This window comes from Pinus tabuliformis, chromosome 2_2 (genome assembly GCF_031772625.1).
Source record: "Pinus tabuliformis cultivar Carrire ecotype Pingquan chromosome 2_2, CPIR1, whole genome shotgun sequence".
Classification (NCBI taxonomy): domain Eukaryota; kingdom Viridiplantae; phylum Streptophyta; class Pinopsida; order Pinales; family Pinaceae; genus Pinus; species Pinus tabuliformis.
In genome coordinates this window covers 1,114,606,612-1,114,750,790 of record NC_142300.1, presented here as the reverse complement: position 1 = coordinate 1,114,750,790, position 144,179 = coordinate 1,114,606,612, and positions in this window count along the sequence as shown.

Sequence of the window (144,179 nt, the reverse complement as noted above, 5' to 3'; positions counted from 1 at the left end):
AATTTAAGTTTATCTTTAGGAGGATAAATATGTCCTTTTTTAATGTAAACATTTTATATATATATATATATATATATATATTGATTTTATCTATTTAACTATCTAAATTTAAGTTTAAGTTGAGGAGGATAAAGATCTTAAAAAAAATTATAATATTTATTTTACATATCTTTAATTTCTTTATTATATTTGATATTATGATAATATTTTGTATTAAATTTGTATTTTGTTAGAGTTAATATTAAAGATTTTAAAGTTTTTGTGGTGTTTATGGGATTATTTTTATATTAATAATTATCAAACTTCTCGTTGTAGTATTTATTTCCATTATCGGATTTGAGATGTTTATTTGTCTTATTTTTAATTAAAGGAAAACACAATAAATTCCTTCAAATGCAATAAAGCTATTTTTTGTAGTTGCATCATCAATTAAAATAAAATAATAATAAGAATCACTAATAAATGATATCAATGTGAGCCCCATACATATGTATGCAGAAGCTTTGACCTTTTTCTCTTATTTTCATTCCCAACTCTACGAAATCCGACTCTCTTCTATTTTCCATAAACACAATGTTTTCAGAAAAATCAAAATCACTCTACTTCAAATTTGGAAATAATTCCATTGAGTGGAGCGTCCACACCTCCTTCTCACTCATGTGCCCTATGCCATGAAGCTACGATGTTGTATCTTCTCCTATAGAAGCTAAAGCAATAGAAGAACAACATTACCAATACTTAAATAAAACATATCTACATTTTCTCCTTTTGCTATTATCAATAACCCTCTTGTGGTCTTCCATGAATATACGATCTTCACTTTCCAATAGCCCTCCTGAAAGTAAATTTCTCCTTAAACTAGAGACATGCCTTAGCTCTTTAATAAACCTGTTGGACACCTAATCCGCTAAGGGTTATGGTGTGGAAGTTGAATAGTCAAAGGGAATCTAAGAGACCTTATATGAAACCAACGATCATAAGGATTTTATAAATGTATATCTTTGTGAATAGAAATGCATCTCACACTTATCTTAATATGTTGTCCATTATTTGTGTGTGTCTTTAACATGGTATCAGAGCAGGCGTACTCTTGATCTGCTCCAATTTGAGCCACTAGTTTTGTGGTCTATGTCTTTGCATGTCATTTATACCTTCTTGCTTGTTATAACTTCCATTATTGTGTGTATGCCTATCTCTTGCTGAGCGTTGTCTTACTGATCTCTCAACAAGATTCATGCTAAATTATTTGTGTGATAACTTCCCTGCGCTACCATGTAGTAAGTCATATTTACTTAGCCCATTAAATACGTTTGCCTAAGCATTTCTGCAACTGTGTATCGAATGAACTCCTATGCGTTGATTAATCATTGTATGTGCATTGTTGTTTATTTTCATTGAACGGTGTCTCCTCACATTGTGATTATATCTATTTGAATATTCTAAGTCCTACAATTGAATGTGAGTTTGAATTGATCCTGCATTGAATTCATCTAAGGTTACCCATTTGATTATCATAATCGAATTCCATTGAGATGGTTTAGTAATTCCCTTAACTTGTTGGTTGTAATGCTCGACCTATTTTGCATCTCCACCAGCCACATCTGCTATTATCAACACCAAATTCATGTGTGTTCATCTGTCTAAAAGTTTTCAGCTATCTCAGTGTTTTCATGTCCTTGGTTTTCAATGAACATAGGTATATGTCCCATCAAATATATTACTTCCCTAGCACCTAAATATGTGGTCAACCTTGTTTCCATCTACACCCAATTCTTGAAACCCTTGATTTTGATTCCTTTGCTAGTATGCAAGTCTACTCTAAGAGATACAACCCAAGTTCGAACCAACTTTAGAGATGTACCAGTGGGGTCGTGTTGTGCTATTCAACAACCCCCCCATTTTTTAACATAATAGCTAATATTCTATTAATAAATGGGGACCCTTAAAAATTCCTTCCAAAAAAATAAATTTAACATTTAGACATTTTATTGTTATTTTTTGGAATAAAGCAAGATATCAAGATAAAACCCTTTGAAAAACTAGCAGATGATTACCTTTTCGCATATCGCACGGTCAAGCATGTCAAAAGCCCTATTAATGAACAAAACTTGCAGAAAAAAATCAAAAGGGATTACCACACATAACCTTGAAACTATTAGACTTTTCGTTTTGAACTAAGTCCTAAAAACATTTCTTATTAAAGTAAGGTCCACATCGCATATCACCACTTGCAAAGAGTGCACCTTCACAAAGTATCTTTAACCATGCGATAAGAGATATTGTGATGATACTTTCACCCTTATCGCATCACATTGGAAACCATTAAGAAAGATTTGAAAACTTATCAACTCTGCGATATTGCGAAATGCGATGGGACCCCAAACTCGATTTCCAGCTATGTTATAAAAACACTCAATTCCTCCGCGTGACGAAGAAAGGCTTTACAAAGAAAACCATATCAAATAATCTATGCTTTGAAAATTAATAAAGAACACCCTGCATATCGCATTTCGCAGAAACCAAAGGAATGGGAAAGAAATCACACACACAAAGTGCGATAATGCGATCTGCAATATTGCATCACAAATCACAAAATCAACATTTTCGAAGATAAAAAGCTCGCCACCCTAATAAGTTTCTTTCTTGACTTACGATGCAAAACATTAATGAGCAATAAAGCTATGGATAGGAAACCATTAGTTGGCATTTAGTACGGGTTAATGGCATTTACGTTTGAAAAGTTGTTCGACATGATATGATATCTTCTCACTTGTGTTTAATAAAAACTCCTTTCTTGTCACCTTTTCAAAATCATCTGTATCATTCATTCTTATGTTCATTGTTAAATGTATCTATCTGATAGCTTTTGCTTTGCTCCATTTTCAGGAAAATCCATAACAAGATTTGTTGGTAGCAATGGAAAAGAGGGGAAAGGCAGCCGCGTCTGAAAAATCAGAAATGATCCCTCTGTACTCTGACCCTACATGCAACGAAGACGTAGGAACCTCAACATGGGAGGCCATGTATGATTTATTAGAAGAAGAGAAACCAAGAACTTTGGTAACAAAGGCCACAACCAATGGTCATATTTCCTCCGACGCCTCCTTCTTCAAAACAACATGCTCATTCCTACACCGTATAGCCGCAAGGCCAAATATAATTCCATATACAGATATGGTTAAGTGGACAATCGATCAGGTGGACATATTAGACAGATAATTCAAGAATAACAGGCATGAGGTTATGTGATCCATTTCACTGGAGAGTCTACAGCTTATGTACAATCTACCAGAACCACAAAATCTCTACAATAAACAGTTCCTCGAGAAATTTTCTAAGGAGAATGAAGATCCAATAGAAGTCACATGAACCTGGATTGAAAAAAAAGAAAATATAAAAAAGGATAATACGGGTATGTATTCTACATCAATCTCCTGCCCTCATAGTTTAGCAACAACCATTATATGTAGAATGTTCGGCAAGACCGACAGTACTAATTTTCCCTAGAATGGCTGCCATTAATAGATGCAGCCGTGAATGCAACAATAATTAATTGGGCCCAATTTTTTTTGATAATTTGGCGAAGGCCATAATGGAGGATAGGAGAAATAGGAGTATCTTTCCTAGGGTTTACCCTACATTTTTCATGAGTGCCTATATAATGGACGCTATCTATTTTGGTTCCAAATTTCCTATTATGGCATGGAAGTGGACTATCTAAGACCTGTTTCCTATCCATATATATCATAAGAGTATGTGGGAATCTCAGTTTCGCCCCCATTTTTACAGAATTTGTCAAGGAGTTATGCTGCCGGCTCATAAACAAGTCTACAACAAGAATGCCCCTAGATTTTCTAGAGAAGATGAAGTAGATATCCTACCTGTAAATAGATGGTTTAAGGAGGAGACATTTACATATATCAGAGTATTTGGGAGCATTTCTTCACCGCATGTCCTCCCATACTATGTCCCCGTTAAGTTAATGGCTAGGGAGATAGCCTACCAAACAACAGGGGAAGGTGGGATGAGCAAAGGATTGGAGGAACAGAAAAAAGGCCATTTGGTCTACATTTCCATTGGAATGTGATGTGTTTGCACTACACGATTTTGGACATGCATGCAAGGAAGCAGAGATTATGAAATCTCTGAAATTGGCTACATTCCGAGGAAGACAGTATGACCCAAGTGGCACCACCAAAGACTTCACTACTATGGTGAAAGTGAAACCAATCACCCATGAGGAAGATGCCTTCGATGACCTCTTCCTACAAAAAGAGACGTTTTTAGAAGTGACACATATGGCATCACTACTTTTTTCCCCAGATGATCTTGAAGCCTTCCGTGAATATAGGGAAAGGACATTATTACATGTCCCATTGGACCTGCTACTGATTGAACCAATAAGGGAGCCAAATCCCAATGTAAGCTTAGACAAAAGCTCTAGAGAGAATTCCAAAGAAAATTTTGAAGTAAAGTCCCAGGAAATATCTACTCGTGAGTCGGAGCACTCACAGATAGAGTCTCAAAATTGGGGCAATAAAAATAGAGGGTCCGAAAGGGACACAACCGAAACCATAGAAAAAGCAGTCGAACAAACCTTGGTAAAGAAAAATTTTGAACTTCCCTCTACTTCCACTCAGTCGACGAAATCCCCAGTTGTTGATTTAGAAAAATAATGGGAGAATTTTAATAAGAAGCATCTGAGATACAAACTCCACAACACAAATCAACTCAAGAAATTACAGTGGATAAAACTGTAGGAACTGAGGATGTGGAGCTCATTCTTGCCACCCCCACTTCTGAAATTATTTTGAGAATTGAGGAAATTCCCCCATTAGATGTGTTTTATAGCCCTACCCATAAAGCTATCATCAAAAGGCAGAGGAAGAAAAGAAAGTTAGATGCTGCAGCTATTACCACTCCCGACAACGAACCAATGGACATTGTCTGGAAAGATTCACCCATGGACCCATCTGAGAACCTTACAAGACTGTCTCAATTTGTGGGAGCCTATGCTATGGAAACTATTGATAAAGCAACAAAGGTTCAAATGCTGCTAAGAGAAAAGGGAAAAAATATTCTGCTGTTGGAACAACTATTAGAGAAAGAAAAATCTAACCAACAAGCAGAGTTACAAATTGCAAAACTACAACAAGAGTTTGAACAAATGTAAATACAACATCAAGCCATCCTAGCAGAAAAGGATGCGTGGATTCAAGCTATGACAGAGAAGCATAAATAAAGTCTGCATGCTGACTAGTTCGTAAAAGAAGCACTCAACCTTAATGCCCAACTAATGCAACAAAATGAAATTCTGTGCTAGGAAATCTCGCAAATAAATCTTTATTGTGAGATCAGTGATAAGCTAACAAGCAAAGTCATCGACATGAGGCTTGAGTATGAAGAAATCTATAAAAATATTTCTGACTTTATCACCTGGCAAGAATCAGAAGATGGGAGAAAGGTAGATTTGCCAAAACTATTGGAATCACATAAAGAAATTCTATTTGTAGACTGGGATTCTCGGCTCAAGCAAGCAGAAAGGGCAACATCGACCGTGACAGTAGCAACAAACAACATTATTGAAGCCATTAATGAAAATCTACATGGCGCCAACCTTGTTGCAGAATCTATACCAGGATTTCTTCCAAACGCTAATCAACTGGAGCAGTAATGGAGACAAGCCACAAAGGAAAGCAGGAAGGTGATCAGACAAATGAGCAAGCTGAACTAGGAAGAATACTGGCAATTCTTAGTCAAACCATATAGCCAATGGATGAACTTGCGATGCCTAACTCCCTCCACACAAAATATGGTGCCAGCACTGACGGATGCTATATTTACTGGACAATTGAAATCTTCGATCGACCAACGAACACAACTCAAACCAATGACAAATATCTACAATCTTAAGGATCAGATGCAAAGGAGTTATTCACTTTGTTTTATTTTTATTTTAGTTTTATTTAGCATAATATGAGGAAGGTTGTTTAAACCTCCTCAACTATTTTTGTAATTATCTATTTTAGGACCTATGTTTTTAGTATTTAAACCCCTCTCATGCATTTAGAGAGGGGTCCAAAATTTTTATCAAAAAAATTCTTCAAAACATGCACTTCTTTACCTTTGAGGAGGTTCTAGTGGAATGAATGGAACATGATCTATTTTCTTTTATATCTGGCATGTTCTACTGAAATTGCACTTTTTCACTCTTAGATGATGTTGGATTGATTCGAATTAGGTCGATATTGTTGAAACACATGAGCAAAACTTATCATATATGGTACTTTTATCTTGTGATTATGTTTTATTTATGTATCAGACAATAAATTTTATTTAATTTTTTTATGTATGAAAGTTTGAATTTCGGTTAGCATTATTGCACTTTTGTATGGTGTTGGCTTTAATTTTCTGCTGAATATATGAACAATTCTATATGCGATATATCTTTCACAATCGTTTTGGCTAACTATTTATCCAAAACGATTATTGTTAAATGATTTCACTTCTTATTGTAGTTGAATGATCTTTATTACCAATTTCTATAGGACATTATTTTAGATCGCATACTTTACTTTATTCCCAGACATAGCTATAGTTTACTAGTGTTTAAAATAGGATATATGCATGTGTTCAAATAGTTTAGATTAGATTACACTTAGCTTAATCATCCCCCCATTACATCATATATCACCCCATCAACACTATCAAAATCTCTTTTGGGAAACTGGTCCCATTATCCCCAGTCGGAACCACTTCACCAAAAGGAGTTGCCAACCAAGGTCTGGACCGGGTGGTTTTCCCCCATGTTGTAGCAATGATTTTCAATGCTTCAACATTTTGGCTCTAAAAGGAGAGCCTAACTATGAATAGCAAGTAAATTAAAGCCAAGTGGCCCTTCTAAGAGTAAAAGTCCCTCATCCTCAGCTCCGACTTCTTGATCCCATTGCAAATATTCGAATCCTAAGTGAGAAGGTGTAAACACATCCTTAGAACCCACTATTGAAATTTCATAGAAGCAAAATCATTCTTGTTCTACAGAAACCCCTGAAGTCGAATCTATGATTCATAAGTTATAGGGGATTTTGATATCTCAAGAAGAATCTAAGTTATCCCAATATAGTGTTACTTCTTAGTTTCCCTCATCTCAAAGATTGACTAGAGCATAAAGTGAAAAGTTTGGGATCCCTCCATTCGAATTCCCTCTTCCAAGTCGTAAGAGGGCTAATAAGGTAGCATCTAAATCCCATAGTGAGATTCTCTTATCATCGCCTCAATCATCCTCATTCATTTCATCCATCTCATCACAAGGTCAGTCACCCACCTCACAACTAAAGATCGTGATTTACATAGGTACTGGAGCACAAGCCTCCTCTACCCAATCACCTTTAACCACTGGAACATCTTCCTCTACGCAGATACAAACAATGACTCAAAACCCTCCAAGGCCATGGACAAATCCAAGATCCATATGGATGGAAGGGCCTTTACATCAATTTCTAGCCCATCCCGAAAAGTGGCTACCAAAGCTCAACCCTGATAATGGCCTACTAGCGGAGGAACACATAAACAATTTTATGTTGTCCATTAACCTAAATGAAGTAGTAGAAGAAGATGCAATTGTAAGATTATTCCCTTATACCTTACAAAGATCAATAGGATCATGGTACTTTTCATTACCATCAGGTTCTGTTAATAGTCGAGATGCCTTTCAAGAGCAGTTCCTAACCAAATTTGGAGATGACAGATCCATGATTACCCTTCTCAACGATCTCTCCAATTTGAAAGATGAAACTAAAGAATTGATCAAAGAATTCAATTCTCATTTCGACAAGTTATTGAATAAAATACCAATGACATCCAAGCCCAGTGATGAAGTCCAAAATGAATGGTACATTTCTGCCTCCCTTCAAACGAAGCTATTTTTGTCGATAGGATTGCCAAAGCAACTTTGGCAGAAAACATGAAAGAAGCTATAGATGTAGAAAAACGAATTATAGCCTTAGATAAGAAAAACAATTTAGAAGAACGAAAATCTAAGAAAGTGACTTTTAGGGATGAATCAAAGAAAAAAGCACCTAAAGATCCTTTTGATCTTGGTTTACAAAAAGTCCTCAAAACCATGTCTAATGAAATGGTTGATATCAAGAAACAAGTAGCATAACCTTCCTCAAAGAAATATTTCAGACCATATAAAAGGAATCCCTCCATTGATCCTAAGTCTCCAAGAACTATATCAAATGTTGAGTTAGATATGGAGGATGATGAAGTCTCAACAATTGAAGAACAAACAGATGATGAAGAAGTGGTCGAATTACAAGTAATGTGGGACTTTATCCTTCCCAATGAAGATACCCAACAATCACTACCTGTTGCGACCCGGAGTAGAAACCTCGTTGATTCACCTCAAACAAATCCAAAGCAGAAGGTATCAACTCTGACTCCCAAGGACAAAAAGAAAGGTAAGAAGTCTCCATCCAAATCCACCCAAACCGTTCCTCTAGCATCAAATTCTTCACCTCCATCTAAGACCTTGATAGTATTCGATGAAATGGAATACAACATTGTGGATGATATGAAAAAGACTAGGGCAAACATTACCTTTCATGAGCTTAGCAAGTTGAAACATCAACAGAAGCTGCTACTCAAAGAACTCAAAGAAGTCCCTACTTTGCCTCTTCCTACCACTGTAGTCTCACGAGCTACCCAAGAAATGGGAATTCTCCCTAGTACTTCACTAGACAGAATCGATCCTACCGATATTGCTATAATAAGAGGACGATATAAATCCCATACTCCTCCATTTTTGTTGACTTTTGAAATTTTCAACAAAAATATACACAACTGTTTAGTTGACTCTGGAGCTTCATCTAATATTTTACCAAGAATAGTTTGCGCGAAATTGAATGTTTAGCCTCAAAAATCCGTTGTGCGCATTATGCAGTTAGACCGATCCCAAGTCAAAGTTATATGGGAACTTAATCAAGTTACCATTAGAATTTCATTAAATCCTTAAGTGTGTCAAGTCATTGACATTCTTGTAGCTAATATTCACGAGTTCTACGAATTAATCATTAGTAGAGACTAGTCAGAGAAGCTCCATGGTTATTTTGCGACTGACTGGTCTCACATGTGGCTTCCCTATAATGGAAAGCCAAATCAAATAAGGGTTGTGTTAGAGCTTGAAATTTCACCTCAGGCTGAGAAAGGTAAACCTCAAGGCTACATCAAACCATTTAGCCTCGTAGCTAGCCCTACGGGGCAGGAGAAGGCTCTCTTCGGTCAATCTCGGCAAATCTTCAATGGGATGAGATGACCAACAAGGTAACACTGATATTAGGCTAGTAAACTGATTAAAAAGGTTGATTTGGGGTTTTTTGGGTTTTTGGTGGCAAATTGAGGAATTGCAATTTTGGGTGCGGGGATTTGACACAGTTTCTGCAGGGGGTTCTTTGGGGCGAGGTAGGAGACCGTATTGATGCCTTTGAATGAGGTGAGTGGATGGAAAAGACCGGTGAGGAGCTAAGGAGAGAAAATAATACTTTGAATTCTCCTTAAACAGTAGAAAACATAGAAATTAAACAAATTTAAAAGCAGAGCATGGCAAGCATGAATTCTTACTTTAACACTTCATTTGTTTAATGTGCAGAAGTAAAAGAAAGGAAATGAATCACATAACAAGCTTACAATTACATTGAGAAACACACCATCAACACATGAGTCCACAAGAATCCCAAAGAGGACTGCAAAACCCTGGTCTTCCTTAGCCAAAAATTGCAGAGATACAATGAATAATACAATGATAGCTTCTCCCTCAAGAGTCCAACCATGAAAATGAGCAAGAAAGTACATAATATAGATGATCTAACCTCTTTCCCTGCCTCCATGGGTCGAGCTCACTATCCTAGGAGCTGTTTCAACCACTTCTAAACTAAGCACTACAAACTAGGCAGTCAAAACAACTTGCCTCTATAAACTTGGAAACCAATTCATTCATTTAATATTTACCCTTTTCATGAATGAATGTTCTAGAAGTGTTACATAAGAGTAAAAGTGTCTAAAAAGTACAATAATTACATCAATGAGGATCACATTTCATCTCAAAAAGTCAAACTGAGTCAAATCTGCGTTTTCTGGGCTGTACAGTGCATTTCTGGACAAAACTGCCTGACAGGTCGCGCGCCACTGCCTGACGGGTCGTGCGCCTTTGGAGCCATGTTTTGGGCACTTGTGGGTGGCAAAATTGAGCAAAAGTAGGCTTGTTGGAAAGGTCTATGAGTCTACTTTCCAACCCAACTAGAATTTTTGAATTTGGAGTTCATTTGCCAAGTCAAAAATCAATTCTCCCAAGACGGCTTTCTGCAACTCAAAAAAGGGGCAGAAAGTCATTTTTTGCTAGTATTTTGACCTTTTGGAGGCCCAAAACTTCATAAAAACTCAAGTCCATTCACAGGCATGTGTAACTTTGCATGAAAAATCTAGAAATGCTGAGTTTTTGCCAAACTGAGTTGCCATGATGTAGGGTCGCGCGGGGGGTGAGACCCGTTAATGGGAAAAACCTGCAAATTGCCAAAAATTGCCAAAATTCACCCAAAATTCTCAATTTTTTTTAGGATTTGTGCTGTGGCTGGGCTAATTAGTGCCTTGATCTTTGAGGGAAGCCTCAGCCAAGATACGGAGTGGATTGGTCTTCTTTTTCCGTTTAAGGGCCTCGGACAACCGCCTTTGAAACATTTTCATCTTGGCCTTGCACACATGCATTCTTGCCCAGTAATGGTTTTTCATGTTCCTCAACAATTTCTTCTCTTGGTTGGCCTTAGCCAACAGCCTCTATAAGTGCATTCTCTTGGATGAGCATGGACTCTCGGTCAACGGGCAAGGGATCACTGGGTCTTCTTCGGTTCAAGACTCGGTCACTACGAATCCTCCATAACTCATCAAGTGCCTGCTCATCTTCCAACTGTTTGTTGCGCTGCTCAAGGTATGTGATGGTCCATTGTGCCCCCTCTAATCTCCTCTGCAAGGCATCATTTTTAGCTCTGAGATGCTGAATGGTCTCCTTTGCCTCTTGGCTCGGAGAACTAGCCTCTAGATCAACAAGCTCAATATCGGGAACTCCTGATGGACCCTCATCAATCATGGGCTGTTTGCCCCTCTCTGGTACCTGTGCTGGTGAAGAAAGCGAGGCCCCTTCCACCTGATGTGGAGATAACACTCGCTGAGCCGATGATGAAGGCGAGACCCCTTCCACCTGCTGTGGAGATAGTACTCGCCTAGCTGCTGCAAATAAGGCCCTCGGGCCTTTCTGGTATGTAACCAGAGGTGAGGAGCTGACATGTCTAGTGACAGGGATGTCATGCTGCTGTGATGGTCATCCCTCCTCGTGAACAACCCCCTAATGTGGTGAAGGTGGTGTTGTGAAAAAATCTCGAGAGATGAACTCATCCCAAGAGATGCCCTGCTGAGTCAACTGATGCAATACCACTAGTTGAATCAAACCATAATGATAAAGGCTCCTGTACTGCTGTTCCGGGCTCTTCCTCTGCATCATGGACACCATCTTCTCAATGTTCTGGTAGAAGAAAATAGGGATGTTCATCATCCTCACTCGGGTGAAGTGCATCAGGAGGCGAATGTGGTATGAATATACTTGTGAAAATCTACCCTCACAAGTAAAATAATGCATAATGAGCCTCATGATGGGAGCATACTCACTCCTGAGAAATCTGAAGGGAAACACTCCTGTCAAGTGTCTCATGAGTGCTGGTCTAACGAAAGGCTCAAAATGAACACTATCCAGCACTTTGCTTTTATTCCATATCTCTCCAACATTAGGTATCCCTGTGGCCTGTGCAATCACCTCAGGTGTCAAAGTGAACTCTACCCCAGCAAGGTTGACATGTCTATCATGCAAGTGTAAAACAAACAGGCGAGCCAACTCGATGTGGTGCTGAATACGAGAGATCCTCTCACAAAACTCATAACATGACATATACTGAAAGCAAGAGACTGCCATAGGACAGGCCTGTAATTCTGCTAAAGATGTGGGCTCCTCTCGCTGTGATGTCCACCTTTTCCACCCTTATGTGGCATACTTTGTACCTCAATCTCTGGAGATGATGAATGGTCATCACTCTGCTCATATGTTTCAGTGTCTGACATGTTTGAGGAGCAGAATGGACAAAATGTACTGCGTTTTCTGCCTTTAAAAGTGCTGAATTCTATGTTGTTTCAAGGGGACAATGACATGAGGGAAATGTTAGGGGAGGGACCTTTTTACAAGGAATTGGGAATATATGAACATAACAGGGAATTTAAGGAAACATTGCAAACAATTTTTGCATATAGGAATACATTTTTATACTCAGGGATATTGGGAAATCATTTGCAAAGATCACTGCATTGGGAATACAAGTATAAAAAGGGAAAATATGGGAATATGAATACATGTATTAACAGGGGAAGATGAGGAAATATACAAAACTTTCTACATATTCACCAACAAATTGCTGTGTTTTCTCATGCATATGGTGTAGCAAGATTAGGGTTTGAGTGTTTTTGATGCTTTGGGAGAGGGGTAGGGTTTGTATTTTTAGTGATTAGGGAGAGGGGAGGGTTTGCATTTTTAGTGATTAGGGAGAGGGGAGGGTTTGCATTTTATTTGTGGAATAGTATGGGAAGCTAGATATGAGTACAAATATGAGTGGAAAGGGGAAGGAGGGAAACAATTACAAAGGGAAAAAACCTTGAAACAACACAAACCCTAGCACATTTAACCATTAACATTACAGTCATTTGAAATTTCATCCACTTGCACAATTTAACTTTTAAACACAAGAATGAGGGTCATCAATCATAACCAACCACCAAACTGAAGTGTAGAGGGACTACCTCGAACAATCTTGAAGATTTGAGGGAGTTTGAATGGTTTCGAATTGAATTTGCAGGGGAAACCTTGACGGGTCGCGCGCCACGCCCAACGGGTCGCGCACCTGACGGGTCGCGCTCCTGGCCTGACAGGTCGCGCGCCAGTCCTGAGCCCGAATTCGACCAGACTTTGCCCAAAACTCTTGAATTCTTGCTCACTCTCACTCCTCAATGCCTTGGATGCACAATGAGAGTAAAAGGAGGGAGATTGAGTGTTTATAGGTTTCATTTGAAAAAATTTCATGCTCAAACCCACTTTCTAAAGTTTTCTCATTGACACTTTTTAAAACTGACTTTTTGGCTTTCTTTGTCCTGAAATGGACTCTTTTAGTGCTTTGACTTGATTCTTTTTGTAGGGAGATCATCTGAGGGATCTTGGCAAGGGGACCAGGGTTACTGCTGCCCTTTTGAAGTCTTTTTGAAATTTCATCACTTTTTACAAAAATTTAAAATGACCTTGGGTTTAAAACAGAGTTTTTAAATCCAAGGTGAAAATGAACTGTACAAAATAAAAATATCAAAGAAACATATTTACAATCCTCCCTCTGGCTTGCTGAGAACTTATGAATTTTCAGAGACATGACCTTGTAGAGATAAATGACCAAAACCCTAGACCTAGGAATTGACTTCAAGACAAAACAAGACAAGCTTTGAAAGAGCTTAATGACTGATATGACCTGATCCAACAATGCCAAGAGGGGCACAAAGACACCAGCTCCTCCATCAGGGTTATGGCATGCCTAATGGAATGCAAAACATGACACTGATGAGACACCTACCTAAGCAAATGCAAAGAGTTTTGATCACTGATGGAGGGCTCAAGACCGAATCTAACATTGGCTCCAATGGGGATGGTAGCTCCTTGGAGGTACCAAGAACCTTAGACCTCTGGGAGAGCAGACCAGTGCTTTATTAACATTGGGCAATGGAGTCAACTTTTACACATGTGACCAAGCTTGAACAACTTTATTTGACTTGGACAATTGACTGAAATCTTAGACTTACTTTGACACTGACTGACTCACTTTATGCAGAAAATAGACTGACTAAAACAACTTTAAAAACTCACACCAACTAATCATCATCTTCAGAATTATAGCCTTCACCGCGGGCCCCAAACTAAAGATGGGAGATCAGTTCACACTTGCTGCAGAATGAAAGTAAAATGGTAATTACAATGGGAGTGATTAGAGCAGAAAATGCTCAAGCATGATACCTTTTGAGCAGCCGGCCATTCACCGACCCACCAAGACATTCATCACCGTTCATTTCTTTGAGAAGAAAGGCATTTGGACCACGGTATGCTGCAATTTTGTAGGGACCTTTCCACAATTTATCGAACTTACCATGTTTCCCTTTGTCTTCATTTCGGGCATCCCATCTCAAAACAACATCATCGATCTGAAAATCATCTGATTTGGCCTTTTTGTCATAGATTTTCTTTATGCGCTCCTGCAACTTAAGGGAATTTTGATGAACCTCCTCTCGTGTCTGCTGTAAATGAATCATTTGACTGATCCGCCGTTGCATAGGATCCTCCTCACCACCAACTTCTTGAAACAACTTGGCTACTGGAACACTAAGTGAAGTAGGAAACACTGCATCGACTCCATAAACCAGTTCAAAAGGTGACAGACCAATTGACTTCTTTTGACTTACCCGATCAGCCCATAATGCATTTACTAGCTTTTTGTGCCAGCTCTTCTTATTTATTTCCAGCAATTTCTTTATGATGTTCACTAGAGATTTGTTCGAAGATTCAGCCAGCCCATTACCTTGCGGATGGTAGGCGGTTGAATGCCCCAAGCTGATGTTATATTTATAGCAAAAATCAACCATTTTCTTCGATTTGAATGCTGCTGCATTATCTGTAATCAACTTGTGTGGACAGCCGAAACGTGACAAGATATTATTCTCAAGAAAAGAAATAATTACCGAGTCCGTGGCTTGCCGGGTGGGAATGGCTTCAATCCACTTCGTGAAGTAATCTGTGGCAGTCAAGATCCATCGATGCTGCCCGGAAGATGTTGGGTGGATTTCGCCAATAAAATCCAAGCCCCATTGCTGAAATGGTGCGCTGATTTCAACAGGCTTGAGAGGCAACGGCTGTAATTTTTGCTTTCCTTGAAAAGTTTGACATTCATGACAACTCTTTACCGCTTTATACACATCAGAAAATAAAGAAGGCCAATAGAAACCATCTCTCAAAATCTTATTAGCCGTGGTCTTCCAAAACAAGTGACCCCCACAGTCACCCTTGTGAAAATCTTCTACTGTTGTCTTAGCTTCCTCTTCAACCAAACAGTTCAGCAATATGCCACCGGGATCTTTCCAATAAAGTGCTGATTTGATAATGCAAAATTTGGCAGCCTTTAGCTTTAATGTTCTAGCTTTGTTTCTAGACATCCCAGGGGTGAAGACAAATTTTGAAGCACATAAACTATATCAGCATACCAAGGAGAAGACACAAAGATATCGGATACTTGTAGAACTGAATTTTCTTCATCTTCACCGGACAAGGCAGCAATCAAATTGATGTCAAGGACGTGGAGATTTGTTTCAGCCATCAACTTAGCAATACCTTGACCTTTAATCAACTTGGTAGGCTTGATTTCTACACCATACTCTAATAGTGCAGCAATCCACTTACCCCTCCTTCCTTCTGGTTCCGTTTGTACTAAAACATCCTTTACAGCTGCATTGGGAACATATGCTAAAACATGAGAATTCAATATGTATACCTGGAAATCTTTCAAGGCCTTGATCAGTGCCAAGGCTTGCTTCTCAATAATATTATAATTCAGCGCTCCATCCCTTATGATACGACTAAAAAAAGCGATGGGCCTCTCAACCCCATCTCTCTTTTGCATCAACACAGCTGCCAATGTGTGCTCAGAAGCAAATGAAAATAAAATAAAATCCTGTGTATAATCTAGGCTGATCAAAGTTGGGGCTGAAGATAAGATTACCTTGACCAAATTAAAAGACTTTACCGCCTCTTCGGTCCATTTGAGCTCGTTGTCCTTCTTGAGCATGTTGGTTATCTCTCTAAGATGTTCGGCAAGATTGGGAATGAAGCGACGCAGAAAATTCAATTTGCCATTGAAGGACTGAATTTCTTTCTTACTTCGAGGCTGCTCTAATTGCTGAATTGCTTCCACTCGTGCAGGATCTATACGAATGCCATCCTTAGAAATTATGTGGCCCAGCAGCTTACCTTTGCTCATAGCAAAAAGACTCTTCTTTGGATTCAATGAGATACCATATTTTCTGCACTTTTGAAACACCTTAGTCAAATGGAACAAATGCTCCTCATATGATTTAGAAAATACGGTCAGATCATCAAGATAAACAACTAAAAAGACATCCTTCTCATTTGCAAAGGCCATGTCCATTGCCCGTTGAAATGTGGCACCCGCGTTCTTCAATCCAAACGGCATCTTGGCATAATGAAATGTACCCCATGGAGTAGTAAATGCTGTCTTGTCACAGTCATCTTCATGCACCAAAATCTGATTATATCCGGAATAAACATCAAGCAAAGACATCCTTGATGCCCCCACTACCCGCTGCAATATATGATCCATTTTGGGCAGCGGATAATTGTCCTTTAATGACACCTTGTTCAGATTTCTGAAGTCTATACACAAGCGAATCTCGCCAGTCTTCTTTCTCACGGGCACCAAGTTAGAAATCCAATCAGAAAATTAGATTGGCACTATGATTCCTGACTTATACAACCTGTTGACTTCCTTCTCAATCAATGGCAGCAATTTAGGATTAATTCTTCTCAACTTTTGTCGGAAAGGCTTTTGATTTGGCTTTATGGGAATGGTATGCTGAATGATACTTGTGTCATAAGTTTTCAAATCTGAACAGTCCCATGCAAAAACATTAGAAAACGAAGACAATAATCTGATATACTCTTTCTTTACCTTTGGCGGCAATGCTTTCGAGATCTTCACCATCTTTGGATTTTCGGCTATCCCAAGATTGACATCTTCAACACCTTCGTCCGTTGGCCTCAAAGTTGGCTTGTGGGCCACATCATCTTGATCAAACAATTCTTCCAAAGGAATTAATCCTTTAGGAATGTAATTGTCCTTGAGCTGCAATACATCCATCTGATTTACTCCTTCAGCTTCCGTGTCTATTGAAATGTCTTCGAATTTACCCTCAATTTGCAGAAAATCTTTGATTTCTTCGTCATCTTGGAAAACTTGCCAACACCTTTGATTATCTAGAACTATAGGACGATGTTTCACATATATCTCAAACTTATTGCTGGAATTCATGGGTATTTTCAGATTACTTGCTGCCTTTGCCAATGCATCCGCAACACCATTTTGAATCCGGGGCACACATGTCAAAGTATGTTCTGAAAACCGCTTTAAGATATCTAGGACAACATTCCGATATGCTCACATACGAGGATGTTTGGCCTGAAATTCACCTTTCACTTGCTTGATAACCAACTCGGAGTCGCCATATACCGCTATCATCTTTGCCTTCAACTTCCGAAGAATTTTCAGACCAGCAATAAGAGCTTCGTATTCCGCCTCAATATTTGAACAATCAAATGCCAATTTATAAGAACATACCCGTACCTTGCTTGGAACTTGGTTTTGGACTGAAAATGGGCTTCGAATCCACACACCTATACCAGCACCATCGCTGCCCACTGCGCCATCAAAATCCATGGTCCAAAGACCATCCTCATCATCATCTAAGTGCTGAAAATCTGATGTTGATGCATACTTTGTTTGCTGCCCATTTGTTTCAGCAATTGGCCTTATGACAACAGACCTTTCTTCACTTTCCTTTGTAAAAACTTCTCTGAAATTTTCTGAAATGCCTGGTATATCTTCTACTTGCACTAACTGACTATCTACCTCATTGAAATTATCCACAAACAAAACAAAAGATTCTAAATCTGTTTGTACATAATTTACAGGATGATTGACTGGCTTTTCCTTACTAGTGATCATGTATTTCATCTTTTGTTCCCGATATAACTTCCTCATTTGACCGAAAACTGGAATTGTGGCATATGAAAAATCAAGCTGAAGTGTACCTTTGAGCTTGGCTCCCCATGATCTCGAAAGCAACATGCCGAACCGTGGAGGGATATCCGCCACTACCACATCCATCAAAACATTCTTCGCTGGAATTTGATCAAGACTCACCACCAAATCTTTGATCAAGCCAATACATTTCACGCGGCTGGAATCAAATGAATACAAATCATGGTACTTTCTTGTGATGTCAAGTCCCAGCTTCTCCATAATCGCTTTCGGCATCAAATTATGTGAAGCTCCCGAGTCAAACATGGCATTGTGCAACACATACTCATGCAATCGCAAACCGATATAAAATGGAGGAACATCACTTTCAGGAGACTCACCATTTAAAGCTGGCCCAAAAATCAGCTCCGGCTGATCATCTTGTACATTCACCATGTCTAGCATTGGATCAAAATTCAACATCTTAAAGAGCTGGCCTCGGTAGGTGCTATTCTTCATGATTTCCGTTAAAGGAATGGGCACTTTCAACTTTGCAATCTCATTTTCCAAACTGAAAACTGAAACCTTCTCACCTTCTTTAGTCGGATTATCTCTTTTTTCAGCTTTATCTTTTGGTGCACTTGATGGCTGATCCGTCTTAGCTGCTAGTGATGATTGACTTGTTGAAGGACCGACTATGTCTTTTCCTTTTGTGTGTAAGGAAGCTGAATCTTTCTTTGCTGATGTATCTTTCCTTTTCTGAATGGGATTTATGGGAATAGCTCGGTTTCTCAATTGCCTTTGCTGGCCTTGCTGAGCTGATAAAGCATGCAAATATCCTCTTTGATACTCCTCGGATTCTTCTTCAAGTATTGCATCATTTGACAAAATATAATGCTCATCTTGGGGAATGATAGAATTACTCACCAACTCATCTTCTTCTGTAATATAAGTGGGCATATCATCAGGCGTGAAGAAGTGATTTTCCTCTCCAACATTATCACCTTCATCCTCTGATTCTTGGCTAACAAAATTCTGCTGGAAAGGAGGTTTCATTTGCTGCTGAACTGCTGCCTCTTGTGCCTTTGTTTCACGTTGCTTGATCCTATATTGTTGCTGCTGTTGACCTCTGAAATTTGGATTACGAATTTGAGGCTCTGGCTTGTCAATAGTGACCTTTTCAAATGCCTTTTTAAGCTGTTCAATTTCATGGAGAACCTGATTTGATGTGGATGCTTCCTCCTTGATTGTGACTCGCTTTTCAGCCTTCATTCTTGCTCTTTTTTCATTCAAGTTTGCCTCAATGCTGACAACAATCTTCTGCATATCCTCCAAGGTAGGTGGATCTCTGTCTCTCAATGAGTAGGCCATCTCCGGATCAAAACCATCCGGGAACTTAAGAAGTGCTGATTTTCTTGACGGTCTCAAATCATCGGGAATAGCATTGTAAACTGTATTGAATTTTATTATGTAATCTTGAACTGACTCACCCGGATTGCGCTTGAGGTTGTTGTATTCGGCATTAATCTGAAGCGGATCCTTTCTGATTTCCCATCGATCTAAGAATTGATTCTGAAGTGCTTCCAAGGTGGCAATGCTGTTAGTTGTCAACCCTTTGAACCATTTTCTAACTTCTCCGGCAAATGTTTGCACGAACAACCGCATGGTAACATATTCTTCATCTAACTCATATAGATCAAAGAAAGTGGTCATTTTGTCGATATTTTGCTGAGCAGTAATACTTTGTGGAGTGCCATCAAACATGGGAATTTTTCTTTGATAATCAGCTGGCATATCATGAAGATTTGTAGGCAAAGCAAGTGGGGCAAACCGAGCAGCCATTGTTCTAGGAGGGGGAGTAGGATGAGTATGAAGAGGAGGAGCTGTGATAGCAGGGACTATAATAAGAGGAGGCTGTGGAGTTGGGGGAGTCGGAGGAGTAGGAGAAGTAGGAGGAGTATGGGGTGTAGGAGGGGAACCGACTGTGGATTCGGGATATGTGATTATAGGCGAAACTGAAACATAAGGAGGATAAGATTCTTCGTGAGCCGTGATAGTGGATCCAATATGATAAGAGATATTCTCAACAAAATCAGCAAGGGTAGTAGCTTGAATATGTGTCTGGAGATGTCTCAAGATGAAATTTTCAACGAATTTGTTATGTTTCTCAAATTCAATAGCAGCTGCAAAATCAGGGTCAAGGACTAGAGAATCGAGCGCACTTTCAGACTTGGCTTTAAACAGAGACAACTCAAAGCTTTCGTCAAAAGCTAAATCTTCAAGATAATAAAAAATAGCTGGGCATGAATGAGATCTGAAAATGGGTTTAGAATCTGTAGCCAGCTTGTTTTTCTCAAAAATACTAGGAAAGAAAAACCATTCAGCCTATGAAAACTCTCAACCTATCATCCACGGTTCAGAGTTAACAGTTATACTAGGATAAAGTGTCAATGAAGCGCTACGTTCACAAGCTCACGGAGATTGACTGAAGCAGCGTTTATCTACTAACGTTGATGTAAAACAAGAGCGTTTTCGAAGGCTACCTGGTGTATCTTCAGGCTCCGTCTAAGACTTATGAAATAACACGTCAATGAGAAAATGACTAGTGTGTTCTCCCCAGTATGGTCGCCAGTATGTTAGCGCTTGAAATTTCACCTCAGGCTGAGAAAGGTAAACCTCAAGGCTACATCAAACCATTTAGCCTCGTAGCTAGCCCTACGGGGCAGGAGAAGGCTCTCTCCGGTCAATCTCGGCAGATCTTCAATGGGATGAGATGACCAACAAGGTAACACTGATATTAGGCTAGTAAACTGATTAAAAAGGTTGATTTGGGGTTTTTTGGGTTTTTGGTGGCAAATTGAGGAATTGCAATTTTGGGTGCGGGGATTTGACACAGTTTCTGCAGGGGGTTTTTTGGGGCGAGGTAGGAGACCGAATTGATGCCTTTGAATGAGGTGAGTGGATGGAAAAGACCGGTGAGGAGCTAAGGAGAGCAAATAATACTTTGAATTCTCCTTAAACAGTAGAAAACATAGAAATTAAACAAATTTAAAAGCAGAGCATGGCAAGCATGAATTCTTACTTTAACACTTCATTTGTTTAATGTGCAGAAGTAAAAGAAAGGAAATGAATCACATAACAAGCTTACAATTACATTGAGAAACACACCATCAACACATGAGTCCACAAGAATTCCAAAGAGGACTGCAAAACCCTGGTCTTCCTTAGCCAAAAATTGCAGAGATACAATGAATAATACAATGATAGCTTCTCCCTCAAGAGTCCAACCATGAAAATGAGCAAGAAAGTACATAATATAGATGATCTAACCTCTTTCCCTGCCTCCATGGGTCGAGCTCACTATCCTAGGAGCTGTTTCAACCACTTCTAAATTAAGCACTACAAACTAGGCAGTCAAAACAACTTGCCTCTATAAACTTGGAAACCCATTCATTCATTTAATATTTACCCTTTTCATGAATGAATGTTCTAGAAGTGTTACATAAGAGTAAAAGTGTCTAAAAAGTACAATAATTACATCAATGAGGATCACATTTCATCTCAAAAAGTCAAACTGAGTCAAATCTGCGTTTTCTGGGCTGTACAGTGCATTTCTGGACAAAACTACCTGACAGGTCGCGTGCCACTGCCTGACGGGTCGCGCGCCTTTGGAGCCATGTTTGGGGCACTTTCAGGTGGCCAAATTGAGCAAAAGTAGGCTTGTTGGAAAGGTCTATGAGTCTTCTTTCCAACCCAACTGGAATTTTTGAATTTGGAGTTCATTTGCCCAGTCAAAAATCAATTCTCCCAAGACTGCTTTCTGCAACTCAAAAAAGGGGCAGAAAGTCATTTTTTGCTAGTATTTTGACCTTTTGGAGGCCCAAAACTTCATAAAAACTCAAGTCCATTCACAGCCATGTGAAATTTGCATGAAAAATCTAGAAATGCTGAGTTTTTGCCAAACTGAGTTGCCATGATGTAGGGTCGCGCGGGGGGTGAGACCCGTTAATGGGAAAAACTTGCAAATTGCCAAAAATTGCCAAAATTCACCCAAAATTGTCAAAATTTTTTAGGATTTGTGCTGTGGCTGGGCTAATTAGTGCCTTGATCTTTGAGGAAGCCTCAGCCAAGATACAGAGTGGATTGGTCTTCTTTTTCCGTTTAAGGGCCTCAGACAACCGCCTTTGAAACATTTTCATCTTGGCCTTGCACACATGCATTCTTGCCCAGTAATGGTTTTTCATGTTCCTTAGTAATTTCTTCTCTTGGTTGGCCTTAGTCAACAACCTTTCTAAGTGTGCATTCTCCTGGATGAGCATGGACTCTCGGTCAGTGGGCAAGGGATCACCGGGTCTTCTTCGGTTCAAGACTCAGTCACTACGAATCCTCCATAACTCATCAAGTGCCTGCTCATCTTCCAACTGTTTGTTGCGCTGCTCAAGGTATCTGATGGTCCATTGTGCCCCCTCTAATCTCCTCTGCAAGGCATCATTTTCAGCTCTGAGATGCTGAATGGTCTCCTTTGCCTCTTGGCTCGGAGAACTAGCCTCTAGATCAACAAGCTCAATATCGGGAACTCCTGATGGACCCTCATTAATCATGGGCTGTTTGCCCCTCTCTGGTACCTGTGCTGGTGAAGAAAGCGAGGCCCCTTCCACCTGATGTGGAGATAACACTCGCTGAGCCGATGATGAAGGCGAGACCCCTTCCACCTGCTGTGGAGATAGTACTCGCCTAGCTGCTGCAAATAAGGCCCTCGGGCCTTTCTGGTATGTAACCAGAGGTGAGGAGCTGACATGTCTAGTGATAGGGATGTCATGCTGCTGTGATGGTCCTCCCTCCTCGTGAACAACCCCCTGATGTGGTGAAGGTGGTGCTGTGAAAAAATCTCGAGAGATGAACTCATCCCAAGAGATGCCCTGCTGAGTCAACTGATGCAATACCACTAGCTGAATCAAACCATAATGATAAAGGCTCCTGTACTGCTGTGCCGGGCTCTTCCTCTGCATCATGGACACCATCTTCTCAATGTTCTGGTAGAAGAAAACAAGGATGTTCATCATCCTCACTCGGGTGAAGTGCATCAGGAGGCGAATGTGGTATGAATATACTTGTGAAAATCTACCCTCACAAGTAAAATAATGCATAATGAGCCTCATGATGGGAGCATACTTACTACTGAGAAATCTGAAGGGAAACACTCTTGTCAAGTGTCTCATGAGTGCTGGTCTAACGAAAGGCTCAAAATGAACACTATCCAGCACTTTGCGTTTATTCCATATCTCTCCAACATTAGGTATCCCTGTGGCCTGTGCAATCACCTCAGGTGTCAAAGTGAACTCTACCCCGGCAAGGTTGACATGTCTATCATGCAAGTGTAAAAAAAATAGGTGAGCCAACTCTCTGTGGTGCTGAATACGAGAGATCCTCTCACAAAACTCATAACATGACATATACTGAAAGCAAGAGACTTCCATAGGACAGGCCTGTAATTCTGCTAAAGATGTGGGCTCCTCTCGCCTGTTATGTCCACCTTTTCCACCCTTATGTGGCCTCCTTTGTACCTCAATCTCTGGAGATGATGAATGGTCATCACTCTGCTCATATGTTTCAATGTCTGACATGTTTGAGGAGCAGAATGGACAAAATGTACTGCTGTTTCTGCCTTTAAAAGTGTTGAATTCTATGTTGTTTCAAGGGGACAATGACATGAGGGAAATGTTAGGGGAGGGACCTTTTTACAAGGAATTGGGAATATATGAACATAACAGGGAATTTAAGGAAACATTGCAAACAATTTTTGCATATAGGAATACATTTTTATACTCAGGGATATTGGGAAATCATTTGCAAAGATCACTGCATTGGGAATACAAGTATAAAAAGGGAAAATATGGGAATATGAATACATGTATTAACAGGGGAAGATAAGGAAATATACAAAACTTTTTACATATTCACCAACAAATTGCTGTGTTTTCTCATGCATATGGTGCAGCAAGATTAGGGTTTGAGTGTTTTTGATGCTTTGGGAGAGGGGTAGGGTTTGTATTTTTAGTGATTAGGGAGAGGGGAGGGTTTGCATTTTTAGTGATTAGGGAGAGGGGAGGGTTTGCATTTTATTTATGGAATAGTATGGGAAGCTAGATATGAGTACACATATGAGTGGAAAGGGGAAGGAGGGAAACAATTACAAAGGGAAAAAACCTTGAAACAACACAAACCCTAGCACATTTAACCATTAGCATTACAGTCATTTGAAATTTCATCCACTTGCACAATTTAACTTTTAAACACAAGCATGAGGGTCATCAATCATAACCAACCACCAAACTGAAGTGTAGAGGGCCTACCTCGAACAATCTTGAAGATTTGAGGGAGTTTGAACGGTTTCGAATTGAATTTGCAGGGGAAACCTTGATGGGTCGCGCGCCACGCCCAACGGGTCACGCGCGCTTGACGGGTTGCGCCCGTTACAAAATGCACTGCGGAAATGGCGCTGACGGGTCGTGCGTCTGGCCTTAGCCCGAATTCGACCAGACTTTGCCCAAAACTCTTGAATGCTTGCTCACTCTCACTCCTCAATGCCTTGGATGCACAATGAGAGTAAAAGGAGGGAGATTAAGTGTTTATAGGTTTCATTTGAAAAAATTTCATGCTCAAACCCACTTTCTAAAGTTTTCTCATTGACACTTTTTAAAACTGACTTTTTGGCTTCCTTTGTCCTGAAATTGACTCTTTTAGTGCTTTGACTTTATTCTTTTTGCAGGGAGATCATCTGAGGGATCTTGGCAAGGGGACCAGGGTTACTGCTGCCCTTTTGAAGTCTTTTTGAAATTTCATCACTTTTTACAAACATTTAAAATGACCTTGGGTTTAAAAACAAAGTTTTTAAATCCAAGGTGAAAATGAACTGTAAAAGATAAAAATATCAAAGAAACATCTTTACTGTTACACAGTAATTTGTCACCATTGGTCACCGTCCCTGTTACCCCTGTTTCCGTACGTTGGAGGACGCATTCCGGGACCTGTGAACAGTGACATAACCTAAAAACACTTGCATTATGTTCCCCTGAGTATGTACTTCATGTTCCCTGAAGACACTTTCTGCAAAATATCCCTGAAAAGTGCCCTTTTTCCATTAGCGCGGGTCCACAATGTCTTACCCGCGCCAATAAATGAGATCCTTAAAAAAGGGTGCGACCATTGGTGCTCTGTCTTAGAACAACACTCGCGCCAACCAAATTTGGGAAAGATTTTTGACAAACGCGCGCCAGATGTTTTTTTCTTTTATTGTCATCAGTATTTTTGGAATAAAGCTGGCTTTAAAGATGTCGAGACTCATCATCTATCCTCATCATCTATCCACAATAGCTTTTTGGAGATAATATCAATTCACAATGAGTGTCTGGATGCATTGTATCTTCTTCCCTTCTCCATCTATAAAAGCCCATCCTCATGAACTTGACAAGCTAGTTCCGAAGTGCTGGAGTTTTTGAGTTTTGATGTATTGGTGCTAGTATTGATTATAGTGAGGTTATGCTACTGGAAGTCTGAACTGTGTATCCACAAGTAAAGAGAGAGAGAAGGATCTATTGCAAGGCATATGTAGCTGCTTGCCCAGCCAGAGGAGAGATTCAACGTCAGAACATTGGTTGTAATTTTCTCTGATTGTTCATTAATAAACGACTATTATTATGGTTCCAATCTTACTGTTCATGATGATGATGTTTGATTTATGTCCTTTCTGACTGATATATAGTTGTATATCGTGGATTTTATGCTTGTATTTCGCTTCGTTCTTTGCATGTGCAGGTGTCCATACGCGGAGATCGCTAGGATTGTGACCTGCCGGAGCTAGAGAACGGGGATATCAACTCATCTACGAAAATAGCGTGGGATTCTAGGTTGGTTCTTCTTATCCGCCTTCGATTTACAACTAGGAGCTTGCATAATAGCGTGATTGATTGTTGCTAGACCCATTTTGGGCTAGTGGGATCGCCTCTGTCCGCAGAGGGGATTTACCTCTCCAACAATTTGGCGACTCCGCTGGGGAGGAGCTATTTATTGTTTGATTTATAAACCTTGGAGTTTGTCTTGCATGTTATTTTTCTCTTGTCTCCTTGCGTAAATGAGCTTTCTGGGTCAGTTTTTCTTGTTGTCTGAGTACTGTTGACCAGACACTGGGCTGTTTTATTTATTTTTTGGGCCAGCAAACTGTTGGCGCGTTTTTATTTCTGACAGTCGCGTCGGTTGGCGCATGTTGCACACCAACAACTCGCGCCAATTCTTTAATAGCGCAAGTTACAGGCTGACAGTCGCGCCAGTCCTGTAAACTTTGCCAGTGTGTGTGTTGAAAGCTCTTCAAATTCAGATTTTCGTCTTTTTGCATATTTTGTAGCTTTTGGACGTGTGTAGAAACTCTGTTTGACTGGTTTTTTACCTTTATCCTTCGGTTGTTTGCCTATTTCTATTGATCTTGTATCCCAACCCTAGAGCATCTAGTGGCTTGGCACTTCTAGCCTTCCGTAGGAGTGTTGGTTTTTGTTTATCCAGTCAGCTCTTTGCTTGTTTCCCGCACTTGTTCACTTGACTTTGTGTTGGACTTAGATCACATAGTTCATTCGAGTCTTTGTGAGCTTTTGGACAGGTTGTCTTGCTGTTTCGGATTTGGTTCTACTTGCATTGATTAGATTTGTTTGTTTCATTGTGTGATCATCTCTCAAACTTGTTTATATGCATCATGCCATCTTAAAAAAGAAAGAAAAACAAATGATCTTTTTTGCATTACATTAGCTAGCACTTTGCATTGTTATTAGCAATTAGTTACTTTTAAAAAGAAAAGAAAAAATTTTCATTTCTTGTTATTTAGGATCTTTGTTGCTTAGTGATCATTTTTTTTGTGTGAAAAGATCTCAACTCTCCCGTAGATAGCATTCATTGAACGAAATGGTTTATTTTGGCATATAGTTTGCATGCAGGAAATTTTTGAGAGATCACATACGGTAGGACCTAAAAACTGAGACATAATTGAAGATAAACTGTAAAACGAATTCAATGAACCTAACAACGCATTGGAATTTAACGCAAACATTCTAGAGGTCTAGGCTAGAGACGTGTTCCGGCGTCGTAAAGCCTGGTAACTTACCGTCGAGTGGTTAGGTGATTCCTCCACGGTGAAATGATAGGTGCCAGTACGGATTGTGCTCCCACGTACCGTCGAGTATATATTGGGAGACCCCTATAGGCTTAAAATCTTTTATCGATAGGAAGCCGTGTCGGCCGCCTTACTGATCGCAATGCACTGAACACAGCATTCGGGAAGATTGATCGCCCGTACCCTAAAAAGTATTCTGCGGTTTTGCGAAAAGTTTGGCACACCCTCTACCTAGAATTCCAGAGCAGTTCCTTTTGGCCTTTTTCAGACTTTATAACAGAAAAATTACACCTGAGCATTTGTCACTTCGGGCTCACTAAATATTCGAAGGAGACTAGAGTCATCTTTTGTCCTTTTCTCGACTCTTAAAACATGAAAAGGTCAAGTTCAGTTCCAGTGTCTTAAAATTTATTTGACCACGATAACATATAACCCGGTTAAATTTTGTTTGCGTTAGTCTGAGTAGGGTCTTGTCTCGTTAGATTCCCTAGGGTTTTGTGAAGTCCCATCCTGGCGGAATTACCAACTTCGTCTTCCGAGATACCGGTTGTGAGTGAAACTCTTTCTATTGTTCCAAGTATACAACCGCTTAATTCTCGTGCTCCAGGCGACGAGACTTACCAGTTTCATTGGAACCCTGTTTGGGAACCTTCTGAAAACGGTATCCCTTTTTGGGAATACACTTCTCCTCGGGTTCCACCACCACCATTTCCTTCCGACATGGAAGATACATCCCCTACTACGACTGACGAGTCCGCTGCCCCAGGTGGTGAAATTCCCACCACACCTGTTAGTAGCACTCCTGCTACTGGGGGGCTACCTCCCGGCTATAGAGCAATAAGAAATGTTATGTCATCCCCCTTCCCGGGTTCTATCTGGTCACAATTCACTTTTACAAATACGGAACCTTTGACTCCACAGAGTCGCGGTATAACTGTTACCTCAGTCACAACCCCTCCAACGGTATCTGTGGCTTCTTCAACTCCTATTTTTAGTCGACCTTCGGCCTCTTTATTCGGAGGTTCTGATCCTACATTGAATGTCCCACCTGAAGGCCAATATGATCAGTATTTACCACCTCTTGGGTTCTTGACAGGTCAACCGAATGTTGAGGTTTCAGTTCCATTGTCAATTGATTGGACTTCCACCGTTTTTCATGGTGGTCAAGCTTCGTATGCCCAGCCTGAAAAACCACCTCAGCAAAACTTACAAGGAAAATTCTTTCAAGGAAATCCTTTCGCCTCTGGTGGCCCATTTTTCACCTCTCAACCTACTGGTAACCCAGGTCAACCTTCTATTCAACAAGCCCAACCTGGTGTCCAGCACGGTTCTCCTACTGGACAAACTGGTCAATCATTTGTTAACCCAAATCAACCCAATGTACAGTATGCTCACATGTCTGGACAAGCTGCTCAACCACTTGGTCAGCCTACCGTCCAATATACTCAACCTTCTGGACAAGCTGCCCAACCACTTGGTCAGTCCACTGTCCAGTATAATCAACCTTCTGGGCAAGCCGGTCAGCCTCAAACACAGTTAGGCCAACCAGCTGCCCAGCCCACTCAGCCATCTGGTCTGTTAGGACAACCTTCCGCTGCTCAACAGCAACTTCAGTATCAGCAGGTAGGTCAACCTCAGTATCAGCAGGTAGGCCAACCTCAGTATCAACAAGGTTATCCTTCTGGCCAGATAGCCCAACCTACAGGACAACCTACTGGCGCTGCTCAATCCGGTCCTTGGCCACAACCGGGACCCCAAAACCCATCTGGTCTTCAAATGCAGGCTGGAACTCAATCCCAAACATTTTATCAAACTCAGCCTGGTTCTCAAACTCAATTTGGAGTCCCACCACAATATGGCTACCAGCAACCTCAAGGGCAACCTTTGTTCGCCCCATACCAGAATTACCAACAACTGCAAGCGAATCCTTTGCAGAATTATCAACAACCATATGGCGCATCTGCAGCATCGTTTGGTAATCCTTACGCTGGGGGGCAAAATACAAATCCCTATGGCCAATACACCATGGGGCCAAATCCGTCCGGGCAAAGCCCATGGGGGCAACCACCACCTGGTTGGAACCCTGGTGCTCCGTCCTACCAGCAGCCCCAGATGTCTTTTAATCCTCAGTTACCATTCTTAATGACTTTAGAATTACCGGATGTGTCCAAACTGACCAATGATCCTATTCTTCATAATCCTTATTGGCCTCCGGTTCCCACCAAAATTCCTGGTGACTGTCCCAAATTCGATGGTAAAGCTAATGAAGATCCGCAAGCTCATGTCATGACTTATCACCTGTGGTGTTCATCCAACTCATGGCTTGATGATTCAATCCGGCTTCGCCTTTTTCAAAGGACTCTCACTGGCTCTGCCGCTAAGTGGTATATTGAGCTCAATCGCGGATCCTTTCAGGATTTCAACTCGTTGGCAATGGCATTCCTCACTCATTTTCAGTTGCCCATTCGATATGAAACGGGCACACACCTCCTCACATCCTTAAGACAGACAACGGCTACGCATATCTCTGATCACATCCATGAATGGAGACGGCGTAGACGTATGATTAAATTTTGGATTCCCGACCAGCTTCTTACGGATTGGTTTACGACTTCGTTCGTTCCTCCAATAGCTCGGGACATTGCTATGGGAGCGTGTGTTACTGAAGAGCAAGCTATCGCGCGCGCTCAGTACCTTGACTTGGTTTATTCTCAGTCAGGTACATTGTATGATTATCTGCCTGATGCCCCAAGACTAGGAACATCCAAAGCCCCGCCAACACCCACTGTTGACGGTATTATTGGATCTGTTAGTTCATCCTCTAAGAAAAATTCCGCGAACCCTGGGAAGCAGAAATCAAATGCTTCAATTGAAACCACTTCTCAGGTCATACCTACTTCTAATACTACTTCCGAGGTCAATGCCGTTCAGTCCACCACGACAGACAAAGCCTCGAAAGCAAAAAAGAAAGGGAAGGCGAAAAATAAGCAAGATCAACCTAAACAGGAACCCCCCAAACCTCAACCCGAGGAGGGTGCCAAGCGCAAACCCAAGTACCCTTGTCTTATCTGTGATGAGGATCACTACACCAAAGACTGCCCTCGGCGGTCCGAAGTTAGTCGTTTGTTGAAAGGCACTCCCGGGGTCCCTGCGGTGCTTAAAGAACCCTTTCCCTCACAGCAAACTCAAATGGTGGCTGACCCCTCTCAACCTCCCTCTTCCTTCGGTTCCCAGGTGTTTATGGCTGGAACGATACCTATTAATATTAGTACTCGAACAAAGGATTATCCATCTGCCGGGAAAGAGCCTGAAGTCCCCTCCAGTGCTCCCCCGTTCAGTTCAGGCCCGCTCCATATTGAGAGACCTAGTACTGAAACGCCTCTTCGACCCCCTCCAAAAGGAGTACTCCGGAAATCTTCTTACAACCCAAATGCCCATGCTGCACAGCACTACAATATCATTGAGGACTTAGCCCAGACTCCATCGGCTATGTCCGCCCTAGAAGTTCTCCAGAGCTGCCCTTCTCAGAGGAAGTCCTTCCTATCCGCTATCGACGGTATAGACTCGGCTGATTCAGATTTAATCACTTTTGATTTAGAACGCCATACACAGAGACTGCCTCCCCAAATCGCATTCCTCATACAGGTGATTATTGATAAGAAAACCATCCATCGTACAGTCGTTGATGAAGGTGCTTCAACTTGCATCATGTCTATTGCCTGTTGGAAAGCTATTGGATCTCCAACGCTGAGCCAGTCTCCTACGACCTTGGAAGCTTTTGATGGAAGAGCATCCCGTCCTTATGGTATACTCCAACATTTACCAATCACTTTGGAAGGGAAGACGGTCGAGATGGAAGTTGAAGTTGTTGATGCCACTCTAACCTACAACCTCCTTCTCGGACGCAGCTGGATATACGCGATGCAAGCTGTTGCTTCATCTTTCTTTCGTATCATTCATTTCCCTCATCAAGGGAAGATTGTTACTGTGGACCAGCTGTCATTCTTCGCTTCCTCTTCGGAAGGAACTATTCCTTTCGTGGAGCATACCTCCAAGTCAACTGAGAGTCTGGGTCATGGGCTTTTCAAAGATCCCGCCCTCATGGGTGTTTTTCCAGCCCCACCTCCTAACGTCGCTTCCGTCAATATGATTTCTACTGGTTCTGATCCATGGATCCTCCCTCCCATCGACCAAGTAGATTCTTGGGGCGACCAGATGCCGTTGAGTCCTGCCGAGCTCAACTACGTCGAGATTGTTGCTGCATCGGTTCCCTCTTCTGAACTTGCTCCTTCGAGCAAGGTTTTCCACTCGTTCGCTCCATCCTTAGGGCTTGTAGATGAGGCTTCTTCGGATCCTTTCAAAGAAACATTTTCTTCCGACGAAGCCATTGTTGAGACTATGTCTCTCGAGGAACCTCCTTGGCATGATACTCACCATCGTTCCTCGTTTCTACCTGCCCCTCAGGATATGCTTACTTGTGTTGAGCGGTTTGCTCCTCGTTTCCCATTTCCAATCCTTCAAGCACCTATCCACGTTTATCAAGCATCTTTTGAAGGAAATATGGCAAGCATTACGCAAACCAAACCCATCGACATCTCTGTGAAACTAGGGATTGTCGAGCACATTCACATCGGAGTCACTTGTACTCCAGAGGAGATTCGACTTTATTCCAACCTTTTTCGCGAATTTCGTGATGTTTTTGCTTGGTCCTATGAAGAAATGCCCGACATTGATCCTAGCATAGTGGTGCATGAGATAATCACGTACCCAGGTGCTAAGCCCGTTCGTCAACGTTTACGCCCTGTACACCCCCGAAAGGCTGCAGCGATCAAGGCCGAAGTAGAAAAGCTTCTTAAAGCCGGTTTTATTTATCCTATCCCTCTCACAGATTGGGTTTCTAATATCGTACCTGTCACTAAAAAACAGGGTACTATCAGTGTTTGTGTCGATTATCGTGATATTAATCGAGCCTGTCCTAAAGATAATTTCCCCACACCATACATTGATCAAATTATTGACGAGTGTGCGGGAAGCGAAATGTTTTCTTTTATGGACGGTTTTTCTGGTTATAACCAGATCAATATTGCTCCCGCTGATCAACACAAGACCAATTTCATCTGTCCATGGGGTACTTTTGCCTATAAGAAGCTACCTTTCGGTCTCAAAAATGCCGGTGCTACCTTCCAACGTGCAATGTCCTATGCTTTCCATGACATTCAACACATTGTACAGCCTTACCTGGATGATCTTCCAGCTCATTCAGCTAAGCGTCAGGACCACCCTTCTCACCTTCGCGAAATCTTTCTTCGCTGTCGACACTACCGAATCAGACTTAATCCTCACAAATGTGTCTTCTGCGTAGAATCGGGTCGACTTCTAGGATTTGTCGTCTCCCGCGAGGGCATCCGATTGGATCCCCTCAAAGTCGAAGCTATAGTGAATCTTCCTCCACCTGCTACCTTACATCAATTGCAGAGCTTGCAAGGTAAAGCAAATTTTCTACGTCGTTTCGTTCCAAACTATGCCGAGGTGGCTAAAGGTTTCACACGATTACTCAAACGAGATGTCCCTTTCCAGTGGGATACCATGGCTCAGGAATCTTTTGAGCGACTCAAGGGTCTCCTTGTTTCTGCTCCATTGCTTCGCCCTCTGAACTACCATCGTGACTACACCCTATATTTAGCTGCTGCTGACACCACTATCGGCATGGTTCTTGTTCAGACCGACGAAGATGACACTGAGCATGTTATTCATTACCTCAGCCACAATCTTTTAGATACGGAAACTCGATATGCTTATGTCGAGAAGTTAGCGTTAGCCGTCGTTTGTGCTGTCCAACGTTTTCATCACTATATTCTGTTGCATACTACTACAGTGATTTCTGATTGCAACCCCATGACGTATATCTTGTCACGCTAGTTGCTGGGGGGCAAGTACTCAAAGTGGATTGTCATCCTCCAAGAGTTTGACTTGGAATTTACTACTGCCAAGTCCAAGAAATCCCTTGTCTTTGCTGAGTTAATTTGCTCTTTGCCATCTTCTTCTATGCCCTCTCATACAGAGGATCAAATTCCCGATGAGACTCTGTTTCTCATCAGCACCCTCGACCCCTGGTACGGTGATATCATTATATATTTGCAAACGTCCTCCTTTCGGCCTGGCATTTCCAAAGACGCTCGGCGAAGGATTCGTCATCAGTCTCAACCATACCGTATCATTGGAGATACATTGTATCGCCTCGGCACTGACTCTGTTCTCCGCCATTGTCTTACTCACGAGGAAGCTGAGCGAGTCTTAAATGACTGCCACTCTGGTGCTTGTGGTGGTCACATGTCCGGATATGCAACTGCCCAGAAAATCCTCCGTGCTGGCTACTTCTGGCCCTCTATTTTTAAGGATTGCATTCTTGCTGTCTGTTCCTGTCATGAGTGCCAGATATTCCAGTGGAAGATGCGAGCGCCTCCCGCTCCATTGCACCCTGTTGTCACCGTCGGCCCTTTTGCAAAATGGGGCATTGATTATGTGACCTGTAACCCTCGCTCGGCCGGGGGGCATGGGTTTATTATCGTCGCCGTCGATTATTTTACTAAATGGGCCGAGGCGATGCCTACACTGACTGAAGACGGTCACACAGCGGCGCAATTTTTATTTAACCATGTTATTTCGCGTTTCGGCGTCCCTCAAGCCATCGTCACTGATCACGGGAAGCATTTCCGTAATCATATGATGACGGAACTAACAACCCAGCTAGGCTTAAAGCACGATAGTTCCACTCCATACTACCCTCAGTCCAATGGCCAAGTTGAAGCGATCAATAAGATTTTGGTTACAATGCTTCAACGTACCGTTGGCATGCATAAGTCTAACTGGCATTTGATGTTGTTCCCTGCCTTGTGGGCTTACCGAACCTCCGTGAAGGATGCCACTGGTTTCACTCCATTCCAACTAGTCTATGGACTAGAGGCTACCCTTCCAATCGAGTGTGAAATCCCTTCGTTAAAATTGGCTGTCGAGCTACTTCCCAACACTACCCCATTAGAAGAATGCCTTCTTTATCTGGAACGGCTAGATGAGACCCGTCGCCTAGCCTCTTTGGTCATCGAAACACAGAAGAAGAGAGTCAAGACTCACTTCGACCAGACTATACAGCCACGTTCTTTTGTTGAGGGATATTTAGTTCTGCTATATGATCAGGAAAACGATAAGCTAGGAGCAGGAAAGCTCGAGTCTATGTGGCTAGGCCCTTACATTGTCAAGAAAGTTTTGCAAAAAGGGGCCTATGAGCTAATTGACTATGAAGGGAACCCTCTCGCCCGGCCCCGAAATGGGCTGTATTTGAAAAAGTACTATGCGTAATGCTGGACACTTCACTTTGTACATACATGTACTTTAGCTAGTGTGTTATGTGTTTGTGTGTCAGTCTTAATAGGCGTGATTGCCGCTTATTGTGTCTTTCGCTTCTTGTGCAGATGTCAAGTACACCTTATATTGGTTTCGCTGATGGTACCTGCCGCAGTACTCGTAACTTGTCCCCTGCGGCGTGGGTGATCTATGATCCTCATGGCGAGTTGATAGATCTTCAAGGTGTGTGTTTAGGTCATACCACTAATAATGTCGCCGAATATTGTGCCGTAATCGAGCTGCTTGCTGAAGCAATTAATCTCGGCATTCGGGTATTGGTAGTAAACCTAGACTCTCAACTTGTCGTCCACCAGCTCAACGGGCGTTATTCCATCAGAGACCATCATATTCTAAGGTTGTATTTATGTGTGAGGTTGTTAGAAAGGAATTTTGATTTCATTACATATCAGCATATTCCACGACAATTAAACACATTATTTGATGCATTGGTTAATCATGTATTAGATAGACATTTGCGTAATTTGTAAATAAACCATTATACAAGCAAGCACATGAAAACACAATAATAAACCATAGGCATATGTATATATATACGTGTGTGTCATAATGTTTGCGCTCCGCGCATTACATAATCAAAAAATAATACATGTCCAAAACTCATATAGCCACTGACAACATGTCTCTCAAAAGCATGCAAAAATGAAACCTGGGCATCTAATCACGGTGATGATCATGATAGCATGTCACCACCCACACCAAACGTCTCAACAGACGATGGACGCGAGTAGATACTCCCACCATGTGCCTCTGGTACGCTCTAGGCACGTCGGCCAATCTGCCATAATATGGAATTCCTCGAGTAAGTGCCTCAAGGTTCTGAACTAGATCGTCATCACCCTCTACCTAAGGGTCTGTTGCAGGTTGTGCTCTCTGTACGTTATGAGGCAAGTCAGCTGGTCGCTCTGCACCAACATCTGCATACATATATATAGATGCTGTAAGAAACATGCATGTATTACACAAAAAAAAAAAAAAAAAAAACTGAAATACATAAAAAACATTAAAAACACAAAGAGTTCTTACCTAGCTCCTCGTCCCAGTCCTCTCCTGCAGGCAGTGGGAGATCGGGATCTCCAGTGTAATCCGTGCCCGCATAGGGCCAGTCCTCTATGACGATCATCTGGTGACGAAGCCAGATAAAGAACTCGGGCCTCCAGGCCATTCGCTGGCCCCCTCCTCCTCTGGGCATGAGTTCTGCCCATCGATTCAACCTCAGCTCCCGTGGCACTGGATCTGCCACTATGTGTTGTGGGGGAAAGTATCCAACTCAGAATGACCCTAACCCACTCTAAGGGTGATAGTTCCTTAGCAACAGCTGAAAGCAAAGCTATCTAAAGTTTCTTCTTTATGACATGCAAGAGATAAAAAGGATAGATCCACTTACCGATGTCTTGCGCAAATGGTCGATCCTATCTCCTTTGTTTGCCGCTTGCTTCCAGCTCCAAGTCTTTTCACGGGCCCAGCTACACGAGATCCTGCAAATAAGACAAGAAAAGGAAACTACAAGAAGCATGCATGCATAAATGATTCAAGGATTAGCGTAAATCAAAGACGCAAGTAAGACAATACATCATTGAAACACATGCGAATAGAAGAACCTCAAATGCTTTATTAATATATGGAAGTAAGGTTCAGGCGGTGATACAACCATGTGAGGTCCAATCCAGCATCACCTTCCCGACGGAGAGAAATCTCTTCTTCACCTCCCTCAAGCAATCACCCAATGCTCACAACTGTAAACCAACAACAATTCTTTGCGCTAAATTCCGGCCTCTTGAGCTCATAGGAGAGAGCTCAATATATAGATGAATTGAGAAAGGATGAGTCAGCTTGCAACTGATGTGTAGCTGCCTTGTGTCCTCTCTCTCTTCAGTTCTTGAATCCACTTGGTGAACTTTGCTTCCACTTGGAGAAACAGAGCCTCTGACTCATCACAAGGCGAAACCCCTGATCCAAGTGTCATTTTTGGAAGATTCCAGAGCAATGACTCAGTGTGCCACTTGTCCCATCTCGCTCAGCACAGGTGGCCTTTGTTCCACTTGCTTTGCAACGCAGGTACACCATGGAGGATTTGAGTTTCAGCGCAGAAGCCTAGTGGAGCACCTGCTTTGATTTCAGGATTGCTTGTTTTTGAGTGTTTTCAGGTGTAGAACTGATCTGAGAGCTGTTGGTTTGCTGACCTTGTTCCTCTAGGGGTAGGAACATCATGTTTAGGGACTTTGGATCCCTTGGATTATTGACAATTCATGCAAGGCACAAAATTGTCTATAACAGATGCCCCCTAAAGTATGAAGTCGTTTATCGGGTGAAATGCTTTATTAGGAGGATTCGAAGTTCATTCAATCTGCTGAGAAGTGTCCTGTAATAAGATACAATACAATACATTATTCTTTCATACTTTTTCATGATCTAGCTGAGGCGGGCATTCCCATGCTCAGCTTTATAAATACATTTTGGTACATAGAACAGACGATCGTCTGATGATAGACTGATAATTCTCTGCTGAAATTATCATCCTTTGAGAAGGATGATCATCTGCTGCAATGATGTACATATCAAATGTCTTTATATCCTGAATATATATCGCAGCCCGGATGGATGAAACTAGATCCGGGGTCTTCAATCTCTTCCGATCTTCACTCGATGTACAAGTCGATCCATGTGAGAATTTCTTGAAGTCGAACATGGGAAGACATCGCTTGATTACCGGTCAATGATGTAAACCGTTAACAAGCGCGAGAGGAATCACCGATAAGGATGATGACCCTCAAGGTACGGCAGTACAATTCACATGGTGGGAATAAAGGACTTGGCGTCGACCACCATGCAAAATCTTCTGGTCGAAGGTCATTGATGTATACCTGTCGCCGGAAGTGAGAAACTTGCCATTGAGGCATGCAAGCTTCAAAGTACTGAAGGGGTTGTTCCTAGATCAACTCCTTGGATAATGAGCTGATGTCGACAAGGAGCGATCCGTCAAAGGAGGGCCTTAATGAATCCCACATCAGTGACACGGAACGGAGCTAGTGATTGTGATGAGGTGAAAACAAACTGTGATGTATGATTCAGGGTGGCGGTCATGAAATGGATGAAGGAAAATGTATGGTAGTGGATGGGACACGGTTGACTCTTTGCAGAACAACATCTCTTGAACATATAACGACACTGATGTGATGGATCGGTAGCATTACCCCAAATGTGGATGGTGTGGCGAGGACCATGGTGATGAGACCGGTGAATGAAACAACCCAACCCGATGTGATACGGAGGACAAAGTGTCATGTTCAAGAGCGACTTGCTACCATTAAAGCTGTGAGGTTCTCCCAATTTTTCCCCAGTCATTGCTGACCAGTACCTCTTTATTTTTTATCAAGCTTGAGGAGGATAACATATGCTTGTTCTATAACCTGCCCTTCGGGCAAGCCCATCGCTATGTTTTAACGAGCCTAGCGATAGGGAAACTCGTTCTCGTCTAAAGACAAGTTTGTCGCTATTTAATGAATTTAACGAGTCTAACGACAAGGATAACTCGATCCTTTTCATTTTTAGAGAGTCTGAAAAGGTACATAAAGTCAACTCCAAAATTCCTTTTTCGTCATCTAATCCCTTAAGTCCGAAAAAGTATAAAACAATACAGAAGGGATGAATTTTCGATTGCTTTAACGAGCCGAACAAAACAAGCGTTCGATCTTTTTGTGCAATAATCCCTCAGGTCCAAAAAGATTAAAATCTAGAGGAGGGATAGCTCTTCCGGTCGCTTTAACGAGCTGGAAGGCCAAAACTCGGCAAACTTTTCATATTTTACGAGTCAGTGAAAAGAGCTCAAAGAAGACTCGTCTTTTGAGGAACGAGTGATAAACTGGGATAGCAGCAGATTCCAGGTACAGGTTGGAATTTTCCAATCACGGCAGTGTCACAAGGATGGCTAAGTGAAATCACTCTTCGCAGCTGTTCCTCAAAATGGGTAAACAAACATATGGAGATGAACGATTGGCCAAATGAACGGATGGAGGTGATGGCATATAAACACGACCAAGGGCTTTTAATATGGCTGTCAAAGGTTGCATTTCTCAAGGTTATTTACCGGTTCATTTTTTCTGGGTGAGCTTGAACTGTAGGGGAAGATTGCTCACAACTTATGTTTATTTTTTAACGAGCATGAACATTGCTAAAACTGCTCGAATTCTTGCGTTTATTTTTTAACGAGCATGAACTATATGCTAAAACTGCTCGATGATGGATGCCCCCAGCATAATAATAATGCAGATGAGGCATATGCCCCCCTAAACTTTAAGGGGCAGTTCATTTTTTAACGAGCTTGAATGCGTCCAAACCTTGCTCAAATATACCAGTCTTAATACAAGGAATGCCTCAGGTGAGGTATTCTTATTTAAGGAGCTATACCTCATTAGCTACTCCAATTTGGCAAGTTTTAACTTTTGCCCCACATCCTTTCTTTATGCAAGCTGGAAACGGCTAATCCTACGAGTTTAACGGGTTAGACCTACAGGTTTAAAGGGAGGACCTAAAAATTTAAAAAAATAAATAGTCGTCCCGTGCTTGCACTCCAAAAGGTTCGCATGCCCCCAGGTATAAAGTATAATTTCAAGGTTCTTCCCTCTTACTTATTATCCGAAAAATGGTTTTGTTTGCTGCCGCAAACTAAACTCTCTTTTCGGCGATGTCTATCATTAGGTTGCTAAGGATGGTGACTACTTGTTGCAGCAATTTCATCTCTTTCTTTGGAGACTGCCCCTACTTATCCTTCAAAACATATGTTTTAATGGGTGAGGCTTGACTTCAAAGATGGTGGCTACTTGCCGTCACAAATGGATCTCCTCCCTTAGGAGAGCCTACTTTTTTAGACAAAGGGAGCGAACTTTGTATCACTCACATAACTTTGACAAAAGAACTTTATCCTAGAACAACCCTCTTTTGACGGGGTACGGACTAGTCCATTCTTCTGCGGAAATTAACTTTATACCCAAGGTTTCCTCTGCCCAAGGCAGGCCAGGGTGCATGCCCCCTGGGTCCCAGTTCTTTCTTTCCGAATCACTCGCATTCATCGGGAAGTAGAACCGGGGGTGGAGGCATTCCTTGAGTGAATAAACCGTTAAGGGATGGTATTTGACTATTTGCGATGCGAGATCCTGGAAATGAAAGTTGGTCTACGAGCTTGACCATTCTTCCTTCGTGCGGAAAACACATAACTCTGAAGAGTGAGGACACTATCGCCTCCATGCAATATATATAGTCTCGTCCAAGGAGTAAGTTATAAACCAAGGGTCCCTGGACGACCATGATGTTCATATGAACTGTCTTCCCTTTCAATGTAACTGGAACATTGGGGAGAATCCCTAACGGGTGACTGGTTCCTTTATCAAAACCTGATAGATTTCTCATCTCAGGTAAAAGCGCCGGGGAACCCAGTGCTTTCCAAGCAATAGAGGAAAGGATACTCACAGATGCCCCTTCATCAATGATAGTTCCAGCCATCACCATTCTGTAGATTTGGACGATGATTCTGAATGGGATACTGGCTGGTAACCGGGGTCTGCCTAGTTGATTCCAATCAAAGGATACAACTAGGTTGCTTGGTGGTGGGACCGAATATACGGCCGGATACGACCCTGACGATGTTCCTTCCTGTGATAAAGGAATGGGCGCATTGCCCTGATGCTCATCAGAGTCTGTGTTGATGAAAAGAATATGGACGGTGTCATCCTTATCCTCTTCAGTGAGGGTGTCATTTGAAGATGAATCTTCAACGACGGTGTCATTTGAGGATGAAACCTCTGAAGGAAGAACCGGGTCAACTGCCGTTTCGACCTTTAGACTTTCGTCTGGTCTGGATTCAGCAGGTTCATTCTCAATGACTGACACTTCAGCTGACCACTTGAGCGGGCCAGCTGGATTTTCAACTATCGAGGGATTAGGCACGAGTTTTTGGTATCCAGGAGGAAGTCGTAACGGTGATACCGGACGATCTTCCAAAACTCTCTTCGCCTCATCTAAGAATGGACATCGGTGGATGGCGTGATCGCCTTCACACAACATACAGGGTGATCTTGGTCTCCCTTTTCGTCCTTCACTCTCGCTAGTTGACGGACTGCAATCAACATGACTACCAGAGGTTGATGCTACCGGGTTGTGCAACCTGGGGGACCAGTCCCTTAGTATCCGGGGAATACAAGGACAATCACGATGGAAGTGGGTCCCTTTGCAAATGACACATGGCGATTTAGGCCCGGTCGGTGCAGTGTGTGGATTTTTGTCAGATGTCTTTTGCTTGCCCCCAGTCGCCTTCGCCATAGGCCCCTTCTGCTTCTTTTCTCTCTTTTTCTTTTCCTTCTTCTCCATGGGAGGCTGACTTTTGCCGGCTCTACCTTGTGAAGATGAAGGATCAGAGGAAGAATTGTAAGAAGTGGAAGGCTGGTGGGTAGCTCTAGACTGGTCTGACTGTTGATTCGACTGCTCAGGATTAGTGGCGATCTGAACTACATTAGTTGAAAAGAGCCATACAGGTAGGCCAATTGTCAATCCTGGAAGTGACAATGTGGCCATATGAGGCGCACCAACATCTCCCCAAGAGGAGAAGGGATTGGGATTTCCGCCAAGGTGACTTCCTTGGTTGGTGGGCTCCATACTTTTCAACTGAAAGATCAACGTGGGAATAATAGGTGATTATGTTCCGCTTAAAATAAATTTTATTAACGACGCTTTAGACACAACTTTGCTTTTTCATGTTTTAAGAGTCGAGAAAAAGCTAAAGATGACTCTAGTCTCCTTCGATGTTTTAACGAGCCCGAAGTGACAAATGCTCGGATGGACTTTTTCAGTTATGGAGTTTGAAAAAGGCCAAAAGAAACTTCTCTGGAGTTCTAGGTAGAGGGTGTGCCAAACTTTTCGCGAAACCACAGAATACGTTTTACGGTACGGGTGGTCGATCTTCGTGAATGCTGTGTTCACTGCATCGCGATCAGTAGGGCGGCCGACACGGCTTCCTATGGATAAAGGATTTTTTCCTATAGGGGTCTCCCAATATATACGCGACGGTACGTGGGAGCACAAGTCCGTATTAGTGCCACCGACTCTCAGGAGGAATCACCCACCTTCGTAGAGATCGACAGTCACTATGTTTAACGACGCCGGAACACGTCTCTACCTAGACCTCTATGTGTTTGCGTTATGTTACAAAGCGTTGTTATGTAAATTGAATTTATTTTAATGTTGATCTTGTTTAGCAGTTTGCCTTTAAGGATCACCACGAGATGTATGTAACAAATTCCTGAATGCAGTCTAAGATGAGAAGCAAACTTTTCAATCTTTCAACTTTGAAAATCTTAACTACTGAGGGAGAAGAAAGGCAAATCTTTTCACACAGATCATAGAGCACACACACTAATGCAATTTTCCTAAATCGTCATGCAAACAGTCAAATGCAAAATGCACAATGCATGTATTTTCTTTTCCCTTTCTTAATGTTGATGGGTTACAAAAAGAAAGTTGTTATATAACTTTGATTTCGATTTAAAGCGAAAGTAAACAAGCTTGTCCAAAATCAGAAGACACCTTAAGATTTACTTGTTTAATCACTGGAAATACATGAAATCAAACCATAATGACGAAAGTAAAAAGACCAATCAGCTATGGACAACAAACAAGCTAACTCTTTAGACCAGCAAAACGCCTAACACAGGTTCAGATCTAAGAGGCCAAAGCAAGACTAGTTTACTCTTCGTTATGGGAAATTGTAAATGAAGTAAGAAATACAAAAGAACAAGTACAATTTCGTTATATAACAGAGGCGGAATGATGGCAAGTAAGGTTGGTTTCAGAACTGGTACAAGAAAGACAACTTGCTGCAAAAACTATAGTGAAAACAGGCAAGAAAAAGGAGGAAACCCCAACTGCACTAGGCAAAAATTGGGCCAACGCAGGTGCTGCTCAGCCAGTCTGGCTCTCAGCGCAGGTAGCCCCTTCGGGACCTGCGTTGCAAAGCAGGTAGCCTGTGTACTACCTGCTTTGGAAAACGAAACTTGCGTTTTCACAGTTTCCGGGTCACAATTTTCTAAAAAATGCACAGTTTTTGCTCAAATCAGAAGCAATCAGTCAAGCACACACAAAGAGATGATTAGGAGGATGAAAAGCTATCACTAAGAGCTTACAAGGATCCTTGTAGATCAGCTCTTCAAATCATGAACATGCTCAGAAATGAGCTAGAGTAGCTGCCCTCTACTTCGCTTTTTGATATAGTCAAAAGCTTTTCGATTTGGTACTCTTTTGTTCAGGAAATGAATAGCAAAATACTACAAACACAATCAAACAGATACGATCCCCAGTGGAGTCGCCAGTCTGTTGTGGGGGAAAGTATCCAACTCGGAATGACCCTAACCCACTCTAAGGGTGACAGTTCCTTAGCAACAGCTGAAAGCAAAGCTATCTAAAGTTTCTTCTTTATGACATGCAAGAGATAAAAAGGATAGATCCACTTACCGATGTCTTGCGCAAATGGTCGATCCTATCTCCTTTGTTTGCCGCTTGCTCCCAGCTCCAAGTCTTTTCACGGGCCCAGCTACACGAGATCCTGCAAATAAGACAAGAAAAGGAAACTACAAGAAGCATGCATGCATAAATGATTCAAGGATTAGCGTAAATCAAAGACGCAAGTAAGACAATACATCATTGAAACACATGCGAATAGAAGAACCTCAAATGTTTTATTAATATATAGAAGTAAGGTTCAGGCGGTGATACAACCATGCGAGGTCCAATCCAGCATCACCTTCCCGACGGAGAGAAATCTCTTCTTCACCTCCCTCAAGCAATCACCCAATGCTCACAACTGTAAACCAACAGCAATTCTTTGCGCTAAATTCCGGCCTCTTGAGCTCATAGGAGAGAGCTCAATATATAGATGAATTGAGAAAGGATGAGTCAGCTTGCAACTGATGTGTAGCTGCCTTGTGTCCTCTCTCTCTTCAGTTCTTGAATCCACTTGGTGAACTTTGCTTCCACTTGGAGAAACAGAGCCTCTGACTCATCACAAGGCGAAACCCCTGATCCAAGTGTCATTTTTGGAAGATTCCAGAGCAATGACTCAGTGTGCCACTTGTCCCATCTCGCTCAGCGCAGGTGGCCTTTGTTCCACTTGCTTTGCAACGCAGGTACACCATGGAGGAGTTGAGTTTCAGCGCAGAAGCCTAGTGGAGCACCTGCTTTGATTTCAGGATTGCTTGTTTTTGAGTGTTTTCAGGTGTAGAACTGATCTGAGAGCTGTTGGTTTGCTGACCTTGTTCCTCTAGGGGTAGGAACATCATGTTTAGGGACTTTGGATCCCTTGGATTATTGACAATTCATGCAAGGCACAAAATTGTCTATAACACTATGCCCCCCTGTACCCGGAATATCGGCAGTCGCTCCAGGAAGAAAGTCACTATGATAGATCCGTAGCCGAACTGTTTGTTCCCATCACGCTTACACTTGGTAAGCTGCCTTTTGATGTTTGTTGTCACTGCCGTGGCCCAATCAAACAAAGTAGGATTCAGACACTCAGTTGCCAGCAGCAAGTGATTCTTGCTGGCCTCATGGGGTGCTTGTACCCCAGCCGTCCGTGTAATGGTGAACAATATCACTCGTAGTACCAAGTCGGGAACCGTGATAATGTCTACTTTGGCACTGTTAGATCCAAAATGTGCCCCAGGACAGATTCTTTCCATCACCTCTCCCATCTTCTCACCAGAAGGCCTACTACCAGTCAAGATGGGCCGTGCACCTCGCCGTGATAGACCAGTAATAAAATAGACATCAGAAACATCTAACTCCAATGTCTGGTCTTTCAGGCGAAATACCTGATCCTCTGTATCCCAAGCATCTACGATGAATCGCAGCAACTCAGGTTGTGCACGTAAGTATGAGGTAAGGAAGAACTTTTTCAAGCCACAGTCTCTCAGAGCAGCCATGCATGCATCATCCTCCATTGCCATGGCATCCACGGCATCGTGCTCTCGTTCTCTCCATTCTATAGCCATTCTGACCAAACCCTGCAACCAAAAAGTCGAAAATGTCATCATTAGATCAATGGTGAAGACAAAAACCAGGAAAAATTGCAATTTCAACGGCTAAATTCATGGCAAATTTAGGTCGCGCGGTTGGCGCGACTGTTTCTAAAACAGTCGCGCCAAGGTCGCGCCCCCTTTGGGCAGAAAATCCCATTGGCGCGAACCCGTGCGGGAAACTCGCGCCAATGGGCGCAACCCTAGTTTTTGCAATCCCCCTTGCAGAGGATCATTTTGTGGATAAAAAGCTGAAAAAATGGAATGAAAATAAAGCTAAGGATGAGGCCTCTTACCTGCTTCAGACGGTGGCTCGAATGATCTCCTGGATTGATCACAATCAGCAGTTGAAATTTGCACCCAAAACCCTCCAATGGTAAACTCACAAGGTAAAAAGTGAAAAGTAAATTTATTTTTTACCATTTCACTATTTATAACATTTTTTGACCTAAAAATACATTAGAAATGATATTTTTTGAGTATTTTTGGAATATTTTTATGTCAAAGTGGGTTTTACGCTGTTTTGTATGATGACAGGGGTTGGTGCAACTCAAAGCAATGAAACAAGCTCCTTTTTAGAGTTATCTTTCAGCTCTTTTCTGACTCGCTAAACATGAAAAGATTGCCGAGTTACTCCTCTTGACTCGTTAAAACGTTAATAAGGGGCGGTCGTTTTAAGTTCTTTTTGTCGACCGTTAAATCATAAAAAGATTACCGGGTTTTTGTCATTTCAAACTCGTAAATGGTTACGAAACGACGTGGTTTTGATCCCTTTTTTACTTTTTCAGATTAAAATCACTACTTATGAAAAGTACTCCTCGATCGTAATGGTCGGGCGGTTCTTTCGAGCATTGTTTTATACTTTTTCGGGCTCGAGAGACACAAATTTACGAAAAAGGACACCCTGGAGTTTTCTTTTCCGCTGTCTTTTCAAACTCTCTAAACATGAAAAGACGCCGAGTTCTTCCTTTGTCAGACTCGTTAAAACCTAATGACATCGGATGATTGTCGAAATGACGCACCAAAAGCATATGTTATCCCCATCAAGCTTCTTAAAAATAATTGGGGTACTCGCCAGAAATGGTGGGGGAAAAAGAAATTTTTTGGAACCATAACTATTGTCGTGTCGGCAGTATGTCGCTCTTGAACATGGCACTTCTCTGCTTTCGTGTCTGGGTGGGGATATTTCATCTCATTCTTCACTTGCCTCCGTGGGTTTGGATAATCCTGTTTGACCTCTCATCTGCTCATTGCTACATCACCATGACCTCTGATCCATTAATGTCAAATACTGCCAACTCCACTGTCGTGCCGCCGATATGTTCAAGAGAAGTTGACCTTTGCAGAAAAACAACCTCTGATAGCTCATATAATCCTGATTCACAACATTATCTCTCTGTCTCGTGTCGATGATGTGGGAAACATTATGGCCCACCTTCGATCAAGGTCACGTCCTGTCGACTTCAGCTCATTATCCAGGAAGTTGATCTAGAGACTCCCTACCGGTGCCTTGGATCCTGCATGCCTTAATGGCAGGTTCTTCGTGTTCGACGCGAGGTTTTCATCATTGGCCTCCGATTGAATGATTCTACGGGTGTTCGACATCAGATCACTAATTCACACATCGTAGATTGTACCTATAGTACCTTGAGGGCCATTGTCATTACTGGTGGTACCTCTCGCATCTGTTAACAGTTCCCATTATTGACTGGTAATCAGACGATGTTCATGCATGTTCGACTTCAGCTCATATATTCGCATGTTTGAACTTTCACTTTTGTTCGGGTCGAGATGGAGCGTAAGACCCTGGATTTTGCTATTGTAATCTAGGCGTGATACATGACTCACTGGATGGCTGCGACCATACCTGAGTCTATTCATTGATCCTAACCAGATGGCTACGCCCATATTATGGATCTAGATTATCATGTACTCTCTTATGGGTGGCTGCGACCATACCATGTATATCATGTACTTGAGCTATCGGTTGTATCTCTCAATGCAAATTCTCGGCGGCAGCTACATGTGTTCTTGTAAAGCATTTCACCCCTCTCTCTCTCTCGGGCCTCATGCTTTAGGGGCATCTGTTACACAGTAATTTGTCACCATTGGTCACCGTCCCTGTTACCCCTGTTTCCATACGTTGGAGGACGCATTCCGGGACTTGTGAACAGTGACATAACCTAAAAACACTTGCATTATGTTCCCCTGAGTATGTACTTCATGTTCCCTGAAGACACTTTCTGCAAAATATCCCTGAAAAGTGCCCTTTTTCCATTAGCGCGGGTCCACAATGTCTTACCCGCGCCAATAAATGAGATCCTTAAAAAAGGGTGCGACCATTGGCGCTCTGTCTTAGAACAACACTCGCGCCAACCAAATTTGGGAAAGATTTTTGACAAACGCGCGCCGGATGTTTTTTTCCTTTTATTGTCATCAGTCTTTTTGGAATAAAGCTGGCTTTAAAGATGTCGAGACTCATCATCTATCCACAGCAGCTTTTTGGGGATAATATCAATCCACAATGAGTGTCTGGATGCATTGTATCTTCTTCCCTTCTCCATCTATAAAAGCCCATCCTCATGAACTTGACAAGCTAGTTCCGAAGTGCTGGAGTTCTTGAGTTCTGATGTATTGGTGCTAGTATTGATTATAGTGAGGTTATGCTGCCGGAAGTCTGAACTGTGTATCCACAAGTAAAGAGAGAGAGAAGGATCTATTGCAAGGCATATGTAGCTGCTTGCCCAGCCAGAGGAGAGATTCAACGTCAGAACATTGGTTGTAATTTTCTCTGATTGTTCATTAATAAATGACTATTATTATGGTTCCAATCTTACTGTTCATGATGATGATGTTTGATTTATGTCCTTTCTGACTGATATATAGTTGTATATCGTGGATTTTATGCTTGTATTTCACTTCGTTCTTTGCATGTGCAGGTGTCCATACGCGAAGATCGCTAGGATTGTGACCTGCCGGAGCTAGAGAACGGGGATATCAACTCATCTACGACAATAGCGTGGGATTCCAGGTTGGTTCTTCTTATCCACCTTCGATTTACAACTAGGAACTTGCATAATAGCGTGATTGATTGTTGCTAGACCCATTTTGGGCTAGTGGGATCGCCTCTGTCCGCAGAGGGGATTTACCTCTCCAACAATTACAATCCTCCCTCTGGCTTGCTGAGCACTTTTGAACTTTCAGAGACATGACCTTGTAGAGATAAATGACCAAAACCCTAGACCTAGGAATTGACTTCAAGACAAAACAAGACAAGCTTTGAAAGAGCTTAATGACTGATATGACCTGATCCAACAATGCCAAGAGGGGCACAAAGACACCAGCTCCTCCATCAGGGTTATGGCATGCCTAATGGAATGCAAAACATGACACTGATGAGACACCTACCTAAGAAAATGAAAAGAGTTTTGATCACTGATGGAGGGCTCAAGACCGACTCTAATAGGTTGATCGCGAAAAACATCAAAAGTATATTGTTACAGAATTAGAAGGAGAGAATGAACTAGTTGCGTATAGCAGCAATATTTTCAGAAACTACTCAATCGAATCATTTCTAGGAAATTTCAATGCAAATACTTCACCTTTCTTGGAAAATTATGTTGCATCGCAAGTTGAAAACTTTTCTCAAACAGATACTTCTAAGTTTATAATTTTTTTAGATAAACCTGTAGTTAGCTCTTTATTTTGGAAATTACTTTTTAAAGGATCTAAATCCAAGGATGGAGCAGGAGCAGGATGCATATTAGTTAGCCTAGAAGGGGAAAAAACTATGTTAGCATGCATACTTGAATTTGATTGCACAAGCAACACTGTTGAATATGAAGCATTAGTTCAAGGCCTGTATAAAGCCATCAAACTTATTATTTCTGCTATCCCAAGACTCCAAAACACAAGCACCGATCTTTTGGATAATGTGGCCCCCAAGCTCATTCCACCAGGAGATTACAGTCTCGTTCGCTTTTCTATTGAATTGATTTTTAGGCCTTCGATTCCTGACAATGTCACCAATTGGTGAGTCTTTAATAATGATCCTGATATCATAAGATTTTTGACATCAGAAGGTTCTTATGATGACCAAATAATTGATGAATATCAACATGATGACTAGCTTAAGAAAGACGCAACAATGAATGATATACCTAAGTCTGTAGTTAAGTTGGAAGATTTATATGACTTCAAGGATAGATTCAAAAGACTGATCAACTCAAAATTTCAGAGTTCAACTCTAAGGTTTGAATTGATTGATCTTGGAATTGACCTTAAACCTCAAAATATCAATCTAGGCCCAGGTCTTACATTAGATGAAAAATCAACCTTCATACATTTATTGAAGAAATATAAGAATGCCTTTGCTTGGAACTTCTATAATTCAACATACAACATACAACACTTCTATAATTCAACATACCATCCCCATGACATCTGATGAAAAACCTGTGCAACAGAAATTGAGAAAGATTCGTCCCAATTTAGAAAATCAGATTAAATCTAAATTAAATAAACTTCTCAAAGCCAAGATTATTTTGCGAGTCAGACATTCCAAGTGGGTCTCCAACCTTGTCCCAGTCAGAAAAAAATGGTAATATTTGAATATGTATAGACTTCCGCAAATATCAATAAAGCTTGTCAAAGGGACAACTTTCCGTTGCCTCCTATGGAACAAATATTGCAATCAGTTGCAAGCTCAGAACTAATGTCTTTCCTAGATGGATTTTCAGGTTATAATCAGATTCTAGTACATCCAAATGACCGATTAAAGACGACATTTAGAACCAAATGGGGCAGCTATGCCTATCAAAAGATGTCATTTGGATTAATCAATGCTGGTGCAACGTTTCAAAGAGATATGGACATAACTTTCAAAGGTTTGGTAAATAAATCAATGGTCATATATTTAGATGACATAACTGTATACTCCAAAAAGCGTAGTAATCATATGAGAGATTTAAAACAAATCTTTGAAGGTTGTCAGAGGTACAAAATTTCTCTTAATCACAAGAAATATTTCTTTGCGTTAAGTGAAGGAAAACTCCTTGGATTCATTGTATCCAAAGAAGGGATTCACATTGACCCTGATAGATTAAGAGAAATTTCCGAAATTCATTTACGTCATAACAAAAAGTCTATGCAATCTTTCCTATGACAGATAAATTTTGTTAAAAGATTTGTCCCTGACTTTTCAAGAATTGTTTTACCTCTTCAATCCATGATTAAGAAAAATTCTTTTTTTAAATGGGGACACACAGAGCATGAAGCCTTTGATTTGATTAAACAAGCGATCATAAATGCTCCCTCTTTGGAAACTCTTAATTTTTCTAATCATTTCATTTTATATACTTTTGCTTGCGAGAAATCATATGCAACTATATTAACACAGGTCAATGATGATAAAGCCGAAGCACCAATTTCTTTCTTTAGCTCCAATTTACAGGGGGCTGAATTGAACTATTCAGATGTTGAAAAACAAGCTTTTTTTTGTTTTAAAATCTATAAATAGTTTTAGACCCTTCCTCCTCAAAACCCACACAAAGGTAGTAGTACCATTCTCAGCAGTGAGAAAATTATTAATACAAAGGGATGTAGGTGAGAAGAGGGCAAATTGGGAAACGACACTGCAAGAATATGACATTGAAATCAAACTAGCTAAAATTGTAGAAGGTCAAGGTTTTTGCATAATGTTAGCAGGAGCATCTAACTTATCAGCGCTACAAGATTCAGGTGACGATATACAAGTATATGAGGTGAGCTTTAATGACACTGAATCAAGATATGCTAATATCATCTTTTATTTAAAAAATGGGTATGCCCCTCCACAACTAAGTTACCAAAGAAAAAGGGTTTTGAGGCTAAAAGCTAGACAATATCAAATCATCAATAATGTGTTATTTAGAATACTTTATGATTCTTTTTTGCTTAGATGTCTTGAAAAATCTGAGGTAGAAAAGGTTTTGCAAGAAATCCATGATGGACCAGCTGGTGGACATTTTGGAGGGGATACAACCGCACATAAAATCCTGCATGCTGGCTATTATTGGCCAACCTTATTCAAGGACGCACACAATTATGTAAGGAAATGTAAAGTTTTTCAAACAACTACTAGAAGACAGAGGAAACCCACATTACCATTGCAACCAGTCAACATTGAACATCCATTTGAACAATGGGGATTGAACAAAATTCGTGAGATCATTCCTCACTCCTCTAAGCAACATAGATACATTCTTACAAAAACTAATTACTTCACAAAATTGGTGAAAGAAATTCCGCTTAAGATAGCCAATTCTAAAAACATCATTGAATTCATCGATCAATTTATTATTACCGGATTTGGTCTGCCATTTTCCCTTATGTTTGATAACACATCTTATTTTTTAGGCAATGTTATGACAAAATTTTCTCTTAAAAGAGGTTTTAAACTTAAATACTCTGCTAACTATTATCGTTAAGGAAATGGCTTAGCCGAATCTACAAACAAAAATATCATAAGAATTATTAAACGAACCATTAATCGAAGTCAGAAAAACTAGCATAAATCTTTAATATTTGCTCTATGGGCAAATCGAATAACACAGAAGGCCTTCATAGGTAGTTCTCCTTTTAATTTGGTCTATGGGAAAGAAGTTGTCCTTCCAACAATTGTAACTATTCCATCGCTAGCCCTAGTTCAATTTACTGAAGAAACCCCTTCCTCTTCTATGCAAGTGAGACAATTATAAATCCTTAAGCTCAAAGAAGAAAGGGAAAAGGTCAAAATTACACACGTACATCATCAACAGTTAGTCAAATATTCCTTTGATGTTAATTTTGTAAGTACAAAATCCTTTCTGCTCGGAGACCTAGTATTGAAATGGGATAAAGCACACGAGGAAAAAGGTAAGCATACCAAGTTCCAACAAATGTGGCTTGGCTTGGTTCAGATGATGGAACATATAGGCCCATCAACCTTTTTATTACAAGATTTATTAGGAAATAGAGAATCTCTACCTGTTAATGGGAAGATCCTTAAGAAATATTTTTCATAGAAGATCACCCCTTCTATTCCTTGTATATTATTTTTTTACTTTTTAGGAAAAATAAAAGTTGAGTAGCATTTACTTTCGGCTTTAAAAATAATAGTATCTTTTATATTTTGACTTTTTGCTTGTATAAGTAAAGATGGTTAAGAAGATGACTTTCACATTTGAAACATGGGTTAAGTTTATTGCTCTGAAATTTCTTGTTCTCTGCCGAAATTATTTATCTTTTTCTAAACCTCAACTTTATAAAGAAACTTTTGCTCTACCATCAATCCAGAAAAGTATCTTCAACAAAGCAAAGTCTCTCTACAGAAAAGTATCTTTAACTCTACAATTGTCATCCAGAAAATCTTAAAGAGTCAATGATTCTCCCCATCTAGTAAGCTTTCATCCTTAGAGTGTAATTCTAAAATATGCTTAGACTTAAAGGATAAGAGGTCTCATCAAGAGCCGACTTACCATGATCATAGGGGAATAACTAGTTGACATTACCAATACTGCATATCAAAACAAGGTAGTGGCTTGATATTGCATCAATCAAAAGACAAGGGGTCTCATCAAGAGCCAGCTTGTTCATCTAAGTTACAGCTAGTGAATGACATTGTCAACTTTGGTCACCAAACCAAGACAATGGCCTCTAAGGAGTAAAATGAAAATTTTAAAGAAAAGAGAATTGTCTAGAAAAACAAGTATATAAACCTGAACTTATCTTTAAGGATTGCATTCTTATCTAGATGGGATATTGAATCATTGCTAGTTAAAAGGTAACCCTGCCGAGGCTATGAACACCTACTGGCAACAGAGGCTCCCTATCACAATTGAGTACACCTAAAAGTTGATTTGTGAGAATCCCCCTATTCTTATCTTTAAAGCTAAGTAATGACTGATGTAGACAAAGAAACTTTCATATTGAAAAGAATGGTAATTAGGTAGATGTCTTTTTTATGATTCAAAGTAATGTTACTTATCTTATATTTAGTGTATCTTTATTTTCTAAACTACCTTTATTTTGGAAGTTTTTAGAAATTTAAAAAAATATCAGAGATGTTCTTCCAGCGAATCGCCAATTGTTATGCTATTCAAACCCCCCCCCCCATTCGTTAACATAATAGCTAATATTCTATTAATAAACGGGGACCCTTAAAAATTCCTTTAATTTTTTTTTTTTAACATTTAGACATTTTCTTGTTATTTTTTGGAATAAAGCAAGATATCAAGATGAAACCCTTTGAAAAACTAGCAGATGCTTGCCTTTTTTCATATCGCATGATCAAGCATGTCAAAAACCCTGTTAATGACCAAAACTCGCGGAAAATAAATCAAAAGGGATTACTGCGCTTAACCTTGAAACTATTAGACTTTTCATTTTGAACTAGGTCCTAGAAACGTTTCTTATTAAAGTAAGGCCCGCATCACATATCACCACTTGCAAAGAGTGCACCTTCACAAAGTATCTTTAACCATGTGATATGTGATATTGCGATGATACATTCACCCTTACCGCATCACATTGGAAACCCTTAAGAAAGATCTGAAAATTATAAACCCTGCGATATTGCGAAATGCGATGGGACCCCGGATTCGATTAACAAATATGTTATAAAAACACTCAAGTCTGCTACGTGACAAAGAAAAGCTTTACAAGGAAAACCCTATCAAATAAGATATGCTTTTAAAACTAATAAAGAATGCCCCACATATCAAATTTCGTAGAAACCAAAGGAATGGGAAAGAAAGTGCACACACAAAATGCGATAATGCAATCTGCGATATTGCATTGCAAATCGAAAAATCAGCATTTTCGCAGATAAAAATCTCAACACCCTAATAAGTTTCTTTCTTGAATTATGATGCAAAACATTAATGAGCAATAAAGCTATGGATACGAAACCATTAGTGGGCATTTAGTATGGGATAGTGGCATTTACGTTTGAAAAGTTGTTCGACGTGATACGATATCTTATCACTCGCGTTTAATAAAAACTCCTTTATTGTCACCTTTTCAAAATAATCTGTGTCATTCATTCTTATGCTCATTTTTACTTGTGTCTATCCGATAGCTTTTTCTTCGCTCCATTTTCATTAAAAATCCACAGGAAGAGTTGTTGGGAGCAATGGTAAAGAGGGGAAAGGCAACTGCGTCTGAAAAATCAGAAATGATCCCTCTGTTCTCTGACACTACATGCAGAAAATACGAAGGAACCTCAACATGGGAGGCCATGTATGCTTTATTAGAAGAAGAGAAACCAAGATCTCTGGTAACAAATGCCACATTCGATGGTCATATTTCCTTCGACACCTCCTTTTTCGAAACATCATGCTCATTTCTGCACCGTATAGCCGTGAGGTTGAAGATAATTCCATATACAGATATGGTTAAGTGGATAATCGATCAAGTGGACATCTCGAATAGAGAATAAGAATAGCAGGCAAGAAGTTATGGGATCCTTTTCACAGGACAATCTATGGCTTATGTACAATCTAGCCACAAAATCTCTACAATAAACAGTTCCTCAAGAAATTTGCTAAGGAGAATGAAGACCCAACATACATCACACAAACCTGGACTAAAAGCGAAGGCAAGATCAAAAAGGATAATATGGGTATGTATTCTACAAAATCTATCTCTCCCCCTCATAGTTTAGCAGCAACCATGCTATGTAGAATGTTCAACAAGCCCAATAGTACTAAAATTTCCCTAGAATGGTTTCCATTAATAGATGCAGCCGTAAATGCAACAATAATGAATTGGGCCCAAATTTTGTCTGATAATTTGGCGAAATCCATAATGGAGTATAGGAGAAAGAGGAGTATCTCTTCTAGGGTTTACCCTCCATTTTTCATGAGTGCCTATATAATGGACGCTATCTATTTTGGTTCCAAATTTCCTATCATGGGATGGAAGTGGACTGCCCAAGACCCACTTCCTATCCATACATCATAAGAGTATGTGTAAATCTCAGTTTCGCCCCATTTTTACAGAATTTATCAAGGAGTTATGCTGCCTATTCATAAACATGTCTACAACAGGAGTGCCTCTATATTTTCTATAGAAGTTGAAGTAGATATCATACCTATAGCCATATGGTTTGGGGATGAGACATTTACATATATCAGAGTATTTGGGAGAATTTCTTCACCCCATGTCCTCCCATACTATGTCCCTCATAATTTAATGGCTAGGGAGATAACCTACCAAACAATAGGGGAAGGTGGGCTGAGCAAAGGATTGAAGGAACAGAAAAAGGCCATTTGGCCTACATTTCCGTTGCATTTTGGTGTGTTTTCACTACAAAATTTTGGACATGCATGCAAGGAAGCAGAGATTATGAAATCTCTAAAATTAGCTACATTCCCAAGAAGACAATATGACCCAAATGGAACCGCCAAATACTTCACTACTATGGTGAAAGTGAAACCATTCACCCATGAGGAAGATTCCTTTGATGACCTCTTCCTACAAAAAGAGACGTTTTCCTAATTGACGCATATGGCATCACTAATTTTTTCCACAGATGATCTTGAAGCCTTTCGTGAATATAGGGAAAGGAGATTATTATAGGTCCCATTGGACTTGCTACAGATTGAATCAATAAGGGTGCCAACTCCCAGTGTAAGCTTAAACGAAAGCTCCAGAGAGAATTCCAAAGAAAATTTCAAAGTAGAGTCTCGGAAAAATATACTCATGAGTTAGAGCACTCACATCTACAGAATGGGGGCAATAAAAATAGAGTGTCCGAAAGGGAAACAACTGGAACCACAGAAAAAGCAGCCGAACAAACCTCGGCAAAGAAATAGGCTGAAATTCCCTCTACTTCCACTCAATCGGTGAAACCCCCAGTTTTTGATTTAGAAAAAGAATGGGAGCATTTTAATAAGAAGCTTCATACAGAGGAATAGACATCCTAGATACAAACTCCATAGAAAAAATCAACTCAAGAAATTACAATGAAGAAAACTGTAGGCACTTAGGATGTGGAGTTCATTCCTGCCACCTCCACTTCTGAAATTATTTTGAGAATTGAGGAAATTACCCCATTAGATGTGTTTTATAGCCCTGCCCATAAAGCTTTCATCAAAGGGCAGAGGAAGAAAAGAAAGTTAGGTGTTGCAGCTATTACCACTCCCGACAATGAACCAATGGACATTGTCTGGAAAGATTCACCCATGGACCCATCTGAGAACCTTGCAAAAATGTCTCAATTTGTAGGATCCTATGCTATGACAACTATTGATAAAGAAACATAGGTTCAAATGCTGCTAAGAGAAAAGGAACAAAATATCATGTTGTTGGAACAACAATTAGAGCAAGAAAAATCTAACCAACAAGTAGAGTTACAAATTGGCAAACTACAACATGAGTTTGAATAGATGCAAATACAACATCAAGCTAGCCTAGCAGAAAAGGATGCGTGGATTCAAGCTATGACAAAGAAGTATAAAGACTGTCCACAAATCGATCAGTTCATAAAAGAAGCACTCAACCTTAACGCACAACTAATGCAACAAAAGGAACTTCTGTGCTAGGAAATCTCGCAAATAAATCCTTATTATGAGATCAGTGATAAGATAACAAGCCAAGTCGTCGACATGAAGCTTGAGTATGATGAAATCCATAAAAGTATTTCTGACTTTATCACTTGGTAAGAATCAGAAGATGGGAGAAAGGCTAGTTTTCCAAAACTGGAGGAATCACATAAAGAAATTCTATTTGTAGACTGGGATTCACGTCTCAAGCAAGAAGAAAGGGCAACAATGGTCACGACATCAACAACAAACAACATCATTGAAGCCATTAACGAAAATCTACATGGTGCCAACCTTGTTGCAGAATCTATACCAGGATTTCTTCCAAACGCTAATCAACTGGAGCAAAAATGGAGACAAGCAACAAAGGAAAGGGGGGAGGTGATCAGACAAACGAGCAAGTTGATTGGGAAGCATACTGGAAATTCTTTGTCAAACCATACAACTAGTGGATGACCTTGCGGTGCCTAACTACCTCCACACAAAAAATGGTGCCAACACTGATGGACGCTATATTTACTGGACAATTGAAATTTGCGATCGGCCAACCAACACAACTCAAACCAATGACAGATATCTGCGATCTTAATGATCAAATGCAAAGGTGTTAGTCACTTTGTTTTACTTTTATTTTAGTTTTATTTAGCATAATCTGAGGAAGGTCGTTTAAACCTCCTCAAATATTTTTGTAATAATCTATTTTAGGACCTATAATTTTAGTATTTAAACCCCTCTCATGCATTTAGAGAGGGGTCTATAAATTTTATCAAAAACATTATTCAAAACATGCATGTGTGTACCTTTGAGGAGGTTCTAATGGATGAATGGAACATGAACTATTTTCTTTTATATCTCACACGTTCTACTGAAATTGCACTTTTGCACTCTTAGATGATGTAGGATTGATTCGAATTAGGTTGATATTGCTGAAACACATGAGCATAACTTATCATATATGGTACTTTTATCTTGTAATTATTTTTTATTTGTGTATCAGGCAATAAATTTTCTTTAATTGTTTTATGTATGAAAGTTTGAATTTCAGTTAGCATTATTGCACTTTTGTATGGTGTTGGCTTTAATTTTCTACTGAATATATGAACGATTCTATATACGATATATCTTTCATAATCATTTTGGCTAACTATTTATCCAAAACAATTATTGTTAAACGATTTCACTTCTTATTGCAGTTGAATGATCATTATTACCAATTGCTATAGGACATTATTGTAGATCACATACTTTACTTTATTCTCAGGCATAGTTATAGTTTATTAGTGTTTAAACTAGGATATATGCATGTGTTCAAATAGTTTATATTAGATTACACTTAGCTTAACGTCCTCACGTTACATCATATATCACCCCATCAACACTATCAAAATATCTTTTTGGAAACTGGTCCCATTATCCCCAGTCGGAGCCACTACACCAAACGGAAAAGAAGCTGCCAACTGTTATAAAACTAGCGCACAAAAAGATAGAAAATATAGATCAACGCCTTAGAATTCAGCCTCTTCGAGGGGGAAACCTCCTTTACATTTCATAAATTAACAATTCTTGGATGATACAAATGACAAGACCTCCTTTCTATATATAGGAGTCTAAGGGGTCGTAATATAATTAGAGCTGACATAACAATAATAATGTAAGGGCACAATAATAACAATAGTGGGCTTCTATGGGGCACAATAGTAACAATATGGGGACTACATGGGTACAATGATAATAAGGGGGTTGTACTAATAATAATAAGGGGTCACACTAGTAGTATAGGGGCCTAACATGCCCTTCTCCTTCAAAACGTGTTGTCCTCAACACTTGAGTAGTTGTTGATGCTTCTGTATAAAATTCTTGTCCTCCCATGTGGAATCTTCAACAGGTAAGTTCTTCCACTTGATGAGATACTCTGAAATTGATCGATTTCGTAGCTGTCGGGTTCTTGTTTCTGTGACTGCTCTAGGTTCAAATATGATTTTATCTTCCTCTTCAAGTTCTCGCAATATTGTTTGAATTGAGATCTTTTGCAAATTTTGAATGAGTGGCCACACTTCTTCGTCCTTCTTCCATTCATCCCTTACTTCATTTATCCAATCTGGTTGGATAATAGATAGCACAAAATAATGCTTCCATGTCCTCATCCTTTCTTGAGAGTGCATCTGCAACAAAATTTTGCTTCCCTTTTCTATAGATGATGTCAAAGTCATCACCCAACATATTTGTGACCCATTTTTTCTGTTCTTCTAAATATAATATTTGTTCTAAAAAGTATTTAAGACTATCATGATCCATTTTTACCTTGAAATGTCTTCCCATTGGGTAAGGTTGCCATTTCTTAAGTGCATGTAGTATTGCCAACATTTCCTTCTCATAAATAGCTTGCTTGAGATGTACCTGTAAAAATACCCAATCACCTACATCAAAACATTTTTCACTACAATGTTGATCTACCTATTGTTTCATTCGATTCTGCACCAAAGTGGCGTTATCCTTTAAAAGTTGGAGAACTTGTTGTTGATGCTCGATGTGATCTTTCACTGATTGAACCTTTTTATTCTTGATATGTCCTTCTATATTCAGAGTTTGAAGAGTGGTATCTTCCAATGCTTTACAAGATATGGTCGGATTCATTTCTTGATTCTCAATGTGATCTTTCAGTTCTTGAGCATTTTTCTTCTTGATATGTCCTTCTATCTTGATAGTTTGAGGAGTGGTAATTTCGAAAAATACATTACAAGATATGGTTGGATTCATTTATTCTTTCTCGATGTGATCTTTCACTTCTTGAACCTTTTTCTTCTTGATATGTTGTTCTATCTTGAGAGTTTGAGGAGTGGTAATTCTTTCCAATGCTTTACAAGATATGGTCGGATTCATTTCTTCCTTCTCTGGGGTTGGTTCCTAGTGTATATCCTCTTCTTTTGATGTTTCTTGATCCTTTTCTTCCTCCTCTGCATAATCTATGTAAAATAATTTCTTCTCAACACACTTATGACCTTTAGTGCATTTTCTATCACAATTGTAACAAATCCCTTTCTCTCTTTTTTCTTCCAATTGTTGTGGTGTCACCCTTGTAGGTTGTGGAAGGCTAGGAGAAACAAAACTTCCATGTTTATAGTTGTGAGGGGTAGAATTCATTGTTTCCATAATTTTTCTTTCCACTTTTCTTGCCAACATGAATGCCTTCTCCAATGAATCAGCTTCCCAAAGACAAACCTCATGTTGAATGTTATCCTTTAAAGTCCCTATGGAGACATCAATCCTTTGCTTCTATGGAATATCATTTTCCCTTATATTCAATTTTTGAAAGTCCTCAATGTGCTCTTCCATTTTTCAGATTTATTAATTGGCTAAAGAAGGTGTTTCTCTTTGTATCCTCATAATGTGTTATCATTTCCTCAGTGAAAATTGACGACGTGACAAGTGTTTACGAGAACAAAGCCCTTTATACCATAAAAATTGATTCAGTTCTAAATAATTAGATGTAGTACATACCTTTTTAATAGTGGTACACCATGTAGATCAAAATATTTCTCCATCTATAGTATCCAATTTACTAGATCCTTGCCATCAAACTTCCTCATCTCACTTTTTCTTGATTTTAGGAGCTCGATCTTGAAATGACTGTAACTTTGTAATTTCGGATCTTCTAGTTCTAAAATCACGAACTGCATTAGCCCTGTGCGTCCTCTGTCCAATGCAACCAGTCTGATCCAAATTGGATTCTCCAAGGAAGAGTTATGCCAAATCTCCCACGGTGACCTGATTATAGACTAGTTCAGTAGAGCGAACTTGTACGACATGCCACATGTCACTGTTTCGACCTTTGGATCTAAAAAATGTATACAAGAAACTAAAGTCCATTCTTGTTCTGTAACTTCTTATGAAATTTATAGCTGATGCTCAAAACAAAAGTTATGACTATTTTTCCCAAGTCACCTATTTGGAATGTATTTGGGAGTCTGCAAAAAGGCCAACTTCCTTAGAGCATATCTCCGTAAATATAGCGCTAAAATATTTGAAATTCAGACCGGAGGTTTAGAATGATTTCAACCTAAATGGGTTATTTTTTAGCATCTGAAACATCGTAGGAAAAAAGTTATAGTGCAAATGCTACGATGACCTGTTTGAAGCAGCAAAACCCTAGAATCCAAAGCTCTGATACCAAATGTTATGAAACCAGCTCACAAAAAGATAGATCAACACCTTAGAATTCAGCCTCTTCGAGGGGGAAACCTCCTTTACATTACATAAATGAACAATTCTTGGATGATACAAATGACAAGACCTCCTTTCTATATATAGGAGTCTAAGGGGTCATAATATAATCAGAGCCGACATAACAATAATAATGTAAGGGCACATAAATAACAATAGTGGGCTTCTATGGGGCACAATAGTAACACTATGGGGACTACATGGGTACAATGATATAATAAGGGGGTTGTACTAATAACATTAAGGGGTTACACTAGTAGTATAGAGGCCTAACACCAACCAAGGTCTGGACAGGATGGTTTTCCTCATGTTGTAGCAATGATTTTCGAGGCTTCAACAGGTCCCTTATTCATGCTTGTCCCAATACTCGCACACCTCATTTGTTTTTTTATCTCTAAATAAGATGACACGTTGAGAAATGCAAAATTGTCTGAGCTTGAGGATCGACATTCTTAGAATGACGAAACTCTATCAATGCTGAAAAGGACATATTGTGTGATACACAAACAATAACGCCAACTCTCCTAGAATTTGGAAAGGATTGAATTGAAGTGCTGCTAGAAAATTAGTGTTTAGAGATATCTCGACATTACCACTGAGAATTTTCACCGTGATCTTCAAGAAATGATGGAGTTACAAATAGAATTGTATACTCGGTAGGGTAGAAGTATATGAAGCCATGTCATGAAATGAACATGTTTTGGAGCTCACTAATTTTACCATTGATCTTATCTTTTCTCATGGTGATGGCATAATTTGCTAAAGATTTATTTTACCCATGATCAATCAATTATGAATCGTCACCTTCATTCCATCGCTACAAAATATGGCACATGGGTAGAGTACATTGAAACAACAACCGATTTCATAGTTGTTAATATCCAATTCTATTTCCATTTATTGTGCATCAAATTTAGAGAATAAAAATGAGTATACAATGTTGCAAACCTATCAACTATCAACATTTTCTCACTAGTCTCAGTTTTTAGCCCTCTTGTAGGGCATGTTAAAGCTATCCTTAATGTCATATTCATAGTTGAGTTTCTTGTCGGTGAAGGACACTCATATTCTTAGACATAGTATTTCCTATTAAAACTATCAATTTGCTACAACAAAGTCCTTTTTTAGCTTGAATCTATTATTGAAGAATAGTCCTTAAAAGATTCGTCACCACTTTCTCATTTTATCTTTGAGAATTATTATTTTGTATGACAACGATTGATGGTTGAAAACTATTGTTGATTGACATGTTATTCTGGTGTGAATCTGCAACAACAATGTGCATTTGGTTTATGATCACTTTGCCTATTTGTTGAACCTGATTTGTTAACTAAATGAATCAAATTACTCAGTTATTAAAGTTTCTAGATACTCTCATACTCTCCACGGCTGAGTCTAGTATGGTCAAAATCAACAAGGACACTCTTTTTGACATTCAAACCTGTTTGGAAAATGCACAAGAGACAATAGTTTTTTTGCAGATCGAATCACAACTACAACGAGATGAATTACAACAATGTAAGCATCATTCTGAAATGATTTTTGTTCAGGACAATCCACTGTTTGAGTTCAAAACAAACTCCCACTAGCTACCAAAAATTGGTCAAATCAGTAACATTGAGGTTGACTCCCATCATGTGCCCATTTCAGGAGCAAATTTGCATGCAAGTGTGGAAATTCAACAATCACTTCCCAAGCTAGTTATTATACCTTGGGAAGATCTTGTTAATAACAAGCACAAAATAGTTCTTGGATATGATAAGGAGGCATCCTTTCATACTCCAGACTACTCAAAGCCCATCAAATTTCAGAGTGTTGGATTTCTTCAGGACGGTTCTTCACCTGTTTATGCTCCTCCTCCACATTCACAGTAGATTGTGAAATACCAACATTGTGACCAAGTTGGCCATGTGAAAGATCATTGTTTTGATCTTCACCCATGCAATCATTGTGGTTAGCAATCTCATTCTTCAAACAGATGCTTTAAAAACAAGCCTTCTGCAAGAACACATATTCACCTTGGATGGATCGCTTCTTGGCAATGGGATTCAACAACGAAGAAGATATTTAAAGCATACCACATAATTTGTTCTTGAATATTGAAAAGTCTTGTAGTTTAGATCTGTTAGATGTATGATCCAAAGTACATAAGTTAATATTTAATTATTTAGAGTTTTATTAGAATATTTAATTAATTATTTATAGTCTTAGAGTCTTCTTAGAATATCTATTTGTTACAAGAGATATCACATCTAGAATGGTGTCATTTCTTAGGAACTAATTTAGGAAAATAGTTACGAGTGTTGTTACAAGTGCATTAAATGTAAATGAATAATTTTAAATCAAATAAGTGATCCATAACAAAATTATTTTAGGACACAAACTTATTTATGGCTTGTTTCTCTCCACTTGCAAGGGTGTTTTTGAGTGATTTTATGTAAGCTCTTGTAGATTTTTATGTAATCTTTCTTTTCCTTATTAATAAAATTTGTGTGTTTGAGGACACTTATGCTATAATTGTGGTATCGGAGCTTTCGATGATGCATATGGTGTGAAGAAGGAGATTCCAAATTTGCAGGATTTTGGAAAACTCCATTGAATTGGTCAGCTATTGATTGGTATGCAAATTGTTCAACTTTTATTAAGGAAATTAATTTTACAATTTTTTTGTTAATTTCAGATTTTAAGATTTGGACATTAATTTTTTTATAAATTTTCTAATATATTTGAGTTTCTTCCCCTCGAAAGGTACCTTACTCACTTGTATTCCTTCAGAATTCGATTATACTATTTCTCCATTACAGTTAGAATTTTGATCCTAGATTTGAAATTTGGTTTCAATCTGGGAGCACCACATTGAGTGGAAAAATCAATTCCAAGCAAAATCTGCTCACTTTCCAGTCACTACTCAATATCACACTTAAGCATTTCCTCCCTCATTTTTTTCTTTTAACGAATTTTGATGTGATACTTGATATAGAATTCCATATCTCCTCCTACTAAGGTTCCCGTGAGGATTTGAAAGTGCGCCTAGGTAAGAAACACCATCCTCTTGCTTTAAAAGATCCTCCAAAAATGGTTTGTTCTTACCATTATTCCTTTACCGCCTTTGTATGAACCCTTTGTATGCACATCCTACACATGAATTGGGTCTGTGGATATCTAGTTGGAAGTGCTGGAAAGGAGAGGAAGTGGAAATGTAAAGGAAGCAACTTCTGTGGAGAAAGGTCTATCATTAATCTACAAAACCAGCATAAAGAAAATCTGCATGAAGGACCAGCATAAATCCCAATGATTGGAGGAGCGATCGATTTTTTTCTTGAATGTTACTGTTAAGGTGAAATTCAACATTGATAGCATCAACTGGCCATTTTTTTGGAGTAATGCAGCCACAGTAAAACAACTTAGGTGAAGCTTGAGGAAGAGATAACATATAGCCAACATTAATGCACTGTGAAAAAACCAACCAAAAAAGGGGAGCCATTGTGGAGATCCCTGTGGAGATTAGTCAGTGGCTTGTGTGGACTGTGTGTAAAGGACCTGGTTCGGTGAATGACTGCGCCCAAAAATTTCCAAATTTTGTGATGTTTGAAAACAAATGGTGTGTGGTGCATGTTTTGAAATTGAAGTCTAAAATTTATTCACCTTTTCAAGTGACTTCATAAATAGTCATATCACTTTTTAAGTGACGTCTCACAGTGTTTTTTTTTTAACAAGATCGGGTTGTTATATTATCAAAAAGGGTTTTTGGAGCAAGCTCCTCTTACATTCTGCTATTTTTATATGATAGGATAAGCAGTTAAATAGGCACACAAACCTTTCTTCTGTGCTTGGTATCAAAATTTCAGAAGTTTTTTAGCTATTCTAGAGTATTGCTTTACATATTGACCCGCTAAGAAAACAAATTTACAATGGTTATTTCACAGAGATTTATGATTTGTAAACTGGGAGAGTAAATTCTGTGGCCATTTCCTTATGTTTTGAATTTTGTTGTTCCTTGTATTGTTATTCATTCTGCTTGTTGTCCCTTGCTGCTGTTCCAACGATCTGTTGTTCCTTTGTTCTGTTTTTATTTCGTCTATTGTTCCGTATGTTGTTGTTCCTTTTTCTGGTTGATGTTCCTTCTTTTTTTGTTCGTTCTGCTTACTGTTCCTTGCTGCTATTCCTTCGGCCTGCTGTTCCTTCAGTTGTTGTTCTTTCTGCTGATGTTCCTTTTGGTTGTTGTTCCTTCTGGCATTGTTCCTTCTATTTCTGTTCCTTCTGGTTGTTGTTCCTTCTACTGTTGTTCCTTCTTCTTTTTGCCATTCCTTCTTCTGCTATTCCTTCAGTCTGCCTCGAATTTCCCTAGTGCCTCTTCTTTTCTCATGAAATTTCTGATCCGAGCTGCCCTCACTGACATCCTTCATGTGTTGTTCCTGGGAGAGGGACAACTTAGGTAAAAAAATACAACCAGGCAGTGTGGTGGAGAGCTACCTGAGGAAGTAAGAGAAAGAGACTCTGGTCGAAGAGGGTAACCTATAAAACAGAACCCAATACAAAACAGACTGATTTTTTTTAGAAAAATCTCCCTCGAGAGAATCCAACTTATGCTTACCTCTACTCGACTCTTGCGGAATGTGATGGTTTCTATATTTTCTCCACACACTATCCACTCCAACCTCTTGAGCCTGGTTGGTCCCTCGCTCTTTTCTACAGCGGAGCTCTCTGCCAGTAACTACACAGTAATGGATCTGTTGATGAATAATCCTGCGCTGAGAGTGCTTCTTATAACCTTGATTGAGCATACACTTCTCGTGAGTCTGCTATGAATTCTTGGGAGAGTTCCCTTGATTTCCATCATTACCCAGTTTGCAGTGCAGAACGGTATGGGCTCTGCAGTTGCTGATTTGACTTACATTGGCCTTGTACTGAGACGGATTTTCCTCTGAACCGAATCCCCATGCCAATCATTCTTTCTGAACTAGATTTTCCTCCCTGCACTAGGAAGATTTTTTAGGCTTTGTTTGTCAATCATGTGATGAGAATTCACTTTTTGAATCTTTGTACACGCCTTTGCCTCTTTTGATTAAGTGGAATGCTTGAGCTTTGAGCCTTGCACCGGTCCAGCTGAGCTGACAACTTACGGTATTGGTTTTTCATATATCACTTGATTTTATTTTACCAACCCGACTCTCCTTTCCACAGCCTTGTTGGCGAAAGTGTCTGCTTTTTGGTTGTTGAGTCTTAAAACGTGCTTGAAGACCACATTTCCCAGCATTTTGGTATTGTCCAAAATTCTTTGCCTTATTTTGTTTAAGGCCTGATTTTGGAACTCTCTACCTACTACCATAGCAGCAATAATGATTGTTGAATCGCCAATAATGATGGGGTCTTTAGCCTGGAGTTTGTTAAGGATGCTGGTGCCCAGTAGCAGGCTGTAAGCCTCTGCCTTATTGTTTGACATAGTCCCAAGCCCCCATTCATAGGAGGATATGATTTCACCTTTCTGATCAAGAATTAGCCCACCTGCCCCTACTCTACTAGGGTTATTCCTTGATGCTCCATCAAAGAATAGAACATACTTGCTTTGATTTTTGGTCCAATTTTCTATCTCCTTTTCATTTCCCCGAAGCTTCCAATCTCTAGGATTCTCTCCTATCTTCCTTGGGGGTTGATTCCTTGCAAAGCCTTTAGAGAGGGCTTTCTTAAACCACTCTTTTTCTTCATGCTGCCAGCTGTTTTGCTCCATGATTGGCACTCCATTAGCACTGATCATCTCCGCAACAAGTCCCCAAGTTTTAGCTATTATGGACCTTGAATTTGGCTTTTGGCCTTTAAAGATGCAATTGTTCCTTGCTAGCCATATTTCCCAGCAAAGTGAGGAGGGGAGACACTTCCATATGCGAATTATAGCAGCTTTATTTTTCTTTGCATATGGATAGTTTGTACCCAATTCTTGTTTATAGTTGAGAGCTGTTCAAAAGTATCAATGTTCATCTCTAGAGGATTGATGAGTTGGTTCCAACAATGTCTTGCAATGACGCACTTTAAGAAAAGGTGTTGAATACTCTCTTCATCTTGTTGACACAAAACACAAACAGAGGGCCCATGAATGCCTTTTTTCCTTAAGTTTTCAGCTATGAGGATTTTACCTTTCAGAAGAGTCCAGGCGAAAAATTTGATTTTGGGAAGGCATTCGTTCTTCCAGACAGCTAGCCAAAGGCTCCAATTTTCATGATTGTTGTGACTTTGGAGAAATTTGTAGCCTGATTTGACTGTGAAATTTCCTCCACTTGGGTCCCATATATAACTGTCAGGGCTATTTTTATTTATGGGGGCTGCTCCAGCAAGTATAGTCTTCAGCTCTTCCCACTAATTTTTCAGTCTGATTGGAAGAGGCAGCTCTCTCCAAGCAATCCACCTGTTTTGTTCCCACTCGGAGATAGAGTATAAGGAAGTTATGCCTTTATCTTCCATCCAATCTTTCAGACCTCTTAAGTGTTGTTGTTGGTTCAAAGGGCCTATACCCATTATTCTATCCATCCAAATGGTAGTATCTTTCCCGTTCCCCGGATTCCTTGAAATATGTTCTCTAATTTGGGGAATAATTTTTTTTATGAGCTTCCACACTTTGGTACACGGATGATCAAAGATCGTTTCGGAAAGCATCCTTGAGTGTTGACCGTTGAGATATTTTTTAGACAAGGCTTCAACCCACCAGTGGTCCTTCCCGTTTAGCATTCACCAAACAAGCTTGATGCCAAAAGCCTTATTTATCGAGCTTCAGATCCTAATAGAGATACCTCCTTTTTCAAAAGGGAGGGTCACTTGATCCCAACAGACAAGACTGAATTTTTTGGATTCTTGTTTCCCTCCTTGCCAAAGAAATCCTCTTGTAATTATCTCCATTTTCTTATGTATGCTAGCTGGGGCCAAGATTATAACATACTGATAGATTGGTAAGGCTATGAGGAGAGCTTTAATTAGAGTAGTTCTACCTGCTAGATTTAACCACATGATCCCCCAACTTTGGATTTTCCCCCTTATTTTTTTGATTTGTTTGTTCCAAACTCCTACCTTAACCAGTTCTTTTGCCAGTGGTAACCCAAGATAATTAAAATGACCCCATTTCAGCTAGACCGGAATATCCATGATTTGAGAGATCCTTTGCATTATATTTATTGGCACATTCCAAGTGTAGATTCTGCATTTTTTATTATTTAGCAGGCCTCCTGAAATAGCAATAAAATCCTCTAGAACTTTTTTGAACCTCCTTGCAATAATGCTAGAGGCTCCACCAATGAGAAGAGTATCATCAACAAAAAGCGAATGATTGATTTCTTTAACCGCTCTTGCTATACGAGTGCCGGTGATTTCCCTTTTTTCTCTTTGACTTTCAAGATGAATACTCAGTGTTTCTGCCATAAGGATATAGAGGAACGAGGAGAGCGGGCATCCTTGCCTCAACCCTCTTGTGTTGCGGAAATATCTACTAGGCCTCCCATTAATCAGCGGAGCTATCCAAGGATTGGAGATGCAGGCCATAATAATCTCTATGAACTTAAGAGAGATGCCAAACTTTTGAAGAGTTGCGTAAAGATATTGATGACTAACTTTGTCAAAAGCATTGGCCATATCCAGCTTTATAACCATACCCTTTTCATTTATGAGAATGCTGCTATGAATGGCTTCCTGAACAAGAATTACATTATCAGTTATCTGCCTTTTGGGGACAAAACCACCTTGATCTTTAGAGATGAGATAAGGAAAAAAAAATTCAGTCTATTTGCCAAAATTTTTGTTATGATTTTGTAGGATGAGTTACATAATGAAATGGGTCGGTATCTATCAAAAGAGATAGGATTTGGCTCTTTCAGAATGAGTGCCAAATGAGATGCTTTGGTATTTTCTCTCATTTTTCTTTTTTGAAAAAACTTTGATCATTCTAACAAGATATTTTTTTATTATGTTCCAATGATTCTTGTAGAATTCAATGGTGAAACCATCTTGCCTAGGAGCTTTGACCGGGTGCATGCTCCAAGTTGCCTCTCTTATTTCCTCATCTAAAACCTATTTCTCAAGTTCATTGTTTTGTTGTTCGTTGATTTTGTTGCTAATTTGCTGAAGGAAGACTGTGATGTCCACTTGCTGGTCCCCTGCTGATAAAAGGTTTTTGTAGTGGTTGTGGGCTGCCTCTTTAATTTCCTCCCTCTCCTTTATTTCCTTTCCTTCCACTTGGATTTTATCGATTTGGTTGCCCACTCTTCTTATCCTAAGATTGTTGTGAAAAAAGGCAGTGTTTTTATCCCCCACTGTTTAGCCAAAGACATCTAGACTTTCGCCTAATCTTCTCCTCTTCTTGCCTATTCTTCCTATAGAGATCCAACAAAATTTATTTTTCCTTAGCATAATCTTGCTCATTGTTTTGCTGATTTTCTTTTTCTTTGCTCCAATTTTCTAGTTTTTTTGTTAGCTCAGCTTTTTGGTGTTTTTCTTTAAGAGCATTCTCTTTTGCCCAGATTTTTATTTTTTCTCTTAAATTTTTTAATTTGGTTTCCCAAACAAAATGTGGAGAGCGTCTAACCTCTGTTTCCCAACTTTCCTTTATTATCTTATGAAACTCTTCCTTGCTATCCTAGATTTTGTTATATTTGAAAGGGATTGGTCCATGATTCTCCAACCTATCCAGAATCAACACCACCAGCTTGTGATCAAAGGCTGAAGTGTGCACTATTTTTCTTTTGATGGACGGAAATCCTACTGCAATGTTTTCTTGGATCAAAATCCTATCAAGTCTTTCCTTTATATTATGTGCTCCTGTTCTTTTGTTACTCCAGGTGAATTTCCCATTACTTGGAGGTATGTCTAAGAGTTTGTATTCTTCTATGAGGTCTTCCAGGGCTGCTCTTGCAGGATCGTTGAAATAATTATCTCCCAACTTCTCTTCTATATTTCGAATCAAATTTAGATCCCCTCCTATGACTAGCTTTCTTCTTTGACAATCTTGTGCTTCTTCTTTAACTGATTCCCAACATAGAGCTTTATCTCTATAGTGGTTTAGAGAGTAAATATTTATAATAGTATACTCTTCATTTGTGTTCTTGTTTTTTAGATCTGTCCTGACCCACAAGTTGCTGAGTTTTTGTTTGATGAGTTTCCATTTCCATTTGTTCCACAATGTGCCTATACCTCTTGAGGCTCCAATGGAATCTGTGGCTGTTCCTTCAATTTTTTTTTGAGTTTTAATCAATTTTTGAATCTCTTGATTGTTGACTTTGGTCTCTTGGATCATAATAATGTTTGGCTATTCCTACTTTATTAAGTCTTGGGTTGCGTTGATTTTGAGAGCAGAGCCCAAACCCCTGCTATACCAAGAGACCATAATCATTATTTACTCAATTTATGGTGAATTCTGCCCTTTTCCTTCTGCTGATTTTTGTTCCCACTTCCTTTTTGTTTACCAAGGAATGAATCCATTGGTTGTTGGGTGCCAATAGCCATTTCCTTTGCTGCTGCCTCGTCTCTAATTTCTTTATTGGATTTCCTTCTTGCTTTTTTTGGCTAATCTGAAGTGTTGTTGGATTCTTTGACTTTATTTCTTGTGAGAATTCAATCAATGGTGGGGGGAGGGGAAGACAAGCTTTGGATGGGAGATGAAATGATGGCTAGAGTCTTGTCTAGGGTGGGGGAGCAAGGAGATGATGGTTCATCTTCCAGAAGTTCAAAAGGGTTAGATGTCAATTTTACTAGAGGGACCTTGTTTATAGGAGGAATGGAGGTTGAGGCAGTGTTTTCATGGACTTGTGTGGGGTTGGGAGCAGTTTGTTTGTTATTGGTCTTCTTATTTTTTACTTGTTCCCAAGTGTCTTCTTGAGCTTCTACATTCTCAGTAATCTCTACTTCTTTTAATTTGCTACATCTATTTGAAAAGTGACCATATTCATGACATACCTTGCATTTAAATGGGATTTGCTCGTAGTCCAGCTGCTGAATGTGAGTCCATTGGTCCACCTTGATTTTTATTGCCTTTGGCAGCCCTTTCCCTAGATCTACTTCCACGTAGATTCTAGCACAAGCATGCATATTATCTTTTGGCTCACATCTATCAATATACTTGCCAACCGCGTTCCCTATAGCTTTGACCAAATCGTTGCCCAAACAGTGGAGGGGAAGGTGTGGCAACCTAACCCATACCGGAACAACGCTTGGGACGTCCATCTTGGGGTCGAAATTTGGAGACCATCCATTTAGATACAAGCCTCTTGAATCCATAAAGTATGGTCCATTTCTAAATGTTAGATTTTGATCTTCTTTAGTTTCAAATAGAAACATGTAATATATCTTCCCACAGAACTTGATAGCTATTTTCCCCTGTATGTTGGCGCTCCAGTTTCTCTCCACCCATTTTTGGACCGCTTTGGGGGAGGGCCACAACCCTGTGAATTGACCCATCAGTCCACGCTCAGCTAAGGAGATAGCAGCTTTTCGAGGGAGGTTTGGAGGTAAGGAAATCTCAGGTATGTTTGCTCATAGTTTTTTTTTTTTGACAACATTGGTTACTGATATATTATAAAACAACAACAGGGGGACTAGGTCCTAGTACATATGAAGAGGGAAGGTCAGTGAGGGAGGAGCAAAATGGGAACGCACTCCTATCCTCCCAATCACTGGTCATGCTTCTTAAAATTTGAAATACATAGCGACTATATTGTCGAACGAACTGTCCTAACAGTAAACAAAAATTACATAGCATAGGAAATTATCAAAGTGGTCACCAAAACTAATTAACAAAATCCTCCGGAGGCTTGTCTTTCTTGTTGCTAATCTTGGTTGAGGCTTTTCTTTGCTCGCTTTGATTCAGTGTCTTTATGAAGCTTACTGCTTCTTCCAAATGTTGACATTTTTCTTTTAGTCCTTCGATTTATGCTTTCTGCTTATCGAATTTTTTCTTCTTGGATTTATTTTTAGACTCCATTTCAACCCTGAGCTCATTGAGAGTTTTGATGAAGTGTCCGATCATGAAGCAGTTTTCCTTGCAAAGCACACAACTATTGTTGTTCTCGATCTGTTTCAAATAATTTCCAGAAATATTGGAAACAGGGGGGGATCTCTTCTTATCCTTGATGCAGTTCTGTGCTTGAGGTCTTCTAAAAGTGGATGGGTAGAAGGAAACAATTCTGAGTATCTTGGTCGAGTTTTTTCCCTTGTTCAGAATTCTAATGCTGCTCGAGTAGTGCTTGGAGTGTAGATCTTCGCTAATGACTTACTGATGCTGATGCCTGAAGGTGAGAGTGCTTATGCGAGAAAGGATGAGGCAGTGGGGAAGGGTCAGCCTGTTAGGGAGATCAAATATACTTCTAGAGCCCAAATGACCTCTGATCAGTGAGGGAGGGAAGAAACAGGGTGGATGGAAGAAGTTCTGGGGGCGAGGAGTGGGATTGAGCTGTGTAGAAAGGAGGATCACTACTGAAGGAGATTGATATGCTTTGTGCTCAAAACTAAACGTAACCACAAGAATAAGCAAGATGTCAGTAGAAAAATTGCACAACCAAATAACCAAAGTAGCGATACCTCTGCTGACGCACAGAAGGGAAAAAAAGGAGCATATGATACTCCCTGAAACCTCCTGTAATAGACACTGCAACCTGAAGAACTTCTACAAGCGCTGTTGAGAGACTTCTTCTTGTGAGGAAACCTGAACCTGGGCTGCTTCTTATAATAGTTGATGTGAGGTTCCTCGTGATCCTTCTTGGTAGCTGAGACATTGCGATTTGTGACAAATCTAGTTCCCCTACGTTTGAAGAGACTTTTTCCCACTTCTGTCATGTCTTGAGGATGATATTTTTTTTGACATGAGGATCCTCTGCTTGCTGCTTTGGATGAGGAAGATTTTCCATGCTGCTCTAGGCATATTTTCTTTGTTTCTTATGTCTGTCATATGCTGGAAAATCGTGCTCTGGTTCTGCATTGTACTGAGTTCCTCTTTTTTCCAATGAGTGATGATTATTCCCCAGATTTTTATTATAGTCCATATCGCCAGTGTAGACTGGTTATGGTATTGGTTTTTCGTAGACATCATTATTTTCTTTTGTTGTCCCAACCTCTCTGTCCACCACCTTGTTGGCTAAGGCATCTGCTGCTTGGTTATGAACTCTTAGCACATGTTTATAAACCACTTTCCCTAACAAGTTGACATTATCATTGATTCTATGCTTTATCTTATTCAAGGCTTGGTTTTTAAATTCTCTTCCAGAATCCATTGCTGCTATTATAATAGCAGAGTCTCCGATAATAATTGGATCTTTGGCTTGGAGCTTTCTGAGGAGGATGATTCCCATTAGCAAACCATAAGCCTCTTCTCTATTGTTTGACAGAGTCCCTAGCCCCCACTTGAAAGTTGAGATTATTTCACCTTGCTAATCCAGAATTAACCTGCCTGCCCCAGCTCTTCTGGGGTTGTTCTTTGAGGCTCCATCAAAGAAAAGTATGAAGTTTTTTTGATTTTTGATCCATCCCTCTACTTCCCTTTCATTTCCCCGCAACTTCCAATTTGCTTGTTTGTTTCCAACATTCTTTGGAATATAAATCCTGGCTAGGCCATCCAAGGGAATCTTATTGTACCATACCTTTTCTGCATGTGTCCAGTTGGTTTGATCTGGAGGAGGCATACCTTTGGAGCTGATCATTTCCGCAATTTGAGCCCAAGTTTTGGAAAGAATAGTCCCTGAACTTGGTTTTTTGCCCTTGAAGATGCACTTGTTTCTGGCCAACCAGATGTGCCAGCAAAGTGTGGAGGGGAGACACTTCCAAACACTTATGATGGCAACCTTGTTTCGCTTTGCATGGGGATAGTTGTGAGCCCAATTTTTGAATAACGGAGACAACTGCACAATTGGCTCAATATTCAATTCGAGGGGGTTGATAACTTGTTTCCAGCACTGTCTAGCTATGGGACAGTTCAAGAAGAGATGTTGGGAGCTCTCTTCTTCAGATTGGCAAAGAACACACATTGACGGCCCATGAATGCCCTTTTTCCTCAAATTCTCAGCAGTAAGAATCCTCCCTTTTAACAAGGTCCACACAAAGAACTTGACTTTAGGAAGACAAGCGTTCTTCCACACAGCAGGCCAGAGGCTCCAATTATCGAAGTTGCTATAATTGCGAAGGAAGTTGTAACCAGATTTGACAGTGTAGACTCCTCTGCTGGGGTCCCAAATATAAGTGTCCATATTCTGTTTGTTTATCGGAGCTGAGCCATATAGAAGTGCCTTCAATTCTTCCCACTGATCAGAGAGGCGATTTGGAAGAGATGGCCTTTTCCAAGCAGTCCATCTATTTTGATCCCACTCTGAAATAGAGGATAAGGAAGATATACCCTTCTCCTCCAATCGGTCATGAAGATCATTTAGATTGTGGTGTCTTTTTAACGGGGCTACTCCCATGATTCAATTATTCCATATGGAAGTGTTTTCGCCATTTCCAGGATTTCTTGAGAATTGATCTTTGATGTGAGGAATTGTTTTTTTGATAAGCCTCGAACTTTGGGTACAAGGGCGGTCCGAGATCAACCTATTAATCAGTGAAGACCTCTGCCCATTGAGATATTTCTTGGCCAAGGCTTCTCCTCACCATTGATCCTGACCAATAAGCATGCGCCAGACTAATTTTATACCAAGAGCTTTGTTTGTTATGTTTGGGAGACGAATGGAGATACCTCCATATTCGAATGGAAGAGTAACTTGATCCCACCAAACCAAACTAAACTTTTTGGAGTCCTATCTCCCCCCCCGCCAAAGGAAGCCTCTGATTATAAGCTCCATTTGCTTATGAATGCTAGCTGGAGCCAAAATTAAAGCGAACTGATAGATTGGCAAAGCCGAAAGGAGCGCTTTGATTAAGATGGTTCTACTAGCCAAGTTTAACCACATCATCCCCCAGCTTTGGATTTTCCCTCTTACTTTCTCGATTTGTTTATTCCAGGTCTCTGTCTTAATCCATTCTTTGGCCAATCGTAACCTCAAATATATGAAGTGGCTCCATTTTTGTTGTACTAGGATTTACAGTATTTGGGATATCCTTTGCATGATGTTATTTGGCACATTCCAGGTGTATATTCTGCATTTTTTGTTGTTCAAAAGGCCTCCAGAGACAGCTAGGAAGTCATCTAACACCTTTTTGAACCTTCTGGAAATTATACTAGATGCACCACCAATCAAGAGGGTGTCGTCATAAAAGAGAGAGTGATTAATTTCTTTAACACCTCGAGCAATTCTTATGCCTGTAATCTCCCTTCTCAAACACTAATTTTCCAGCTGTATGATAAGTGTTTCTGCCATAATGATGTACAGAAAAGGGGAGAGCGGGCATCCCTGCCTCAGTCCTCTAGTACTACGAAAGTATCTATTGGGCCTTCCATTGATCAGTGCTACGATCGATGGGCTGGAGATGCATGCTTTGATAATCCCAATAAACTTGTTTGAAATGCCAAACTTTTGTAGAGTTGCAACAATAAAACGATGGCAAACACGGTCAAAAGCATTAACCATATCCAACTTTATAACCATACCTCTTTCATTGTTTTGGATGCTGCTGTGTATGGCTTCTTGAATGAGGATTACATTGTCGGTTATTTGCCTTTTTGGGACGAAGCCCCCTTGGTTTTCCGAAATGATACAAGGAAGGATTTTTTTTAGATGGTTTGCCAAAATCTTGGTGATGATTTTATATGAAGAGTTACAAAGAGAAATTGGCCTGAATCTATCAAAGGAGACCAGATTTGGCTCTTTGGGGATAAGGACCCGGTGAGAAGTTTTCGTATTTTCCCCCACTTTGTGCTTTTTGAAGACATTCTTGATCATACGTACTAGATCCTTTTTAATTGTCTCCCAATGGAATTTGTAGAAGGCGATGGTGAATCCATCGAAGCTTGGAGCTTTTTCCTGCTGCATGCTCCAAACAGCTTCCCTTAGTTCCTCCACTGTTACCTCCTTCTCGAGCTCACTGTTTTTTTGTTCATTGACTTTGCTACTAACTTGCTGAAGAAAATCAACGCTATCCACTTGTTGCTCCTCAACAGTGAGGAGGGAATTAAAGTGGTGAAAAATTGCTTCTTTTATTTCCTCTCTCCCCTTGATTTCCTGCCCTTCCACATGGATTTTGTCAATTTGGTTGCCTGCACGGCGAATCTTGAGGTTATTGTGGAAAAAGGCAGTGTTCTTGTCCCCAGCTTGGATCCATAGACATCTGGATTTTTGTCTAAGTTCCTCCTCTTCGTTTCTATTTTGCTGATAGAGGGCTACAAACATTTCTGTTTCGTGAGCTTTGTCTTGTTCAGTAACTTGCTGACTTTCTTTTTCTTTGTTCCACTTTTCCAGCTTGTCTTGCAATTCTGATTTTCGTTTCTTGTCCCTTAAAGCTTCTTCTCTGGCCCACGTTTTTATTTTTTCTCTCACATTTTTTAGCTTAGTCTCCCAAACATATTGTGGGGAGCCCAACACCTCTGCTTCCCAACTTTCTTTGATCAAATTCCTAAAGCTATCTTTGCCGTCCCAAATTTTGGTATACTTGAATGGAATCAGACCCTGATTTTCCCACTTGTCCAGAATGAGCACAACCGGCTTATGGTTGGATGTCGAGGCATGCACGATTTTTCTCTTAATGGACGAGAAACTTGCTACAATATCCTCTTGGATCAAGATTCTGTTGAGCCTTTATTTTATGTTATGAATGCCCATTCTTTTGTTGCTCCATGTGAATTTTCCATTGCTGGGATGGATATCAAGCAACTTATGTTCAGCAATAATATCCTCCAAGACAGCTCTTGACGGATCTCCTATGAATCTGCCTCCTAGCTTTTCCTCTATATTCTGGATCAGATTTAGATCCCCTCCCATTACTAGGTTGTCAATCTGGACATCTTGTACCTCTTCTTTTAGAAACTCCAAACATAAGGCTTTGTCTCTATAATGATTTGGTGAGTAGATATTTATGACCGTATATTTGACGTTTGTATTCTTCTGTATTAGATCTGTCCTAACCCAACTGCTATTGAGTTTTTGGCTGATAATTTTCCAGTTCCATTTATTCCACAACGTACCAATGCCTCCTAAGGCCCCATTTGAATTTGTTGCTATTCCTTCATAATTTTTTTGAGTTGCTATCAAATTTTGAAATTCTTTGTTATTAATTTTGGTCTCTTGGATCATTAAAATGTCCAGCTGTTATTGCTTTATTAAATCTCTTGTTGCGTTGAGTTTTAAGGCAGAACCTAACCCCCTGCTATTCCAAGAGACCAAGATCATTATTTACTTGGTTTATGGTGGTTCCCAACCTTGTCCTTTGGCTGCGTTTTCTCCACACTCCCTTTCTGGTTTGCCAAAGAAGGTGTCCATATGTTGTTGAGTTCTGATAGCCATGTCCTTTGCTGCAGCCTCATCTCTAAGTTCCTTGTTGGTTTTCCTCCCGGCTTTTTTTGGTTGTTCCAGAGCATTGGTTGTTTCTTTGACTTTGTTTCTGGTGAGGATTCTATCAATTGTGGGGGGGGGAGGCGAGAAGCTAGGGGGTGGGAAGGAAGCACTGGAATTAGTATTGAGTTGGGGTGGGGAGCGAGGAGATGGAGGATCATCTTCAAGGAGTTCGAAGGGATTAGAAGACGGTTCGACTGGAGGAGCCAGGATGTTGAGGGGGTGAGAGGAAGTAGCAGTATTTTCATTTTCTTGAGGAGGGTTCTGGGTATTTTGTTTATTACTAGTTTTCTTCCTTTTCACTTGTTCCCAGTTATTTTCTTGGGTTTCTGCATTCTCAACCGTCTCCACATCCTTAAGCTTGCTACATCTATTAGCGAAATGACCATACTCGTGACATACCTTGCATTTGAAGGGGATTTGCTCATAGTCCAGCTGCTGGATGTGCGTCCATTGATCCACCCTGAATTTGATTTCCTCCGGAAGCCCTTTTCCCAAATCTACTTCCACACAGATCCTGGCACAAGCGTGCATGTTGTCTTTTGGTTCACATCTATCGAAATACTTTCCCACCGCGTTCCCTATAGCTTTGGTTGATTTGTCCTCCCATCAATGAAGAGGGAGATGCGGCAACCTAACCCAAACTGGCACTGCATTTGGGATGTCCATCTCAGGATCAAAGTCTGGAGACCACCTGTTCAAATATAGGCCTCTCGAATCCATGAAATATGGTCCATTCCTGAAAATAAGGTTCCTATCTTCTTTAGATTCAAATAAAAATGTGTAGTAGCCCCTTCCACAGAACCTGATTGCAATTTTCCCTTGTATATTGGCACTCCAGTTTCTCTCCACCCATTTTTGAACTGCTCTGGGGGAGGGCCATAGACCTGTGAACTGCCCAACCAGTCCCCGTTCAGCCAGAGAAATGGCTGCTTTTCGAGGTAGAGTAGGAGGTAAGGATATTTCAGGAATGTCATCTAGTTTTTTGACAAATTTACTTGCAACTGGCCTGGCTTTTGGAACTCCATGATCAACTATTAAGGAGGCGAAAGCTGCTTCATGGTTTGATTCTTCATTCAGAGAAGGAGAGTTGTCCCCTAACTGGTGATGCATTGCGCAGAGGAGAGCTCAGTAGTAGAAGGTTGCCAAGCCTGGAGCAAGAAGCAGAGGTCAGCGTGAAAGGAGCCCGCCACCAGGAAGCCAGAGGGGAGGGAGGCAGCGCAGAAGGCAGAGGTGCAGGTTAGGTCATGGGCGCGTAACTCATGAAAATTCTTTTGGCTGCCTATTGTTATCCTCATAGTGTTTTTAATGAAAGTTAAAAAAGGTAGTTAAAAAGTAACGTGAGAAGGTGTTCTCTATATTTTGATTTTTTTAATTTTAAGATAAGGAGTATTTGTAATTCTTTATGTAATGGAGTGATAAGGTGTAATTTCTTTTTGTAATTTGGAGTGACAAGGTGTGAATTTTTGTAAAATTGGAGGCATAAGGCATAACTCTATAATTTTGGAGTAATAAAGTGTAATATTTTATTTTTTCTTGAGGGAAACAAATTGTAACTCAAAGTAACTTTTACTTTGAGGGGGGGCTAGAATCAAATAAATCAAGTTGCAATAACATTGTAAAGGTCAAATTTTGAAAGTTTCACTGTAAAATTTTAGAAAAGTTGACTAGAGACAAGTTCAAAGCTCAGTCACTAATCTCCTCAAAAGATTATACAAGGGTCAAGGCAAACCCCCGATAGATCCTTTTTTGTTGTTGTCGTGTCATTATGTGTGGTTTGTTTTCCATCTTATTTTTGTGGTGCATGATCTATCTTGGCGCATACATATACTTTTACAATGACTGAGATGGTAAATTTATTTTATGAGTTTTACAAAATTAAAGGCTCAAAGAATTACAAGACATGGAAAAGGCATAGAGAAAGCACTTTGATTTACAATGAACTTTGACAAGATGTATGTGATGGTGATGTTAAACCAAAGAAAGCTATAGATGCATAATCACTAGCTAAATGGGAGATCAAAAATGCAAAAGCATTAGTATTAATTAAATCTTCAGTTAATGATTAAATGTATGTACACTTTGAAAATGCTTCTGATGCATGGTCTGCCTAGAAAACATTTAAAGATTTATTTGATACACAACTAGAATCTAAAAGAGTTGATCTTCAATTGAAGTTGCTTCAACATAAATTGACAAAAGGGGAGGGGGATGTACTTGAGTATATTTCCATAATTAAGAACATTAAGTAGGAAATAGTAAAGGTTGGTTTTCAAGCAGTGAATGATAGCTTCATGAATACTATTTTTATTTTTGGTGTGCCTTCTTCCTATACACATTTTTTGGAAACTTTATAGGTAACTGGAAAGCTAGAGAAGTTAAAATTTGAAGAATTAAGCGAAATGCTAGCTCAATATGACAAATATTTTGGAAAGAAGAAACAGGTTGGAGAAGATATCTTCTTTATAGATGCTAGCACTAGTAAATCTTCAACTAAACATTATGAAGGTAGAGGAAGAGGGAAAAACAATCAAAATCAAGGAGAATATGGAGGATAAGGTCATGATAGAAGTCAATGCAGAGGGAAAAAATTCAGTAGAGGCAACATTCAAGGTAGAGGAAAAAGTCAAGGAAGAGGAAACAATCAAGGAAGAGAACCAAGTCAAGGCAAAGGACAAAATCAAGGTAGAGGACAAAGTCAAGGTAGAGGAAAATATTTCAATCAAGTTGTTTGTAGAAGATGTAAGAAAGTTGGTCATTATGATGAAGATTGTTGAACTTCTATTGAAAACATTCCAAAGTTTCAACAACACTTGGCACAATTTTCTAACGATCAAGAAGATGATGGGTTAAAATATGTCTTCACTACACTTCAAAGGTTAGAATAAACAACATTACAGGTCTCCACATACCTTAAAAGTGATTACGAATATGCTTGTATATTAGATACAGGGGAAACACAAAATTTGACTTTTTTACGTGACTTCTTTTGGACTTTTCAACAATAGAAAATCGATTCAATCTTTCTTGCAGGTGATATAAGACACAATCCTTGTGGAAAGGGTGTAGTAAAAGTTTATCTTCCTGGTATTGGAGAAAAGATAATTTCAAATGTTTGATATGTACGCACTTTCAAGAAGAATTTGTTGTCATTAGTCACGATTCAACAAGAAGAACATCAGGTTGTTATGGAGGTTGGCTTAGTAAAAATCAATTCCATTAAATGGAAAATGAAGACAATCATGACAAGATATGAATATGGAAAACTTCTAAGGATGAAAGGAACAATCATTCCACGAAATTCTGATTTTGCAGGAGAAACAAGTAAAAATATTTCACCAATAAGGTTGTGGCATGTTAGATATGGGCATTTAAACTTTGAAAGTCTCTCTCAACTTCAAAAGTAGGGAATGGTTAAAGGAATTCCAACTTTTAATAAAGAAAATGCAAGATGTGAAGCTTTCATTTACGGGAAACAAAGTTGAGAGACTTTTACAATAAGTTCATGGCATGCAAACACACGTTTGAAATTGGTTCACAATGACATTTGTGGACCTCTACAAACTTCTATAGGAGGTTGTAGATAGTTTTTACTATTCATTGATGATTTTAGTAGAATGACTTAGGTTTATTTTTTGAAACAAAATTCATAAACATTTGAAAAGTTTAATACTTTTCACCAACTGGTTGAGAATGAATTTAAAGAGAAAATTGACACTATCAGGACAAACAATGGAGAGGAATTCACTTCCAATGAATTCCAAACTTATTGCAAGGATAATGGTATCAAAAGAAAACTTAAAAATGTCTACACTCCACAAAAAAATGGAGTAGTAGACAAAATGAATCGTACCTTGTTAGGGATGACAAGATCCATGTCAACTTTAAAAAATTTAAGTCCTTTATATTGGGAAGAAGCAATTCATACAAAAATCTACTTAAGGAACAAGTCTCCTACTACTTCTTTGGATGGAATTACACCATATGAAGCATGATTCGGTTTCAAACCTCGAGTCAAACATCTTAGAGTTTTTAGTTCAGTGTTCTATGCCTTAGTTCCAAAATAAAAGAGAACTAAGCTTGATTCACGAATTTTGAAGTGTACATTGGTTGGGTATTTCGATGAAAATAAGGGATATCGTCTTCTATCCAATGCAAATTTTTTTGTCAGCAGGGATTTTATATTTGATGAAACGAAAGCAAGAGTGCAACAAAGATAGAAATTATTATACAAAAACTAAGGGAGACAAAAAGAAATGAAAAATGCAAAATCAACCAAGTACACAACATTGATATGATATTGAATTTCCTTCATCAGGAAATGGTTCATCTAGCTCACCTACTCTCATTTGATAGTAATAGTGACTCTCCACCCCCTGAACCTTTAGATGAACGAAGAACATCTGTTTATACCAATCCACTTTATAATGATGGTGATTATTTAGATCCACAAACAAGTGAACATCAACTGCCTAAATGGGTCATTCAACTTTTGAAGGATGTCAGGCCATATGAACAAAACAAAACAGGAACATGAAGAAATGAATAAAATTTTGTGTTAACAACAAATTGTTTCATTGAGCCCCCCACTTATAAAGAGGCAGTAAAACATATAGAATGGAAAAAGGCAAGGGTTGAAGAATACAAGGCAACAATGGAAAAAAAAACATTTGGAAACTTGTTGACTGTCCTAAAAATGTGAAACCCATAAGATGAAAATGGGTTTAAAAAATTAAATATAAGCCAGATGGAGACATTGGCAAGTACAAGGCAAGGATTTTTGTGCACAACAAGAAGGAATCGACTATGAGGAAACATTTGCACCTATAGAAAAATGGAACACCATCAAATTAACACCTGCATTAGCAACTCAAAAATGATGGAAAGTACAACATATGGATGTTAAAAGTTCCTTCCTCAATGGAGACTTGCAGGAAGAAGTATATATGACTCAACCTCTAGGTTTTGAGATTGAAGGGAAGGAACACAAAGTATGCAAACTGATCAAGGCTTTATATAGATTGAAACAAGATCCACAAGCGTGGTATGCAAAAATGGACAAGTACCTTCGAAAGGTTGGTTTAAAGGAAGTGAATCTGCTGATACCTTATATGTGCACCAACATGGTGAAAATATGGCGATTCTAGTTATGTATGTGGATGACTTGATCATTATTTTGAACAATAATGATCATATTATGCAGGTAAAGAAGGAGTTGCAGGTTGGATTTAAGATGATTGATATGGGATTACTTCACTACTATATTGGGGTTGAAGTATTCCAACATCTAAACAATATTTTCATTAGTCAAAGCAAGTATGCATCTGAACTTCTTCAATGATTTGGAATGCAAGATTGCAAGCCCGTTCTCACCCCAATGGAACAAAACTTAAAACTTTCAAAATTTGAAGGGAGGGATTTGGTAAACAATACTAACTATAGATAGTTGATTGTCAACTTGATATATTAGACAACCACTCATCCAAACATATCTTATGCAGTCAATCTTCTATCGTGATTTATGCATGAACCAAGGGAAAACCAATGGAGTGCAACAAAAAGGGTCTTTAGATGTATCCACGGGACGAAAGATTTTGGTCTTCTTCATAAAAAGACTAAGAAATTTGTACTTGGTGGATATTCAGATGCAGATTTTACTGGAAGTATTGATGATTTAGCATCAACATCAGGTTATTTAATGAACATGGGGTCAACTGCGGTTTCTTTGAGTTTGAAGAAGCAAGCTACAATGACCACTTCTTTGGTAGAATTAGAATATATATCAACATGGAAAGAAACATGTGAAATTGTTTGGTTGCACAGATTTTTGCAGTATTTAGGCATTCCTCAAGTAGAAGCCACATCTTTATTCATTGACAACCAGTCAGCCATAAATCTTGCCAAAAATCCAGTTTTCCATACCAAAAAAAGCATGCGAATACAAAGTATCATTATATCGAGAAACTTATCACAAAGGACGTCATCAAACCAATATATTGTCCTTCAGAAGATCAGGTTTCAGATATTTTCACAAAGCCACTTGGTAGGATCAAATTTACTAAGTTTAGAGAAGAGCTTGGTATTTGTTGTAACGTACCTTTGGATCAAACGAGGGAATGCTAGATGTATGATCCAAAGTATATAAATTAATACCTAACTATTTAGAGTTCTTTTAGAATATTTAATTGATTATTTAGAGCCTTAGAGTCTACTTAGAATTTCTATTTGTTATAAGAGATATGAGATCTAGAAAGGTGTCGTTTCTTAGAAACTAATTTAGGAAAATAGTGAGGAGTCTTGTTACAAGTGCATTAAATGTAAATGGACACTTGTAAATCAAATAAGTGATCCATAACAAAATTAGTTTAAGACACAATATTATTTATAACTTGTTTCTTTCCACTTGCAAGGGTGTTTTTGAGTGATCATGTATAAGCTATTGCAAATTTTTATGTAATCTTTCTTTTCCTTATTAATAAATTTGTGTGTTTGAGGAAACTTTTGCTATTAAGATCTTTTCATATTCTCACCTTGTATCTGATAAGGGGGAATTAATGGTCATCTACAAGCTTCAAAGATAAATCAAGCGAACTTGAGCCATAACTTGAACCTCCTGCTTGAGCCTATAGCTAGAGACAACCATACCCAGATTCAGAGTTGTATCCAGAGATAGAGAAGCCCATAAACATTCCTTTTGGTTGGTGGCCTTCCATAAACCATTGTAGGTTGAATAACTCCCTTTTCCAAGTTGATGGTCTCCCTTTTCAAAGCATTAGGGACACTTCCTCTAACAAAAGGCTTCAACTTCTTTCCATATTTGGAAGAGTTCTGGGAATTGCACTAAGCGTTCTAGGTTAAGACCCCAATGGTCCCCCTTTTCCAAATAATAGGGAGCACTTCCTCTACCAGAAGACTTCAACTTCTTGCTAGATTTGGAAGAGTTCCATGAACTGCACTAAGCATTCTAGTGTTGGTGGTCATCCATAAACCATCACCTGTTGAGACCTTAAGTTCTCCCAGCTTCTACCTTCATTTTAGAGAGCCCATTCAGCCTATTACTATCATACGTTATTGCATATTTATATTATAGCTCTCTTCTTGGACTCTTATATACCCCTTCAGATTAAGGAGGGGAATGTTGGATACCTAATTTGCTATGGGTTATATTGTGAAAGTTGAACAATTAAAGGGAGTCCAAGAGACCTTGGAATATGAAACCAACAATAATAAGGATTGTATAAATGTATATATTTTAGAATAGAGATGTATATCACGTTTATCTTAATATTTTTTCCATTATTTGTGTGTGTCTTTAACAAAACCATTGGTTTCTATTATGTAATTTGATACATACCTTATATTTTACAACAATTTACATAGTTCATCATCCAAATAAGCATGTCCAAAATCACCTTGAACATAATCTTGAAGATATTTCTTGTAAGGTGTGGCATAGAATGAAACACGTGAGTCCATCACCCAACAATCAACAATATTATCTATTGAGAGTATTAAAGAGTCTCGTAACACATAATCTGCTAAATTTCCTTACTATTCTTCTATAGTCCATCTTCTTGTTTTCCTCTTAGATACCAACATTTAGAGACCAACTATCTTTCTTCTTGCAATGCTGACATTCTAGACTTCATCTGGAATTGGATCTATCCCTCTTAGACTTTCCATGATTTCCTAGATTCTTTCCTCTCTCCCTTTGTCTTCCCCTATTGTCCATAGTTAAAACATTTCTTGATGCCTCAATTATGTTTTTCCATAATATTTCCCTACTAAGGATAACAACAAGAAGATCACCAAACATTAAAGTGCTTGAACCAAATACCAAATTAATCACAACTATTATGAAGCCATTCCATCTTTTTGACAATGAAAAAAAAATCAAATTTACTCCTACGAAACTTAATTCATTGGTGGGTGTGTTAAATTCATTTTAAGTTATCAGTAACAAATCCACTTTTTGCATCTTCTCATTAAATACTTCATAAGAAATACCTTGTTTGAAAATGAGGAATTTTAATATATTTCAACTTTAGTGGATGTCATTATGATATTTTCTAATATATAAACTATAAATAATAACAAAACACATAATGATTAGTTTATTGTTAAAGTTATTGTTAATTGTATGAGGTGCAAGCTCAATTGGTGATCGGAGCAATGTGAAATCTATGAAAACTGAGAGAGATTTAAGATTTAAATCCCTCTTTTTCAACTTAGTTAAAAGATAATATATATATATATATATATATATATATATATATATATATATATATATATATATATATATATATATATATATATATATATATATATATATATATATATATATATATATATATATATATTTTATTTTCTTTTCCGTTTCAAACCCAAGAATATTAAATCGGCTAAGGATAGGAATATCATCAAAGGTCCACAACCATTGATTCACTCTCCTACAACTACCCATCAGCAATTTGTGGATGATACTATGCTGCATGGCACCCCTACTGCTAAGGAAGCCCAAGGCTTCTAAACCATTTTGAACCTGTTCAACCAAGCTTCTAGTATGGATATTAACTTGAATAAGTCCTCTATTTTTTTTCTTCCATGCGCACGTGGCAGTCCAAAAGCACCTCACTAATATCCTTGGTTTCAAAAGACACAACCTCCCTTCTAAATATCTTGGCATTCCTCTCACTGGCAAACCTTGGCAAAAACTCCACTAGGAGCATTTTCTCTCCAAGCTAGAGGATAGGGGAAATTACTGGACCAATAGAGTTTTGAATTTTGCAGGGAGACTTGTAATGACTAAGGTGGTTCTACAAGCCATTCCTCTCTACATGCTTTCTATCCTCCCAGCTCCAAAAATGGTTATACATAAAATTAGGAATATTCAAAGAGCCTTTCTTTGGTCAGGCAAAGCAGATAAACATAAATGGGCACTTGTAGCCTGGACTAAATTATGCAAACCCAAAATCCTGGGGTCCTTAGTGCTACAAGACCTGGACACTATCAACAAAGCTTATGGGGCTAAGTTTTGGTGGCGTTGGATCAAGGAACCCCATACACCTTGGGAAAAATTATGGAAGGCCAAATATGCCGACACATGGAGATCTGAGGACTTGATTAGAATGAAAGATGCCCCTAAAGGTTCCCCTATTTGGAATTTGGCTAGATCTAACAACCACCTCATTCAGAACCACTGCTTTTAAGAAATTTGAAATGGCAACAATGCTTTATTCTGGGAGGATGCAGGGCAACAACTACCTAAACTAGAAAACCCCAATTATCTTGCCCTACAGAGATGGTTTCAGGCAACGAGCAAGATAAAAGTCCATCAATATTGGTTTGGTATCAACGAGAACCAACACTGGAGGAAATGGAACGTAGAGCCTCTCGCCCCGGAGGAAGATATGATAGACCACCTCAGCACCCTAAACTCTGATCTGAATAAGAGAATGATCCGGTCCACTCAGGAGGAGGACCAACTCAGGTGTGGAAAACTCGACGAAGGAACTTTCAACCTCAAGGAGGCTAGAATTTATCTTGATCACCAGAACCCTGAAGACAAAGTAGCTTGGTACCCTAATGTCTGGAACAATGCTCTCTGGCCAAAGATAAAATCTTTTCTTTGGCTTCTCATGCATCGCAAAATCCTTACCTGGGAGAATTTAGTGAAAAGAGGTTTCTTTGGGCCTTCCAGATGCCCCCTCAGTGAAAAGGATGAGGAAACTATGAACCATCTCCTTAATGACTGTGACTAGGCCAATAATTTGTGGGAAGGGATGAAAGGAATATTCAAACAAACAGACAGACACAGAGATTCTATTCAGGACCCCGTAGCAAATTGGCGCAAAAAATATTCCATTTGTAATACGGTTAACGCCCTTTGGAGGCTCTGCCCCAGTTTTATGGTCTGGAACACTTGGAAAGAGAGGTACACACGAATTTTTCAAAAATAATTCCAGTAGCTTGAAACCATCAAAACAATCATTATGCACAATTATAAAGAGATTTCCCTTACCATCTACAAAGCGGAATAGGACAAGACGATCACTCCCAATGACTCTTGCATCCTACTATTGTTTGGCATGGATGGTCTGATAAGTCACAAGGCTCAAGCTGACCACCTTCGACCTGCTCCCATTCCTTCGGCTTGGCTACCCCCCACCCTCGGATTCTGCAAATTAAATTTTGACAGGGCCTCCAGGGTCAACCCTGGCTATGCAGGGCTTAAAGGCGTCATCCGTAATGACAAAGGTGAAATCCTCCACATTTACCGCAGAGCGCTTGGGGAGGCCACCAACAATGAAGCTGAATTCGCAGCCCTAGAACAGGGGTTGCAAATCCTCATCCGGCTGGGTAAAGGCTCTGTTATAGTGGAAGGAGATTCCCTCTTGGCCATCACTACAATGAAGAGAATGCAAAATGGAACTCGGCCGGAGAAAGTTATAAAGCACTGGAGATTAGCCATGGTTACAACGCTCATTGTGAAACATCTCTCCTCCCTCAGTAGCATTGTTCCACAAGCAGTTAGGCGGAAAGAAAATGGCTTAGCAAATTGCCTTGCCAACCATGCGGTTGATCATCCGATGGAGATCACTGGCACTTGTTGGCAAGATGTCACAAAAAACGAGCTTCGAGATTAGTGTACTCTCATCTCAAGGCAAGATCCTATAGGAGCATCAAGAGTGGAAGAAGGGCTGCAGGATACGGCTCATTAGTAACCTATGCGAATTAACAACATACTTAATGCCAAACAGAGGTACAATGGGCGACAGGCCCATGGAGTACCTGGGGAAGGGTGGGAAATCATCCACAAGGACAAAGTTTATCAAACGGGGAGGACAATCAACAAAAAGTATGGTCGGCGCCATCAACAAGAAGCGGGTGAGGACACTTGGCTGTCAACCAATAGCCTCAAGCATGGTAGAGTTATGGCTATGGATCGGCATCATGAGCAGGAGCTGGGAAATCGAAATGGGAGTTATTATGGTAGGAACAACATATCTCCGAAGGCAAAGTGGGAGATCTCAAGCCAGACCATTCCACCCTCAGCTATATCTAAGGCATCCAACCAGGTGATCAAGACACTGCATTCTCCTGGCTCGTTTCTTAACAATCTCAGTGCTGTTAGGATTTTCATTGTCTCCTCGACCTGCAATAACATTATGGCTCGTGACAGTAGTCAGAATGTTTTTGCTAACTGGGACCTAAAGAAAGCCCGTGAGGCTTATGAGACTCGAACCACTCAGAAAGAAAAACACAAAATCGAAGAGCTCGAAGTTGTAGTTACGGAGGAGGAAGAACAGATGGATGTTCAAGCTCTGGAGACGGAAATGGACTAGATATCTGATCTAGGCATAATGACTACCCGAGCCACACAATTCATTCGAACCCAAGGAGAAATGTGGCGAATGAAGACCATGCTGGCCAAAGTGCTCAACATGCAGGCTGAAGATATCAAGAAAGCTCACCAGGCCATCTCCCTCATTTCTACAGAGAATTCGACAAAGCTTGATGCCATGGAGTTCAATTTCAGTGCCCTGACTCAAGAAGTCAGAATCCTATCACAAAAGCTGGGAGTCCTCATCAATCTCCTTAGGCTCTCCATCCGTCAGGGAACAAATGTTGTTGTGGAAGTCTCGGCGGAGGAAACAGACACAAAAAAGATGAAGCACCCCACTCCTCGAAGGATTCCACAGCCTGAGTTCGAGATTGTAACGGCCGACCCAAGTAACCAGTAAAGACTATGTGATTTTGAAGCTATAATGGCTTCTTGGTTTCTTGTTTCTCTCTTGTTTTGTATCTCTTTGTCATAGTTTTGGAGGTCCTCTAGGCCCTCTTTCCTTTTGTGACTACTGTCAAGCAACCTTGGGTGGTTGATTTTCTCTGGTTTGGATCCCTCGTTAGGCAGCCCTGTGTGGTTAGTCTCGGGTTCCGTAGATGCAGGTTCAGTTGCTTACATTCATTTTGAGCATACGTGATGAATTTGCTTTGTCTGTGCGTACAAAACTTTTGTATCCTATGTAATTTTATGATTTAATATATAACTACCGATTTACACAAAAAAAAAACCCAAGAATATATTTTATTTCATGCTCAATTCACTTTCAATACACATTGTCTACATGGATGTCTAAGCGATGGATAGTCCATTTCCTCTTCACAATGGAATGTTTCAATACACCTTGTGCTAGATGTGCGATTCTCGTTTCAACTTCAACATCTTCAAACACTGAAGCTAAGAGCTATGAAAATATTGAAGCAAGCATTCTTCACTGGAAGATAGAGCTTAACATTTGAATGTATGAAAAGTTACGAAAATGCCACGTGGCAAGATTAAGGTCATGCTATCAACCTGGATGGTAGTTTTCTCCCGCTTTGCTAGTGGTTGAAGTCAATTTAGGCAATTTTATATCCTAAATCCCTAATTGAATGGTATTATTCATTAAATCTAGGATTTAATGGTATTATTCACTCTTTTCGTGAAGTCAAATGTTTAGATATACTTTTTCGTCCTATGGTCCTTCAATTCTAGAGCTGGTTCAAAGCCAATGGATCAAGAACTTATGCCTGCCTCAACTAAGAAAACGAGTATTTCACTTCATGAAGGAGATGATCTTGAGGCTAAGGGATAGAGACAATGAGAGACCGAACAACAATTTATTTTCTTTTCCCTGCATATGCTTAGAAGAAAATTAGAAAACACTAATCATGCATTGGGCAGACTTTCTAAAGCAACAATTTCTTTTCTTTTCCCCGTATATGCTCAAAAGAAAATTAGAAAACACTAATCATGCATTGGGCAGACTTTATAAAGCATTGTGTGTGTGTGTGTGTATATATATATATATATATATATATATATATATGAATATGACTCCAATGTTTTTTCAATATGGGATTTGAATTTTATTGGCTTCTACCAATGCCTTTTTCACATTTACAGTCATGTAGTCAAATTGCAATCAATTATTCAAAGCATATGCATTTTTATTTTTAGAAAAAATATTTGTTTCAGATTTTATGTAATTGTGTTTTGTTAAGAAATATTTCCTTCCCGTTTACAATGAATATGGCTAAAGTAAAATATAATATTCTAGTATATATTTTTAAATCAAAATAAAATAAAATATTTTAATATATATTTTTAAATTTTCTAAACATTAAATCAAATTTCATATTAAATAAAAACAAAGCACTTGGTAATCTAACACAATTACCAAAATTATATCTAATACTAAATTTGAGAAAAATTTAATGAAAACATTGACATCTTAGTACTCCAATTACTAAGAAATGCATCTTGTTGAGAATTAAATTAGTTTTCAATCATGCTAGATTTCAAGTAGAAAATTATTGAAATTTATCAATATTCAAGATCAGCATTGCAAAAGAGAGATCAACTAAAATTTTAAAATTTATAATACTATAATTAATATATAAAATTTATAATATTAAAATTAAATATACACAATTTATAATATAAAAATTAAATATACACCATTTATAATATTAAGGTTTAAATTTGGAATTTATCATATAAGGTAGGGTTTTCATTTGCATTTGTATTTGTATTTTCTAAGACAAAATGATTGGGATGTGGTATTCAAAATTTTCCATTTTCTTTAAATATATGTTTATTATTTGGTGAAAACCAACGACAATTAGAAAAGCAGATTAAGCAAGTACAAATGGGATGAAGAAAGTCTTTTGGTCTATCAAAACTACAATCAATATTTTTGGAGCTATAACTTCATTAATGTACTAGGGCAGTATATGTTAACATTTAGATTTTGTACTTGCATAAATCTAAAGGATTGACATATATTGCCCTGTGTATTAATGGAGCTATAGCTTCAAAAATATTGATAGCCTATCTAAAAATTGAAATACACTACTCTAGTGCATTAATGGAACTATAGCTTCAAAAATATTAATACCCTATCAAAACACATGGTTATCTTAGAAATGAAAAATTGATATCTTTATTTTTATTTAAAAAAAATAAAATGGATTTCGTTATTCCACAAGTTGTTTTTGTGATTTTTAGACTTTATCATATTGTATTTCTTTGGTGAATTTTTGGTATTCCATATTTGGTTGGCCTAGTTCAATGCATTTGTAAAATTTCATGAATAATTTAATATTGTATTTTAGATGCTTTTTTAATCTGCAAGTTACGCCATTCATATTATTATTTGACCAGACAAAGATGTGAGTAGTTTAATTGTATTTATGTTTTGGAAACCATATTAATAGGATATGTTATATGTTAGAGAGGCTCTCTAAGTAACAAGAACCAAGCCATGTCGTAGATAAAAGGGAATTCGGTGTGTGGGTGACATTTTGATAAACCATGCATTTTTGATAAAGTAATGTGTTATGAGTGAATATAAAGTTTATATATATTAAGCTTTATATTAAAGTTAATATATAGGGTTTAATTATATTATATATGTAATAATTATTAATGTTTTTATATAAATTTATACAAATTTTATTAGAAAATATGGTTATGATAGTCTATTTTAAAATTATAATATATATGAAGTAAGTTAAATTATTTTATTAAGTTCATTTATTAAAATTATGATCAAAATTAGAATATTAACTCGGTTGGAAATGAAGAGGGTACTGTCATGAGCAAGGTGATGAGATTGTAGAACTTTAATGCTCCTTTGGTTTTGCCAACTTTTGTTTAAGAAAGCTGTGAAGGTCCACACCTGAGATTCCACAAATACTACGCATCACATGTAGTCTTTCGAAACTGAGTGAACATTCGTATTTTCACTGTTAAAACTTCTTGTTTTTTTTAGTTTCGTGCTGATATCTCCCTTAGGGTTTCGCAATGAGAGCTTGCAATTTCTAGGGTTCATTTCATGTTTAATTTGGTTGGCTTTCGACCATGGTTTTGATAAACGATTTATTGCTTAATAAATTGAAACCATGGATTTTAGTTACATTGAATAGTTAAATACATGTTATTATTCAACACAAGTTAAATAGTTTACCCGTGTAATAAACATTAAGATTATATTTCACATTAATATTTATAAATTTATAAAATTTAATTAAATTACAATTTTTTGTTTTTTGTTTTTTTTTGTTTTTGTTGACAAGCGGAATCGTTAATGGCGGTGGTATTGTACTCGCGTTACACGGGTCGAATCTCACCGGCTGCCACTATAACTTCTAGGAGGAACCGTCCAGCCCACAAGAATGACCCTCGGTTAAGACGAGACTCAAACTCGTGACCTTCACAACGGCACGGATAACTTAGGAGATAGTTCGCTGGCCACTAGACCAAACCTCTACGGGCTTTAAATTATTATTATTATTAATAGTAATTGTAAAAAATTTAGTTATATATACGCATATTGTTGAAATTATGTAATAAGAAAAATATAATAAAAAAATAATCAATAAGAGTTCAATACTATAAATAAAGATTATATTTAATCTAATATTTGTGTACGTATCATTTTTTAATTAAATTAAAAGCAAAAAGTTTATAATTACTTTAAAAATAAATTTCAACGTTCTTTTTTTTTAATGACTATTACTATTTTTTTATGACTATTACTAAAAATGATCTACAGAGACTTCAGTGAGATAAAATCTTTACCATCTACCTAATAACTAGTGCAACCATATAAATTTTATGTTTGATAAATGCCTATAGACATCAAACATAAACATCAAAATACTTATCCCATAATATATCTCACATTCCCAAATTATTATTAAAAAAATTCATAAAACATAATTTAATTATTAATTATTATTAATTATAAAATGAATTAATATATGAGCTAAACATATATACATTTAAAAAAACATGTAACAATATTCTTAACCATGGAGATTGACTTCCACTTTACAATGGAAATTGTTAACTTGTAAATAGCTCTTGCTACAATACCATGGCTTATCAATACCACATGCTCGACATGTGTTTCTTATATGACATTTGCTTTAATTAATTAATTTAAGATAAATTAATTAAAAAAACATACCTTAATCCTTGATATTATTATGAATATTCCACCATATTACACAAAGATTAAATCTCCAACATCCATTTAATAATTACTAATAATTAAATTAAACTTACAAAAATTTATTATAAAATAGACATATTTATCAACATAATTATTAATAATTAGATTAAAATTTTGAAACCTATTCCAAAATAAACACAACTAATATATAAAATATAATTTTATAAAATTATATTTTATAAAATTAATGAAATACTCAAGGAAGGTTTGATTCACAACATTGCCTACATTTCTAGATTGTAGTATGTAATTGTGGTAATAAGAATTCAAGATTTTGGAAGCATGGGAAGCTATTCTATATGTATTGTTTTGAATTTTTGGAGTAAAGATTTGTTTTATATGTCGATTCAAGGTAGTGGGAAATTGAAACATTGTTGTAATTTTGAATTTTTGTTAAGCATTTTTACTTGGGTGCAATGTGAGTTTATTTGGAAATCTGAGTCTAATTCTATTTGTCACAGTATTATATATATATATATATATATATATATATATATATATATATATGGTTGTTAAATGGTCACGTTGCACATAAAATAGTGCACACAAGAAGTGATCTCTAATACCCAAGACTTATTACTAAGGTTTGATTACATTATCCTTTAACATACACAATGGGAAGGGAATAGTGTAGCAGATGCACTATCAAATGGGGCAGCCAAGAACGACACCTAACCTTGGATGAAGCTCGGTAGGTTGCGTCATTGAGGGGAGAAGTCCAAGATATCAAATGATGGGTGGAGCAAGATAGGTCTTCATTGGAAGTTAATGTCCTCGATGGGGATGGTATTAAGAGTCACTATAATGGAAGGAAGCATGATTAACATGTTGAAGATGAGAATGGAGTGTGGGTTGGAAGCCTTTAAAAAGGGAGCCACAACCTACCCCTGTCATCTCTTGGTACTCACACGACACATATACAGTTCCCAAGTTTGGGATCACCTACCTCGGTCCCGTCGTTTTAAATGCTCACAAGTGGTAGCAATTTTAATGGAGTACAACATTCTCTTTGGCATCTCGGATCACTACTTAGCAGTTGATATGGCTAGGCTTTTGCAAGATAGATTGGCTATGGTTGGAGGGGATCTTAACATACAATGCATAGAGATCATTCATGAGCGAATAATTTATGGGAGGTTTGTGGTTAAGGAGTGTGCCAGGTTTTACACACGTCCTTCCTTGGACTTCGAACACTTTTGTAATTACTCTCAAATGCTCGGTCCTCTCATGTCAACGTCTATTTATAAATGCATGGGCGTTCTCATAGGGTGGCGACATAGTTATGTTACTTCAGATGGTGAAGAGGGTTTCTTCTTGTTGTGTTGCTTGTGGTATCTACTTCCGATATCTACAGGATTTGTGGGAGGTTCATTTCCTTACTGTTATCATCCTTGTCATAGTGTATGTTATCTTCATCTTTTTTTACAGTTCATGTTCACTGTTTATAAAGCTAGCCTCTTGGTAATGTACATATTGCTTTCAGAGTTTAGGCAAGGGTCTTTTTCATCCTTTTTCTTCATAATACAGGGATTGGTCCATCCTTTGAACTGGTGGCAGTTATACCCACCTTGTTTCTTCCAAGTTCTAATTCTATGAGCATTTCCTTCAATTGTCCAATTTTGGTTTGTGGGTTCTGGTAACTAGGCACCTTTTTTGGCTGGTTTTGATGGTCATAATTGTATGTCTACTACCATATCATGCTTAAGGGCCCCGGTCTCCAAATTCATTCGTCTCTCTCAAATCGAGAAATATTTGGTGTTAAGCTTGATAAGTCAGTTCAAATTTTGGGGAATTCCTTTACTTCCATATTTGCGAACAAACTCCCTTCCTCTACTTTATTCCTTTGCTAATGATTCCGTTCTTGTTTAGTTGATTGTATCCTACTTGAAAGTCCATCAAATTCTTTGTTTGCCTCAATTTTATGCTAATTTGTGGTATCAATACTCTCTCTATGTTATTATGTCTCCTCGACAGAGAATGCCTAGTTTCCAAGGTGGTGCAACTGTCTTCTTCTTCTCGCCAATGGTTGTTTGGATGGAATTTTGTGGTGAACTACTTTGAATCAGTCCCTCCTAAAATTAGGAAGGAGATTATGTTCTTAGTGTCAAAAGAGTTCGATGACCAAACTTATTTATATGATTATGAGGTAAGAGGAAACAACCTCAAATGGATATCTGACCCACGAAATTTTAGAAAGCGTAGGCTCCATTTCCTTCATTCTATTATAGTGCACCAACAAATGGAAACACTGATCCACATGGTTCTTCAAGAAAAGTAGGTAGACAACTATAAATTGTTTACCGGTCAAGAGGATATTAAGTGAATCCTTTGGAAAATTCGCTTCAACTTGGATGATATTGTGACTCGATTAGCAAAGGTGGAGAAATTTGTTATCTCATACTCGACCACTAAGTCTAAGGAGACGAATGAAGCACCGAAAGTTATTGACGCTCCTGTTAACATCGCTTCTCCTACTGTGACCTCTCCATAGGCAAACTCCTCTTCCCTCTCTCCCATCATTATATCTGACTAAACAAATTCAATGGTTTCTACTCTTGTCTATACAATTGGTTCTTGGCATGGAAATTTAGCCACTTCTCTCATATATACTTTTTTCCTTGTGGTACATACTTTTATTTTTCTTTTAGTCGGATGGTAAAGACCACACTGGTTAGTCTGTTTCAACATAGTTGTTTTATTATCATCCTCAATTTTTTTTGTGAACTTTTAAGAGCACAAATGGACTCGTTTGGCAGATATAGTTGGGTCTCTATGGATCTGCCACATTCATAAAATTTGTATCATAATTTTAAACAGATAGAAATGATGTTATCTTGGATACCCTAGATGAAGCAATGACCTCCCAAGGTAGTCTTTTTGGAGGTTGGAATATGAAATGCCATCAATATAATTGATATGAATTGGATCCATGAAGATTATCACAGTACCATGACTGTATCAAATCAGGACAAAAACTTCGAATTCAAGAGCACAGAGAGATCAGGAAGACCTATGAATAGTGGCAGTTGGTAGGCAGCAAGGAATGACGAGGACCTCAGCCAAAGTGCGCTAACCGAGGCCCATAGAGGCTGCGCAGGAGGCAAAACTGGCACTTGGGAAGCCTGGATCGGGAAAAGGAGACCATTTCTAATGCATAACTAGCACTAATCTCGCATCGCTGGGCAAAACCCCTCGAGAAGGAAACCCCCAGAGCGCTCAGTCGCATGGAAGCTGTGAAAATCGTGGGCAAAGTGCTAAAGGCTAAAGGCGGGACCCGCACTCCAAAGCCGGTGGTATATCAGGGGCACCCTTGGGCGGTAAGTGGATTTGGAGAAAAACGAGCGATTCCATTCTGCGCCCGACACGTGGCAGGCAGAAGAGAGAGAAAATGGCCGCTCATTGCACGCTAACAGTTGAGCAAGTCAACCACGCAAAATAAGCGAATGTCGTCGGATATAGGGGCTCTAGATATAACGATGAAGATTGCACCCGATGAATAAACTAGATTTGACAGGGGATTAAGCCACGACATAAAGGATTCTGAAGTCCGATTTGACTGCTGAGTTAGTAGATGAGTCATTTCCTGACGTAACCAAAGAACCTAACCGACGAGGAAGAGTTGGCACAGTGCTCAAGAGGACAAGTGGCCACTCCCTGTGAGCCGTTGATGATGACGCAGAGACAAGGAACCCCAAGCGAGCAGCGGCAGGCGATCCGACAGGGGTGGAAGAGGAAGCGAGTAGTCATGAGATCAATTGGCTTTAAGCCGTGAACAAACACAGAACAAAACACACAGAGAAGAGAACAAAGACAGAGAGAGCGAGAGTGAAGGAAAGCCAGTGAAGTAAGAAGCAAAAGGACAAAGAGCTGAGCTGACCTACATCACAAGGCAACATCGAGCAATCCCTGAGAGGATCTATTGGGAACTGAGCACCGCATTGGGTTCCTCCCATTAAAGACCAGAGAGGTCAAGTTCTGGTAAGGAAAAGAGTTTGTGTACTCTAGTGGCTTGGGGGATCCAAGAACCACCCTACCAAACATTGTTCTGTTTCAGGAGACTCAATTTGAGCTCCTTATTGTAATTCTCTGCTTTAAGGACACAATAAAAGAAGGCCACCACTGAAAGCTAGATCAGAGACATAGCCCTGGAGGATAGGGTGAGCTCCTTATTAATTGTTGTGTTCTTGTATTTGCTTACTGCGTTTCTCTTGCTGTTTTCCATTTTCAAGTGTCTGTGTATTTTGCAATCTGATCAATTTGTTGCCTAAAATAACATAGACACACACCAGCACATGAGTCTGTAATACCTTCATTCAATAATTCTTTAACTGAGATCACTCAAGGGTGATTATCAGATCAAGTGGTATCAAAGCTCTAGGCTATAAGGTTAGACAAGCTTGTGTTGGTTTAACTGTTGAATGCTCACTAGATCAAAACTCAAATTAGGAGAAGGAGAGTTGGTCGAAACTAATCCTGAAATTGGGAGAGTCTATCCTCAGAATACAATGTCAGAGGAAAGTTCTATGGGGCCAGACCCTCAATTCATAGAAAGTTTCTTAGCCATAAAGTCCATGGTAGAAGAAATGTATAGGGACTTTAGAAAACATAAGGATGAATATTCATCAGGCTCTAAACAAGACAAAGGAGAAGATGAGTCTCACTTCCATGACCACTCAAAAGGAAAAGGGAAAGAGGAAAGCTTTCTCACACCTCCTAACAGCCCTGAAAACAAAAAGAAAGCATATTTGATCAAACTAGATGTCAAATTTGATTTGCTTATATATGATGGGGAGTTGAATGCAGAAAAGTTGGATAATTGGATTACACAAATTGATGTGTATTGCAGAGTGCAGAATATCGACTCAAACAAGAGCAAGATTTAGCTGGCAAGCCTACGACTTGGAGGGACTGCCTTGGTTTGGTGGGAAGGCAGAACCCCAGCTGACATGAAAATACATGGTAAGACCATCTCTGTCTGGAGTGAATTTGTTTCTGCAATCAAAAAGAAGTTCTATCCATTGGTCTACATGCAACAAGCCATGATGAGTTGGCAAACTCTTCGATAGTTAAAAGGGAAAAGTGTGCAAGGGTACACTCAAGAATTTAGAAAGAGAGCATTGATTCTAGGAATCTCATTAGACTCACCTGAAACTCTTTTGAAGTACATTGGTGGTCTACACAACTACATGAGGCATACCATCCACATGTTTAATCCCACTAGTATAGATGAGGTATTTATACAAGCTACTCATTTAAAAGCTAGAGGAAAGAATGAAAATCCAAAAGTTGGGGGACCATCCCAACCCACTGCAAGCAAGAGCAAGGAGAAACAAAAGCAGAAGTGGAAAGCAAGGAAGGCTAACACTGCAGAGAAAAGCAAGGCTTCATGCACTCACTGTAAAAAGGATGGGCATGATGATGAGCATTGTTGGATTCCGCATCCAGAGCTGAGACCTAAGAAGTTTGAGGGCAAGAAGAAGAAGACTGCTACAACTATTCAGAAAGATTTGGGGTCAGACTCGGGAGATGAAACAACCATTGCAGCCACAGGTATAAAAGGTAAGAATTCTGAAGCATCTACTAGTAATTCTGCACAATCTGTTATTGATGAAGAAAATGAGAGAAAAAAAACATGAGCTTTTCCATATTCGAGTTATTTCCAAAAATCAAAAGATTGATACTTTGTTTGATAGTGGCTCACAAGTAAATTTAATTTTTGAAGCAATTGTAAAGAAATTGGGATTAGCAACTACACCTCACAAGAAACCATACCCATTAGGATGGTTGAATGATAAATCACAACTACAAGTGACTAGACAGTGAAAACTCAAGTTTTCTTTTGGGTCAACATTTGTAGGTGAGGTTGAGTTAGACATAATTCCTTTGGATATATATGGAATTGTTTTAGGAAGTCCTTACTTGTATGATAGAAAAGCTATTTTCTATAGAGCTGAGAACAAGTATATACTTGTTAAAGAGGGAATGGAATACTTTGTAAGAGCTCATAAGCTCAAGAATAATTATACTCTCATAAACTCAGGGTAGATGAAAAGAATGATAAATTCATGCAAATAATTCTTACTTATGATTGTAAAGGAAAAGAAACCTGATAAAACCAATGTATTTGAGGGTTGTAATGCTAAACAACAAGCTAATTTAGAAAAGGTTGTTTCAGAGTATGATATCTTGTTTCAATAACTTAAAGGTCTGCCATCCAAAAAGGAAATAGTACATGATATTATTTTGCAGCAAGATGCTCCTTTGCCTAACATTGGAATGTACAGGTTGTCTGCTTTAGAGAATGTTGAAATCAAGAAGCAGGTGCAAGAGTTACTCGAGAAGGGGTTCATTAGGCCTAGCACATCACCGTGTGGGTCACCAATCATTTTTGTGAGAAAGAAAGATGGCTCGTGGAGAATGTGCATTAATTATCGAGCACTCAATAAGATAAAAATAAAAATCGTTATCCCCTTCCTCCCATAGATGACCTTTTAGATCAATTGAAAGAAGCTGTTTATTTCACCAAGCTAGACTTGCATAGTGGATACCATCAGGTTAGAGTTGCAGAACAAGATGCATGGAAGACTGCTTTCAAAACAAAGCAGGGATTGTATGAGTGGCTGGTTATGCCTTTTGGCTTAACTAATGCTCTTGCTACTTTCATGAGATTAATGTATGATGTACTCAGACCTTTTCTTAATGATTTTGTTATTGTGTATCTGGATGACATCCTGATTTTTAGTAAAACGTGGGAAGAACACTTAAAGCATGTTAAGCAGACATTAGATGTTTTGAAAAGAGAAAAACTTTATGTTAAATTCTCAAAATGTGAATTGGAAAAAACATCTCTAAATTATTTGGGTCATATAGTAGGGGGTGGTGATTGGAAGATAAATCCCTCTAAGGTGGCAGTCACCATAAACTGGACTAAACCCAAGTCTACTACAGAAGTGAGAAGCTTCTTAGGAGCAACACAATATTGGAGGAAGTCCATTTCTAACTTTTCCTCAATTGTAGCTCCCTTACATGCTTTAACAAGATTGAACAAGGTGTTTCAGTGGGGAGGCAAACATCAAAAAGCCTTCGACACCTTGAAAGAAAAGATTAGTACAACACCTGTACTAGCAATGCCTGATCTTCAAAGACCATTTGACATCCAAATAGATGCCAGTGACTATGCCATGGGAGTAGTGTTAACACAACATGATAAACCCATATGCTATCAAGTTAGAGAAAGATTTCGGCGTAAATCACATGAAAAGTCATTTGTCGACGCGTTTCGAACCAACCAGTGTGGTTCATCGTCAGGACAAGATGAAGAAAACAGATCTAGCTTAGCATGCTATATAGACCGAGCAGAGCCTCCAACGGCTAGTTTGACCCAACCGCTAATATTGACCAAAGGACCAGGATCAAATAAAGATAACCAATAAATAATCAAAAATTAAAGGTCAAATTACTAATAAAAGAAAATTAGATGCAATGGACGGTTTCTAAGAAAGGATTAAGGGAGAATAACTAAGTAAACTATTAAAATAACAGATTAAATAAAAAATATATAAAAACCTGAACTAAAAATAGTAAAAATAAAACAAATACACAAACACAAAAGTAAAAATAAATAAAATAAAAGATAAATCAAACAAAAATAAACCACTAGATATGACTAAGGGTTAAACGAGAATAAAAATAAAAATAAATAGATAAAATAAAACGCACAAAAATAAAAATAAGATAATAAATCAAGTGATAATAAATTAATTAATTAACAATATTAAAAATTAATAATAAAATAATAAAAATAACTAAATAAATAAACGAAAAATACTAATAAAACAACGAAAAAATGAAATAAAATAATAATAAATATATAAGAATGAATAACTAAGAGGGAATAGAATAAAATAATAAGTTTAAAAAATAATAAATTAATTGAATTAATTAATTAATAAAAGCTAAAAATAATAATAATAATAAAATAACTAACTAAATAAAAGTAAAATAATAACAAAACACGAAATAAAAATAAAAATGAAATAAAATAATAATGAATAAATAGAATTGAAGAAATAAACAGGGGACTAAAACATAACTTAAACAGTAATAATAATAAATAAATACACGAATAAAATAAATAAATAAATAATAAAAATAAAAAAATAACAAAATAAATAAATTAATAATAATAAATAAAATAACTAAATAAGAATAAAAGGGAAAAAAAGATGAATAGAGTCCTGAATACAGCTAAATAGCGAGTTAAATAGTAACAAAGTAAGGAAATAAGTTACCACCAGGCCCTTAACTAATCAGAAACATAAAGGAAAGGCGATTAGAAGGATGACAATGACATAAATAAATACGCGAAAAAACAGTAAAAACCACAGAGGACGGAAAAATGACTAGGAGGAGAGGGCAGGGACCCAGCATCTACTGATTTTCCAACCATCGTCTCTATTGAGATTGCTAGGTCTCTTTTCAATCTCCAGAGCTTCCCTGAATTTTCGATGATGGAAATGCGGAACCTTAGCAATAACACTGGCTTCTTCGATACAAACCTGATGCTTGGTTTTCTCCACATGTTCAGCCAAAGCGGAAGACTTAAATCTCCTATGCTTCAGATCCGCTGCGTGCTCACTAATCCTCTGATTAATGGAACGACCAGTCTCCCCAATATAGGGGGTCCCACAAGAACAAGGGATCAAATAAACACCTTTCATATCTTTAGGGTCGATGGGATCCTTCACCGATCTGAGAGACAAACAAATGGTGTTCAGGGGCCTGAAGGATACCGGGATACTATGTCTCCTGAGAATCCTACCAATTCTATCAGTGGTCCCTTGAACATAAGGAAGAAGGACACCAGGAACACGATATTTTGGCTCCCTTTTCACCAGAGAATTCTTGGAAGCTTTAAGGAAAGCCCTATGACCCATGTATCTACTGTAACCATTCTCCACAAAGACATCCAACAGATGGGATTTCTCTTTCTCAAAGCTCTTCTTGTCCGAGATCCTCAGGGCCCGAGTAGCAAGGGTACTAAGAACCCCCATCTTTTGAGCTGGGAAATGGTGGGAACTGGCATGAAGATACTGCTCCGTATGAGTTTTCTTCCGAAAAACTTGATGGGCTAGGGAACCATCCTCATTCCTAGAAATGAGAATATCAAGGAAAGGGAGGCATCCATCAACTTCCTGCTCTTTAGTGAACTTAATGGCCGAGGACTGCCTGTTAAGATGATCAAAGAAGAGATCAAGCTCATCCTGGCCGTGAGACCAAATGACATTGGTGTCATCCACATACCTCTTCCATAGCTTAGGAAGGAGCCGGGAAGAGTTCAAAGCTTTGGACTCGAAATCTTCCATAAAAATATTAGCCACAATAGGGGAGAGGGGGGGATCCCATAGCAACCCCACATGTTTGCTCGAAGAACTCCCCTTCAAAACTGAAAAAGGTAGAAGTGAGACAGATCTCAACCAACCTAGCCGTGTCATTCTGATACTTTTAGTCCTGCAGTAGTTAACTATCCTACATATGATAAAGAATTGTATGCATTAGTTCAGAGTGTGAAAAAGTGGAAACATTACTTAATGGGAAAAGAGACAGTGATACATACTGATCATCAACCACTTCAATATCTACACTCCCAAACTAAGTCGCAACAATCAAGACACTATATATGGATGGGTTTTCTACAACAGTTTCATCTAGTCATCAGATATAAAAAGGGCATACATAATAAAGTTGTAGACATGTTATCTAGACCCATTATAAATGCTTCTACTATACTTAAGCATAATTTTGTGCTACATGAAAGCTACATTGAACAATATGCTCAAGATATAGACTTTAAAGATGTATATGCAACTTTAAGTTAAGGCAAAAGAGTAGAAGAATTGGATTATCATGTAAAGGACCGACTCTTATACCATTATGGGAAACTCTGCATTCCACAAACTGAGAGAGTAAAGATAATTAGAGAAGCACACACTTCTCTGATATCAGGTCACTTTGGGGTAAGTAAAACCATTGCACAGTTGCAGAGATTTTGTTATTGGCCAAAAATGAACGAGACAGTTTCTAGATATGTAAGAGGGTGTACTATGTGTGCTAAAAGCAAGCCCAACAATAGAAAACTAGGATTGTACACTCCATTACCAGTTCCTTCTCACCCTTGGGAAAGTGTTTCCATGGATTTTGTTGGAGGACTGCCTAAATCTAGGAAAGGTCATGATTATCTATATGTTGTTGTGGATAGGTTTAACAAATCTGTATTTTAATACCTTGTAATAAGCAGATTATAGCTGAACAAACTGCAAAACTGTTCTTTGAACATGTATGGGTTCATTTTGGATTACCCACTTCCATTGTATCTGATCGAGACACCCAATTTGTGGGGAAGTTTTGGTCAAGTCTGTGGGAACTGATGGACACCAAACTGAAGAAAAACACAGCTTTTCGTCCACAAACTGATGGCCAGACATAAGTAGTTAACATGACAATGATCCAGTTACTCAGAGGATATTGAAAAAAGCATCCTAAGCTTTGGGATGAACATTTGTGTTATGTGCAACATGCTTACAACAGAGCAAAACATTCTTCTACACAGAGATCTCCTTTTGAGACCTGTTTTTGTTTTACTCCAAGGTCTCCTTTGGATTTTGTCTTTGGTAAAGATACCACGGTTGAGGGACACAGTGATGTGGACAGGGAAACTAGGTTCATTGAAAAAATCTAGGAGATCCACTAGGCAGTACAGGAACAGCTGGAAAAGAGCCAAGCCAAATACAAGGCAAGGCATGACAAGCATTGGATGGAGCATAGTTTCCAAGTTGGTGACCAAGTCTGTTTGTATATCAGCAAGGACAGGAGGCAAGGTGAAGGTAAAAAGCTAAAGCCTATCAGGTATGGACCCTTCAAAATACTTGAGAAGATTGGTGAAAATGCTTTCCGCCTTGATCTACCAGCTTACATGCACATCTATTCAGTCGTTAATGCAGATTTCTTGAGATTGTTTGAATCCTCACTAATTGAGGATCCCAAAGAGCAGAGTCAATTGCCTTCTATTGATGACCTGCTACCTGAATATCTTAATGAATTGAAAGAAGACACAATTCTGGATAGGAAGGTGAGGACGACGCGCAGAGGATATGTTGAGTACCTCAGAGTAGGGCTCAAGGGTTCAAAGCCGAGTAGTGCAAAGTGGATCGAGATTAGATAAGTGAGACAACTATACCCTCAGTCAATGCTTGAAAACCAACTTTTGTTGGTCCAAAAGCTTTTTCAGTCGGAAGGTCATGATCCGAATTGGATCCATAAAGATTATCACAGTACCATGACTGTATCAAATCAGGACAACAACATCAAATTCAAGAGCACAAAGCGATCAGGAAGACCTCTAAACAGTGGCAATTGTCAGCCATCGAGGAACGATGAGGACCTCGGTCGAATTGCATTGACCAAGGCCCATGGAGACTGCACAGGTGGCCAAATTGGCACTTAGGAAGCCCAGATCGGGAAAAGGAGGCCATTTCTAATCGCGCATTGTTGGGAAAAACCCCTCGAGAAGGAAATCCCCAGAGCGCTCGGTCACATGGAAGTCGGGAAAACCATGGGGAAAGTGCTAAAGGCTAAAGGTGGGACCCGCACTCCAAAACTGGCGATATATCAGGGGCACCCTTGGGCGGTAAGCGGATTTGGAAAAAAACGAGTGATTCCATTCAGCACCCGACACGTGGCAGGTAGAGGAGAGAGAAAACCACCGCTCATCGCATGCTAAAGGTCGAGCAAGTCAACCGCACGAAATGAGAGAATGTCGTCGGATCTGGGGGCTCTAGATCTAATAGCGGAGATTGCACCTGATGAATAAACCAAATTTGACAGGGGATTAAGCCACAACATAAAGGATTCTGAACTCTGTTTTGACCGCTAAGTTGGCAGATGAATGATTTCCCGATGTAATCAAAGAACCGAATCGACGAGGAAGAGTTGGAGCAGTTCGCAAGAGGACAAGTGGCCACTCCTTGTGAGCCATTGATGATGACGTAGAGACAGGGAACCCCAAGCGAGCAGCAACAGGAAATCCGATGGGGGTAGAAGAGGAAGCGAGCAGTCATGAGATCAATTGGCTTTGAGCCATGAAAATGCACAGAACAGAACACACAGAGAAGAGAACGAAGACAGAGAGAGCGAGAGCGAAGGAAAGACAGTGAAGCAAGAAGCAGAAGGACAGAGAGCCGACCTGACCTGCAACACAAGGCAACATCGAGCAATCCCTGAGAGGATCTATCGGGAACTGAGCACTGCATTGGGCTTCTCCCATTAAAGACCAGAGAGGTCAAGTTTTGGTAAGGAAAAGATTCTGTGTACTCTAGTGGCTTGGGGGATCCAAGAACCACCCTACCAAACATTGTTCTATTTCAGGAGACTCAATTTGAGCTCCTCATTGTAATTCTTTGCTTTAAAGACACAATAAAAGAAGGCCACCACTAAAAGCTGGACTAGAGACGTAGCCCTAGAGGATAGGGTGAACTTCTTATTAATTGTTGTGTTCTTGTATTTGCTTATTGTGTTTCTCTGGCTGTTTTCCATTTTCTAGTGTCTGTGTATTTTGCAATCTGATCGATCCGTTGCCTAAAATAACATAGACACGCACCAGCACATGAGTCTGTAACACCTTCATTCAATAATTCTTTAATTAATATCACTCAAGGGTGATTATCAGATCAATAATATCATATGTTCTTAATGGAAATCAATTACAAAAACTTACCAAAAAAATATACATATGTTAAATACAAAAAAATACATATGTTGAATATATTTGTATTTGATGTAAATTTTATAATTATTTTTGACATTGTATGTTTAAGATTTTTTTCGTGTTTGACATGTGTTGAATATGGAGGATTTATTTGTCTTTGATGTAAGTTTTAAGTTTTATTATAACATTTAGTGGAATTTAATGTTAATCAAGTTGACTTCATTTATTTATGATTTCAAAGTATATGAGATCAATTTTTAATTACTTGTATTTAGCAATGAAACTTAGTGGAATTATCTAAAGGTAGTCACGATTTAGGCAGAAATAACCAGAAAAGAAAACTAATCCATTGATACTAGTCCATTAAAATAGGTAGCATCTTGCATTTACTATGGGTGGAAACAAGGTCACATATTTTATCATGGTGCTGATTATAACGTGAAGACAAAATATTATTACCCATATATTAGAAATTTGACATGAGTTTTTTTCATCATAGTGATATTTAATTTGGGTTGTACAACGATTTTAATGATGGTAGGTCGATAATCACCATATAGGTGGTTCGCTTAAAAAACAGTAGTGGTTGGCTTTAGTTTAGTTTTTTTATTTTTTTTTAATTTATATTTATTGAGTTAAGAGGTTCATTTCATAGTTTAAAATGAGGATAATGTGTAATTTTGTCTTTACTCAATATGGAGTTGACTATGTGTTTTTCTTAAAATAAAATAAAATATTCTCTAATTAAAACGTAATGTGAGTTATCAACTTCACATATTTTTATATATAGAAAAAAACAAAAAAATATTTTAATGGTGTATATAATAAAATATTCAATTAAAAAAAAGTAATTGAAAATTAAAAATAAAATTAAAAATATCAGTTATTTCATAATAAGAATAATAGGAAAAATATGTGTAATTCATTCAATTTTTAATATAAAGTTAATATTGTATCACTTTGTGATAGGTAACAGTATGGGAATGAGAAGGAGGCTCTGATGGCCACTTCCCTGGCGCGACCACATCCTGACATGAGGTAGGGCCTCTGAGGTACAACTAGTACACACCTCCATAGACTATGCCCGTTTCCCTACAGGCCCTCAACTCCATGTCGTTATGCTCCCTCCGTTCCGAAGTGCCACTGCCTTACCCCCCATGACAGTGATTGAAACCTTATCGTCCATAGGTTTTGTGCCACTGTTTTTGGTCCCCTCCTGTGACGGTTACTCTGGAAAACGGTGGCAGTTGGCATAACCCCCGGGGCATCAATGGAGACCGACTTAATAGACTACTCTGACGACACCCTTGAGGGCATATCCATTTTTGGTAGGCCATCCAGCTTCAAGGTTTTCTTCCCGTTTAGTAGAGAACTAACTGAGGTAATTGCTCCTCTTGCGCCACTCATGGCTTCGACCAACATAGTCATTGAACTCTCGGAAGTGCCATCCTCTTGGCCGCCCTTACCCATCCCTCCCTTGGTGTCGATCCCCCATCAATTTGCATCCAGAATCTCTGGCCCTGACTCGGCAGCTGGTTCTTCCGACCTCTCTTCACTCCAACCCTCTGCCGCTTCGCATTATCCCTCACAGTCTCTGCAGGGAGAGGCTCCGCCCATTCTTGCTCCTTCTATCCTGCCCTCGGCTCCTGCTCCCCCCCTCTAGCTATTACTTGAATGTCCCCCCCCCCCAAACGCCTTCCCTGTTGGCCCAGACCCGTCGCCACCAAACCCTAACCCTAACCCTCCAAACCCTAATCTCGTTGAAGCTCAAGGGTGTGCAGAGGACACAGAGCCAAGACTTGGAAAGAGGTTGAGGTGTGTTAAGCCGAAGGCACAAGAAGTTTTGATTGATTTGGATGAGGACTTCCAATGGAAAGATACCATGGACATGGCGCTGACAGTCCTGGTGGGCGAAGTCAGGGGATGAAATTACACTGCGGCAAGACTTAAGAAATGGGTCACGAAAATCTGGGGCCATCATCTGGCCAATCTGCCCTTTGTACAAACCTTTGTCCATGGCTGGTTTTCTTTATGTTTTGTACGAGAAGAACACACAAAGGGTATTTTCCTCCTTCTGGCACATTGAACAGGCCCTGATAATGCTAAGGAGGTGGAGTCTGCTATTTTACCCAGACAGAGAACAGCTTAGGGTTGGGCCAATTTGTGATCGTCTCCTCGGTTTGCCACTCCACTTCTGGATTGAAGACATCTTTAGGAGAATTGGGAACTCTCTGGGTACCTATTTAGACTATGATAGATCTTACCTCTCCATTGGGGTCATGGCCTATGCGCGGATACTGGTTCACTTGGACATCAGAGGAGGGTTGCAGGAGCAAGTTACCCTACGTTGGAGGAATTACAATCGCACCCAGATACTTGACTACGAGGGGGTCCCCTTCCGATGCAGATGATGCCACAGAGTGGGACACCTCTACAAATATTGCCCTCTTCTTGCAAAATCAAAGGCTGGGAACAAGGGGAAGTCATCTCCCTCCTTGAAAGCTCAGACACAGGCGGATCACTCGGATGAGGCAGAGCAAATTGACATTGATGCAGCTGGATCCAGGCCGGTCTTGACAACTCCGAAGAAGCGTGGGAAAACACCTCTCCAACCTCCTTCACCTCCACTGACCAGGTCTAAGGTGGCTGTTGGAGCCGCGCTATCTTTAGGTATGTCTATTCCTATCCCTTGCTCTGCATCTATTACTAGTACTTCTACACATAATGGTAATGCTATGGGACCTCGGCAGAGCCCGGTTATTTCGCAACCCAGCCTAATCCACCTTGAATGTCCCCTCAATTCCCCTCTGCCTACTATATCCTGTACCCCCCTACCATCTCTGAGGTAGTGCCATCAGAATTGGAACCTGGATCTAATCCCATCCCCCATCGATACCACCTCCACTCACATTCTCGGTTTCGGGCTCTAGATGCTATAGGCATTGGACTTGTCCCTCCCTCCACCACTCTGAAGCTCCCTCAAGGTAGACCTTCCTCCTTGTCAAAGGCTAAACAACAAGAAAGAATGGAGGTTTCCACGGGCAAACAAGTTACTCTCGACAGGGTCCTTAGAGTGCAGAGCCCCGTGGAGCCGTCTCTACCATGATAGTCCTCTCCTTCAATTGCAGAGGGATTGCTAGTCCCAAGAAAAAACTAGCACTGTGGAGGCTTCTCCAGAAGGAGCCGATTGATATGGTCTTCCTACAAGAAACCTTGGGTGCCGCCGATGCCATCTCCCCTCTCCTAGAATCCATGCTCCCAGGATGGAATTTCCAAGCCATTGATGTAAACGACTGCTTGGGTGGCATCGCCCTGGGGTACAATCCTCGCTCGATAAAACTGATCGGCACCTAGGGTGGCATCGGTTTCATTAGGGTGGATACCTTCTCTACTGATCTGGGAACCAAAATCAGACTGCTGAATGTCTACGGGCCCTGCCACCACTGGGAGAACTTCTGGGAACAACTTCTACTAGCCGATATCTTGCAACCAGACAATATCATTCTAGGTGGAGACCTAAACTTCTCTCTTGGCTTCTCAGAGTCATGGGGGCACCATGCCCAGATAGATCCCTTATCGGTCTTCTTCGAGCAACTCCTAGATACACACAGTCTCATTGATATCCCATCTGTAAAGATTGTCCCGACCTAGAGGAATAGAAGAAGCGGGGAGGATAGTCTTGCCAAGAGACTCGACTGTTTCCTCATCAAGGAACGACTTCTGGAGCAAGGGTTCACTTACCGCCAGTGGGTGGGATCGGGTGGTTTATCAGACCACTTGCCGATATACCTTGATATCCGGGGCGATATTAGCAAGCCACGAGCCCCTTTCAAATTCAACTCCTCCTGGTTGAAGGATAATTCCTATACCTACCTCATCTCAGACTTTTGGAAGGCCCACCCACCTGCTGCCAGAAGGAACATCACGGATGGGTTCGTCGATAACCTAAAGGAACTGAAGAAGCTATCAAAAATTTGGGCACATAACAAGAGGATACAAGATGAGAAAATATTAAGAGAAATTGAATTAGAAATTGTTGATATGGAGGAAGAAAGTGGGGGTCTCTTCCCATCAAATGAACACAGGGATAAGCTCACAGACTTAACAACCAAGCGGGGGAACATACTTAAGGAAAGGGAGGAAACTTGGAGATTGAGAAGCAGAGTGATATGGCTGAAGGAAGGAGATGATAACTCTAAATTCTTCCATAAATTTGCAAATGGAAGAAAGGCAATCAACACAATCTGGAAACTAACAAATGAGCAAGGAATTGAGGTAGACACCTTCCCTCACTTGGCCACCCTAGCCACCTCTCATTTCAAACAGGTCTACCAGGCTCCTCCCAATGCCACCCTAGCAGAGGTCATTAGGGTAGCACAACTATTCCCCCGGTTTATCGAGTAAGAGGATGCTAGGGAACTAAATAGAGAAGTCACTCTTGGGGAACTAGAGGCCACCCTGAAATGGTTTAAGAGAGACAAGAGCCCCGGTCCAGATGGCTGGTCAGTGGAGTTCTATCTGGCCTTTTTCGATATACTAGGACAAGATCTACTCAAGGTCATCGAGGAATGCAGGATATCTGGCCGAATGCATGGGGCCATCAATTCCACTTTCATCGCTCTCATCCCCAAATCAGACAATCTGTCAACTTTCAATGATTTCCGACCCATCTCCCTGTGCAATTGCATATACAAAATCATCTCCAAAATCATTGCTAACTGCCTCTGCCCTATACTATCCACCCACATCTCCTCAGAACAATTTGCCTTCCTACAAGATCATCAGATACATGAAGCTATAGGAACGACCTAGGAGGTATTGCACTCCATGCAGACTAAGAAGATCAAAGGTATGATTCTTAAAGCTGATCTATCAAAGGCATTCGACTGGGTAAGCTGGTTATATATCAGAATGCTCCTAACTCATTTAGGATTTCCTGTGGGAGTTATAAAATGGATTATGTGCTACATTACTAATATATCCTTTAGTGTCCTGATAAATGGAGCAACTTCTCCTTTCTTCCACTCTGAAATGGGACTTAGGCGTGGATGCCCATTACCCCCCCCACTCTTCCTCCTGGTTATGGAAGGGCTTAGCAGATTGCTTAAGGATATGCACCTTAGAGGTAGGCTCTCGAGCATCAGGATCATGGACAGATGCATGATAACACACCTCCTCTTTGTGGATGATGTGTTAATTTTCCTTAATGGGGGTCTTGGAGATCTGACTACTATACAACATACTATCAACCTATTCAAAACTGCAACTGACATGATCATTAATAACTCAAAATCCACCATTACCGTATCTGATTGCTCCCCTCATGAGATTCAGTTTGCACTACAAAGGTTTCCATTCACCCTGCTATAGCTAGATGAAGGCCTCCGGTATCTTGGATACAGGCTGAAGCTGATGGGTTACAAAATAGCTGACTGGATATGGTTGATCTCTAAGTTAGAAAGGAGACTTAATATATGGTATCACAAGTATCTCTCCAGAGCTGGAAGACTAGTGCTTATCAAAGTTGTTCTCGAGGCCACCCCAGTTTACTGGATGTCACTTGCATGGATTCCAAGGGGCATCCTTTCAAGAATACAAAACCTCTGTTGTAGATTCCTGTGGAAAGGCAAACAAATAGGGAGGATTTTTGCATGGGCAAAATGGGACCTGCTGTCCATTCCTAAGAAATGGGGAGGCTGGGGCATTAAGAAACTGGAAGATTTCTCCTTTGCACTAGCGGCCAAGCTAGGGTGGCAATTAATCACCTCTAGCAGCCTCTGGACCAAAGTAGCATCCTCAAAATATATTGATCCATTAAGGCCGATGATTGACTAAGACATAAAAGCTAAAACAAATCTTGGATTTCAAACATATGGAAAGTAGTCCGCAATTCATTGTCACTTATTCGTGATGGCCTTACATGGAGAATTTCTAATGGGACATCTATCCGCATCGGCCTTGACCCTTGGATAGGGTGTGGGAATGCACACTTACTACCTGAAGGACTAATCCAACAACTAACAGAGATTGGAATCACACACATCTGTCACATTGCCGACTAGGAGAGATCTACCTTCCTGCACCAAGCTTGGAAGTTTACCCAAAGCCTGCTCTTACCCCTTCATTGGCACCAGTCCTAGAGGGCATACACATCGGCCCTCACTGAGTCTCACATCCGTATATTGGAAGGGGAGGATGAGATTACATGGGCAATAGCAAAAAATGGTCGGTACTCTCCAAAGGAGGGATATCTACACCTTGCCAATAGACATAGACCACAACATATTGATATATGGTGGAAAGGAATGTGGAAGCTCAAAGACCCCCCTAGAACAAGATTACTTATGTGGTCCATCCTGAAAAACAAAGCCTCGACCGGAGATAACCTGATCAAAAGGGGGCAATATGGGCCCTATTGGTGCTGCCTATGTAAAGACAGCTCAGAAAATGTGGATCACCTATTTCTCTCTTGCCCCATCACCACCGACCTTTGGAATTCTACACTCTCACACATCCCTTCAGCCATCTTATGGAGGGGTCAAACCATTAGGGAGGTTTGGGCCAATTGGTGGACATCAACATCCCCGCAGAAAGCAAGGAACCTCCCCCTCCTCATTAGCTGGGAAATTTGGATAGCCAGGAACCGTATCATCTTTCTGGATTCTGCCCCCCATTGGCCCTCCATCATCACCCAAATCCTTGCCGACTACAGAAATATACCTGATGAAGATGATAACACTCCTCCCAGAAATATCATCCCTGAGACCATTGATCACTCCCAACCTTGGGCTTATTTTGACGGATCAACACAAGAGGCAGGATGTGGGTGGGGGGGGTGGGGGGGAGGGGGAGGGGGAGTGGGAGTGGGAGTTCTATATCTAACTAATTCCCATTACTATCAAATACAAATGGGACTTGGAGGTGGCACAAAAAACTATGCAGAACTCATCACAACAAAAAATCTCATACAATTTGCAATTGAAAAAAACTGTCGGAATCTACAAATATTTGGTGACTCAAAAATTGTTTGCAATTGGATAAACAAAACTACAACATGTCATGCTTACACATTGCGACACATATTGGATGAGGTACATAGATACATAACATTTTTTGACAGTTTTGCATGTCATCATCTCTACAGGGAACGAAACACACTCGCTGACAAACTTTCCAAAGAGGCAGCGATCCGGCCACGTGACATCTGGATGATCCAGGAACAGAGAGAAGGGGAGCACTACCAGTATTACCACCGCCCCTACATGGACCATGCAGCACAGGCTCAACAGGAGCCTGATATCATCTGATATGCGACCTGGTTTTTTGTTTATATTTATTTTGCTTTACTTAAACAGTACATGATACAGGAAATACTCTCTGCGTAGAGTAATTAAAATTTTGAGTTTTAAACAACACTTATCTAAGGAACTGTCTCCCTGTGTGGAGAACATATATGCTTTTATTTTTTGGACAGGTATACAACCTATAAAATCATGCATATGCACATAGCATCTACAACATGTAATTTTCCTTAATATTAATTAAAATTACGATTTTTCCGAGGGGAAAGAAATTAATAAGTGACGTTTAAAAATATTGATAATAAAACTTGACCTATTCCTCAATCATCTAAATAGCCTATCTGACCATATAAAATTCACTATTGAAATTGAAAAGAACAACCAGCTTCCCTTTCTTGATATCCTTCTAACAAAAAGAAATGGGTCTCTTGGTTTCCAAGTTTATAGAAAGAAAACCCATACAGAAAGATATCTTCATGCAAATTCCCATCACCACCCTAAACAGAAGATTGGCATCATTAGGACCCTAACCACTAGGGCAGCTAGAATATCTAATCATGACCATTTAAATGATGAACTCAACCATCTACACAAAGTGTTTGAACTAAATGGATACAATAGAAATACCATTAAGAAATCCATGCACCTATATCTAATAAAGAATAACAAGGACATGAAAAAGCAAAATTTATCAACTCCTAAGGTCTCCCTACCTTACATAAAAGGCACCACTGATAAAATTACTAAAATTCTTAATAAACATAACATCAATGTAGCAAGGGTTCACTAGAACTCTATAACATGGCATTCCTCCTATCTAAAAAATATCCTCATCTGTATGGATTCATTATTTAACAAAAATAAATAAATTGAATTTAGATTACAAATTTCAAATTTTCCATTGAATATAAATGACTAGGATATTCCCCTGTCATGAGCAAAGTGATGAGACTATAGAACTTTAAAACTCCTTTGGTTTTGGCTCCATTTCTCGCCTTGCTAACTTTTCTTTAAGAAAGCTAAGAAGATCACAGTTGATAACACACCTGAGATTCCACAAATTCTACTCCATGTCTTTCGAGACTAAGTGAACATTTTCTTATTTTCACTGTCAAAAATTCTGCTTTAATTTAGTTTCTTGCTGATATCTCCGTTAGGGTTTCACAATGAGAGCTTGCAATTTTAGGGTTGATTTCATGTTTAATTTCCTTGGATTTTGATCGTTGTTTTGATAAACAATTAATTGCTTAATAAATTATAACCATGGATTTTGGTTACAGTTAAATACAAATTATTATTTTATATATATATATATATATATATATATATATATAGTTGATAAATGTAATAAACATTAAGATTATATTTCATGTTACCCATATTTAAAAAATTATAAAAAATAATAAATTTATAAATTTATTTAAATTATAGTAAAAAAAATAATATGTAATTTAAATATATTTATATATTTTTGAAACCATGTGTTATTGGGAAATCTAGTGTCCACTCGGATCTGCTAGTCCCACTAAGACTGGTAGCTATCTTAGAAACAAACAAACTAAAACCACTTTCGTTTTCCTTTATGAGTAGTAGATAAGAGTGGAATGAAGGACACCAACCTCAGTCTTGCGCTTGGTTCCTTGCTTGATTCCTCTCTTTTTTGATAGATCCTTGCCACTTCTCCTTCGTCTACCCAGCTTCAAAGAGCACCTGTGGAATCAAAGCAGCATAACACTATCGAAGAACAGAGATCTACAATCATAAAAAATATAGGACCAGATATATATTGACCACACAAATGCATATATCATCAAACATACAAGAATGTGGAGGAAAACTTGAATAGATTTATTAATATCAAGAATAAGCAAAGAGGATTGCAACCAATTGTTCTGACCCAGCGTCATCCTCCAACATAAAAGCCCTTCTTTCACCTCATGAAAAGCTTAGATCACTCAACACTATGATATTCCAACAAGAAACCAACAACACTTCCTTACAAGATACAAAATTCCAGCCTCTGGATCTCTGGGATGAGGGATCCATATATAGATGATTGCAGGGGGGTGAGTCAGCTTCTGGGATTCTAATTAGTGTCCTCTCTCTGATAGTTCTTGATTCCACTTGGATATTGATGATCTCTTACTCATCCCTGGGCGAATTCAGAGAGGCAAGTGTCACAGGAGAAGTTTCGGGAAGATTCCATGATCATCCACCTCGCAAACTGTCTCTGCCATTTGTCCACTCTCGCCCATCGCACCCCATAGAAGGTATTTTCAGTATGAATTGCACCTCCCATGTGCATTAGGTGGGATGCATCGCACTTTGACCATGGAGCAGGTGAGATGGTCCAGTTTTGACCAATTCTGAGCAGTTTTTCATGGAGAACTTCTGGGAGATGATGTAATCAGTTGACCTTGTTCTTTTAGGGTATGGAACAACTCTTTTAGGGACTTAGGAGCCCTTGGTTTATGGACATGTTTGATTGGGGTTACAATGCCCAAAAATGTCTATAACAGTTTCCCCCTAAAGCATGAGGTCGTTAATGCTTTATCACGAGGATCTGAAGTTTTTTCGAGCTGGAAGGCGACCTGTAATAAGATACAATACAATACATTATCTTCATAATATTTTTTATGACCTAGCTGAGGTGGGCATTCCCATGCTCAGCTTTATAAATTTATTTTCATGTACATAAAACAAATAACTGTCTGTGCAGGAGATTGATGATTCTAATAGAGTCATCATCCTTTGATTCAGATGATCATCTGTGCAGCAGCAATGTACATTTGATGTCTTTATTTTCCTGAATATATCGCAGCCCGGATGGATGAAACTAGATCCAGGGTCTTCAAACTCATTCAATATTCACTCGGAGTACAAGTCGATCCATGTGAAAAGATGTTCTGGAGTCAAACATGGAAAGACATCGCCCGATTACCAGCCAATGATGTAAGCTGTTAACAGGCGCAAGAGGAATCACTGATAATGATGATGACACTTAAGGTACTACAGTACAATTCACGTGGTGTGAATAAGGGACTTGGCGTTGAACACCATGCAAAATCTTTCGGTCGAAGGCCATTGATGTAAACCTATCGCCGGAAGTGAGAAACTTGCCATTGAGGCATGCAAGCTTCAAAGTACTGAAAGGGTTGTTCCTAAGTCGACTTCTTGGATAATGAGCTGATGTCAACAAGAAGTGACCCACCGTAGGAGGGCCTTAATGAATCCCACATCTATGACACGGAATGGAGTAAATGATTTTGGAGGTGAAAACGGTCTGATGATACAGGGTTCAGGGTGGCGGTCATGAAAGAATGGACCGTGAATGTATTGTAGTGGATGAGACATGGGTGAATTCTCTGAGTGACTTCTCTTGAACATACCGATGACACTGACATGATGGATTGGTAGCGTTAACCCCAAATGTGGATGGCGTGATGGACCAATGGTGATATGACCAGTGAATGGAACAACCCAACCCGACTCGGATGCGGAGTGAAAGTGTCATGTTCAAGAGTGACTTGCTACCAATAAAGTTTCTTCAAGTTTTCTTCCCAATTTTTCCCTAGTCATTGCTGACCAATACCTCTTTATTTTTGTCACACTCGACGAGGATAACATATGCTTGTTCTATAATTTTCCCTTCAGGCAAACCCGTCACTATATTTTAACGAGCCTAGCGACAGTGAAACTCGTTCTTGTCTGTACGGACAAGTTTGTCGCTATTCGGTTTTAATGAGTTTAACGACAAAAATAACTCGATCCTTTTCCATTTTAGAGAGTCTGAAAGGGACGTAAAGGAAACTCCAATAATCCTTTTTTGTCATGTAATCCCTTAAGTTCGAAAAATTATAAAATAATACGAAAGGGATGAATTTTTGGTAATTTTAACAAGTCGAACAAGACAAGCGCTCAATCTTTTTGTGTAATAATCCCTCAGGTCCAAAAAGATTAAAATCTAGAAGAGGGATAGCACTTCCGGTCACTTTAACGAGCTGGAGAGGCCAATCGCTCGACAATCTTTTCATATTTTACGAGTCAGGTGAAAAGAGCTTAAAGGAGACTCATTTTTGAGGAACGAGTGATAATTTCAGGTAGCAACTAATTCCAAGTAAGGTTTGGAATTTTCCAATCATGGCAGTGTCACAAGGATGGCTAACAGGATCACTCTTCGCAGCTGTTCCTCAAAAGGGGTAAACAATCAAATGGAGGTGAATGATCAGCTAAAACAGAGTGGAGGTGATGATGAGAACACGACCAAGGCTCAAAAGCTGATGATAATGCATTCACAATGGTTATTTACCAGAAATTGGCTCATTCTTTAATGAGCTTAAACTGTGGGGCAACGTTTTCTCTTTGCTTATGTTTAATTTTTACCGAGCTTGAATTCCACGTAAAAACTGCTCGAGCCAGTCGTCTAATAAGGATATCTCATCTAAGATGCCATTTTTTATGGAGCTTGCACCTTTCAAAGCTTTGCCCCGGATCCTTTCTTTATGCAAGTTAGGAATGACCAATCCTACGAGTTTAAAGGGTTGAGAAACTACAAATTAAGAAAATAAATGGTCGCTCTTCGCTTGCATGCAAAAAGGTTTGCATGCCCCCAGGTATAGCGAAAAATTTCCAAGTTACCATATGAAAGCTCTCCATCCGCGTTGCAGACACAATGCTTCCTTGGCGATGTCTACCGAAATAGACAAAGGTGAGTGGCGCAGTCACCTCCACTCACATAACTTTGACGAGGGAATCTTATTCCAGTCTAATCCCATTTTCCTTAACGGACGAGTGTGTCAGACTAGTCATATATCCTCCGTGGAAACCTACCCTATACCCAAGGTTTTCCTGCTGAAGCAGACCAGGGTGCATGCCCCCTAGGTTTCAGTCATGTCCTCCCGAATCACTCGCGCTCTTCAGGTGGACAGACTGGAGATTGATGAGACATTCCTTGCATGAAAAGACCATTTAGGGATGGAATTTGACTATTTTCTATGTGTGAGCCGGGGAACAAAAGCTGGTCTACGAGCTTGACCACTCGGCCTTCATGAGGAAAACACATTACTCTAAAGAGTGAGGAGACAATGGATCCCAAGCAATAAATATAGTCACGCTCAAGGAGTAGATTATAATCCAGAGGTCCTTGGACTACCATTACATTCATGTGAATGGTTTTCCTTCTCAATGTTATTGGCACATTGGGAAGGATCCCTAACGGTCGACTGGTTCCTTTGTCAAAGCTTGTCAGATTTCTCATCTCAGGCAGAAGCGATGGTGAACCGAGCACTTTCCAAGCAGTTGAGGGAAGGATACTCACAGAAGCCCCTTCATCTATGATGGTGCCAGCCATGATCATTCTGTATACTTGTACAATGATTCGGAATGGTACATTGGCTGGTATTTGGGGTCTGCCTAGTAGATTCCAATCGAAAGAAACGACTAGGTTTCTTGGAGGTGGGACCGAATAGACGGCCGGATATGACTCTGACGAACTTCCTTCCTGCAGTAAAGGAACGGGTAGATTTCCCCCATGTTCATCAGAGTCTATGTTTACGAAAATAATTTGGACGGTGTCATTCTCATTCTCTTCGGTGATTGTGTCATCTGAAGATGGACCTTCTGAAGACAAGACCGGGTCGACTGCCGCCTCAACCTTTTGACTTTCGTCTGGTATGGGTTCAGCGGGTTTATCTTCAATGACAGATGCTTTGACCGAACACAATGGCATGTCAGTCGGATTTTCAACCAGTGATGGACTTGGCAAGAGTTTCTTATATCCAGGAGGAAGCCATAACGGTGAAGCCGGACGGTCATCCAAAACTCTTTTAGCTTCATCTAGGAAGGGACAACAGTGGACGGCGTGATCGCCTTCACACAGTTTACAAGGAAATTTGCATTTCCTTTTTTGTCCAAATGCTTCGCTTTCACTAGTTGATGGTGTACTTTCAACATGGTCTTCAGAGGTTGATGACACCGGGTTGTGCAAACAAGGAGACCAGTCCCTTAAGATCCGAGGGATGCAGGGACAATCTCGGTGGTAGTGGTCTCCTTTGCAAATGACACATGGTGATTTAGGCCTGGACGGTGCAATGTGTGGATTTTCACTAGACGATGCATGGTTGCCCCCTTTCGTCTTTGGCTCCTTCTTCTTCTTAGTTACTTGGTTTTGGGCCTTACTGGCTTTATCAAGCGAAGAGGAAGGAGGAGGGGTAGAATCGGATGAAGTAGAAGGTTGGGGGGTAACTTTTGTATCATCTAGTTGTTGACTTGATTGTTCAGGAATTACGGTGTTCTGAACGACGGAGGTTGAGAAGAGCCATATTGGCAAGCCCATCGTCAATCCTGGAAGTGACAATGTGGCCATATGAGGTGCATCAACATCTCCCTAAGAGGAGAAAGGACTAGGATTTCCTCCAAGGGGAATTCCTTGGTTGGTGGACTCCATTTTCCTCAACCTAAGACCAACGCGGGAATGGTGATATTATTCTGATTAAAATAAATTTTAGACGCTTTGACACAACTTGTTTTTCAATTTTTAAGAGTCGAGAAAAAACAAAAGATGACTCTAGTCGCCTTCGATTTTTAATGAGCCTGAAGTGACAAGTGCTCAAATGGACCTTTTCCTTTAAGGAGTCTGAAAAGGAACGAAAGAGACTACTCTGGAAATCTAGACAGAGGGATTACCAAACCAATCACAAAACTACAGAATACTTTTTACGGTATGCAGTCAATCTTCCCGAATGCTGTGTTTAGTGCATTGTGATCGATAGGCCGGCAGACACGGCTTCCTACGGATAAAGGATATAGCCTATTGTGGTCTCCCAATATATACTCGACGGTACGTGGGAGCACAAGTCCGTACTGGCACTTGTCGTCTCAAAGAGGAGGAATTACCCAACCAACAGTAAAAGCGACAGTTACCAGGCTTTACGACGCCGGAATACATCTCTAGCCTAGACTTCTAGATGTTGTGTGTTAGGTTCCAAAGCGTTTTTAGGTTCATTAAATTTATTTTACAGTTGATCTTTCTTAAGAAATTTTCCTTTCAGGTTCACCGCGTGATGTAGATTTACGATTCCTAAAATGCAATCTAAGATGATAAACAATCGTTTAATCTTCTTTTTGCAATGAAAATCCTAGCTAATAAAGAAAGAGAGATGATATTCTTTCAACATAGAGCATAGAGCACACACTAGATGCATTGTCTTAAATCAAACCAACAAGCAGTCTAAATGCAAATGCACATGCATGTATTTGTTTTCAGTCTTCTTAATGTGTGAATGACAAGAAGAATGCTAAGTACAAATCTGAATTATCTTTTCAAAGCTACAGTACTAACAAATTTCTCTTCAAAATGAAAGGAAGATAATAATGACACTTTACTATTTTGGATTGAAAACTGCTTTCGACACTTGAAAAACTAATAATTCAAATCAAATACAAGAGTAACTGTATAGTCGACCATCAAGAACAATAGAATTGTTTTCTTTGACTGAAAACAACACTTGCAACACTTTCAAATCAAAAGACGACAATTCGACCATGCTACTACTTTGCAAAAGAGAACTGAAAATGGCAAAAAATACATAAAAACATTCACAGTTCTTTGCACAATGGAGGCAGAATGATGGAAAGGAAGGGGGTTTCCACAGTGGTATACTGATCACAAATAGCAAAACTCCATAATAGAGCTGAAAAGAGTGAAGAAAAACCAAAACCTAGAGGCAAACTTAGCCTTTTTTGATCATCACACCTGTAACACAGGGAAACAGGGATGCATCCCACCTACTGCACACGAGAAGTGCGATGCATCCAGATTTCCTTGAAGAGAGGGTGTGATGGTACCAGGACGAGACTTTACTTGGCTCTTGGTCACAGTTTGCAGCTCAGTTCGGGGATTTAGGCCAGGCAAGTGATGTACAATAAATAGAAATCACAGGGGCTGATCTAATGAGGTTACTAGAGCCACCACTAGGGAAATTAGAAAGTTGCAAATTGATTTTTCAGTTTATAAACGAAACCCGGAGATAGACTGAAGCAGCATTGATCTACTTTGCACTTGCATAGCAAATGCAGTTCGAAGGCTAGCTGGCTTGACTTCAGGCTCCGTCTGTAAGTTTATAAAACAAACAAACATAGAAAAATAAACAATCTATTTGATCCCCAGCGGAGTCGCCATTTTGTTATCGGGAAATCTAGTGTCCACTCGGATCTGCTAGTCCCACTAAGACTGGTAGCTATCTTAGAAACAAACAAACTAAAACCACTTTCATTTTCCTTTATGAGTAGTAGATAAGAGTGGAATGAAGGACACCAACCTCAGTCTTGCGCTTGGTTCCTTGCTTGATTCCTCTCCTTTCTGACAGATCCTTGCCGCTTCTCCTTCGTCTACCCAGCTTCAAAGAGCACCTGTGGAATCAAAGCAGCATAATACTATCGAAGAACAGAGATCTACAATCATAAACAATATAGGACTAGATATATATTGACCACACAAATGCATATATCATCAAACATATAAGAATGTGGAGGAAAACTTGAATAGCTTTATTAATATCAAGAATAAGCAAAGAGGATTACAACCAATTGTTCTGACCCAGCGTCATCCTCCAGCATGAAAGCCCTTCTTTCACCTCATGAAAAGCTTAGATCACCCAACACTATGATATTCTAACAAGAAACCAACAACACTTCCTTACAAGATACAAAATTCCAGCCTCTGGATCTCTGGGATGAGGGATCCATATATAGATGATTGCAGGGGGGTGAGTCAGCTTCTGGGATTCTGATTAGTGTCCTCTCTCTGATAGTTCTTGATTCCACTTGGAGATTGATGATCTCTTACTCATCCCTGGGCGAATTCAGAGAGGCAAGTGTCACAGGAGAAGTTTCTGGAAGATTCCATGATCATCCACCTCGCAAATTGTCTCTGCCATTTGTCCACTCTCGCCCATCGCACCCCATAGAAGGGATTTTCAGTATGCATTGCACCTCCCATGTGCATTAGGTGGGATGCATCGCACTTTGACCATGGAGCAGGTGAGATGGTCCAGTTTTGACCAGTTCTGAGCAGTTTTTCATGGAGAACTTCTGGGAGATGATGTAATCAGTTGACCTTGTTCTTTTAGGGTATTGAACAGCTCTTTTAGGGACTTAGGAGCCCTTGGTTTATGGACATGTTTGATTGGGGTTGCAATGCCCAAAAATGTCTATAACACCATGTGATAAGAAAAATATGATAAAAAAAGTAATAATAGTTGAATACCATAAATAAAGATTATATTTAATTTAATATTTGTAGACATAATTTTTTAATTAAATTAAAAAGTAAAAAACTTATTATTATTATTATCTAATATTAAGGTCATAGCCAAGCCAGATACCAAATTTGTGTATGAGACCCCTTTGTTTGTGGGACAAGGGACCCACCTCCGCGCGACGACCATTTGACTGAAGGCATACATACACTGGCATATATGCTCTACCCCCTCTAGTTTTGAACTTGTGACCTCTTAAGAGGAAACACATGCTCATAACCATTAGGCCCACTTAAATAAATGTCACCCCTATTTTCTTTTATGACTACTAAAAATATTCTATAGACTTCAATCAAGTAAAATCTTTACCATCTACCTAATAATTAGTAATCTCAACTCTCTTTTCTTTTTTGACTACTACTAAAAATATTCTATAAAGACTTCAATGAGGTAAAATCTTTACCACCTACCTAATAACTAGTGCAACCATATAAATTGAATGTTTGGTAAATGCGTATAGACGTAAAACCATGATAAACATCAAAATACTTATCCCACGATATATTTAACATTGCCCAAATTATTATTAAAAAAATCATAAAATTTAATTAAATTATTAATTATAAAATGAATTAATATATGAGTTAAACATATATACATTTAAAAAAACATGTAACAACATTCTTAACCATGGAGATTCACCTCCACTTTCCCATGGGAATTGTTAATGTTCCGGACTTAAACAGGAAGGCAACAAATTACAAAGATAACCATAAACACATATATGCAGCGGAAATAATACTTCATTTCATTAATGTAAAATACTGAAATATGCTTACAAACAGTAATGGAAATAAACCAGCTAGGGCAATGGTAGCTTATCTCTGAGAAGAGATGTGGTGTCTACATGTCTCTGAACTGTGTTACAATGAGGCTCGAAGGCCTATTTATTGTTGAGAAACAGTGGAAAACCCTTAACATTCCAAAACCTAACCCTAGAATATGAAATGCCAAACCGTGGGCCCCGTTTGGGTAAATTGGTACATCAACTTCCCGGGGTCGTAACTTTGGCATACGATCTCCGTTTGACGCGTATAATAGCTCGTTAGAAATATCTATCTGAGCACTACCACTTTGGGAAGGGCAACATCGGTCCATGTACCCTTGTTGCCCCCAGATTTCCCAAAAAATGTCGTTTAGGGCCTCAAAACGGCTCCGGAAGTTAAAGACCCGAAAAACCGCTAAAAATAGTAAGTTGTGCTACAATTAAGGAAACTGAAAATGTTAAGAGAAACAATGGTGGGGGTCCAGTTGGACTTGGCAGGTGGCCACCAATATCCACCTGGTCATTCCTCCCCCCTTAGGAAGCAATGGTCCCCATTGCATTGAGTTCCTCCATGAGATGAGGAAACTTTTGCTGAACTTGGTCCCTGGTGAACCACTTGCCCTGGTGAAGGAGTTGACCTACTTTGACAACTCGATACAATTGGATATTCTTTTGGCGAGTGTTCATGATCTGTGTGTCCATGATCCGATCAGTTGCAGCTTGTTCCATGCAATCTGGATTTAATTCTGTGGGTGTGAGTTGTTATGCAATGTCAGATGTGTCTAGCAATGGTGGAAAGTATGGCCAAAGGCGGTCCACATTGAACATTGGGTGCAGGCCAAGGAATGGGGCAATGCTGAGCTCAAATGCATTGTCTCCCACAGCCTTAGTAATGGTGTAAGGACCATAGCGTATTGGTCTCAGTTTCCGATAGGCTCTAGTAAGGCGTTCCTTTTACAAATGCAACCAGACTTTGTCGCCCACCTAAAACTTGTGTGGCACCCGATGTTGATCATGTCGCTGCTTGTACTTGGCATTTGATTTCTCCAGAATTTCATGGACCTGCTAGCGAATATTTTGGATGTGCTCAATGAAGCTGGTTGCCTTGTCTTTTTCGGACTGGACATGAGCCGAATCTATGTGAGTAGCTGCAAGTGGCATGGCCACATCAATGCGGCATAGTGGTGGAATCCCAAGCCCACCTGAAAAGGGCCGTGTCCAGTCGAGCTGTGAAGAGCTCGGTTGTAGCTGTGCTAAACATAGGGGAGGTTCTCATCCCATGTGCGTGGATGCTTTGAGTTGTACATGCGCAGAATGTGTATAATCATCCTATTGAAAACCTCTGTCTGGCCATCAGTTTGAGGATGGAAGGTTGTGGACTTATTGAGTTTGGTGTCCAGCATTGACCAGAGACTGGACCAAAATGTACTGAAGAACCGATTGTCTCGATCTGAGATGATAGACTGTGGGATCCCAAAGTGCACTCACACTCGTTCAAAGAAGAGTTTAGTAGTGGCTTCTGCTATGATATTCTTCTTGCAGGCCGCCATAATGGCCATCTTCGAGAACCTGTCGATGACCACAAAAACACAGTCATTTCCATGCTTAGTGGAAGGAAGGCCTGACATGTAATCCATGGAGATGTATTCCCAAGGTCGACCAAGAGTAGGCAGTGGGGTATAGAGGCCTTGCTTCTTGATGGTTGGTTTGGCAATGGCACAGGAAGTACATGATCTCATGTACTTCCCGACATCCTGTCGAAGATTCGGCCAATAGAAATACTTTTGCAGTACTGCCATCGTTTTCTTGACCCCGAAATGCCTAGTAGCTCGACTGTAGTGTGCTTCCCAAATCATCTTGGCAAGCTCACTTGAAGGAACACAAAGGTGACCCAGGTGGCATAACAGGTCATCTTGGAGGTGAAAATCTGGAACATGCCGACCCTCCAAGAGTGTTTGGTATGTGTGTCCGAATTCTGGGTCACTTTTATAAAGAAGTGGCCAATCAGAAGTCTCGTGCCCATAAGAGTTGAGCACGGTGGTTAACGCCATGATCGGTGGTTGACTGAGGTAATCTGCAACATTATTGGTGTTGCCTTTCTTATACTTGATATTCAAATGGAACTGTTGCAGGTATGTAGACCACTTCTGATGGCGATCATTCTGCAATTTCCCTTGGGTCTGTATGAACTGCAGGGGTCGCTGGTCTGTGTGGATGACCATTTCCTTCCCCAAAATGTAATGCTTCCATTATCGGCAGGCCTGCACAATGGAATACATCTCTTTATCATAAGTGGGATACTTCCAGACTGTGTCTGATCCAGGTGGATATTGGTGGCCACCTGCCAGGTCCACCTGGACCCCCACCATGGTCTTTCTCAGCATTTTCAGTTTCCTTAATTGTAGCACAGTTTACTATTTTTAGCAGTTTTTCGGGTCCTGAACTTCCGGAGCCGTTTTGAGGCCCTAAACGACGTTTTTTTGGAATTCTGGGGCAACCGAGTCTTATGTTGCCTCCCAAAGTGGTAGTACTCGGATAGATCTTTCTAACGAGCTATCGTACACGTCAAACGGAGATCATATGCCAAAGTTACGACCCCGGGAAATTGATGTACCAATTTACCCAAACGGGGCCCACAATTTGGCGTTTCATCTTCTAGGGTTAGGTTTCGGTATGTGAAGGGTTTTCCATTGTTTCTCAACAATAAATAGGCCTTCGAGCCTCATTGTAATACAGTTCAGAACAGTTCAGAGGCATGTAGCCATCACATCTCTTCTCAGAGATAAGCTACCATCGCCCTAGCTAGTTTATTGCCATTTCTGTTTGTAAGCATATGTCAGTATTTTCCATTAATGAAATGAAGTATTATTTCCGCTGCATCTTTGTGTATATGGTTATCTCTGTAACTTGTTGCGTTCCTGTTTAAATCTGGATCAGTGTCTGAAAGTGTTTCACTGTGATATGCCATTGGATGCTCGTGTTGAGTAAGGACTGCCCCAATAGCATAGTCAGAGGCATCTGTCTTGACCTCAAATGGTTGTTGTAAATTTGGTAACGCGAGCACTGGTGTTGTGCAGAGGCAATCTTTCAACTCTATGAATGCCTTTTGTTGAGATTCAAACCAAAAGAATTTTGTTTTCAGTCCTCCCTTGGTGACTTGACTCAAGGGCCAAGTGATATGAGAAAACCCCAACACAAACTTGTGGTAGAAGTTGGCATGACCTAGAAAGCTGCAGAGCTATGTCAGAGTGGTTGGAGATGGCTAATCCTGAATGACTTGGATCTTGGCTAGATCCACATGCACCCCATGTTCATCAATAATGTATCCTAGATACTGAACCTGGGTCATGCCAAAAGTGAATTTCTCCAAATTGGCACATAGCTTGTGTTGCCGCAGTGTTTGGAGAACCTATCAAATGTGGTGGAGGTGCTCTTCCCTACTGTAGTTGAAGATCAGAATGTCATCCAAGTATACCACTACAAATGAGTTGGTGAATGGCCACAAGATGTCATCCATTAGCCTCATGAAGGTTGCAAGAGCATTCGTCAATCCGAAAGGCATAACCAACCATTCGAAAAGGCCCTCCTTGGCTTTGAAGGCAATCTTCCACACATTAGAGGGTTCAATTGATACCTGTGATATCCTGACTTCAGATCAATCTTGCTGAAATATTTTGCCCCCTTTAGTTGGTCCAGGAGGTCATCAATCTGCGAGATCAGGTACCTATTATGGAAGTGATCTTGTTCAACGCCTAATAGTCAATAAAGAGTCTCCAAGTCCCATCCTTCTTCTGTACCAACACGATCAGGCTCCCACAAGGCAATGAACTTCGACGGATGTGACCTTTCTGCAGCAGCTCCTGAATTTGCTTCTTGATTTCATTGTTCTCCAGAATAGAGCGCCGATAAATTGGTCCATTGGGCAGCGGCGCACTTGGGGTCAGATCAATGGAGTGCTTGACCTGACAGTGCAGAGGAACCCTTGCGGGGGAGGTGAAGATGTCCACGTACTTCTCCACGACCTTATCCATCTGTAGTTTTCGTGTGGAGGGGCCCTGTCTGGAGGCCATGGCAACCATCTTCTTCTTTCCTTGAGGGGGTATCATCAGGAAAAAAAAATTCCCAGTTTTGGAAATGAGCTTACTGTATTGTTTTGCAGTAATCCAAGAGATGGTGATAGGTGGTGCTACCTCTGGTATCCTGTACAACTTATTTCCCAATCTAATAATAACAGCACAGGGCCTTGATTCATACACAACATGTCGCTTCCACAAGTATGGTTGTCCTAATAATACATCACAAACTTCAAGGGGAGCAATGTCACACAATACCTCTTCCGTGAAGGGCTTGATGTTGTATGGAAGGCGAAACAGCTGGCTCACGCGAAGATCCCGTCCTTGGTGAAGCCACCCAATGGTGTACGGTTGTGGATGTGCTGTGGCTGGTAAGCCCAACCGCTTGATGACCTCTGCCAAAATGAGGTTCTTTTGGCTCCCGCTATCGACAATGAACTGTAGTAGGGAGCCCTTTACCCACATCTGGGAGTGGAAGAGATGCCCCTCCTCCTCTGGATCTTCGGGTTCATTTTTCTGGATCTTGGCGGTAGCAACAGTGGCGTTGGGATCTGCATCAATGATCTACTTCCCTTTTTCATTCCCCTTGTCAAGTTCTGACTCAGAATCAGAACATGCATCTGATTCTGAAACCTTTAGCTCAGCCACCAGTGACTGCTTGGCCCGACACTCACTTTTTTTGTGAGCGGAGCTCTTATGGAGCTCACACCATTTTCCTGTGTCCTTTTTCAACTTCGCGGCGCTGTTCTTTGCTTGCAACTATGGCGGGTTTTCTTGGGTTGCCCCGCCTTGGCTTTGTCCTTTGTTCTGTGGTTTAGGGGCACCTTTCCCTTGCTTCAGATTCGTAGATCCAAAGTCTTGCTTATTTTGTTTAAACTTCTGCTTGACCTTGACAACATATCGGTATGTTGTGCTGAGGGAGGAGATGTTCAGGAATTCTATTTCTTCTGGGATGTACTTGTGCAGGAAGCCGCAGTATTTGAGTATCAAATGCTGCTCCGAATCCTTGATACCCAACTTTGTCCGAAGGGTATGGAAAAGATTGGTGAACTCCGGCACGTCTTGGTCCCTTCCCTGCCGCAACGTGGTCCACTTTATGTATTCATCCTCATAGCTTCTGACAGGGGAGTACTGCTCCTTGATGGCATCCTAGAACAAATTCAAGGTGGGAGCGGCTGAAAATAGTGAGTTGATATTTTCATCCTTCTACTCGCAGCAGGTTTCCCACCAGTCCTTGACGTGGGGGGCTGCTTTGAGAAGAGCGAAAACAATCTTTTCCCGACTCGAAAATTCATGAACAAAAAAATAATCCTCTAGCAGATTTAACCATTTATCTACGGCATCTGCGTCTATCTGACCCTTAAATATGGGGATTTCAAAATTAACTTTTACCGTAAAGGGTGTGGCGTTTCCAGAGTAGTTGTTGGAAGTTGATGCATCGCTTCTGGGTAGCCGCTGAAGGATCTGGGAAAAGCTGTCCATCATCGCGTTCCGTTGTCGCTCAAGGGCTTCTTCGAGCAAGATTTTGATAGGATCTTGTGCCCTGTCATCTTTCTTCTCATCCACCATGGGAGGCCGTCTGGATTTGCGACGCTCGTCTTGCAAAGGTTCGACCAGTTCAAGCCCTAACTCCTTATATCCCGACCTCGTTGGGGACATGCAAAGAAAAATAGAGAAAAAGCAGACTGCTCTGATACCACTCGGACTTAAACAGGAACGCAAGAAATTACAAAGATAACCATAAACATATATATGCAGCATAAATAATACTTCATTTCATTAATGTAAAATACTGAAATATGCTTACAAAGAGTAATGGAAATAAACCAGCGAGGGCGATGGTAGCTTATCTCTGAGAAGAGATGTGGTGGCTACATGCCTCTGAACTGTGTTACAATGAGGCTCGAAGGCCTATTTATTGTTGAGAAACAATGGAAAACCATTAACATTCCAAAACCTAACCCTAGAAGATGAAATGCCAAACTGTGGGCCCCGTTTGGGTAAATTGGTACATCAACTTCCCGGGGTCGTAACTTTGGCATACGATCTTCGTTTGACTTGTGCAATAGCTCGTTAGAAAGATCTATCCAAGCAATACTACTTTGGGAAGGGCAACATTAGCCCATGGACCCATGTTGCCCCCAGATTTCCCAAAAAACGTCGTTTAGGGCCTCAAAACGGCTCCGGAAGTTCAGGACCCGAAAAACTGCTAAAAATAGTAAGTTGTGCTATAATTAAGGAAACTGAAAATTCTAAGAGAAACAATGGTGGGGGTCCAATTGGACTTGGCAGGTGGCCACCAATATCCACTTGGAGCAGTTAACTTTTAAATAGCTCTTGTTACAATACCATGGCTTATTAATACAACATGCCCAATATGGCATGTGTTGATATGAAATTTTCTTTAATTAATTAATTTTAAATAAATTGATTAAAATAACATAATCAATTCTAAGATAAATATTAATCCTTGATACTCAAACTCTTTTTGGGTTTCTAGTGATTCCGATGTTTCTCTATGGTTGTGAACTATGAGCCAACAATACATCTCACATGTAGTGGAAACAAATTGAGAAAATTCAGAAGTGTTTGATTACAAACAAATTCAAGATTAAAAGTGTAGTTCCTTTTGCTATCTTGTTAAGTGAAATAAGGGCTACTCCTATTGAAGCAATCATTGTGGTGTGAGTCATATGGTATTTAAAAAAAATTGAGCAAATGGAGGAGGGTAGATGGCCTAAGATTGTCTTTAATGACATATTGTGCAACTGAAAAAAGACTTGGATGCAAAAAAATAAAAAATGGTTTAGTAAATGGGGTATTTGCTTGAATATGTGTCCCATAAACAACAAAGAGATAAAGGATTTTGTTATGGATAATTTCCACCAGCGTACTTGGGATAAGGAGATAGGAAGAAAGAAAAAGTACTATATTGAAGTGTTTAATCCCACTCATAGTCATCAACCAAAAGCATACATAGAGGCCAATATATATTGAAGAGCCAAAATTCTTATTGCTCAGTTAAGGGGTAATGCTCATCAACTTCGTTGTGAAACAGGTTGCTGGAAAAGACCAAAAGAAGTGTGGGAGGAAAGAGTATGCATTCTTTGTTCTTTCAGAAAAGTGGAAACCTAAAAGCATTTCATTTTAGAATGTGAAGCCTTCAAAGACAACAAGGAAAGTTATGCAGATATGCTGGCAGCTAGCTCTTGGGATAATCTATTTAGCGAGGGGTTTGTCGATAAGCTGGGAGCATTTATTGTGAGGCTTCACAGAAAAAGGGTCGAATACATCAAGCAAGTGAAGAAGTAATCTGTCCCATAGGTTATCTTTAGCCTCGTGGACGTTAAAATAAATTTATTTCTTTCTTTCTATTACAAATGTTCCACCTTGATACTATTATAAATATTCCACCATATTACACAAAGGTTAAATCTCCACCATCCACTTAATAATTACTAATAATTAAATTAAACTTGTAGAAAGTCTATTATAAAATACACATATTTATCAACATAATTACTAATAATTAAATTAAAATTATAAAACCTATCCCAAAATAAAAGCAACTAATACATAAAATATATAATTTTATAAAGTCGCTGAAATACTCAATAAAGGCTTGATTCACAACATTTCTATGTTTCTAGATTGTAGTATGTAATTGTGGTAATTAGAATTCAAGATTAAGGAAGCATTGGATGCTATTCTATATATATTATTTTGAACCTTTGTGGTAAATATTTGTTTTATACATCTATTCAAGGTAGTGCTAGGAAATTGAAACATTGATGCTGTAATTTTGAATTTTTGTTAAGCATTTTTACTTGGGTGCAATGTTAGTTTTACGTATTTGGAAATCTGAGCCTAATTCTATTTGTCACAGTATCGTTTTTTTATACATATGCATATATCACAAACTATTAAATGGCCACTCCACACATAAAAGGGTGCAAAGTTAGTTGGTATTTACAAGAAGTGGTCTCTAATACCTAAAACTTATTACTAAGGTTTGATTACATTATCCATTAAAATACGTCGTGGGAAGGGAATAGGGTAGTTGATGCACTGTCAATTGGGGTAGCCAAGAATGACACATAGCATTGGATGAAGCTTGGTCGATTGCATCATTTAGGGGACAAGTCCAAGACATCAAACAATGGGTGGAGCAGGATAGGTATTCACTATAAGTTAATGTCCCTAATGGGGGTGGTATTAAGAGTCACCATAATGGCAGGAAGCATGCTTAACATGTTGAAGACGAGAATGGAGTGTGGGTTGGCATTCTTTAAAATGGGAGCCACACCCTACACCTATCATCCCTTGGTACTCACGTGGCACATATATAGTTCCCAAGTTTTGGATCACCTACCTCGGTCCCGTCGTTTTAAATGCTTGTAGGTGGTAGCAAATATAATGGAGTACAACATTCTCTTTGGCATATTGGGTCACCACTTAGCAATTGATATTGCTAGGCTTTTGCAAGACATATTGGCTATGGTCGGAGGGGATCCTGACATACAGTGCATAGAGCTCATTCATGAGTGAATAATTTATGGGAGGTTTGTGGTTAAAGAGTGTGCCAGGTTTTACACACGTCCTTCCCTGGAATTCAAACACTTTGGAAATTACTCTCAAATACTTGGTCCTCTCACGTCAATGCCGATTTATAAATGCAAGGGCATTCTCACAGGGTGGCGACATAATTATCTTACTTTGGATGGTGAAGAGGATTTCTTGTCATACTGTTTCTTGTGGTCTCTACTGCTAGTATCTACAAGATTTGTGGGAGGTTTGTTTCCTTACTATTATCATCCTTTTCATAGTGTCTATTATCTTCATCATTTTTACAATTCTTGTTCACTGTTTAAGAAGATAGCCTCTTGGTATTGTCCATGTTTCTTTCAAAGTCTAGGCAAGGGTCAATGATTTTCATCTTTTTTCTTCATAATACAAGGATTGATCCATCCTTTGAACTAGTGGCAGTTCTACCCACCTCATCTCTTCTAGGTTTTGATTTTGCGAGCATTTCCTTTAATTGTCCAGTTTTGGTTTGTGGGGTCTGGTACCCTGGCACCTTTTCTGTTTGGTTTTGATGGTCATAATTGTCTGTCTACTACCATAACATGCTTAAGGGCCTCAGTATCCAATTTCATCTGTCTCTCTCAAATTGAGATATATTGGTGTTAGGTTTAATAGGTCAAGGAATTCCTTTACGCCCGTCTTTGCGAACAAACTCCCTTCCCCTACTTTATTCCTTTGCTGATGATGCCCTTCTTCTTCAGTTGATTATCTCATACTTGAAAGTCTATTGGTTTCTGTGTTTCCATCAATTTTATGCTCATTTGTGATATCAACCCTCTCTCTCTATTATTATGTCTCCTCAGCAGAGAATGCCTAGTTGCCGAGGTGGTGCAACTATCTTATTCTTCTCCTTGAGGGTTGTTTGGATGGGAGTATGTGGAAAATTACTTTGACTCAGTCCCTCCTGAACTTAGGAAGGAGATTATGTTCTTAGAGTCAAAGGAGTTTGGTAACTAGACTTATTTATCTGATTATGAGGTTACGGGCAGCAACCTCAAATGGATATCTGACCCACAAAAGTTTAGAAAGCATAGGCTCCATTTCCTTCATTCTATTATAGTGCACCGACAAATGGAGACACTGCTCCACATAGTTCTTTGGGACAAACAGGTAGACAACTATAAAGTTTTTGCAGGTCAAGAGGATATTAAGTGAATCTTTTGGAACATTCGCTTCAACTTGGATGATATTGTGACTAGATTAGCAAAGGTGGAGAATTTTTTGGTCTTAGACTCGGCCACTGAGTCTGAGGAGACGAATGAAGCACTGAAAATTATTAGCGTTCCTCTGGTTAATGTCGCTTCTCCTATTGTTACCTCTCCAAATGCAAACACCTCTCCCCTCTCTCCAGTCATTATCTTTGACTAAACAAATTCAATGATTTCTGCTCTCGTCTATATAGTTGGTAATTGACATGGAACTTTGGCTACTGCTCTCATCTATACTTTTTTCCTTGTGGTAAATACTTTTATTTTTCTTTCAATCATATGGTAAAGGCCGCACTGGTTAGTTTGCTTCAACGTAGTTGTTTTGTTGTCATCCTCCTTAGTTTTTTTGTGTCAACTTTTAAGAGAACCAATGGACTCGTTTGGAAAATATAGTTGGGTCTTGATGGATTTGTCACATTCACAATTTTTGTATCATAATTTTAAACTGATAGAAATGGTTTTATTTTGGGTACCCTTGGCTGAAGCAATGGCCTCCCAGGGTAGCCGTTTTGGAGGCTAGAATATGAAATTCCATCGATGTAATATCAAATATTATTAATGGAAATCAATTGCAAAATCTTACATAAAATAAATATACATATGTTGAATATGGAGGATTTATTTTTCTTTGATGTAAGTTTTATAATTCTTTTTGTCGTCGTATGTTTAAATTTTCTTCTAGTGTTTGACATGTGTTGAATATGGAGGATTTATTTGTCTTTGATGTAATTTTTATTATAAAATTTAGTGGAATTTAATGTTGATCAACTTGACTTCATTTATTTATGATTTCAAGTATATGATATTAGTTTTAATTACTTGTATTTAACAACGAAACTTAGTGGAATTGTCTCAAGATAGTCATGGTTTAGGGAAAAATAACGAGGAAAGAAAACTAATCAATTGATATTGGTCCATTAAGCTAGGTAGCATGATGCATTTACTATGGGTTGAAACAAGGTCACATCTTTTGTCATGGTACTAATTATAATGTGAAGATCAAATATTATTACCTAGGTATTAGAAATTTGACATGGGATTTTTTCTCCATAGTGCTATATAATTTGGGTTGTACAACAATTTTAATGATGGTATGTCGATAATCGCCATATAGGTGGTTGGTTGTTTGTTTATTTTTATTTTTATCAACAAGTCTATTGAGTCGAGAGGCTCATTTCATAGCTTAGAATGAGGGCAATGCGTATTTCCGTATTTACTCAACATGGAGTTGACATGTGCCCCTCTTAAAATAAAAAATAAAATATTCTCTAATAAAAAAACAATGCCAGCTATCAACTTCACATATTTCTATAAATAAAAAAATGTTAAGAGAAAACGTTTTAATGTTGTATATAATAAAATATTCAATATCTATAAAAAAAATAAAAAAAATTGAAAGTTAAAAACAAAATAAAAAATATCAGTTACTTCCTAATAATAATTATAAGAGGGATGTGCATAACTCATTCAATTCTTAATATAAAATTAATATGTGAAATTTAAAAATATTCATAATAACAAAAAAAATTCAATGTGGGTTATTAATAAAATATTTCAATATGAACCAATATTGATGTATACTTGAAAATATATTAACAACAAAAAAAACCATTTTATTGTGTGCACATAAAATGTCTAGATACACATGTTAGGTAAAATATTTTAATGTCAACTATATATATATATATATATATATATATATATATATATATATATATATATATATATATATATATATATATATATATATATATATATATATATTGTTTTAAAAATATTATGTACATATCATATAAAGAAATTGAAAAAAAAGTTTTATGGCCATAAAATTTTTGAAGTAGAATCAATATTTTATAGTTTGGTCATTTTTATTATATGTCTTTTTGTCGAAATCCAATATTTTCTTTTTTAAATTACAAGTTTAAGTTATGTACTCTATGTAGCATCCAAAAATACAATTTAAATAATGAAAAATTGCACAATATATACATAGAGAGAGAACCACTATCAATTCATTGAGATCTGTCATGGATGAGAAGTATGCAATTTTTTACCAAATTTTGCACTCTAAAAGAAGTTTGCACCTGAATAAATTTGATCCCTCTCAGCTTATGTTAGATCCATGGTTAAGATGGATCTTTATTTCCCAATTGGATTTTTGGGGCAATTGCTAATTAACGTAGTATTCTCAACTTCGTATTCATGGTGAAGGTTTGAAGTGGAGTATCACTTTTACAATATCCAAGATATGTATAGTGTATAATTTCATTTTTAGTTTTGTGTTTTTCTATTTTTGAAAAAAAATGTGAATTGTCAAGGAATAATATAATTTTGGGTTTTTCTTTCAAAAAAAAGAGAGGAAATCATTAAGGTAGGACTACAAGGTAATGTTTAATTTTATTTAATTTAATTAATTAATTTTATTTTATTTTATTTTTTTGTTTTGTGATGATTTTATTTATTTATTTATTTTAATATATTTTCTTTTCTTAAGCTAGTGGAAGATTTGTATTACCTTATAACAAACAAAATATATAATAGTTTTATTTTCTGTCTACTAGTTTGCTACTAGGGAAACTAGACTTGTAGAAAAGATAGGTGGATTTCAGTCATAGAATCGTTCAAAAAAAAGTATATAGTGTATATTTTTACTTGTAGATTCAGCAACTTATGTGATATTCTAAAAAGAAGACAAGAACCTACTCTACTCTTCAGCGGAAACCAAATTTGATCGATAAAAACACTAAATAGAAGTAGAAGAATTTCAATCGCACATAACACAATATTTTTTCTGGGGAAAGCAACTACTCAAAACCCAGACTATCTATATTGCATTATCCAGAAGATATGAGAAGAAAATACAATGCTTGTTCAACCCAAACAATATATGCATGCTGCTTGCCAAGCCCCTACTTCCTTGCACAATTCCCAAGGGAATTATCCCATATTTAATTTGTAAATTCCTCATTCATAACTGCACAATCCATCTTAGGCATTCTACTGATTGCATGCACCATCTGTACAACTCGAAAAATTATACAACTAATAGTACATTGTCCCTGAACTCTAATCTCAACTGGGTCTTCATCTGAACTAACATGTATGAGCTATTTATGAGTGAATATTCAGTTAACTAGTGGAGCACTGAAGCTGCACTGAAGCTGATCCCCGCCACTAGACCTTCTACTAGTTCCTCCAACTGATTGAACTAGTTTAACTGACTATAACTCAGTTAGACCGAATTAATTAATTACAAATCAAAATAACTCAACCTGGACCTCAGTCCTAATAGCACGATGATGGTTTTAGTGCTGGATAAATCAATAAGAGATTTGGTAAATATCAGCAGTACAGATTTCCTGAATGGTGTCAGAAGATGTGGCCATGTGAGATGGTTCGTAATGAATCACTACAAGTGCAGAAGAATAAACCCAAGTACCGGTTACGAAGATTTTCATCGACAAGCTGATCCTGAACTAAATCCTTTCCTGAATCTAAATGAATTAGATCTTCCCGATCCTCATGATAATTCAACTTGGGAAACTGAAAAAGAAGTATGGGTACAATATTATTCCAATTACTTGATTGAAAGATGGAATTACCAGTACTATACTTACCCACAGATTGATTACTATACCTTTGATTGATGTCTTTTCAGCCGACTATGGTGCTGGACGAGCTTTCGTGGATTCCCTCGCTCTGGAATCTCCACTTTGTACATCTTTGAGATTTGCAAATCTCATCTTTTATGTCATTTTAGTCTTTCGAGGGTTCACTCATGAATTTCCTCTGTGTAAATAGTTTGTTGGTACTAAGATTCGGTCCCCACATGCCACGGGCTCTCTGATAAAGAGTAGGGACGAGATAACATAGGACGATATTGTCCTATGCCCGAATCTTGCTTTCGGCGGTCTATCCAGATCTGTCTGAGTACTTTTATTTTGAGTCATCAGTCTGTACAAGACCCACTCATGGATGTTTGTTCCCTTCCAGCTTATAAATAAGAGCTAGCTGCGAAGTAAGATTCATTCGAGTCGGGAGAGAGTCTGAGTTTAGAGTGATAAACTTTTCCTGCTCTGCATCTGCGGACATCTGTGTCTGATCTGCTTGCATCACGAAAGGTTTAATAAGTCCTAGAGTCTGGTTTGGAAGCCTGCGCATCAGTGTGCTCGGCACTGGTGAGAACCTAAAGTGGCTGAACCATTAGGGAAGTCTGAGAATTTGTCTGTCATCTCTGAGGCAGAGTCTGTCTATTGCCAGGTAGCCTCCGGTGATACTTGTTCCTTGAGAACGGTATAAAGTCCGGTGAATGCGTAGACAGTCAATCTCTGTAAGGAGTATTTGTCATATGTAATATCTGCATCCATATAATAAAATTCCAGTTCAAATTTCCGCAATCTTGCTGCTGTGTTCATTTGCTTGTTAAAGGTCCTGTAAGAGATGGTATCAGAGCCAAGTATTGTTTGAGTTGATATTTTGCTGTGAGATATTGTTTGAGTGAAAAAATTCGCTTGAGTCCTGAATAGCGTTTGAGCTCGTTGTTGTCGGTGTTGGCGTTGGAGAGCGTTGAAGACGTTGGACGAGAATTTGCCGCAATTTCTCCCTCAGAAGAAGACCACAATTCTTCTCATCATTTTCTGCAAGACTTTTGAACGGGTATTTATCTATTCTAAAATGGATGCTCCTAGACATTCTTCAACTGAATCGTCTAAGTCTATTTTTGTATCTAAGCACTTTAAAACTATGAAAGATGAAGAAAAATCAAAATCTGCATTATAAGGGTTATGTAGATCTGAATCTATTTCTGGTAATTCTGCTATCATAGAACAAGAAGAAACAGATCCCTCTGTTAACTGGAAACTTCCACCAGTTTCTCCGCATGATGTATACAGAAATTTATCCTCTTTTAATTTCCGAGCCCTTAGTCAAATCAAAATCAAAGAAAAGTCCATCAAAGCAGATTTAACTTTGAATGCTATGTTAACTATATCTCTCCTCGAAGCCAAACATATCAAATCAGCTCTCAAAGTTGGTTACCAGTATGTCCATCTAGGGATGGTAAGGATAGGACTGAATGCATTACATAGAAAAGGAAAAAAAGCTTATGTGTTCTCAGCCCTATTTGATAATCGATGGACCACATTCACACAGGCCATGATAGGTGGTATTGAAACAAGCCTTGCTGAAGGCCCAGTACAGTATGATGTTTTTCCAGATTTCTCTGTTGCACTTGACGACCCAAATGTCCTGCAATGCCTAACCTTAGGTATCCAGACAGCTGGGTATGAAAATTTCAAAAGAAAATCAAAAAATTTGGCCATTTTCTATATTACTTGTGTCGATTCTATAATACAACAATCCCTGCTGTATTACATACCCCTGATAAAGATGAAGGCCGAGTCACTCTTATCCAGTATGATTCATCTTGTAATCCAGTAGCACCAGTCTATGTATCCAGAAATGATTTATGTCCGCCTGATGATTGGGTAACCAATTGGGGAAAACCCACAAAGAAACCTGTTGCTGTTGCACAATCAATAATAACAGAGATAGATGGGAAGGTTACCACACGATTTCCCAGAGTTAACACATTTCAGAATGAAGGACCCTCCATTTCTGTCTCTGCAATTCCTACTACAATCAGTCAGTTACATCCTGGTCAGTCTTCTGCACCTCCACAGTTTGTAATAGACCAAGCAGTGTATGATTCTATCAGAAGAATGTTTTCACAGCCAAGCACATCTCAGCCCTTCAGCTCAGTCTGTGATCATCCACACTGCTCCAAAACCTTTTGTCAATTTTCTTCAGAACCACCAACTCCACATGGGGAGTCATCAGACCGTCATAGAATAAACATGATCAGATTTACACCTCCGTCTGATTCGTCTGAAGAAAGTTACAAAAAAGTTGTATTTTTTAATCCACAAGAAGAACTACTTGTACATACTGTATCCAGTTCTTCTACCTATGGTTTAGGTTATGTTGATTCTTCACCCATTCCTGAATACAGAAGAAATCCTATTGATAAAATTCCAAAGCATGTAGAAATTCCTTCTGATTCAGAGATAATTGCCTTTTTAAATATTTTTAAAGGAATCAGTCCATATGATCCTGATGATCAATGGAAAAAGAAAATGTTCAATTGGGATATGTTTACACATGAAAAAGAACATTTGTATTTTGAAGAAGTAATGCTTCTTCCAAGAAATGATCGTCCTGCCTTCAACAGACAGAATGTTGAAAAATGGAAAGAATGGATGAAGGCAGAAAATCAATGGATATCATTCTATGAGTGGTATTATCCTTCTGCAAATATAATAGAACATTCCTTGATGAAACAATTCAGGAACCAGGCTAAACAGAAAAGAATCAAGGATCCAGAAAAATTTGTAGAAGAAAAGATGAAAGAAAATCCAGTAGTAATTCCTCCTCCTTTGAAAGCACATGTTTTTCAGCCAAAAATTCAGAGTATGCTAAATAAACCAAACATTCCAAGATCTCTGATTGCTGTTCAAATTGAAGGAGAAAAACTACTAAGAAAGATTTGTTCTCAGTTGCAAGTAAACATGATGAGGTCTGGGACCCCAAATAAGCACAAGTGGGAACTCCTTGATGGAAGCCTTTTAGAAACAGACACAGAGTTTCCCCCTTGGAAAAATTTTGTGATAAGAAGTCAAGATGGAAAACTTTACAAATTACTTCCATCTCATGCTGATGATCCTAGTTTAGTAGCAAAAGATGTTGTTGCTGCTACTAATTGGACAAATCTAGCTTTGTCAAGTCTTGAAAAATTTGTCAGATCTAAGTTTGAAACTGTTGATACTGCTAATTCTGAAATGAAGGCCATGCTTGAAAGCATTTTGAGAAAACAAGATTACAATACAGTTTGTTTGAATAGCAGTGTTACTACTCTGGCAGAAAATGATAAGGCTCTTGCTAAGAGTCTTGACAGGTTATCTTTACAAACAGGACAGATAGATAAAAAGACCCATGATGCTACCTCGGCTCATGGAAAAGAAATTGTAAAGATCAGTAATTCTCTTGATATTGTAAAAAAACAAGTTTGGGAAGTAACTCAAGGGATAGAATCCTTGAAAAAGAAGCCTAGGGTTGAGGCCTATAAATCTGCAACTATATTTTCAGAACCCAAGACTTCTGTCCCATATTCTATTACTCCTTCTGTGGAAAGCCTTATTAGAACACCCAGCTCTATAACCTTTCCACCGCCTACTTCCTCTCATCCATATTCTCTGTTTGCAAATCCCAGTTTCTTCAGCCCACATCCTGCCATAAAGCAATCTAAAGAAACTGAAGAATCTAGCAAACCAGAATCTTCTAATTTCATGTCTGAAGATTCTTACACTAGAGAAGAAGAAAGTTTTGATACAAGTTTCCATAAGACAGAAACATCCTTTGGTGATATGACTCTTCACAAGATAGAAGCAGAACCACAAATTGAAGAGCTTGAAACCTGTATCAATAACTTATCTTTGACAGATCAAGACCAGGAGCAACCTGATAATGAAGATCAAGTCAATGCTACATCATCCAGGTCAAGATGGGAGACTACTTGGAACCCTGCTCCTGATAGAAGAGATCTTATGAAATCTGAATACCATAAGGATTGGTCTTCAAATTCTACTTATTCATGGAATATTGATAATTGCACAGAGGCTGAAATTATGTCTGTATTACATTCCATGCTTGTATGTTATAGGACTTATCTTGCTGATGATATAGGTCCTATTAATGCTACAAGGAGAATAATAGGAGGATTTGAAGGAACATTGGATTCTTGGCTAAAAGCTGAGACATTAAAAGATCCCAGTCTCCTTGCAGGATGGGAACAAGCAGTTGTCCAAAATGAAGATGGATCTACTCACATAGATCCTGTCACTAGTTTACCTGTCAACAATATGATAGGAAAACTTCTTTATGCTATTACAGTCAATTTCATTGGTTTTCCTCAAATAACCAATGATATTACAACTATTACTTTGCTGGCCATGAAGTTGCATAATATGCAACATTTTGATGAGTACTTTAATGAATTCCTTCACAGATTGCATACATTGACTCCAGATCTCATTCTTGAGCCAAAATGGAAGGAAATTTTTGTTGCATCCCTTCCCCAATGGGTCTCTTCAGCTATTGTCAATAAACTACCAGGGAAGGTTGGAGACTATAAATTTGGCATAATCAGACAAGCTGTAAAAGCAATCATTGTAGAATTGTGCTCACAAATGAAGATTGCAAGAGCAGCTACCAATCCTAAAAAGCCACATGGATATCAACAGCTCTGCAAACAATGGCACCTTGGTAAAGCTGGAAATTCTGAGGGGCATAAGAGGAGAAAAAGACACTTCAAAAAGAATTCCCAGACCTCCCAAGAAAAGCCAAAAAGAAAACATTACAAAGCAAAACCTTACAAGCATACAAAGATGTTTTCTAAAGATAGAGAAATAATTTGTTACAACTGTAACAAAAAAGGCCACACAGCTCCAAACTGTCCAAATAAAAAGAAAGACTCCTCTAAAAAGAAAGTCCAGTACAGAAATAAGAAAGGAAAGATAAATTCATTTGATCTTCCTAGCAGCTGTGATGAGTTGGTATCTTCTGATTCAGGATCTGAAAATGACTTTAATTATGTTGATTCAGAAGAAACATCTGATGAAGAATTCTGTAATGATCCTCATTGTACAGAATGTAAATATTGTGATTGTGATGACCCTGATATTTGTACATGTAATGCAGTCAGGATGATGAAGACTGATTATGATGAAATCAGTAAAAATATTTTTGCACAAATGATGGCTGCTACAGATCCGCAAATGAAAGAAATGTACAGATCTCTGCTGACAGAACATCTGAAGAAATCACCCTCTAGTTCAAAGAACTCTCCAAATAAAGGGTATGTGCCTCCTGCTACTCTTTTCTCTGTCGAAGCTTTAACCAGACAATTCAGAAATGAAGATTTTGGAGAAGATTTGCCACAAACCTTGCCTGCAGTGCATCAGGCAATAAAAGAATTGAGAAAAGCAATCAAGGAGAACAGAAGATTGTGTGTTGAAAGGCACAATGAGTTAAGCCTAAAAATGTTAAATGCACAAGCCCCTTTTGCTTCTTCATCACAAGACCCTATTTCAGGGAAGACAGAAAACTGGACCTACCATTCAGGGCCAGTTCAACAGCAGTATAACAAAGAAGAAGGAGAAGAAGAAGAGATAGCAAGAACAGATTTTGGATGCAATAGCATGAATAGAGATGTCATGTATTGTGTCAAAATGAAGGTAAAAATCGGAAGCCAGTATGAATTCTGGAAAGTTCTTATGGATACTGGTTCCAGGTTAAACATAGTAAGTGATACAGTAGTTGGCATGCATCATAGAAGGCCAACAACATGTCCAAGGGTGATCACTGCAAGTGGTGATATCCCTACAAAGCATGAAGCAGAAATTGATGTTCTGCTTACAGATAAAATTGGAGTTCATTTGGTTTGTCCTGTTGTTCCAGGATTGGATTGTGCAATGTACCTCGGGACACCATTTTTCCAGAACTTTAATATGCATGGAGCAAAATTTGATACAAAAACTCAGAGGTATGGATACTTTGTCAATTTTGATAATAAGGAAGTCTTTTTCCCATTTATTAATTCTAATTCTCCAATTAGAATTAAGAGAATAGAAAGAATGGAAAATCTGCTGGCAAAAATGGAAATAAAGAGAGAAGTACTAAAAACAGAAGAACATTTGGATAATGGAAAATTTGCTTCAGAGATAGCAAATCTCACTGCGCAGTTTAAAGAATGTTGTTCAGATGATCCAAATGCCTTTTGGCATATAAAAAAACAGGAAGTAGAACTTCCTCTCAAAAAAGATTTCAGTGGAAAATTAAGGAGATCCAAAGCAGTGGCAATGAATGAAGAGCAGATGAAGCTTTGCAAGGAAGAAATAAAGGATCTCTTAAAGAAAGGGCTTATCAGGAAAAGTAAAAGCCCGATAGCATGTTTTGCATTCTATGTTAATAAGCATGCTGAAATTGCCAGAGGAAAGCCAAGGCTAGTTGTGAATTATAAACCTCTGAATAATATTCTGGATTATGATGCCTATCCTTTGCCAAAGCCGTCTTCCATACTTGCTCAGATATCAAAGTCCAAGATATTTTCCAAATTTGATCTCAAATCTGGTTTCTGGCAAGTAGGAATCAAAGAAGAAGATAAATGGAAGACAACATTCTCTGTACCAGAAGGACATTATGAGTGGAATATCATGCCATTTGGCCTGATCAATGCTCCTTCAGCCTTTCAGAGAATAATGGATGAAACTTTCGAAGGAATGGAAAGTTTCCTGAAGAAATATATTGATGATTTACTGATTCATTCTGATAATATTGCTGACCATGTCAAACATTTGAAAATTTTTCTTCACAGGGTCAAAGACATGGGTATAGTATTATCAGAATCCAAGATGAAATTATTTCGGCCAATAATAGATTTCTTGGGTTACAATATACAGTATGGATCATATACTGTAATCCAAAGAAGTTTGAATTTCATTGATCACTTCCCTGATGAGATTAAAGATAAAACACAATTACAAAGGTTTTTGGGAAGTTTGAACTACATTTCTAAGTTTTTGAAGCATTGTGCACAAGAAAGAAAATTGTTAAACAAAAGGCTTCAGAAGGATCCAATTCCATGGAATAATGACTGCACCCAGGCAGTCAGAACAATAAAAGAAAAAGTCAGAAAAATTCAGCCTCTCTCTCCTATCAGGGAAGAATGGGAGAAAATAATCATGACAGATGCCAGTTATGAAGGATGGGGAGCAGTACTATGCCAGAAGAATCCTAGCAGCAAAAATGAAATTGAAATATGTCAGTATGCATCAGGTTTGTGGGCCAAAAATCAATTAAATTGGTCAAGCTTAAAGAAAGAACTTAGAGCAGTCTGTTTGGGAATAGAAAAATTCAGAGATTTTGTTATCTACACCAAATTCACCATCAAAACAGATTGTCAAGCTTTAAAATATGCAATTCATAAATGTGATTTTGAAGATGCTGCTATGGTAAGATGGATCATGCACCTCAGCCAGTATAGTTTTGACATTGAATTTGTCAAAGGAGATAAGAACAGCTTTGCAGATATGTTAAGCAGAGAATTTTTATCTGAACATTCAATAATGAGTCTGCAATGTAATTTCATCAGAAGACATGAAAATACTGTGGAAATTGAGACCTCTTCTGGATGGATTTCATATAATCTAGACACACTCCTTCTAGATCATGATGAAGATTGGCGGCCAATAAAAGAA